Source organism: Anomaloglossus baeobatrachus, chromosome 4 (genome assembly GCF_048569485.1).
Source record: "Anomaloglossus baeobatrachus isolate aAnoBae1 chromosome 4, aAnoBae1.hap1, whole genome shotgun sequence".
In the NCBI taxonomy this organism is placed as follows: domain Eukaryota; kingdom Metazoa; phylum Chordata; class Amphibia; order Anura; family Aromobatidae; genus Anomaloglossus; species Anomaloglossus baeobatrachus.
In genome coordinates, this window is record NC_134356.1 from 617,998,294 (window position 1) to 618,141,202 (window position 142,909).

Consider the following 142,909-nt stretch of genomic DNA (forward strand, 5'->3'; position numbering starts at 1 on the left):
TGTAGGGGATGTAAGAATGCCCCATATTGTCAGCTCCGAGAGGGAGGAGACCAATTCTGTCCAGAGCCTATCCCCAGCAGTACGGATGAGCAGCATCAAAAGAACACATAAGGCCCTGTGCGCACTAGAAAAAGGATTTTTCTCAAGAAATTTCTTGACAGTGAAAGATTAGCGCACCTGTGTTCAAACGACACACCAATAACGCATGCGTTTTTGATGCCTTTTTTGCCGCAGGTTGGTCCCTGCGTTTTTTTACCATTATTTATGGCAAAAAATGCAGGTACTTGCAGAAAAGAAGTGACATGCTCATTCTTTTTCTCAAGAAATTTTGCAGAAAGAATAATCTTGAGAAAAAAAACGCAATGTGCGCACAGCTATTTTTTTTCCATAGGTTTTGCTGGGGAATGTCTGCAGAAAGGTAACAACCATTTTCTCAAGAAATTTCTGCAGCAAAAACGCAGTGTGCGCGCAGGGCCTAAAAGCAAAAATGGATAAAAAAAAGGATTTTTCTATGCAAAACGCAATTTGTTTTCACGCTATTTACATCCTATCAGGACTTTTGCTGTGAAAATGATTACGGAGATAACCCCTTTAAGAGAGAAAGTTTTATTATCTCACTCAAAATCACAAGTATATATAAAAAAATACGATATAAACATAAGCTAACAATACACATAAACCTAAGTGCCCGACAGCACTGTGACATGTCAGATGCATCCGGCAAACGGACTCAAAAATCCTCGCTAGTGCGCAGACGCATGGCCGATACTGCGAATAATGTCTTCTATTCTTCGTGAACCATACTCCATGTTGGATGATGAAGATGATGATGATGATAGGGATATGAAATGGGCCAATGAAACAAGTATGGGAGTCTGGATAGAAATATCAGAGTAACAGCAATCAGCAGAGATGTACAGATTGTATTTTTTCGCTTTCTAGTACATCATATAATGCTCAGAGAGGATTTGATAAAGTCTTTTAAGAGGTGACAAGCCTCAGTCACTTGACTCGTCCTCTGCGCTGAATCCAGAGAAGCAGATTGGCTGGCACTGCAGGGTCCGGAGGTTTACCAGGCAGGCCGTCTGTGTGCTGCTGAAGTCCGGCACCGTGAGGAGAAGAACCCGCTGACCCTCCGCTCCTACAGGGAACATAAAACACCAGGTTGCTGCAGCCAAAATCATCACTACAATCCCGAAATACTACACATATTACAACTCCGTAAAGGGGTGACCCCCTCTAAATACTTCATCGACCAAGCGCATAGGATAGATTACAAAGCAACAACTGGGACCCCCAGAAATCGTGAGAAATGGGGGACCCAAAGTCATTGCTGTGTCACTCACTTCAATGGGGATAGACAGGTAGTCAAGAATACATTCAAGCAGGGAAACCCTGGAAGTCTCAATGATTGTTTATATATTACTGGGAAAAACCCTTTAAAAAGGTGTATTTCTTTTAACGTTGGGATCATATGCTGGATGACCACTCCCATTTCTTAAAGGGAACCAATCACCAGGATTTTCGTATATAAACTGGCACTATCAGGCTGATTCTCTACATACCTGTAGTGCTCAGGTCGGATGTTTACGTTTTGAAATCCAAGAAAGTAAAGTTTAAAAAAATCGTCAGCTTCCTGAGTGACAGCAGCTGAGGATCAGATAATATCTGGGGGGTATTCATAGTTATCCCCTCCCCCTGTTAGAATTAGCATAAGTATTATACAATCAATGTAACTTTTCCCTTGCAGGACCTGTGGTGAGATCATACCCATGTGACCAGAAGGGGCGGGGCCTGAGTCAACAAAGCTGATACCACGAAGCAACATTTTTCTGTTGGCTGAGGTCCCGCCCGTTCTGGTCACATGGGTATGACCTCACCACAGGTCCTGGAAGTCAAAGAAGGGAATTTTGTTACTTACCGTAAATTCCTTTTCTTCTAGCTCCTATTGGGAGACCCAGACGATTGGTGTATAGCACTGCCTCCGGAGGCCACACAAAGCATTACACTAAAAAGTGTAAGGCCCCTCCCCTTCTGGCTATACACCCCCAGTGGGATCACTGGCTGCTCAGTTTTAGTGCTAAAGCAAGAAGGAGGAAAGCCAATAACTGGTTTAAACAAATTCACTCCGAAGTAACGTCGGAGAACTGAAAACCGTTCAACATGAACAACATGTGTACCCGAAAAAACCAACAATCCCGAAGGACAACAGGGCGGGTGCTGGGTCTCCCAATAGGAGCTAGAAGAAAAGGAATTTACGGTAAGTAACAAAATTCCCTTCTTCTTCGGCGCTCCATTGGGAGACCCAGACGATTGGGACGTCCAAAAGCAGTCCCTGGGTGGGTAAAGAAATACCTCATGTTAGAGCTGCGAAGACCGCCTTCCCCTACGGGGAGGTAACTGCCGCCTGCAGGACTCTTCTACCTAGGCTGGCGTCCGCCGAAGCATAGGTATGCACCTGATAATGTTTGGTGAAAGTGTGCAGACTCGACCAGGTAGCTGCCTGGCACACCTGTTGAGCCGTAGCCTGGTGTCGTAATGCCCAGGACGCACCCACGGCTCTGGTAGAGTGGGCCTTCAGCCCTGATGGAACCGGAAGCCCCGCAGAACGGTAGGCTTCAAGAATTGGTTCTTTGATCCATCGAGCCAGGGTGGCTTTTGAAGCCTGCGACCCTTTGCGCTTACCAGCGACAAGGACAAAGAGTGCATCCGAGCGGCGCAGGGGCGCCGTGCGGGAAATGTAGATTCTGAGTGCTCTCACCAGATCTAACAAATGTAATTCCTTTTCATACCGAAGAACTGGATGAGGACAAAAGGAAGGCAAGGAGATATCCTGATTAAGATGAAAAGAGGATACCACCTTAGGGAGAAACTCCTGAATGGGACGCAGCACTACCTCGTCCTGGTGGAACACCAGGAAGGGAGCCTTGGATGACAGCGCTGCTAGCACAGACACTCTCCGAAGAGACGTGACCGCCACTAGAAAGACCACTTTCTGTGAGAGACGAGAAAGTGAAACATCCCTCAGAGGCTCGAAGGGCGGCTTCTGGAGAGCAACTAGTACCCTGTTTAGATCCCATGGATCTAACGGCCGCTTGTACGGAGGGACGATATGACAAACCCCCTGCAGGAACGTGCGCACCTGAGAAATTCGTGCTAGACGCTTCTGAAAAAACACGGATAGTGCCGAGACTTGCCCTTTAAGGGAGCCAAGCGACAAGCCCTTTTCCAACCCAGATTGCAGGAAGGAAAGAAAAGGAAAAGTAGGTAACGCGAATGGCCAGGGGGATACTCCTTGTGCAGAGCACCAGGATAAGAAAATCCTCCACGTTCTGTGGTAGATCTTAGCAGAAGTGGACTTCCTAGCCTGTCTCATGGTGGCAACGACTCCTTGGGATAATCCTGAAGACGCTAGGATCCAGGACTCAATGGCCACACAGTCAGGTTCAGGGCCGCAGAATTCCGATGGAAAAACGGCCCTTGGGACAGTAAGTCTGGTCGGTCTGGTAGTGCCCACGGTTGGCCGACCGTGAGATGCCACAGATCCGGGTACCACGACCTCCTCGGCCAGTCTGGGGCGACGAGTATGACGCGGCTGCCCGACAAAGAGCGGGAACTGGCGTCCCACTGTGCCCAGTGAGAGGGCTGGAGTATGTAAAACAGACTCCAGCCCTCGGCGCTGACTATCGTACAGCGTCTCTCCCTTGCCCTGATTGACAGGGTGGGGGCGGGAACGAAGCGGAGCTAGGCCGCAAAAGCCGGGGACTAGATTTAAAAGCGCCGCCGTCGTAAAAGCACGGTCGGCGCTAAGTCCCCGGCGCACCACAAGTCTCAGCCGCGCCGCCACTCCAGGGGCGGCCGGCGCGGTAGTCCCCAACACATAAAGTCCCTCAGAGAAACTGCAGTGACTGTAACCCCAGCGCGCAGCGCTACTGTCCCCGGCGCACTAGCACACCCAGCAAGTCTGGAGTGTGCGCGGCCTGTCCCTATGGGGACACAGAGTACCTGAAAGTCGCAGGGCCTTGTCCCTGAACGGTACCCAGCTCCGTATCCAGCAGGTTCTACGGGTCTGTGGATAGAGCCCGGCCTCAGGGCTTGGGGGCCGGTAAGATCCCACTTCCTCAGAGCCCTCAGGTGGATGGGGAAGGAAAGCAGCATGTGGGCTCCAGCCTCCGTACCCACAATGGGTACCTCAACCTTAACAAACACCGCCAATAAGAATGGGGTGAGAAGGGAGCATGCTGGGGGCCCTAGTATGGGCCCTCTTTTCTTCCATCCGATATAGTCAGCAGCTACTGCTGACTAAACAGTGGAGCTATGCGTGGATGTCTGACCTCCTTCGCACAAAGCTTGAAAACTGAGCAGCCAGTGATCCCACTGGGGGTGTATAGCCAGAAGGGGAGGGGCCTTACACTTTTTAGTGTAATGCTTTGTGTGGCCTCCGGAGGCAGTGCTATACACCAATCGTCTGGGTCTCCCAATGGAGCGCCGAAGAAAATTAAATCGATTGTATAATACTTATGCTGATTCTAACAGGTAGAGGAGATAACTATGAACACCCCCCAGATATTATCTGATCCTCAGCTGCTGTCACTCAAGAAGCTGATGATTTTATAAACTTTACTTTCTTGGATTTCAAAACCTAAACATCCGAGCTGACCACTACAGGTATGTATAGACTCAGGCTGATAGCGCCAGTATAGCGCTGGCTTTAGGTTATATACGAAAATCCTGGTGATTGGTTCCCTTTAACTGTGGTAATTTGCTTATGGGACATGATCCCGTATTCTATGGAGACCCTTAGTTAGTTGTCTCTCACCACTGGCCAAATGGAGCTCTTTTCCCTGTTAGATTGGAGCGGAGTCGCACGCTCAACTGCAGTGCCAATTATTCTGCACTTGGCAGTCCCATGCAGAATAAATGGAGCATGCGCCACCCTCCCGTTCTAATAAAATAATAAAAGCACCCAGTTCTGGCAATCGGTATTTGTCCCAGCGGTCAGACCCACATAAATCTATAGGTTATCACCGATCCTGTGGTTAGCTGACGTATGGTAAAAATAGGTTCACCCCATTAAGCAGGCTGTAGGACACTGCTTCGGCTGTGCATCTCTTATAAAGAGACAGACACTCATCCGTTTATTGTCGGAACATGTCTTTATATTCAATTCCATCAGCAACGACAACCCTATATTTCTACAGAGTAAATGCAGAATACTTACCTGTGACCTCTTTGAAGCTAAACTTGGGAGCACTTCCACAAAAATACACGTGGGGGCAGGTGTTCAGAATGAACGGGTCTGACTTGTAGAATGGGTAGCACCCTGCAAGAATGATACAAACAGATCCATTTATAGATACATGAAGAAATGCAGCTTTTGCAGATTGCTGCTTTTACATAGAGGCATTGATGGTTGCAAACAAGAGAAAAATATCCAGCACTCTTGTGGTATCCAGTAAAAGTTTAGAAAGACCTTCAAGAAGTACTCCTATTCTGTCTGTGCTCTCCTCCCATAAGCCCCAGGATGGTTTTAAATAGTGCCAGATCCTATTTGCCCAAATATTTGTAGACTTTAAGTCCTGGAAAGGCACGAAACAAGCATCGGGTCCAATCATAGAAAGGTCACCTTGCCGCAGTTGATGGGCTCACAAGAATTGGACAATTTGTGTGCAAATTACGTTCATTTTTCGAATTATATTCCATATAGCATTAATGCAGTTTAAATTTCATATATTCTATGTTTGCATATATCTTGGCGCTTACAGAGGCTGCTGTATTCTTTTGCTTGTGTTTCGTGTAGTTATAGCAGCTGGCACCTGTTAACACTTATTATGTTCTATTTGGAGAAGCACTATTTTACAGTATATATTGGAGGGGTTGACAGCCTCCTATTCTGACTGCTCTCCGCCCATCAGAGACAGGTTGGTTTTCATTAGTGCTGGATCCTACCTGCCCATATATTTGTAGACCTTTAGTGCACGAGAAGCATGAAACTAGGATAGAGTTTCATCACAGAAAAGTCACCTTGCTGCGGTGGATGGATTCACATGAATTGACCAATTTGTGTGAGAAATACCTTCTTTTGTTAAATCTATTCTATTCAGCATTACTGCAGTTTAAATGTCATACATTCTATGTTTACATAGGTCCTGAGGTTTACAGAGTGCTGCTGTATTCTTTTGTTTGTGTTTCATGTAGTTATAGTATTGGCACCTGTTCACACTTGCAATGTTCTATTTAGAGATGCAGTGTATTTTTTTTTTTTTTTTTTAAGAAGTACCTACAATTTTGAATTTTTCGGACGTCTGAAAAAATAAATAGATATCTGAAGCAGGGCAGGAACCGTGAAACCGTTTTCTATGGCAACCTGACTTAAAAGGAACCTGTCACCACTTTTTGGCATATAAGCTGCGGCCACCACCACTGGGCTCTTATATACAGCATTCTAACATGCTATATATAAGAGCCCAGGCCGCTGTGAGAACATAAAAAAACATTTTAGAACACTCACCTAACGATGGCGTGGTTGGCCACATGGGCGTCTCCGTACTCCGGTGCCGGCGCCTCCTCTTTCAGCCATGTTCGTCCTCTTTCTGAAGCCTGTGTGCATGGCGCGTCTACGTCATACACACTCGCCAGTCCTGCTACAATACTTGGATCTACCCTGCTCAGGGCAGATCAAAGTGCGCCTGCTCAGGACCTGAATTCCGGCGAGTGTGGATGACGTCGGACGCGTCATGAACCGCAGCCAGAGTAGAAGGACGAAGATGGCTGAAAGAAGCGGTGCCGGCACCGGAGACGCCCATATGGCCCACCGCACGACCGTGCGTGTAAGTATTATAAAGTGTTTATGTTCTCACAGCGGCCTGGGCACTTATATACAGCATGTTACAATGCTGTATATAAGAGCCCAGTGGTGGTCGCAGCTTATACGCAAAAGTGGTGACAGGTTCCCTTTAATCTAAAGCTTCATACTCACTGATTTATATACCCCTACCCTACTTCAATCATAGGATCCATTCAGTGTGCAGGGTGCCGTGTTAATCACGGTTTCTTGACGTGTACAAGATGTTCCAACCCCATTCCCCAACCTGATGAAATAAACAGTCCCCGTGCTTTTCATCAATTAACTAGAATTGCTGGAAGATGTCCATGTACACAGCTGTGTCCGCACAGTTTGCTGCTTCAGAGTTTTTAAATCTTTTGGTGAGATGTTCCTATGGTTAGCACAATTATCAGCGTTTCATAAGGTTTTAAACCTTTATTGACAAATAGATCAAGTTTATATGTTAAGACTCAATATTTCCAGCGTTACGTATTTTTCAAGACTTCTGCCCTTTGTTCTGGCAGCTTCTGGGCCAAATCCTGACTGAAGACCCATTCTTGTTAAGCAAGAGTTCCGAGGTTACCACATTTTGTGTTTTTTTGTCTCTCACTTTTTAAGGATTCACTACAGGTTCTCCATGGGATTGAGATCTGGGAAATTTCCCGGTCATGGACCAAAAATGTCAATGTTTTGTTCTTTGAGCCACTTAGTGATCATTTTTGCTTTGTGAAATGGTCTCCATAATGCTGGAAAAAGCAAGGTTCATCACCACATTACTCCTGGGCGGTTGGGAGTCATTCTTGGAGGAGGTTTAGAACCCTTCTTTATTCATGGCAGTGTTATTAGGCAAAATTGGGAGTGAGCCTCCTCCATGGATGAAAATTAACTGCACACACAAATGTTCTGTACTGTAGGAAAACACAGAACTCATGATAGTGCTCACATTTTCTTCTCTGGACAATCGTTCAAGATGTCCCAAATAGTCTGAAGGAGTATTTAGAGAAAATAACCTTTCCACAGTCCTGTGTAGTCCAATTCCTGTACTTCCTACAGAATGTCAATCTGTCTTAAGGTACCGTCACACATAACGAGATCGCTAGCGATCGCAGCTGAGGCACGGTTTCTGTGACGCAGTAGCGATCCCGTTAGCGATCTCGTTATGTGTGACACCTACCAGCGATCAGGCCCCTGCTGTGAGATCTCTAGTCGTTACAGAATGGTCCAGGCCATTTTCTTCAAAGGCGATATCCTGCTGGGCAGGACACATCGCTGTTTGACACTGTGTGACAGGGTCACAGTGACTGCTGAGATCGTTATACAGGTTGCTACTGCGACCTGTATTGTTCCTGCATCGCTGGTAAGATCTGACTGTGACACATCTCACCTGCGACCTCCCAGCGACTTACCAGCGATCTCTATCAGGTCGCATCGTTTTCGGGATCGCTGGTAAGTCGTTGTGTGTGACTGGGCCTTTAGATATTCTTGTTGGAGAATTTTGGTTATGTTACTGCCTATCTTGACACCAGCCCAGCCTCTAAAAGCCTTTGCCTCATGCATGGACACCTGCCTGCTGCCATTCCTGAGCAAGCTCTGCACTGGTGTTGCACTGCGCACTGGTGTAGCTGTATCCTCTTCAATAGATGGTCCTGGGCACTAGCTGGACTTTTTTTTTTGTTTGCCCTGAAACCTTCTTCACAGGAATTATATTTCACTCTTTGAAGTTTGTAATGATGCGATAAATGGTTAATTTAGGGGTAATCACATAAACAACAATTTTCTTGCCTGTAAAGCCCCTTTGATGCAAAGCAATGATGTCTGCACATGTTTCATTGGTGATAATCATGGTTACCAAATGAAGACAATGATTTCACGCATCAGCCTCCTTTAAGCCAACCAGTCTGCTTTTATAACTCAATCAGCATGACACAGTGATATCAGCTTCCTAGTCCCTGTTAACACTTTCTCCTGAGCTACTGAGAAAAATCACTGAAATTATGTATGGTCATTTTTTGGAAGTGAGTTTTCTTGTGGTTAAGTACATTCTATGGAAAATTGAGCAGCAAAACAAACACTTCATTTGGAGAATGAGCTTAACTGTACATCTTCCTCCGCTTTTGTAATACACTATGTTGGACACATACTGCCCTTTGCAGTGAAACCCCCGACTGATAGGGAAGGATATGATGGCGCTCATTTTTCCACTGTCAAGCTCTGATTGGTTGCTTTGACAGTTTTATTATAAGAAAGTTTGGATAAATGAGGTCTGATACAAACCAAACAAGCGAAAAAGGGTCTGGTTGTTGTGACCAAACCTGTATATTTTGTGTATATAGTTAAATAACGGTGTATGTGTGAAAGCATTGAAAATTGATGCTTATGTTATTACTTGTCATGTCCTATCCTTATTCCCAGTGTATGATGTCATACATAGACATCTCCTTACCCAAAGTATCCGGAGCAGTAGGACACATGTGGCCGACTTGAAGGGTCCACTCCAAGATCTCCAGGTAATCCTTCATACTGGAGTACCTGTATATATCACTGATGTTCTGACCAGCCGAGCCCAGAAACCTGCGGAAACACCCGGCTGTCAGACTAAGCTATAGCGGTCAGTAAATATATATCGTCGTGGTAGAAGGAGTACCTGACTCCATCGATTTCAGCTTCATAGGGGTTTGTTACCAGCTGAAGGGTGGAGAATGGGGCGGACTGAGGGAACATGCAACGATGCAGGGGCTGCTGAGGAAGGATGTAGTTTGTAGGATCAAAGGCACCAGGCATGACATCCACATAGACAGAGGCCTAATGATAAAGAAGGGAATGAAGAATGACACACGCCATATCTATATGATCGGGAATTATCACAAAAATTATGCAAAACAAGATTATAAAACTAACAACAATTCAGAATTCACAGCTAGACAAGACTTGGAAATTGCTGTTGGCCTGCTGTCGCCATTGTCAGTATGTTGATTCCAAGTTGGGACTCAGTATTTATAGTTATTTTGGGAAGGCCTGGCACTACTACTATTCAGTTGTATTGTGGAGGTCTATATGGGGAGATAAGGTATGCACACCAGTGACTATGTAAGGGGACTACATAAAATAGCAGAAACTGCTGTGTGAATACTGACTTGAAAAATCCAATAGCTATATGTAAGAGTGAAAATGTGAAAAATGGAATCTACATTACTGCCATGAACATATGAATAAAGAGAAATTTAGCTACTGAATTGATCAATGCAATAGAGCCCCAACACTACGCCAAAGTATTTCTCTACGTTGGGGTCCCTAGCTTGTGTGTGTCCTCTCATGCAGTAAAAAAACTTACCGTGTATTGGAAGCTGAGACCCAGGCTATTTATGCGTATGATATGGATTGGCAATAGGTGTGGTTGGGGAGGGTTCACAAACGAAAAAATACTAACAAAAGAATAACGTTTGGAACTCCATTCTATGTCTGAACTGGGTGCAAAAACCTAAAAAAACATCACTATGGGGAGATAAGGTATGCACACCAGTGCCTATGTAAGGGGAATACATGAAATAGCAGAAACTGCTGTGTGAATACTGACTTGAAAAATCCAATAGCTATATGAAAGTGTGAATATGTGAAAAATATTCCACACCTATTGCCAATCCATATCATACGCATAAATAGCCTGGGTCTCAGCTTCCCATACACGGTAAGTTTTTTAACTGCATGAGAGGACACACACAAGCTAGGGACCCCAACGTAGAGAAATACTTTGGCGTAGTGTTGGGGCTCTATTGCATTGATCAATTCAGTAGCTAAATTTCTCTTGATTCATATGTTCATGGCAGTAATGTAGATTCCATTTTTCACATATTCACACTTTCATATAGCTATTGGATTTTTCAAGTCAGTATTCACACAGCAGTTTCTGCTATTTTATGTATTCCCCTTACATAGTCACTGGTGTGCATACCTTATCTCCCCATAGTGATGTTTTTTTAGGTTTTTGTATTGTGGAGGTCGCCTGAGCTGTAGTTTGTTTGTTTAAACGTAATAAGAATATCTGTGTATGTAAATAATCAAAATATAGATGTAGTAGCATAATTATCTGTCTGTCTATGTAGCAATTGCACAGACTTATAATTCAAAGCTGTATAGTCATGAAGGGTTTACCAAGAATGAGTGAACAGATGTACAAACGATGGAAGTCTTTTAACGATGAGTAAAAGTCTTATCAGTAATGTTCACACAAAAAGAATGTACAAGAAACAAAGATATGTTTTATAATATGCTGGGAGAAATTAGGGCATGAAATACTCCTTACTCCCTTGTTCTAGCTTCAAGGTTAGATATGCAAACTGTATAATTGGGTTTCTTCCAATACACGAGCTCAGTTGATGACGCTGGCTGAAGGAGAGAACATGTCTGTGTGTTCATTGTCTGATACATTGATATATCGGCACTGATATACAGCTAATACAGCACCGTCTCTGTTTCCCTGTATGAGGATACCATTAGCAGTCTTCACCCAAATTCCTCCCTTGACAGTATATTCTCATTGTCACGCATTGATTACGAGCAAGAAGGCTTGGTTAGCAGTCGTATGGTCAAAGCAAGTTTTTCCATGATTATCATCGATAGACCGGTTTGTACATGTGAGTGCTGCCACTAACGCCCCATTCACATGTCGCTTTGACAGTACACATAGCATTGTTTGTTGTTTTTTTGGTTTTTTTTTAATGGATGCCACACAAACCTATTATAACCTATGGGGCTGCTCACATGTCCGTGTTTTTTCAAGTGCTGTATATCCATGTAAAACAAAAGGAGACATGTCTGTGACTGTACATGTTTAAAGGGAACCTGTCACCAGATTTGGCAACCATAAGCTGTGGCCACCACCAGTGAGCTCTTATATACAATATTCTAGTATGCTGTATATAAGAACCCACGCCGCTGTGCATAAGATAAAAAACACTTATGACACTCAACTAGGGTGCATTGCTGGTCTCTGGTCTGGCGCCTGCTATCTGCTGCGATCTCCATCCTCCTAACCAGCCCAGTATGGATGATGTGTCCTAGGTCATCCACACAGATCAGCATTGCAGTCCAGCGTAGGCGCACTTTGATCTGCCCTACTCTGGGCAGATCAAAGTATTGTAATGTGCATGTGTGAGGAAAGGTTAAAAGGAAACCAATCACCAGGATTTTCATATATTGTTTATTGTAAACAAATAGCGAAGTAACAGGGGTAGCCGACGTGGAGGGGGGACTCCAAGTATCTTAGGGTGCAGACCTCCGCTGTCAGGCAGGGAGCAGTGTAGAGCAAGGCCCCCCCCTAACCTCCCAGGCCAAGTCTAGGTCACACTACACTATCTGCCCTCACGATTCTGACATATTAGTGGCATCTTTAGTGTGCACCTTATACAGCACTTAAGTGTTTATTTTGACCTATTTTTTATCAGTTCATAAAGTATCAGATTTTAGAGGATTTTTACTGCCAGATAATGCCATGAGCATCATCACTGCATAAAAAAAGATGGTAGAACAATGGCACCACCACAACACTATCCAATGCACCTTACACTGGTAAGGCTAGGTTCACATTTCCGTCAATTTGTATCAGTCACAATCCACGGCTCTGGTAAACAACGGAATCCATTTGGCGGATTCCGTTGTTCCCATATACTTGTATGAGCGGCGGATTGTGACTGATGATGCTGCGTTGCATCCTCCGCCCGACTGATCAGTCGTGGAATGACTGACCATCGCGCGGCAGCCAAGCAGCATGTAGCGTTTTTTGAGCAGCGGAATCCTTTTGATTCCACTGCGCATGCTCTCTCTCGGCGGCCGAACGATCAGCTGATCGCCCGGCGGCCGGCTGCTGTGAGCGATCGGCTGATCATCCGGCGGCCGGCTGCTGTGAGCTATCGGCTGATCACCCAGCGGCTGGCTGCTGTGAGCGATTGGCTGATCATCCGGCGGCCGGCTGCTGTGAGCAATCAGCTGATCACCCGGCGGCCGGCTGCTGTGAGCGATCAGCTGATCACCCGGCTGCTGTGAGCGATCAGCTGTTCACCCGGCGGCCGACTGCTGTGAGCGATCAGCTGATCACCCGGCTGCTGTGAGCGATCAGCTGTTCACCCGGCGGCTGGCTGCTGTGAGCGATCAACTGATCACCCGGCGGCCGGCTAATGAGAGCGATCAGCTGATCGCTCTCATTAGCCGGCCGCCGGGTGATCAGCTGATCGCGCTCTCTCTCACGTTTTACAACGGAGTCAAACAATGAATTCTTATTCTTGTCATCCGTTGTACAACGCATCAGTCACAAGCGTCAAGCAACGCATGTGATTGATGAAAAACAACGGAAATGTGAACCTAGCCTAAGCCATGGCTTGTGAGTGGTTGTAATCAAAAATGCCCAATTCTTAAATACACAGTAGTCAGTGCTATGGCTGAGCACAAAAGGCTTCAATTTGCCAAACGCCTAAATTGGTTGCTGCCCCCATGAAATGCAGCATTATGTGGAACTCAATTATTGGCAAACAAATAATGTGTAATGGAACGGAGTCAGCCATAGGGAGACACATTATGTATACTGGCACGGAGTCAGCCATAGGGAGACACATTGTCACGGTATGGCTAGCCGATAGACTAATAGATGGAGAACTACGCCTATCAAAAGTTAGGGTCCACCGTGCAGTAATGTTATGGCTGCTGCTGGTAGATAGGTGCCTGAACTGTAACTAGGCAAATGCTACTAAATATCAGAGTCCTCTGAGTTAAAGAACCCACAGGGAGGAAAGTAAAGGTAAGACCATAAACTCTATTACGGAGAGTGGATGAAGCCGGTCTTTTTTTAGCGCTAGTAATAGATCTATTAACTCAGGTTATCTTTATGAATAAATTATGCTTTATTTGTGACATTCCAAGTCAGATAAAATAAAATAAAATAAAGCTCTTGTAAACACAACGCGTTTCAGCAGGAATATACTGCTTTCCTCAGGAAGAGCTTTATTTTATCTGACTTGGAATGTCACAAATAAAGCATAATTTATTCATAAAGATAACCTGAGTTAATAGATCTATTACTAGCGCTAAAAAAAGACCGGCTTCATCCACTCTCCATATACTTTACTCCCTTATGGGATTCCGGTTCTAAAGCTGCTGATAGTAATAGCTCTAATCATTCCAAATACTTTGAGAGGAAGACATACGGCCGTAATCAGTTCCAGGATCTCAAGAGTCGGTGAACCAGGAACCAGGAGCGGTCATCTCCCCAGGATTACTCAGCTTAATATCGGATAACACTAGCCGTGACAACCCCATATCCTCCAGAGGATTTACATGATCATCACCGAGGTTGTGCGAGGGCGCACAACCTAATCAGGTGAGAAGCTTTCATTTTACTATAATTAAATTATTGCCACGGGTGCTCCTCATAGCGCTATTTTTATTTCTAGTGACATAAACTCTATTACAACACAGAGCGGGTATAGCTATAGTAATGACACTCTGTTCCTGCACAGGCCTGAGATCTCGTGTTACAGATCACACGGATGCTCTAATATAAACTCTACCGAGCACGGTTATTTCACAGCGTCAGGTTACGACATATCACTTCTGTTACTTCACAGAGGCAAATAGATAGATTTTTGTGTACTCACCGTAAAATCTCTTTCTCTGAGTCTTCATTGGGGGACACAGGACCATGGGTTATGCTGCTGTCACTAGGAGGCTGACACTAAGTAAACAGAAAAAGTTAGCTCCTCCCCAGCAGTATAACCCCTGAGCCAGAGGCGGACTCAATCAGTTTAGTGCACAAGCAGTAGGAGGAGAACCAAACAATCCGGAATAAGACAAGGAAAAAACCTTAACCAAATAGACGTGCGACCAATGGCCTGGGAATAAGGCCACTGAGGCAACAGACCGGTAAAATGTAACTCAAACAAAACACAAGCAGGGTGGGTGCTGTGTCCCCCAATGAAGACTCAGAGAAAGAGATTTTACGGTGAGTACACAAAAATCTATCTTTCTCCATCGTTTCATTGGGGGACACAGGACCATGGGATGTCCAAAAGCAGTCCCTGGGTGGGAAGAGAACCATCACCGGAGATCGGTAGGAAACCGCTACCTCCAGTCGGGCTTGACCCAGACCTACAATTACCTACCTTGTTACAGGTGTGCTACTGCCGCCCGCAAAGATAACGGCAAGACTGGCCACTGCCAAAGCTTGGGAGTGACCTGATAGGAACTAGGAAAGGTCTGCCTACTAGACCAGTAGGAGGCCCGGCAGACCTCGGTCCGTCAACGTCTGTAGTCCAATCATCCAAGAAACTCTCCTTGGACGGTAGAAAAAAACGGCGGAGGTCCGTTTTCCATGCGATAGGCTTCACCTATGACGGAAGGATCTCTATGGAAATCTTAGCCCTGGGCGCCAGCATGCGCCTCCTGGGACCGGATGAAAAGAGGAACTGTCCTGAAAGATGAACTGACTGTCGGAGTATACCGAAAAGTGCGGTCCGGACTAGGCTCTTTTCAGGCTGAGAGAAGGTACTAGAACCGAACTCGAAACCCCAAACACCTTATCTGGAAGGAAGGCGGGCTGCCTTGGACCGAAGGGAGGGTAGTGGCCGGAGCACCCCCCTTGCCCTACTGGAGGACCTGGAAAAACAGGGGGGGAACAAAGGCAACAAGAGAGAGATGTCCGCCCTGATGCCCCTTGAGACAAGGAGACGGTCACGAGGAGCCCACCTATCCAAACATGTGGGAGTAAGAAGCCCTCGGAAAAGCTCAAACCGAGAGCCGTGAGGTGAACCCATCGCTAGATTAAGGTCCCACGTCACTAGTGGACGGCGATGCCGCTGAGCCAGATGGACGCTTCTCTGCGTGAAACACCTTGGTCGTGGGACGATAAATGATAAGCCTGTGAACTGAAATGACCGCGTCGACACCAGGCCCCTAGAGGGACGCGCTAGAAAGCCGCATCCAGATCTGACTGTCAGCATGGCAGTAGTGCAGGAAAGGAGCGAGAAAGAGAGAGGAAAGAAGATGTGCTCTTTTACCCCCCGGATGAATGCCACACGTGTGGTAATACATTTTCGAGGGAACCAGCTCCCCGGTCTCCAACATTGTCTGCATCCTTCTTGCCAACCGGCCTGTGCGAGCAAGAACCCAGGATCCGCTCTTAAGGTCGGGAAACTTAGGGCTTCTAAGTCCTGGTGTCAGAGCGGGCTCGACACGGAAGAACCGGACGGTCTGGAAAGCGCCACAGGGCCTCTGCGAGTGGATTGAGTGACTTCTGTGAACTATGCTCGCCTGGGCCCCTCCATAGCCACCCTCTGCCTCGGTCCCTCTTGAGAAGCTCGAGATCATGGGAAGCCGTAGGCAGATGCCCAAGAAAATGAAAAAATGAACCGGCCTCACAGCCGGGCGAGGGCGTCGTCACCTAGCGCAGAAAAGGGGGGCACCCTAGGTGCGCCGTTGACTAGAAGCTGGATCGGGGGCAAATAGGACCACTACTGGAGGTCTTCCTTCGTCGTAGATCTGGCTGGAGACTACCCGGTTGAGGAGCCATTCTGCCTAGGCGAGGCCCCTCCTGCTGAGAAAAGAACGGCCGTCCAAACGTCCACGGTAGGGAAGTGGACTGCTGAGATTAGAGAGCGCGAGATCCGGCCCAGAGCAAGATCTTCTTGACCTCTTCCTTATTCACGACACTTCCTGCGTCTCCCTGGTGGATGATGCACGCCACCGCTGTGGCATGGTCCGACTGGGACCTGATTGGAACAACCTCGCCCCAGTGAAGAAAACGTAACCAGTCTAACCGGATGGATCTGAAATCCTGGAATGCTGAAGGGGAGACCACACATAGGGGGTGTTCCTAGGGATCGTGCTGTGGAAAGTGGACAAGCCCACCCTAGCATAGGAGACTGGTAATGGCTGATGCTATTCGCCAGAGGAGACGGAGAGGGGATCTTCCCAGGGACCGGACACGAAAGCTGGTCCACTAGGAAGGGAAAGGCGGATCCCCCGGGGCAGACGGAGGTTACTTATCTCCGTTCTTCAGTGGGGACCTCTGGAAGGGCAAGGATGAACACCGGTAAGTGTACCACCGCTATCACCTCCCCCAGCCGCTGCGGAGTAACGTATCGAACCTAACTTGGTGCGGGGAAGGAAAAACTACTCCAGCGTGAAGGGTAACTTCCCTATGGCGGACTCGAAAAACATGCCTAAGGGGATGATCTACCGGGCCGAGATCTGAAAGGACTCCAACCGGTGGAACAGCTGCCCTAGTAGCGAGAAATGACGATGAAAAATAGAGGCGCCCTGACGGTTGCGGCTCGAACGGACAGGAGCCGAGCGGTGAAGGCGACGATCCTGAGCGTCTGGGCCGATGCTGGGAAGAGATGTGCCCTTCCCTCACGTAGCCTATGGAGAGATGTACACTTCCCTCACGTAGTCTAGGGGATCCACTGGACTAACCTATGTCCGAAGGTACGTTCACCTAAAGGCGGAAGGAAGGTCAGCGACTCTTTAGATGTCGCCTCCGCGATCCCGCTCCTGAGGCAGAGGCCTCGACGTGTGGTCACACTGCTGCTATAGGCTCAGACCGTGAAGCTGTGAAAGTGCCAGGGCTATGATGAGAAGGGACTTACCGAAGATGTCAACCAGTTCTGATCGGCAGATATGGAATGTAGTCCTCTGCGTAGGGAGACCGTGTGGTCCCTGAGAGACGTCACCTTAGGGATGATCAGCCAAGAGGCAACCTGGCGAGTCGATCGCAGGGGGGCATGCCACTTCTCTCCGGAGCCCCTTGGAGAATGAATAAAGAGAATAACAAGACTTACCGCTGGTAACGTCCAGTCTGGCTGATGTCTGTGAAGGAGCAGTAGCTCTGCGAACTATTGGATGTCCACTGACAAACATCCTGGGTCCTCTAGAAAAGTCTTCAAGGAGACCTGTGTGCTCAGAGAGGAGAAGAGAACTATCCGTGGCCTTATGGTCTGACTCACCGTATCTTCCAGGCTAATCGTCATGCGCTGAAGCTCGGCGCTTGCCCGGAATCCAGCAGAGGTGGTACGTCTGGGTCATCCCCAGAGAGGTCGGAAGGCTTCTGGACGAGCGGGAGCTTTGGACCTGGGAATGAAGGAAAAACCAGGGGGAGGCGCCGAAGGCGAGACCTGGCGGGTACGCTTCGAGCAGCGGGTGAGGTCCCTGGTACGGGACTCACCTCCCCCGGTGCGTGCACGTAGAGAAGGGCTGTCCGTACCTTTAAGGCTTGACTCACCATCCTTACCCGGCTATTAGTCATGCGCCAAACATCCCGGTACTCCTGCTCGAAGTCCAGCAGAGGTGGAAACGCCTGGGCCATCCCCGAAAGGTCGAAAGACTACTAGAGGAGAGGCAGTCTGGACCTGAGGAGTAAGGTGAACCCTGGGAGCGCAGAAGACGAGACCTGGCGGGTCCGCCTTGGGCAGAGGAAAAGATCCTTAGTACGGGACCCAACTCACCGGGGGAAAGGCGCCAGTCTTGCGGACGGTTACGGCAGAGCGACAGCCCGGGGGCGCAGCGCATGCGCACCCACCCGAGGGACGTCAGCACGGGTATGCGGGGTCTGAGAGAGAGAGCGCCAACCCGCCTGCCGGTGCGGGATACCGGTGCGTGCAGTGCCAGGGCCCGCGGAAGCTGGAGTACTAATGTGACAACGTTCGGGGCAATTCATAACTGAGAGAACAGCCCTAAACCAACTGTACCTCTTATGCAAATCAAGAACCCGAATAAGAGCTCGTAAGAGTTAATATACATAATCTATATATATATATATATATATATATATATATATATATATATATACATATATGTACATAGAAAAACCACTTCCAGATTTCCATTATTTAGAACTTATATTGCAGACTCAAACAATAACCTTGAACACAAAGAAAAAAGGGGGAGTCTAGAATGCAACCATGTACTTTTTGCAAATATCAAAAAGTATGTTCTTACTAAGAATAAAAAGAGCAATTTACATATTGAAATAAACTGAGCCCCTGACAAAAGAACAGAACAACCACTACCGTTCAGTGGCTAATGTTGGCTACTTTTCCCCCCTATGAGTGGTTGCTGTAGCCTCAGCAATCCGCAGACTAGGGAGACTGCTATAATCAGTCTCTTTTTTTTTTTTTTTTTTTTTTTTTTTTCTAAAATGAATGCTGGGGTGGGAGTGGGGGGGGGGGGGGGGGGCCGAGGAGAGCGGGAAAAAACCTCCACCGCCCTCTCCTGTGATGCCTGGGGCTGGGAGGAGGGTGGAGATTGAGCGGCCGGCGGCCAATCGCGCTGCGGCAGGAGGCGGGCCTAGGACGCCGGGGACAAGGCCGAAGCCGGGGCCTAAATTTTGAAGGCTGCCGGAGCATGGAGGGTACCGGCCGGCTGTCCGGTGGCTGCGGCGCAGCTGCGAAGACCGGATGGCGGCAGTGCGTGCGCTCTGTCGCCCGATGCGGCCCGGGGCGTCCGGTGACTAGGCCCAGGCCGGAGCCTAAAAGGAAGCAGCCAGCGCCGGATTATGTAGAAACCGGCGGTTCTACCTGTGGGGGCGGCGGCGCGGCAGCGACATCCGTGCACCGGCCGTCAGTGCGGACTCCAGCGCTGGGAGAGGACGTGGCCGGGGCGCCCGGTGAGTAGGCCCGGACCGGGGCCCATATTTTGTAACCGCCTGGGGGGAAGGTAGGAGGGGGTGTCCTACCTGGTCGGCGGCGTAGCCTCTGCCAGTGTGCAGGCTGCGGACCGCAGAAGGATGAGGCAGGCAGGCAGGCAGGCAGGCAGGGATGGTGGACGCCGGTGGGGGCAGGGAGCCCCCTGAAGCAGCGCTGCGGGCCCCATCATCATCCAGACGCGCTGTGAGGTCCAGTCCCTGCTGTATGCCCTTGCACCCTTTGGGGTGATACCGCAGGGTGAATAGGAGGTGCCCCGGAAGGATTAGCCCAGCGTGCCAACCCGGGAGTGGTACCGTGGAATTGGACGGGGGAGAGGGCCCGAGAACTCAAGCTTCTGCGACCCAGGGGAGCGGTACCCACACGGGCTGCGAGGGCTGAGGTAGAGAAACGATACCTGCAGAAAAAGAAAATTCCAACAGATGAGAGCGACGAGCGTCGCCGAGAGAAAAAAGAAAAAATATACGCAAAAAATCAAGTGGCTGAAGAGGGCCCAGTCGGCCCACATCAGCCTCCTACGACACTAAGCAAAAAACTGATTGAGTCCGCCTCTGGCTCAGGGGTTATACTGCTGGGGAGGAGCTAACTTTTTCTGTTTACTTAGTGTCAGCCTCCTAGTGACAGCAGCATAACCCATGGTCCTGTGTCCCCCAATGAAACGATGGAGAAATATATATATATATATATATATATATATATGTGGCGTACACAGTACAAATAGGGTGTATTTAGTGAACACTAACCGTATCCCACAATGGAGGAGACTCAAAGGGTGAGTAGAGGAGTCAATGAGGTCACTAACTCCTATCAAGGACTACTGTGGAGTTCCACCGGCTAACCACCAGTGAACCCAGTACTTGCGTGGCCCAGAAGCTTTGCCTAATCGGCAACTGACCCTAAACTGGTCTGATGTGACCACAACGCCTCGCCCTACACCTGCCTCCTAACCCTGTATCAGTCCCAGAGGACTTCGACGCCTGGCCCTGTACTAATGTGGTAAGAGCTTGCTGCACCACATATGAAGACTACTGAGCGCGGCCATGTGTGCGCCCAAAGCTTATAAAACCTAAGGACAGCCCACAAGATGGAGATCCCCATGGCTCGCCCAAACCATAACCAATGAGCGGTCTTCCATGTGACCACACATCACTGTGGCCAATGGGAACGTTCCACATCATCTGTGATGTCACTACGCCCAATGGGATCGCGCCACATAATTTGTGATGTCACAACGGCAATGGGATCGCGCTACGTCATCTGTGATGTCACAACGGCCAATGAGATAGCGCCACGTCTTCTGTGATTTCACCACCGCCAATAGGATTGTGCCACGTCATCTGGACACCTGATGCACTAAGTGCCTGAGCATGCTCAGAAGCCTGAACCACTGAGTCTAGGAATTGAGACTATCAGGCTGAGCATGCTCGGAAGGCACAACCCAGGACTTAGGCTGAAAACACTTAGATGTTTGGGTCAGTACTTGAGACTCAAGGAAGCGAACCGAACGACGCCGAGCATAGGGGGAAATCGTCCCAGAAGGCATCCGAGAAGATGCCACAGCTCGGTTTGTGACAGACATCATGTATACTGGCACGGAGTCAGCCATAGGGAGACACATTATGTATAATGGAACAGGGTCAGCCATAGGGAGACACAATGTATAAAGGAGCTGTCCAGTCAGAGACCTCTGTGACCTATAAACACTCTGATGGGGCACATGAACGGGTCCGGTCTCTATATGCACATGGCACAGGCCAAACTCATTATTTCTGCCCGTGTCGTGTATATGGTTAAAGCATTTGATTTTCTGCATTGGAAACAGAACAACTACAATATTGAAGGAGAAAAAACTGTTACCCCTGCTACTTACACTGAGCTGGAGGAGGATTTCATCCAGCATCTTCACAGCGTCTACACTGGCCGCCTGAGTCTTCTTACTCAGATATTTAGCCTGAAGAGTAAAGATGGTCAGTTTAGATATAATATGGCACAAACCATCATAACTGCCTCTAGTAAGAGAATAACTCCTGCCCCGATCATTCCCTCATGGAGGCAGGCACTAGGGCTGATAATACTATGGAGCTCGGTATCATACTACATTATTGGGTTATATGGAGTATGGGCAGATGCCAGACAGCACATAAGCTCTACACTCTGTGGATAATTTAGTCCTGACATCTTATACCTTGTTTAGAGAGTCTTTGCCCTGAGTGTTCTCACTGAGCAGGTTTCCAGCTAGAATGACGCGAGATATCCGGGCCGCACAGCCCTGCTCCTCTTCTGCTCCGGCCTGCCCTGTCACCAGGTCCAGAAGCAGCTGTAACCCCAGCAGGCTGTCTCCGCTGCCTCCTCCGAGGCCCAGACCCGATGTCAGCAGCACATACCTACAACACAGAACCAACAAGTGTAAAAAAAGATCCACTACACCGACAAGGAAGACATAAGGAGAAATAAGGAGCAAACATACAACGCTCTAATATCCGGTTAGGCAGTTTCTAGAAGACTTTGCTCCATTGATGAGATCTGATCATGTTAGGAGAGGAATGGAAAAGCTGCCAAATATGAATAAGTCCTAACTAGAGATGAGTGAACCCCTGAATGTTCGGGTACGCTGGGTTCAGGCGGACTAAAAAAGAAGGGAATTTTGTTACTTACCGTAAATTCCTTTTCTTCTAGCTCCTATTGGGAGACCCAGACGATTGGGTGTATAGCACTGCCTCCGGAGGCCACACAAAGCAATTACACTAAAAAGTGTAAGGCCCCTCCCCTTCTGGCTATACACCCCCAGTGGGATCACTGGCTCACCAGTTTTAGTGCAAAAGCAAGAAGGAGGAAAGCCAATAACTGGTTTAAACAAATTCACTCCGAAGTAACCTCGGAGAACTGAAAACCGTTCAACATGAACAACATGTGTACCCGAAAAACAACCAAAAATCCCGAAGGACAACAGGGCGGGTGCTGGGTCTCCCAATAGGAGCTAGAAGAAAAGGAATTTACGGTAAGTAACAAAATTCCCTTCTTCTTCGGCGCTCCATTGGGAGACCCAGACGATTGGGACGTCCAAAAGCTGTCCCTGGGTGGGTAAAGAATACCTCATGTTAGAGCTGCAAGACAGCCCTCCCCTATATGGAGGCAACTGCCGCCTGCAGGACTCTTCTACCTAGGCTGGCGTCCGCCGAAGCATAGGTATGCACCTGATAATGTTTGGTGAAAGTGTGCAGACTCGACCAGGTAGCTGCCTGGCACACCTGTTGAGCCGTAGCCTGGTGTCGCAATGCCCAGGACGCACCCACGGCTCTGGTAGAATGGGCCTTCAGCCCTGATGGAACCGGAAGCCCAGCAGAACGGTAGGCTTCAAGAATTGGTTCTTTGATCCATCGAGCCAGGGTGGCCTTAGAAGCCTGCGACCCTTTGCGCTTACCAGCGACAAGGACAAAGAGTGCATCCGAACGGCGCAAGGGCGCCGTGCGGGAAATGTAGATTCTGAGTGCTCTCACCAGATCCAACAAATGTAAATCCTTCTCATACCGATGAACTGCATGAGGACAAAACGAAGGCAAAGAGATATCCTGATTAAGATGAAAAGAGGATACCACCTTCGGGAGAAACTCCTGAATGGGGCGCAGCACTACCTTGTCCTGGTGGAAGACCAGGAAGGGAGCCTTGGATGATAGCGCTGCCAGCTCAGACACTCTCCGAAGAGATGTGATCGCTACCAGAAAAGCCACTTTCTGTGATAGTCTAGAAAGCGAAACCTCCCTCAGAGGCTCGAAGGGCGGCTTCTGGAGGGCAACTAGTACCCTGTTCAGATCCCATGGATCTAACGGCCGCTTGTACGGGGGTACGATATGGCAAACCCCCTGTAGGAACGTGCGCACCTTAGGAAGGCGTGCCAAACGCCTCTGAAAAAAGACGGATAGCGCCGAGACCTGACCTTTAAGGGAGCCGAGCGACAAACCTTTTTCTAACCCAGATTGCAGGAAAGAAAGAAAGGTAGGCAATGCAAATGGCCAGGGAGACACTCCCTGAGCAGAGCACCAGGATAAGAATATCCTCCACGTTCTGTGGTAGATCTTAACGGACGTGGGCTTCCTAGCCTGTCTCATGGTGGCAACGACCCCTTGGGACAATCCTGAAGACGCTAGGATCCAGGACTCAATGGCCACACAGTCAGGTTCAGGGCCGCAGAATTCCGATGGAAAAACGGCCCTTGGGACAGTAAGTCTGGTCGGTCTGGTAGTGCCCACGGTTGGCCGACCGTGAGCTGCCACAGATCCGGATACCACGCCCTCCTCGGCCAGTCTGGGGCGACGAGTATGACGCGGCTGCAATCGGATCTGATCTTGCGTAGCACTCTGGGCAAGAGTGCCAGAGGTGGAAACACATAAGGGAGCCGGAACTGCGACCAATCTTGCACTAGGGCGTCTGCCGCCAGCGCTCTTTGATCGCGAGACCGTGCCATGAAGGTTGGGACCTTGTTGTTGTGCCGGGACGCCATAAGGTCGACGTCCGGCCTTCCCCATCGGTGACAGATTTCCTGAAACACGTCTGGGTGAAGGGACCATTCCCCTGCGTCCATGCCCTGGCGACTGAGGAAGTCTGCTTCCCAGTTTTCTACGCCGGGGATGTGAACTGCGGATATGGTGGAGGCCGTGGCTTCCACCCACATCAGAATCTGCCGGACTTCCTGGAAGGCTTGCCGACTGCGTGTCCCCCCTTGGTGGTTGATGTATGCCACCGCTGTGGAGTTGTCCGACTGAATTCGGATCTGCCTTCCTTCCAGCCACTGCTGGAAGGCTAGTAGGGCAAGATACACTGCTCTGATTTCCAGAACATTGATCTGCAGGGTGGACTCCTGCTGAGTCCACGTACCCTGAGCCCTGTGGTGGAGAAAAACTGCTCCCCACCCTGACAGACTCGCGTCTGTCGTGACCACCGCCCAAGACGGTGGTAGGAAGGATCTTCCCTGTGATAATGAGGTGGGAAGAAGCCACCACTGCAGAGAGTCCTTGGCCGTCTGGGAAAGGGAGACTTTCCTGTCCAGGGATGTTGACTTCCCGTCCCATTGGCGGAGAATGTCCCATTGAAGTGGGCGCAGATGAAACTGCGCAAACGGAACCGCTTCCATTGCCGCCACCATCTTCCCGAGGAAGTGCATGAGGCGTCTTAAGGAGTGCGACTGACTTTGAAGGAGAGCCTGCACCCCAGTCTGTAGTGACCTCTGCTTGTCCAGCGGAAGCTTCACTATCGCTGAGAGAGTATGAAACTCCATGCCAAGATACGTTAGTGATTGGGTCGGTGACAGATTTGACTTTGAGAAGTTGACGATCCACCCGAACGTCTGGAGAGTCTCCAGTGCAACATTCAGGCTGAGTTGGCATGCCTCCTGAGAGGGTGCCTTGACAAGTAGATCGTCCAAGTAAGGGATCACAGAGTGTCCCTGAGAGTGCAAGACTGCTACCACTGCCGCCATGACCTTGGTGAACACCCGTGGGGCTGTCGCCAGACCAAATGGCAGAGCTACGAACTGAAGATGGTCGTCTCCTATCACGAAGCGTAGAAAAACGTTGGTGCTCTGTAGCAATCGGCACGTGGAGATAAGCATCTTTGATGTCTATTGATGCTAGGAAATCTCCTTGAGACATTGAGGCAATGACTGAGCGGAGGGATTCCATCCGGAACCGCCTGGCGTTCACATGCTTGTTGAGCAGTTTTAGGTCCAGAACAGGACGGAATGAGCCGTCCTTTTTTGGCACCACAAAGAGATTGGAGTAAAAACCTTGACCTCGTTCCTGAAGAGGAACAGGGACCACCACTCCTTCTGCTCTTAGAGAATTCACCGCCTGCAGAAGGGCATCTGCTCGGTCGGGATGTGGGGAAGTTCTGAAGAACCGAGACGGAGGCCGAGTACTGAACTCTATCCTGTACCCGTGAGACAAAATGTCTGTTACCCACCGGTCTTTGACCTGTGGCAGCCAAATGTCGCAAAAGCGAGAGAGCCTGCCACCGACCGAGGATGCGGAGGGAGGCGGCCGAAAGTCATGAGGCAGCCGCCTTGGAAGCGGTACCTCCGGTTGCTTTCTTGGGGCGTGAGTGAGCCCGCCAGGAATCAGAGCTCCTTTGCTCTTTCTGAGTCCCTTTGGACGAGGAGAATTGGGGCTTGCCCGAGCCTCGAAAGGACCGAAACTTTGACTGCCACTTCCTCTGTGGAGGTTTGCTTGATCTGGGCTGGGGTAAGGAGGAGTCCTTACCTTTGGACTGTTTAATGATTTCCGCCAATTGCTCACCAAACAGTCTGTCTCCAGATAATGGCAAGCTGGTTAAACATTTTTTAGAAGCAGAATCTGCTTTCCATTCCTTTAACCACAAGGCTCTGCGCAAAACTACAGAGTTGGCGGATGCCATTGAGGTACGGCTCGTAGAGTCCAGTACCGCATTGATAGCGTAGGTCGCAAACGCAGACATTTGCGTAGTTAGGGACGCCACTTGCGGCACTGCTGGACGTATGAGAGAGTCCACCTGTGCCAGACCAGCTGAAATAGCTTGGAGCGCCCACACGGCTGCGAATGCTGGAGCAAACGACGCGCCGATAGCTTCATAGACAGATTTTAACCAAAGGTCCATCTGTCTGTCATTGGCATCTTTAAGTGAAGCCCCATCCTCCACTGCAACTATGGATCTAGCTGCAAGCCTGGATATTGGAGGGTCCACTTTTGGACACTGGGTCCAGCGTTTGACCACGTCAGGGGGAAAAGGATAACGTGTATCCTTAAGGCGTTTAGAAAAACGCTTGTCCGGATAAGTATTGTGTTTCTGGATGGATTCTCTGAAGTCAGAGTGGTCCAGAAAAGTATTCAATTTACGCTTGGGATACAGAAAATGGAATTTCTCCTGCTGTGCAGCTGCCTCCTCTGCAGAAGGGGCTGGGGGAGAAATATCCAACAGCCTATTGATGGCCTCTATAAGGTCATTTACCATGGCGTCACCATCTGGCGCATCCAAATTGAGTGCGGCGTCAGGACAAGACTCCTGATCACCCACCTCTGAACCCTCATATAGGGACCCTTCTCGCTGAGACCCTGATCCGCGTGATGACGTGGAGGGTCTCTCCCAGCGAGCTCGCTTAGGCGGACTGGGACTGTCATCAGAGTCAGAGCCCTCAGCCTGTGATGCCTGGGACCCCCTTGAAGTACGGATTAGTTCCAACTGAGGGGGACCGGGGAACATAGACACAGCAGTGTCTATGGTCTGAGCAACTGGCCTGGACTGCAAGGTCTCCAGGATTTTTGTCATAGTCACAGACATTTTATCAGCAAAGACTGCAAATTCTGTCCCCGTCACCGGGGCAGGGTTCACAGGCGCCTCTGCCTGGGCTACCACCACAATAGGCTCTGGCTGACGAAGTGCCACTGGGACTGAACATGGCACACAATGAGGGTCGTTGGAGCCTGCTGGTAGATTAGCCCCACATGCTGTACAAGCAGTGTATACAGCCCGTGCCTTGGCACCCTTGCGTTTGGCGGATGACATGCTGTTGTCTCCTCAAGCAATATAGGGTGTACAGCCAAGAAGCGACCTTACAGTGCAGTATATAAATATATCTAGACACAGCAGTGTCTATGGTACAGCGAAAAATATAACACTGTGGCACTAGTGGGGCCGCACGTATGTGCTGCTTACCGCCCGCTTAGCGCGGGTGTGTGGTCGCCAGAAACCCCTAGCCTGGGTCCCCCAGAGCCTGCGTCCGTTCTCCAGCCAGACTGCATGTGTATAATGGCTGCCGGCGTCCTGGGGAGCTGCAAGCCTGGGGGCGGGCCTAGGGCATGCACAGAGAAAAAGCGCGAAGCCTGTGTCCTACTGTGCTCAGTGAGAGGGCTGGAGCATGTAAATCGTGCTCCAGCCCTCGGCGCTGCCGATTGAACAACGTCTCTCCCCTACCCTGATTGACAGGGTGGGGGGCGTTAACGAAGCGGAGCTAGGCCGCAAAAGCCGGGGACTAAAGTTAGAAGCGCCACCGCCGTAAAAGCGCGGTCGGCGCGTCCCCGGCGCACTACAAGTCGCAGCTGCGCCGCCGCTCCAGGGGCGGTCGGCGCGGCGATCCACACACATAAAGTCCCCCAGTAATCTGCGGGGACTATAAGCCAAGCGCACAGCGCTACAGTCCCCGGCGCACTAGCACACCCAGCAAGCCTGGGGGTGTGCGTGGCCTGCCATACGGGGACACAGAGTACCTGAAAGTTGCAGGGCCTTGTCCCTGAACGGCACTCCCGCTCCACATCCAGCAGGTTCTATGGGTCTGTGGATGGAGCCCGGCCTCAGGGCTTGGTGGCCGGTAAGATCCCACTTCCTCAGAGCCCCTCAGGGGGATGGGGAAGGAAAACAGCATGTGGGCTCCAGCCTCCGTACCCGCAATGGGTACCTCAACCTTACAAACCACAAGTGGGGTAAGAAGGGAGCATGCTGGGGGCCCCATATGGGCCCTCTTTTCTTCCATCCGATATAGTCAGCAGCTACTGCTGACTAAACAGTGGAGCTATGCGTGGATGTCTGACCTCCTTCGCACAAAGCAGAAAACTGGTGAGCCAGTGATCCCACTGGGGGTGTATAGCCAGAAGGGGAGGGGCCTTACACTTTTTAGTGTAATTGCTTTGTGTGGCCTCCGGAGGCAGTGCTATACACCCAATCGTCTGGGTCTCCCAATGGAGCGCCGAAGAAATAAGTTTGGTTCGGCAACCAGACTTGACCCAGGACAACAAACCCCCATACAAATCAATGATAACCCGGAACATCGGTGCTGAAAAATGACTGAAAAATTGTCTTAGTAAGGGCTTGGGAGCTGCAAAAGGAAACAAAATGGGGTTAAGAGCAGGGTAATTATACATACCCTGTTTCCTTGAAGATAAGACAAAAAAGTCAGTCTCTTTTCTTCACTGCTTGTTAAACTAAATTAATATTCCTCCTTCTTCCGCGCCCCCCTTTGTGCCAGTGTCTGTGATTGGTTGCAGTCAGATGTATTAGTATAAAAAGAATTAAAAAAAAAAACAACAAAAAACAACACAGAGTTAGGTCCCCCTATTTTTAATAACCAGCCAAGGTAAAGACAGCTGGGGGCTTGTACTATCAGGGTGGGAAGGCCCGTAGTTATTTGGCCCTTCCCAGCCTAAAAATAGCAGCCTGCAACTGGTTCAGAAATGGTGCAGCCACTAGATGCAACAAATCTGGCGCTTCGCCCTGGCTCTTCACGATTGTCCAGATGCAGTTGCAATCGGGGTAATAGATAATGGGATATGTCATTTGTGAATTGACAACTGACATCGAGTCTAGAGGTTAATAATAGGTGGACGTCTATCAGACACCTCCATTACTAACCTCGCAAGTAAATGGTTAAAAAAATATATATATATTTTCTTTGAAAAAAAATCACCCATTCACATCTATGGGTCTGTAAAAAGAAGGGAATTTTGTTACTTACCGTAAATTCCTTTTCTTCTAGCTCCTATTGGGAGACCCAGACGATTGGGTGTATAGCACTGCCTCCGGAGGTCACACAAAGCATTACACTAAAAAGTGTAAGGCCCCTCCCCTTCTGGCTATACACCCCCAGTGGGATCACTGGCTCACCAGTTTTAGTGCAAAAGCAAGAAGGAGGAAAGCCAATAACTGGTTTAAACAAATTCACTCCGAAGAAACGTCGGAGAACTGAAAACCGTTCAACATGAACAACATGTGTACCCGAAAAACAACCAAAAATCCCGAAGGACAACAGGGCGGGTGCTGGGTCTCCCAATAGGAGCTAGAAGAAAAGGAATTTACGGTAAGTAACAAAATTCCCTTCTTCTTCGGCGCTCCATTGGGAGACCCAGACGATTGGGACGTCCAAAAGCTGTCCCTGGGTGGGTAAAGAAATACCTCATGTTAGAGCTGCAAAGACAGCCCTCCCCTACGGGGAGGCAACTGCCGCCTGCAGGACTCTTCTACCTAGGCTGGCGTCCGCCGAAGCATAGGTATGCACCTGATAATGTTTGGTGAAAGTGTGCAGACTCGACCAGGTAGCTGCCTGGCACACCTGTTGAGCCGTAGCCTGGTGTCGTAATGCCCAGGACGCACCCACGGCTCTGGCAGAATGGGCCTTCAGCCCTGATGGAACCGGAAGCCCAGCAGAACGGTAGGCTTCAAGAATTGGTTCTTTGATCCATCGAGCCAGGGTGGCTTTTGAAGCCTGCGACCCTTTGCGCTTACCAGCGACAAGGACAAAGAGTGCATCCGAGCGGCGCAGGGGCGCCGTGCGGGAAATGTAGATTCTGAGTGCTCTCACCAGATCCAACAAATGTAGATCCTTTTCATACCGATGAACTGCATGCGGATAAAAGGAAGGCAAGGAGATATCCTGATTAAGGTGAAAAGAGGATACCACCTTAGGGAGAAACTCCTGAATGGGGCGCAGCACAACCTTGTCCTGGTGGAACACCAGGAAAGGAGCTTTGGATGACAGCGCTGCTAGTTCAGACACTCTCCGAAGAGACGTGACCGCTACCAGAAATGCCACTTTCTGTGAGAGTCGAGAAAGTGACACATCCCTCAGGGGCTCGAAAGGCGGCTTCTGGAGAGCAACAAGGACCTTGTTTAGATCCCACGGATCTAACGGCCTCCTGTACGGAGGTACGATATGACACACCCCCTGCAGGAACGTGCGCACCTTAGAAAGTCGCGCTAGACGCTTCTGAAAAAACACGGATAGTGCCGAGACTTGCCCTTTAAGGGAGCCGAGCGACAAGCCCTTTTCCAACCCAGATTGCAGGAAGGAAAGAAAGACAGGTAACGCGAATGGCCAGGGGGATACTCCTTGTGCAGAGCACCAGGATAAGAATATCTTCCACGTTCTGTGGTAGATCTTAGCAGACGTGGGCTTCCTAGCCTGTCTCATGGTGGCAACGACCCCTTGGGATAATCCTGAAGACGCTAGGATCCAGGACTCAATGGCCACACAGTCAGGTTCAGGGCCGCAGAATTCCGATGGAAAAACGGCCCTTGGGACAGTAAGTCTGGTCGGTCTGGTAGTGCCCACGGTTGGCCGACCGTGAGATGCCACAGATCCGGGTACCACGACCTCCTCGGCCAGTCTGGGGCGACGAGTATGACGCGGCCGCAATCGGATCTGATCTTGCGTAACACTCTGGGCAAGAGTGCCAGAGGTGGAAACACATAAGGGAGCCGGAACTGCGACCAATCTTGCACTAAGGCGTCTGCCGCTAGAGCTCTTTGATCGCGAGACCGCGCTATGAAGGTCGGGACCTTGTTGTTGTGCCGAGACGCCATTAGGTCGACGTCCGGCACCCCCCAGCGGCGGCAGATTTCCTGAAACACGTCCGGGTGAAGGGACCATTCCCCTGCGTCCATGCCCTGGCGACTGAGGAAGTCTGCTTCCCAGTTTTCTACGCCCGGGATGTGAACTGCGGATATGGTGGATGCTCTTTCCTTCACCCACATCAGAATCCGCCTGACTTCCTGGAAGGCTTGCCGACTGCGTGTCCCTCCTTGGTGGTTGATGTATGCCACCGCTGTGGAGTTGTCCGACTGAATTCGGATCTGCTTTCCTTCCAGCCACTGCTGGAAGGCTAATAGGGCAAGATACACTGCCCTGATTTCCAGAACATTGATCTGAAGGGTGGACTCCTGCTGAGTCCACGTCCCTTGAGCCCTGTGGTGGAGAAAAACTGCTCCCCACCCTGACAGACTCGCGTCTGTCGTGACCACTGCCCAGGATGGGGGCAGGAATGATCTTCCCTGTGATAATGAGGTGGGAAGAAGCCACCATTGCAGAGAGTCCTTGGTCATCTGAGAAAGGGAGACTGTCCTGTCTAGGGAAGTTGTCTTCCCGTCCCATTGGCGGAGAATGTCCCATTGAAGTGGGCGCAGATGAAACTGCGCGAACGGGACTGCCTCCATTGCTGCCACCATCTTCCCTAGGAAGTGCATGAGGCGCCTTAAGGGGTGCGACTGACCCTGAAGGAGAGACTGCACCCCTGTCTGTAGTGACCGCTGCTTGTCCAGCGGAAGCTTCACTATCGCTGAGAGAGTATGAAACTCCATGCCAAGATACGTTAGTGATTGAGTCGGTGCCAGGTTTGACTTTGAAAAGTTGATGATCCACCCGAAAGTCTGGAGAGTCTCCAGCGCAACATTCAGGCTGTGTTGGCATGCCTCTTGAGAGGGTGCTTTGACAAGTAGATCGTCTAAGTAAGGAATCACCGAATGTCCCTGAGAATGCAAGACTGCTACCACTGCCGCCATGACCTTGGTGAAAACCCGTGGGGCTGTCGCCAGACCAAATGGCAGAGCTACGAACTGGAGATGGTCGTCTCCTATCACGAAACGTAAAAAAACGTTGGTGCTCTGTAGCAATCGGCACGTGGAGATAAGCATCTTTGATGTCTATTGATGCAAGGAAATCTCCTTGAGACATTGAGGCAATGACGGAGCGGAGGGATTCCATCCGGAACCGCCTGGCGTTCACATGCTTGTTGAGCAGTTTTAGGTCCAGAACAGGACGGAACGAGCCGTCCTTTTTTGGAACCACGAAGAGATTGGAGTAAAAACCTTGTCCTTGTTCCTGCAGAGGAACAGGGATCACCACTCCTTCTGCTCTTAGTGAGCACACCGCCTGCAGAAGGGCATTTGCTCGGTCGGGATGTGGGGAGGTTCTGAAGAACCGAGGCGGAGGATGAGAACTGAATTCTATCCTGTACCCGTGAGAGAAAATGTCTGCTACCCACCGGTCTTTGACCTGTGGCAGCCAAATGTCGCAAAAGCGGGAGAGCCTGCCACCGACCGAGGATGCGGAGGGATGAGGCCGAAAGTCATGAGGCAGCCGCCTTGGAAGCGGTTCCTCCGGTTGCTTTCTTGGGGCGTGAATGAGCCCGCCAGGAATCTGAGCTCCTTTGCTCCTTCTGAGTCCCTTTGGACGAGGAGAATTGGGTCTTGCTGGAGCCTCGAAAGGACCGAAACCTCGACTGCCACTTCCTCTGTTGAGGTTTGCTCGATCTGGGCTGGGGTAAGGAGGAGTCCTTACCCTTGGACTGTTTAATGATCTCAGCCAATTGCTCACCAAACAGTCTGTCTCCAGATAGTGGCAAGCTGGTTAAACATTTCTTGGAAGCAGAATCTGCTTTCCATTCCTTTAACCACAAGGCTCTGCGCAAAACCACAGAGTTGGCAGACGCCATTGAGGTACGGCTCGTAGAGTCCAGGACAGCGTTGATAGCGTAAGTCGCAAACGCAGACATTTGCGAGGTTAGGGACGCTACTCGCGGCACTGCTGGACGTATGATAGAGTCCACCTGTGCCAGGCCAGCTGAAATAGCTTGGAGTGCCCACACGGCCGCGAATGCTGGAGCAAACGACGCGCCAATAGCTTCATAGACAGACTTTAACCAAAGGTCCATCTGTCTGTCATTGGCATCTTTAAGTGAAGCCCCATCTTCCACTGCAACTATGGATCTAGCCGCAAGCCTGGAGATTGGGGGGTCCACCTTTGGACACTTGGTCCAGCGTTTGAACACGTCAGGGGGAAAGGGATAACGTGTATCCTTAAGACGTTTGGAGAAACGCTTATCTGGATAAGCATGATGTTTCTGGACTGATTCTCTGAAGTCAGAGTGGTCCAGAAAAGTACTCAATTTACGCTTCGGATACCGGAAATGGAACTTCTCCTGCTGTGCAGCTGCCTCCTCTGCTGAAGGGGCTGGGGGAGAAATATCCAACAGTCTATTGATGGCCGCTATAAGGTCATTTACCATAGCGTCACCATCAGGGGTATCTAGATTGAGAGCGGTGTCAGGATTAGATTCCTGATCACCCACCTCTGTCTCCTCATACAGAGCCTCGTCTCGCTGAGACCCTGACCAGTGTGATGACGGCGAGGGTCTTTCCCAGCGAGCCCGCTTAGGCTGCCTGGGACTGTCATCCGAGTCAGAGTCTTCAGCCTGTGATGCCTGGGACCCCCTTGAAGTACGGATTAGTTCCAACTGAGGGGGACCGGGGAGCATAGACACAGCAGTGTCCATGGTCTGAGAAACTGGCCTGGACTGCAAGGTTTCCAGGATTTTTGTCATAGTCACAGACATCTTATCAGCAAAAACTGCAAATTCTGTCCCCGTCACCGGGGCAGGGTTCACAGGCGTCTCTGCCTGGGCCACTACTACCATAGACTCTGGCTGCCGAAGTGGCACAGGGATTGAACATTGCACACAATGGGGGTCATTGGAACCTGCCGGTAGATTAGCCCCACATGCGGCACAAGCAGTGCATACCGCCTGTGCCTTGGCACCCTTGCGTTTTGCGGATGACATGTTGTTGTCTCCTCAGAGCAATGTAGGGTATAAGCCAAGAAGCGACTGTACAGTGCAATATAAATATATATGGTACAGGGAAAAAATGCACCAAATAACACTGTGGCACTAGTGGGGCCAGCACTTATGTGCAGCTTACCGCCCGCATAAACGCGGGTGTGTGGTCGCCAGAGTCCCTTGTCTGAGTCCCCCAGAGCCTGTGTCCGTTCTCCAGCCAGACTGCATGCAGGAATGGCTGCCGGCGTCCTGTGGAGAGGGGCGGGCCCTGGGCGTGTTGAGACCAAGAGCGGGAAACTTGCGTCCCCACTGTGCCCAGTGAGAGGGCTGGAGTATGTAAATAAGACTCCAGCCCTCGGCGCTGACTATAGAACAGCGTCTCTCCCTTTCCCTGATTGACAGGGTGGGGGCGGGAACGAAGCAGAGCTAGGCCGCAAAAGCCGGGGACTAGATTTATGAGCGCTGCCGCCGTAAAAGCGCGGGCAGCGCGAGTCCCCGGCGCACTACAAGTCCCAGCCGCGCCGCCGCTCCCGGAGCGGCCGGCGCGGTAGTTCCCAAGACATAAAATCACTCAGCTAAGCTGCAGTGACTCTAACCCGAGCGCGCAGCGCTAGTGCCCCCGGCGCACTAGCACACCCAGCAAGCCTGGAGTGTGCGTGGCCTGTCTGTGCGGGGACACAGAGTACCTGAACGTTGCAGGGCCTTGTCCCTGACTGTACTCAGCTCCTCCAGCAGGGTCTCTGGGTCTGTGGATGGAGCTCGGCCTCAGGGTTTGGGGGCCGGTAAGATCCCACTTCCACAGAGCCCCTCAGGGGGATGGGGAAGGAAAGCAGCATGTGGGCTCCAGCCTCCGTACCCGCAATGGGTACCTCAACCTTACAAACCGCAAGTGGGGTGAGAAGGGAGCATGCTGGGGGCCCTATATGGGCCCTCTTTTCTTCCATCCGATAGAGTCAGCAGCTACTGCTGACTAAACAGTGGAGCTATGCGTGGATGTCTGACCTCCTTCGCACAAAGCAGAAAACTGGTGAGCCAGTGATCCCACTGGGGGTGTATAGCCAGAAGGGGAGGGGCCTTACACTTTTTAGTGTAATGCTTTGTGTGACCTCCGGAGGCAGTGCTATACACCCAATCGTCTGGGTCTCCCAATGGAGCGCCGAAGAAATACAAACATCATACAGATGCAATCCTTATGAAACCCGTGTATGTCCGTTTTTAAAATTGCAAAGGGAAGAAAAGGGTTTTTCATTTTTATTTAGTGAAAAAAAAATCACAGATTGTAAAAACCTGACCAAACATAGACGGAAATCAAATCCAGAACACTGACTTAAATTGGAAAAAATATATGAACATATGAATTGTGTGGGATGAGTGAATATGGGACGTTTTCCCACTTTTAAGCAATATTAGATCTATTTTGGCAAATCATTTGTACATAGACATGGTTGGATGATTAAATAACCGCACGCTAGTAGTTGTTTTTTTACAATCCATGGGGTCGGCGCTCCCCGTGTATAGATGGACTATGATAAACAACCAATCAGCTTTTAGTTTGCATTTCAGAGAAGATCCTACGGTGACAGGAGTTTTCTCCTCCTCTCTGGTTTACAGACATACGTGCCCCCCCCACCCGTGAGTTACTGAACCTATTATACCACCAGATCAGAGCGCAGCAGGCATGTGCCTTCAATTACATACATACTCATTTGCAAATCCCTCACAAGAAAGTTTTTCTTTGTCTTTTCCCAAAACTAAAGTCCTATTATTATAAGTGGATTGTCCCCACACATCACAGTGTTTATAGGCCCCTTTACACACAGAGACATTCTAGCGATCCCGACCTGGCCGGGATTGCTGGAAAGTCTCTGGTGAGTTGTCAAGCAGGCAGATCTGGCCAACGACGCAGCAGCGATATGGACCTGCAAAACGACCTAGCTGGTCGTTGAGGACGTGTCAAAGCAGCTATTTGAAAGGGAACGCTGGGTCTAAGTCGCTAACGATGTCGTTGTAATGGTGTCAAACACACCGATGCATGCTGCGCAGCGGGAAACAAAGTACCAAACAATGTTCCTGAAAGATTTATAGCGATCAGTGACCTCATAGCGGGGGCCAGGTCGCTGTTGCTGGGGAGGTCGCTATTACGTCACAAAACCGGTGACGTTACATCAATATCACTAGTGATGTTGCAGTGTGTAAAGGGGCCTTATCCCAGAAGATTACGAAGCATTCACCAACCCAGCGAAAGGAGTCTTTACCAAGGTCCTGATCCAGTATTTGATAGTTTTTTGGATCTATTGACTACTTATTTTCTTGAACTATATGACTATTACACCAATAAAGAACTATGGAAGAAGCCAGAGGAAATTTCTCAGCGAGTTTCTACAACACATTCCATGTAGGGTTTGGCAGCAAAATAATTGTGGTTTTGCATGGTCTGATTTTAAAAGAAATATTAAAAACCATCGATCAGCAAAAAAACTGCTAGCTGCTACCTGAATAAATGCAGATTTAGAAATCGGTGGACCTACCTGTCTTCTTCCAAATCTGGAAGAGGGGCCTGTGAGGGAAGGGAAGTCAAGCAGAAATCTTCTACGGTGAACTTTCCAGCATCGCCTTCTTCACCGAGGACGACTATCACCGCACCTAGGAGAACACAAGGAATATGGGTATGGAAGGGGATCGATAGGCGAGAGGGAGGCAGCTGCAAATAAGGACGCCTGTTCTTAGTATGAAGGGGAGTCCAAATGGCTGCTCTTCCACCAATCCTGCAGATAGCAGAACCCCCTTTAAAGGGAACCTGTCAGGTCCAATTTGCACTCAGAACCACAAGCAGTTCTGGGTGCATTTTTCTAATCCCTGCATCTAGTAGCATAGAAAAACAGATCTTTAGAAAAAGTATTTCTAAACATTTTTTATCATTTGAGCAGGGGGTTGGACTAGATGACCCAGGAGGTCTATTCCAACTCTAATATTCTATGATTTGTTAATGAGTGCAGGACTAGTCGCAAGGGGTTATTTCCCTTGGCTAGTCGGCCCCCTTAACATGTAAGCATGCCCACTGGGGCCTGCTAACATGCTAATGAATGCACAGCGTCAGAGGCATGGTCGGGCTCACCTCTGGTTTTTGGCTCAGTGCGCACAATCAAAACATCCCCAGCACTTCTGGTCATGTACACTACACCAGTTTGAAGCCGGGACGCGTACACCCAACTTCATAGTGTGCATGACTAGAAATCTGGGACTTCTGATCATATACACTGAGCCAAAATCCACCTTCGGGCACGGTGGCAGCAGAGAGCAGTGAGAGCGACCATGCCTCTGACGCTGTGCATTAATTAGCATATTAGCACACCCATAGGGTCATGCTTACATGCTAAGGTGACGACTAGCCAAGGGAACTAAGGCCCTTGGGACTAGTCCCTGGCCTCATTAGCATATCATAAAGGATCTTTAGAAATACCTTTTCTAAAGATCCCTTTATCTATGCTACTAGATACAGGGACGGTTAGGCAGGGATTAGAAATATACACCCAGAACTGCTCGTGGTGCTGGATGCATATTACACCTGACAGGTTCCCTTTAAATATTCCAGAGATAAGGACACTCACCGGTCACAAACATCTGCACGTCGGTGGCGCCCTCCAGCCGGATCCTCTGCAGTTCGTCTTCCAGAATGAGCTCATCTGAGTCACTGATATATTTATGTCTTGCAGGCTGAGGCAGGAGATTGTGCTGGAGGTGAGAGAACGCAATAACAGATGGATGTGATATATCTTGTAAACAGCACTGAGGTATATCATTCCTCATCATGGAATAGTACTATTAGGAGCAATGCAGACCTGAAAGGGTGCTGACCCTCAGAGATGACATTTACGTGAATTACAGTCTGTAGTGTTTATACCGGGATTATTTTTGGGGGAGAAGCTTGATTCAGTTACTGCGAATGCCTCTGAATCAGTCTGAGGAATGCCGAGCCGCCAGCCATAGGTTTATTTAACTCCTTCTGATAATTATCTGTTCTCAAGATGCTTCTTAAAGGAGTTGTCTGGGCATAAGATATTGATGATCTATGTTTAGGGGATAGATCATCAATATCAATGTGATGACCATGCTCTGCAGACCCATCATCCAGCAGGGCCGGTTTCACGCATTTGCTCTGTAGGCTGGCTTCCTGCAGAGCTGGCTTACCCTCTTGGTCCTCTCTGGATTTTCGGCCTCTCTCTGAACTTGGGGGAGGGGTTCCTCCGGGCCTTGATTTCGTCTCCGCCTCCGCTTTATTACGGAGCCAATCCTGCTGCAGCGCCGCCAGTGATATTTCCGTATTCTCGGCAAGTACTCTTCCCTAGCTTTGCTTGTCTCTCTGATCTTGTCCCACTACCACCTGTGTCCATCTACCTTGACCCCTCCGTGTCACCCCTCCGTCTCAGTCCCAGTTTCCGTCCATTCTGTCCCGGTGTTTTGACCCTCTCCCCTACTTATTGACTTGATCTCCCTGTGTATTGATCCCGGCCTGCCTTCTGACGTTGTTTTTGCTCTTCCATTGTCCTGACGTTTCCTCTCCATGTATCGACCTCGGCTTGCCCTCTGACGATTGCCCCTGCTTTTCCCTCTGTCCTGACGAGATCTCCTGTGCACCGATCCCACATTGTATGACTCCCCATCTCTGGATCCTGCTTAGATCTTTGTGTCTTCCCTGACTGCTTGTACTTTGGCGCCACCTTGTGGACTAGCCACTAACTGCAGCAGGGTCATCATTACAATTATATCGGTTGACTGTTATGGTTCCCTGAAAAATGCCCACAGGAAAATTGCCCACAGGAAAAATGCCCACATGGAAAATTGCCCACATGGAGAATTGCCCACACGGAAAATTGCCCACATATTGCCCACACAAAAAATTGCCCACACGGAAAATTGCCCACACGGAAAATTGCCCACACGGAAAATCGCCAATTGCAGCATCACAAAGTTTCAGATCTATGATATTTGAGGTGCAAGGTGAGGATGTTAACATTATAGGTCAACTTGTGATTTACAGTTGACCTAGTGCAAAACTGCAAAAATGCTGAAGATCTGTGGTTTGTAGCAGTCTGTCATTATCAGCAATAGATAGATACAGACTGTTCTAATCTCACTGATTCTGCCTTACTCCTTCCACCAGCCCAAAACAGCAGCACATGCAGAACCAGCAGCACATGCAGAACCAGCAGCACATGCAGAACCAGCAGCACATGCAGAGCCAGCAGCACATGCAGAGCCAGCAGCACATGCAGAACCAGCAGCACATGCAGAGCCAGCAGCACATGCAGAACCAGCAGCACATGCAGAACCAGCAGCACATGCAGAACCAGCAGCACATGCAGAGCCAGCAGCACATGCAGAACCAGCAGCACATGCAGAACCAGCAGCACATGCAGAGCCAGCAGCACATGCAGAACCAGCAGCAGTGTGATCCAGAGGAGCAATCACTACTATCTGTACTCACAAAAGTATCACTGTATTATCTGTTGAGTTACATGTGACAGCAGGTCACATCTAATACATTATCATCTCAGCGGAGCCCACCAAAAACAGGGTGCTGCTGGCAGAGATAGGGTACTTTCACACTTGCGTTCATCGCAATCCGCCACTATGGAAAATATTCTCCATAGACTTATATTGACAACGCACTGTGACGCAGTGTCTGCGTTTCATCCGCTGGCCGACACTGAGTCGTTATTTTGACTGAGCACCGGGAGGAGGGAACGCAGCATGTAGCGTTTTTGGTGTCGTTAAAACAACTCACCTTGGCGGATTCCGTTGGAATCCGCCAAAGTGTCTAATGATCGTCTATGGTGGCGGATACCGCCGCTATGCGCTAAGCAGCGGAATCCGCTGATGGATTCCATCACATTCTACTGAGCATATGTACCGCCCCGGGGCTTGGCCGGCTGCCGAGACGCTCGGATCCGGGCTCATCGGTGGGTGGCTCGAGCTCCTCCCGGACCCAGGGGTCACGTCACTCTGAAGGGATGCTGACGCTACGTGAGGGGTGGTGTTCAGTGGGGAGGTTCACGGCCGAGGCTGTTTTTGGGGGTTAAGTTCGTGACGCCACCCACGGGTTGTGGTGAATGGATGGACACCACCGCTGCCGTTGACTAGGCTCCCGGGGATGGTGTTGCGCAGCTTGGTGTTGACCCCTCCGTGGTAAGGGGGTGATGGTCCCGGGGGCCCGAGGGTGCTGAGGAGGGGGGATGCGTGCTGGCTTGTTGGTGCGATGCGGTGCGCGGCCCGAGGGAACTGTTGTACTCACTATTACAGACACACTGGAGTCTCTGGTAAACCAAACAAGATGGTGGACGATGCCCGCAGGCGGTTGCGCTTCTCCCCTTTTTTCAGGTTGGTGGTATCCGCCTTTCTCCTGCACCTCACTTTTAGTAGAATAGTGACTCCTATGCCTGAGCAACAGTAGTCCGCTCCCCAGCTTTGTGTGTGCCAGTAGAGCCCGTTTGCCCGCAGACGCTGGCCCGTGGGATCTCGATGCCTGGGCGGTGGCTTTCTATCCCTCTGGTTGGGCTGTTGTCTTCAGTCGGGTCTTGGGTGGGAAAGGACCTAAAGTCCAGACCCCAATCAGTGAATTCAACTCGGTCCAGTGGCTTCTGGGCCTCGTACTGGGTCTGAGTACCCCTCCTGGTGCTCTGGTTTCCAATCGGTTCCTCGGTTCGGTACCGGCGGGCCACTACCCAGTCCTGGTTCCTTACGGTTCCACCGGCTGTAATCCCTGCTCCTGTAGGCGGTCACCACCATCTGCCTCCTGGCCACAGGGTATCCGGGCTCCAACCCAGATCCCTGACAGATGTGCACACTTTGCTACCACTCTCCTCCACTCCTGTCACTGAATTCTCTGTTGTTCCCGCCTCAGGCTCTCCGAACTCCTCGGTGGGCGTGGCCAACCACCTGGCTCCACCCCCCGGGTGTGAACGTCAAGTCCTGAGAGGGGTGACTCAGGGTTTTAAGGTTGGCTGCTGGTACCTTTTTAGGGGAAGGTGTTTGTGCAAGGACCTACCTGTGACTACCTGGCTAATCCAGGGCGTCACACATGCTCAGCATGTCTAGCAGAACGATCTAAATTGTTTAAAATCACTCCTGCTCTCTGTTGGTCAGTCTCTCCCTCTCACCCCCTCTCTCATACTCCCCAATCATGGGCGCGGCGCTGCACAGCTGTCACCATGCTCTGGTGGCTTCTCTTTTGAAAATGTCGGCCGCTTATTCCATCTCGTATTCCCTGCTTCCCCCGCCCACCGGTGCCTATGATTGGTTGCAGTCAGATGCGCCCCCACGCTGAGTGACAGCTGTCTCACTGCAACCAATCACAGCTGCTAGTGGGCGGGTCTATAACATGCAGTACAATAAATAAATAAATAATTTAAAAAAAACGGCGTGCGGTCCCCCCCAATTTTGATACCAGCCAAGGTAAAGCCACACGGCTGAAGGCTGGTATTCTCAGGATGGGGAGCCCCACGTTATGGGGAGCCACCCAGCCTAAAAATATCAGCCAGCAGCCGCTCGAAATTGCTGCATCCATTAGATGCGACAGTCCCGGGACTCTACCCGGCTCATCCCAAATTGCCCTGGTGCGGTGGCAATCGGGGTAATTAGGAGTTAATTGCAACCCATAGCTGCCACTAAGTCCTAGGTTAATCATGGCAGGCGTCGATGAGAAACCCCCCATGATTAACCTGTAAGTGAAAGTAAATAAACACATACACCCAAAAAAATCCTTTATTTGAAATAAAAGGCAAAAATACACCCTTTTTCACCACTTTATTAAAATCCCCAAATACCCCTCCAGATCCGACGTGATCCACAGAGGTCCCATGACGCTTTCAGCTCTGCTACATGAAGCTGACAGGAGCGGCCACAGACCATTACCGCTCTCTGTCAGCTCCACACAGCAACTGAAGTGAATCGCGCTGTCAGCGGGGATGTCACTGAGGTAGTGCTGGTGTGTGCATTAATGATGGGGGCGGTAGTGCCTGCGTGTGTGTGGTGACGATGGGGGCGGTAGTGCTGTGGTGTGTGCGGTGATGATGGGGCGGTAGTGCTGTGGTGTGTGCGGTGATGATGGGGGCGGTAGTGCCGCTGTGTGCGGTGATGATGGGGGCGGTAGTGACGGTGTGTGCTGTGATGATAGGGACGGTAGTGCCTGTGTGTGGGCGGTGATGATGGGGGCGGTAGTGCCGCGGTGTGTGCGGTGATGATCGGGGCGGTAGTGCCTGCATGTGTGCGGTGATGATGAGGGTGGTAGTGCCTGTGTGTGTGCGGTGATGATGAGGGTGATAGTGCCTGTGTGTGTGCGGTGATGATGAGGGTGGTAGTGCCTGTGTGTGTGCGGTGATGATGGGGACTCTCTCTCTCTCGGCTAAAGAAAACTAACACAATGTGTTATTTCACAGGAATCTGTTGCCTTTATTATCACATTATTTACAACGCATCCGTCACATGCGTCACACAACGCATTGTGACGGATGCCAAACAATGCAATTGTGAAAGTAGCCATAGCTGGTCCTGAAAGCCCCAAAGGCACAGCAGAGAGGTGAGACTCTGTCGCTTGTACCACCTTGTGTTCGTGCTGGGAATGTATGATATGTTTTTGCAGTGGTGTAACTAGAGTCCAATGGGCCCCAATGTGAAATTTGGACCTGCCCCCCCCCTCCCCCACTCACACATGTTCTCACATGTACGGGCCCTTGTAGTGTTCTAACTTCTATCAAGACTTATGAACTGCCTCCCCTCCCCCTTCATTATGTAGTAATGTCCTCCGTCCTGGTATATATGCCCATCATCCTGGTGAATATGTCGTCATCCTGGTGTATATGACCCAATGCTGGTATATAAGGTCCTCATCCTGGTATGTATGGTCCACGTTGTCTCCATCCTGGTATATATGTTCCCATCCTGAGTTACATGGTCCCCAATCCTAGTGGGCATTCATGTCTTGGCAATTTTCTGTGGACATTTTTCACATATCATGTGAACATCCTCACCTTGCACCTCAAATATCATAGATCTGAAACTTTCTGATGCTGCAATTGGCAATTTTCTGTGTGGGAAATTTTGCATGTGTGCAATTTTCCGTGTGGGCAATTTTCCGTGTGGGCAATTTTCCGTGTGGGCAACTTTCCGTGTGGGCAATTTTCCATGTGGGCAATTTTCCATGTGGGCATTTTTCCTATGGGCAATATTCATGTGGGCATTTTTCCTGTGGGCAATTTTCCTGTGGGCATTTTCCTGGTCACCGACTGTTATATAGCCAGCAGGCCAATCAATGAGCTGTAATTAGCTGTAAACAGCTCTGTACGCTGTGTAGTGGCCGCTGCAAATCTGCTCTCATTCAAGAGTAGATAATAGCTGATCTCTGGGGGTACTGGTGTCAGGCCCCAACCAATCGGATATTGAGTATCTGTCCAAAAAATAGGTCATCAGTATCAATAGCCCGGACAACCCCCTTTAAAGGGACTTCTCATCAGGTCAAAAGTGTGTCACGGGTGACAGACAGTCATTTGGTTTATGGCAATATAAGGTCACAGCGTTTGGCTGTGCAAAATGCTCCTTGACTTTCTATTGTTCCTGCTGTCAGTACTCATTGTACAAGGTATCTTTCCTGCTACATTTTCATCTCTCCCCCTTTAAGACCCAGCAGGAGCTTGCCTTCCACCCAGCTGCTGAGCATCAGCATTATCTTGGTGCTTAAATACTCCCATCTTTCCTGGACTGGTGCTGGTGATATTATTCAGTTCATTCTAGTTCTGGTTGCAAGCAGGTGGCTTGCTCTCATCTGTGTTATCGTCACTGAAGCTTTACTGAACTCCTGCCTGTGTCATCTGTGGATAGGTAATTCATGCATTTTCCTCCTTGTGTCTTCCTGTAGCGTTTAGTGGGGTTGATGAAGAGCTCATCCCACTAGTTTCCTATTTAGGGCCCAGCACTAGAGATACCTAGGGTCAGGTATCTGGCTCAGTGCATAGGTGCAGAACCTATCTAGGATGGTGAGGGATCCCAGGAACCAGCAGTAGGTTCGGTCAGGGGTCACCATCTCCCCCTTCCCTAGACACAGGAGTCCTCTTCCCTTAAGTTTTCCCGCTGGTTTGGTACTGCCCCGCACCTAGCGTGACAAAGTGGCCAGTTTTTGCTTTTATTTTATTCCTGGCGCTCCCTTGAATATTTCATTTTTTTTTTCTTTTTAAAATCCGCCATACAATGCCAGAGATACGGGCCTTTATATTTAATGCTCATGTATATGGTCTTTACAAAAAGGGTGTGTCCAACAGAATATTATGCAGAGCAGCCATAGTCATGCCCCCAGAGCATATGCTGAGCCACGCCTTCCCTTAAAGACCAGAAATATCTGCCCCGAATAAAGAGGCTCATATCTGTGGAACCGTATGGGGGATTTTAAGAAAGAAAAAATCCGAATATTCAGGAAAGCAGTGGGAATGAAATAAGGGCAAAACCTGCCCGCTTTTGATCTGGTGACAGGTCCTCCTTAAAGGGGTTTTCCCACAAAGTTAATTTCAAAGTTGATTTTAATGAACTGATCTAATAATAATAATAATAATAATAAAATAATATTATTATTATTATTATTATTATTAACAATAATAATAATTTCCACAATTGGACGTGTTTAAAGAAAAAAAATGTTCCTGTGCTGAGATAATCTTATGTATGTGTCCCTGCTGTGTACTGTGTAATGGCAGTGTCTGACCGTACAGGGACATGGTCTGATCATACCAAAGCTCCTGGGCAGGGGAGGAAGGAAAAGAGTGTACAGACATTACAGCACGGGATCGTAGATAATTCTGTGAGGTAAAGTATTTCCCTCAAAAAAGAATATTTTGCGATCTCCAGCTGTAATGTGTTTATACCCTTTTGTGTCCATCCAGGCCCAGGAGCTGTGGTATGAACAGACCATGTCCTTGTACAGTCAGACACGGCCATTACACAGCAGGAACACCTATACAGTGTGTCCACCCATATCCTGTCCACCGCCATTAACTTGAGAACGGCGGCAGCTATAGGCATAGAAGTGGTGTCTAGGTATAGTAAAGTAGCCATGCGCTACACAATGAAACCACCTATAGCGCCACCTGGTGGAAAACAACGGAGTTAGCATTTTTATCTCGAAAATGGAACAAGAGAAAAAAACTGTAGGGCATCATCAATTCAATATGAATCGACACCTTGCATACAGAAATGCAATGATATGAAACCCATGACCCCCGCAAACACATTGAATGCTGGTCACGCATATGGCGCTCATTTAACTTTGATGCTCAAAGTGGCCCCCGTCAGCTGCAATGCACATCTGGCCTCTGCACAGCATACTGTATCTTGCTGCACATTGTGCAATATGGTAGGTGACACGTTTGCACAAGCATCTGTGATACGTCGTCGTAGGTCCTGCAATGTTGGTGGAGGGGTCGCATACACCTGCTGTTTGATGTGACCTCACAGAAAGAAGTCCAATGGGGTCAGGTGAGCGTGGAGGCCACTCCACACAGCCACCATACCCAATGACTTGTAGGAAGGTCTCCATGAGGTATCGCTTCACGTCCGCAGCCTTGTGAGTTTTACACGTTCTAATCATAGCATTTCTGTATGCAAGGTGTCAATTCGTATTAAATTGATGACGCCCTACAACTTTGTAATTCCCTTTTTCCTCTATCGCGTTCCGTTTTTTAAATAAAAATGCTAACTCCGTTGTTTTCCACCAGGTGGCGCTATAGGTGGTTTCATTGCGTAGCGCATGGCTACTTTACTATACCTAGACACCACTTCTATGCCTATAGCTGCCGCCGTTCTCAAGTTAATGGCGGTGGACAGGATATGGGTGGATACACTGTATAAGATTATTATTACGGTATTATTTATTATTATAGCGCCATCAATTCCATGGCGCTTTACATGTGAAAAGGGGTATACATAATAGTGACAAGTACAATAATGATAAACAGTACAAGGCACAGACAGGTACAGGAAGATAGAGGTCCCTGCCCACGAGGGCTCACAGTCTACAAGGGATGGGTGAGGATACAGTAGGTGAGGGTAGAGCAGATTGTGCGGCATTATATCAGACTGAGGGTTACAGCAGGTTGTAAGCTTGTCGGAAGAGGTGGGTCTTCAGGTTCCTTTTGAAGTTTGTCAGATTGTAAGATTATCTCAACACAGGAACATTTTTTTTTTTAAAATACATCCAATAGTATAGATTATTATTATTATTCCAAGATTTATGGATTAAAATCAACTTTAAAATGAACGTACCGTAGTTTGTGGGAAACTCCCTTTAAGGCCCTGTCTCTCTGTTATATTGATGGTAATCTCAATTATAATGAACTCAATGAAATTGCAATAAATGACGCTCGCAGATATCACAGTCTCTGAGTCCTGTCTCCAGTGTACACATACTGTGTTAGAAGACAGAAAAATAATACACAATACAGGACCAGGGAAAATCCCATAAAAAAGCAATGTTGATACTCATCCATTCACTAGTATATGGATACAACTTTAAAGTGGCAGCGTCAGCAGGTAGCTAGAATGTGGATTTTGAGATAACAAGGCAGGAATATACGTAATTACTTACCGGTTATGTGTTTTTTCCGAACCCATGACGGCACCACGAGTCTACAATATAAGGGTGCCGTCATAGGGTGAGGGAAAAATACGTAATTACTTACCGGTAATGTGTTTTTTCCGAACCCATGACGGCACCCTTATATTGTAGCCTCGTGGTGCCGTCATAGGGTGAGGGAAAAAAGAGGGCTTTACACGCTACGATATCGCTAGCAATTGCTAGCGATATCGAGGGTGTAAGCACCCGCCCCCGTCGTGTGTGCGATATCGTGTGTTCGCTGCCGTAGCGAACATTATCACTACGGCAGCGTCACACGCACTTACCTGGTCGGCAGCGTCGCTGTGACTGCCGAACAATCCCTCCCTCAAGGGGGAGGGACATTCGGCATCACAGCGACGTCACTAAGCGGCCGGCCAATCAAAGCGGAGGGGCGGAGATGAGCGGACGTAACATCCCGCCCACCTCCTTCCTTCCGCATTTCCGCTTGGCGGCAGGTAAGGAGACGTTCCTCGCTCCTGCGGTGTCACATGCAGCGATGTGTGCTGCCGCAGGAGTGACGGACAACATCGATAATCAACCATTACCGATTTTTGGTTTTGGGACGACCTCTCCATGGTGAACGATTTTCACCATTTTTGAGGTCGCTGGTCAGTGTCACATGCTGCGATATCGTTAATGACGCCGGATGTGCGTCACTAACAACGTGACCCCGACGATAAAACATTAACGATATCGTAGCGTGTAAAGCCCCACTTATAAGTCAGGTAATACCATTGTGCAGCAGCTACAGCCATGGTTATGCAGACCGACAGCCTGTGAATGCTTTTGCTGCCACCTCCAGGAGGATACTAGAACTACATGATTATAGGAAGAAGCTGCCAGTCTCAGGATACATTTATTTAACTTATATAGTGCTTTACAGATATGATCATCACTGTCCCCATTGGGGCTCACAATCTAAATTCCCTATCAGTGTGTTTGTGGGAGGAAACCGGAGAACCCGGAGGAAACCCATGAAATTACATTACGGGGAGAACATACAAACACCTTGCAGATGATGTCCTTGGTGGGACTTGAACTCATACATACAGGACATATGAAAAGGAAATCCATCTTATAAAGTGGTAACATATATGTTTTCCCAGATACAGATGTGCAAGAAACATATACTCGAATTGATGGATGCTGCTGTTCCCTGCAGAAGAGGATATGCCAATAATTGGAAATAACCCTGTATTGTGTATGTTAGAAGAATGTATTGTGGACGCTCAGAGGCAGTGGCAATTGGAATAATAAGGGGTTAATGGCAGCTCCCAGATGCAGCTAAGCCTCAGGTCAGGTCACTCAGATCAATTAGGTCACTGGAAGTCAGGTTACCTGCGATCATAGGTGAAGGACCGTGGGAACCTCTAGCTGTAACCGCAAATAACCTGAGTGACGTCATCGCTGATCACTGCGTATCAGTCTCTTCCTGAAGCTCACAGCAGCGGTCATGTTCTCTGCCCTCGCTGTTATTTCCCTTGATAAAGACGGCGAAACGCGCGTTGGGAAGCCTCCCTGTGGTCCCTAACATGTAAGTAGTTCTCACTGATCATGTTGTGATGTACTGACACACATTATAATACCCTTGGTGTGTTCTATATATAGCTTTCCTATGGTCTCTCTCACCATATGGTCCACTGTATAGGTGCTATGCCAGCATACTTTGTCATCTATATTTGACATATCATATATATGTAGTTCACATTTGAATGCTTTGCTATAATGCACAGTGCAATGAGCACTTTATACTTAGCCAACATTAATTCTGTTTTATATATCTGAACTAACCTTTGTTGTATATAATTCTCTTGATGAATTTTTTATGCGGAGCGTATTTATCCTTATTTATTTAACACTTGTTTACCTAATATTGGATTTAATATGGTCAAAACAGTGTGCATGTGGAGATAAATTATGTGGATTAATTCAGGTTTTATACATTTCTATGCAAAACAATAATTATTTATTTGCTAAGCATTTTGCACTTTGTATATGCCCTCAGACTGAATTTAGTAATAAATGCAGAGATTCCACTGGTAATTTATGCATTGACTACCTGCATTATTTATTTCTATCCTATACTTATCAGGTGACCAATTCAGGGCTATCATATCATATTCACAATGTTTTCTCTTTTCCTTATATAATCTTGTCCCTCTTTCTGCTTTTTAAAAAATGTATCCAATAATAAAAATTATTGCTTTTATAATATGTGTTTCCGTATTCTTTTTGTAGGTTTTATATATTTATGTGTACTGGAACCACTAATATGATTTCTTGCATATTGAGACACTTAAGATGTAGCAGAGCCACAATTATAGTGGGACTTCATGTGGATTATGCTGAAACTGAGTGTTTTTGGAATTTGGTGAAAGAGGGTGTGTTTTTTAGTATTTTATTTCAAATGAAGGGAATTTTGTTTACTTACCGTAAATTCCTTTTCTTCTAGCTCCAATTGGGAGACCCAGACAGTGGGTGTATAGCTACTGCCTCTGGAGGCCGCACAAAGAACTACACTTAAAAGTGTAAGGCCCCTCCCCTTCTGGCTATACACCCTCCCGTAGGAGTACAGATTCCTCAGTTTTAGTACCAAAGCAAGAAGGAGGAAAGCCAATAACAGTTTCAAAAACAAATTCAATCCGATAACTAGATCGGAGAACTTAAGAAACAACGTGAACAACATGTGCACCCGAAAAAACGAAACCCTAAAAACAGATAGGGCGGGTGCTGGGTCTCCCAATTGGAGCTAGAAGAAAAGGAATTTACGGTAAGTAAACAAAATTCCCTTCTTCTTTTTCGCTCCTAATTGGGAGACCCAGACAGTGGGACGTCCAAAAGCAGTCCCTGGGTGGGTAAAAAGATACCACATGAACGGGCTGTCATACAGCCTCTTCCTACAGGTGGGCCACCGCCGCCTGAAGGACCTGTCTACCTAGGCTGGCGTCTGCCGAAGCGTAGGTATGCACTTGATAGTGTTTGGTAAACGTGTGCAGACTCGACCAGGTAGCCGCCTGGCACACTTGCTGAGCCGTAGCCTGATGCCTCAACGCCCAGGACGCACCAACGGCTCTGGTAGAATGGGCCTTCAGTCCAGATGGAATCTGAAGCCCAGCAGAACGGTATGTGTGAAGAATTGGTTCCTTGATCCACCGCGCCAGGGTGGATTTGGAAGCTTGCGATCCCTTATGCTGACCAGCGACTAGGACAAAGAGCGCATCCGAACGGCGTAGAGGCGCCGTGCGAGAAATGTAAATCCTGAGTGCTCTCACCAGGTCCAACAGATGTAAACCTTTTTCAAATTGGTGAACTGGATGCGGACACAAAGATGGCAAAGTGATATCCTGATTGAGATGAAAGGAAGAAACCACCTTGGGAGAAAACTCTGGAATTGGACGCAGTACCACCTTGTCTTGGTGAAATACCAGGAAGGGAGATTTGCAAGATAACGCCGCCAGCTCGGACACTCTTCGAAGAGACGTGACCGCTACAAGAAAAACTACCTTTTGTGAAAGCCGAGAAAGGGGAACCTCTTTCAAAGGCTCGAAAGGCGGCTTTTGAAGAGCAAGGAGAACCTTGTTCAGATCCCAGGGTTCCAATGGCCGTCTGTAAGGAGGAACGATATGACAAACTCCTTGGAGAAACGTGCGTACTTTAGAAAGCTGTGCCAAGCGCTTCTGAAAGAATACGGATAACGCGGAGACTTGACCCTTAAGCGAGCTAAGGGACAAACCTTTTTCCAACCCAGACTGCAGGAAGGAAAGAAAAATTGGCAATGCAAATGGCCAGGGAGAAAACCCTTGAGCCAAGCACCACGCTAAGAATATCTTCCACGTCCTGTGATAGATCTTAGCTGAGGATGGTTTTCTAGCCTGTCTCATTGTGGCAACAACTCCCTGAGATAAACCTGAGGCCGCTAGGATCCAGGACTCAATGGCCACACAGTCAGGTTCAGGGCCGCAGAATTCAGATGGAAAAACGGCCCTTGAGACAGCAGATCTGGACGGTCTGGTAGTGCCCACGGTTGGCCTATCGTGAGATGCCACAGATCCGGGTACCACGACCTTCTTGGCCAATTTGGAGCGACGAGTATGGCTCGCTGGCAGTCGGACTTGATTTTCCGGAGAACTCTGGGTAACAATGCTAGAGGTGGGAACACATAGGGGAGTCGGAATTGCGACCAATCCTGAACCAAGGCGTCTGCCGCCAGCGCTCGGTGATCGTGAGACCGTGCCATGAAAACTGGGACCTTGTTGTTGTGCCGTGACGCCATCAGATCGACGTCCGGCGACCCCCAGCGGCAACAGATCTGTTGAAACACGTCCGGGTGAAGGGACCATTCTCCTGCGTCCATGCCCTGGCGACTGAGAAAGTCTGCTTCCCAGTTTTCCACGCCTGGGATGTGAACTGCAGATATGGTGGACGCTCTGCTTTCCACCCACATCAAAATCCGCTGGACTTCTTGAAAAGCTTGGCGACTGCGTGTTCCCCCTTGGTGGTTGATATACGCCACCGCCGTGGAATTGTCCGACTGAATCCGAATCTGCTTGCCTTCCAGCCATTGTTGGAAGGCTCGCAGGGCAAGGTAGATTGCTCTGATCTCCAGAACATTGATCTGCAAGGTGGACTCTTCCTGAGTCCACGTTCCCTGAGCCCTGTGGTGGAGAAACACCGCTCCCCACCCTGATAGGCTCGCATCTGTCGTGACCACTGCCCAGGACGGGGGAAGGAACGACTTTCCCTGTGACAATGAGTTGGGGAGAAGCCACCAACGTAGAGAATCCTTGGCAGTCTGAGAGAGGGAGACAGTCCTGTCGAGGGACGTCGATTTCCCATCCCATTGGCGTAGAATGTCCCATTGTAGAGGGCGCAGATGAAACTGCGCGAACGGGACTGCCTCCATTGCTGCTACCATCTTTCCTAGGAAATGCATGAGGCGCCTCAGTGAGTGCGACTGGCTGTGAAGGAGAGATTGCACTCCGGTCCGTAGCGAGCACTGCTTGTCCAGTGGAAGCCTCACTATCGCTGATAGAGTATTATTGATGCTAGAAAATCTCCCTGAGACATTGAGGCTATGACGGAGCGTAGGGATTCCATCCGGAACCTCCTGACTTTTACGTGTCTGTTGAGCAACTTCAGATCCAGGACGGGACGATACGATCCGTCCTTTTTTGGGACCACAAACAGATTGGAGTAAAAACCGTGACCCTGTTCCTGAAGAGGGACGGAGGTCACCACTCCTTCCGCCTTTAGAGCGGCCACCGCCTGCAACAGAGCATCGGCTCGGTCTGGTGGTGGAGAAGTTCTGAAGAAACGAGTTGGCGGACGAGAACCGAACTCTATCCTGTACCCGTGAGATAGAATATCTCTCACCCACCGGTCTTTGACATTTGCTAGCCAAATGTCGCCAAAGTGGGACAGCCTCCCACCGACCGCGGGTGTGGGCATCGGAGACCGCAAGTCAGGAGGACGTCGTTTTGGCAACGGTTCCTCCGGCTGGTCTTTTTGGGCGTGACTGAGACCTCCAAGAATTTGAACGTCTCTGGTCCTTTTGAGTCTTTTTTGACGAGGCGAATTGGGACCTGCCCTGTCCTCGAAAGGACCGATAACCAGACTGACCCCTCCTCTGTTGGGGCTTGTTTTGTCTGTGTTGCGGTAAGGAAGAGTCCTTACCCTTGGAGTGTTTGATGATTTCATCCAAACGCTCTCCAAACAATCGGTCACGAGAAAAAGGCAAATTGGTTAAGCACTTCTTGGAATGAGAATCTGCTTTCCAATGTCTCAACCACAGAGCCCTACGCAAAACAACTGAGTTGGCTGACGCCACTGCCGTGCGGCTTGTAGCGTCAAGAACAGCATTAATCGCGTACGACGCGAATGCCGCCATTTGCGAGGTCAATGGTGCTACCTGCGGGGCAAATGCACGTGTGACAGAGTCGACTCGCGCAAGCCCGGCCGTGATAGCTTGGAGTGCCCATACGGCCGCAAAAGAAGGCGCTAATGACGCTCCAATCGCTTCATAGATGGATTTCAGCCAGAGCTCCATCTGCCTGTCAGTGGCATCTTTAAGTGCCGCTCCATCTTCAACAGCAACCAAGGATCTGGCTGCAAGCCTGGAAATTGGAGGATCCACTTTTGGACACTGGGTCCAACCCTTGACCACTTCAGAGGGAAAAGGGTAGCGTGTATCTTTAAGTCGTTTAGGAAAACGCCTTTCAGGATAAGCGTGGGGTTTCTGGATTGCGTCTCTGAAGTCAGCGTGGTCCAGAAAAGTGCTTAATGTACGCTTAGGGTATCTGAAATGGATTCTCTCGTGCTGCGAAGCTGACTCCTCTACAGGAGGAGCTGGTGGGGAAATATTCAACATCTTATTGATGTTAAATATAAGATCATTAACTATTGCGTCACCATCTGGTGTATCTAGATTGAGAGCGGTCCCAGGATCAGAATCCTGATCAGTTAAGTCCGCCTCATCACCCATAGATTCATCCCGCTGGGATCCAGACCATTGAGATGAATGTGAAGGCCCGTCATAACGAGCCCGCTTAGGCTGCCCGGGGCCATCGTCCGAGTCAGAGTCTTCACCCTGAGGTGTAGATGCCCGTCCCGGAGCTAGGAGCTGAGGGGGACCAGGGGGCAATACATGCACAGTGTCCGTGGTCTGAAGTACAGGCCTAGCTCGCAATGTGTCAAGAATTTGTGACATAGTGAGAGACATTCTGTCAGCAAAAGCTGCAAACTCAGTTCCTGTCACCTGGACAGCATTCACAGGTGGTACACCCTGGGACACGTCCAGCAGAGGTCCCGACTGTGCAAGCGCCGCAGGGGCCGAGCACTGCACACAATGGGGGTCCGTGGAGCCTGCCGGTAGAAAAGTCCCACATGCGGTGCAGGAAGCATACAATGTCTGTGCCTTGGCACCCTTGCGTTTTACGGGCGACATGCTGCTGGCTCTCTGCATGTGAGAGAGTCTATAGCCAAAGGGCGACCAGCGCTATGTAATACCAAGTATTTGTAGTAACAACAAAATACTAAGAATACTATGAGCACAAGAGGGGGTGAGCCCTGAGGGCTGCTTACCGCCCGCTGAACAGCGGGTAAGAGGCTGCTGAATGCCTTGTCTGGGTCTCCCCGGCTCCCCTCTGCAGCTCAGCGTGTCTGCAAGAATGGCTGCCGGCTACTGTGGAGAGGGGCGGTCCGTGGGAGTTCCCAAACAAAAGTGCGGGAACAGTGTCCCCTCTGTGCTGACTGTGAGGGCTGGAGTATGTAAAAACGACTCCAGCCCTCAGCGCTGATGCCCTGGCCAGCGTCCCGCCCCTCTCCTGACTGGCAGGTCTGTGGGCGGGAACGAACGCAAGCAGGCCGCAAAAGCCGGGGACTCGAGTTATCAGCGCGGCCGCCGTAAAAGCGCGGGCCGCGCTGAAGTCCCCGGCGCACCGCAAGTGCCAGCCGCGCCGCTGTTCGAGCGGCCGGCGCGACCGAGTTCTGGACGTGGGCAGCGTCCCGCCCCTCTCCTGACTGGCAGGTGTGGGGGCGGGAACGAAAGGAAGCAGGCCGCAAAAGCCGGGGACTGTAGTTATCAGCGCGGCCGCCGTAAAAGCGCAGGCCGCGCTGAAGTCCCCGGCGCACTACAAGTGCCAGCCGCGCCGCAGTCCCAGCGGCCGGCGCGTCCTATTCCCATAAATGTGCCTGCTTCAGCAAAGCTGAATGAGGCCATGGCACAGGCGCCGCAGCGCTGATGTCCCCCGGCGCACTACAACACCCAGCATGCTGCGGTGTGAGCGCCAGATACACGGGGACACAGAGTACCTTGAGGATGCAGGGCCATGTCCCTGATGTACTCCGCTCCATCCAGCATCTTCTCCAGGGGCTGTAGATGGAGCACGGTCTCTGTGCCTGGAGACCGGTAAATCCCACTTCACCCAGAGCCCTGTAAAAAGGGATGGGGAAGGAATCAGCATGTGGGCTCCTGCCGCCGTACCCGCAATGGGTACCTCAACCTTACAAACACCTCCGACATAAGTGGGGTGAGAAGGGAGCATGCTGGGGACACTATATGTGTCCTCTTTTCTTCCATCCGACATAGTCAGCAGCTGCTGCTGACTAAAAACAATGGAGCTATGCGTGCGTGTCTGACCTCCTTGCGCACAAAGCTAAAACTGAGGAATCTGTACTCCTACGGGAGGGTGTATAGCCAGAAGGGGAGGGGCCTTACACTTTTAAGTGTAGTTCTTTGTGCGGCCTCCAGAGGCAGTAGCTATACACCCACTGTCTGGGTCTCCCAATTAGGAGCGAAAAAGAAAAAGGATTTTTTTCGGTGATTGTTTCTTTTCACTTATAAAATTAGTCATAGATGCCTCCCATTACTAATCTAGGGCTTAGTGGCAGCTGTGAGCTGTTATTAACCCACTTATTACCCCAATTGCCACTGCTCCAGGGATATCAGGATGAGCCAGGTAAAGTGCAGTGGATGTGACAATCCAGGGCAGCTGCAGGCTGCTTTTTTTTAGGCTGGGTGGCCCAATAAGCATGGGTCTCCCCAGCATGAGAATATCTACTATGATACAAAAAAAAAACCGCACGTGGTTCCTCTTATTTTGATACACAGCCAAGTTAACGTGCATGGCTGGGTATCATAATATGGGGGGACCCTACGCCAATTTTTTATTTTTACATCAATCTAGATGCAGACAGAGTGCGTGATTGAAAATTGTCAGACACGCTGTCACACAGGGTGGGGGTGCTGTCTGACTACAAGCAGAGATGCAGGGACTGCTGAGGGTCGGCGGGGAAAGCAGTGCATATGAATGAAGATAATGAGCGGCCCTAGAAGTAGAGTGAGCTGCCCCGGAAGCAGTGTACAGCCGCGCAAAGACCGGTAAGTATGAAGCACTTGCTTTATTCTTATTTTGTTTCCGGATCGTTACCCAGAGTTCCCTGAGAACTCCAGGACCGGGGTTGGTGCTTGGGTTCTTTTGAACCCGCACCGATCCGGACTTTTACAGTCCAGGTCCGTCCTTCACTATTGGCAACCACAAGATACTCAGTTAGTATTGTGCTCAGATCCTATACACCTGATGTCCAATATGGTAGAACACTATCCGTGGAAGTACACTTTAATATTCCCTATCATTTCTACGGTCATGGGTCAATGAAATTATCATGCACGAACGTCCGAGCGAAAAATAACATATATACTGTGAGAAATAGGAATAAACAGTGATTGGAGACATATAGGAGCTCGTACCTCTTCACTGATCTCTCGCAGGATGGACGGCTGCAGCTCCATGGACTTAAAGAGCGTTCCCACCACGCAGCACCTCTCCCCTGCCTGGAGCTCGCACAGCTTCCGCACAGCTATATCATCCCCTGGAAAATATAAGCAAATCCTAAAAATAAACGAAAATAACGAAATTTCAAGATTCAAACCAGGCAGATTGTGAGGGGGTCGGGGCAGTGTTGTCATGGGGTCCATGTCTGGATTTAAAGATACACTGAACAGCAATATCTCCATCCATAACTGAATGGTGTCAGCTGTAGGGTCCGAGGTCATTAGTGTCCGGGCAGCACGGTGGCTCAGTGGTTAGCACTGCAGTCTTGCAGCGCTGGGGTCCTAGGTTCAAATCCCATCAAGGACAACATCTGCAAGGAGTTTGTATGTTCTCCCTGTGTTTGCGTGGGTTTCTTCCGGGTACTCCGGTTTCCTCCCACACTCCAAAGACATACAGATAGTGAATTTAGATTGTGAGCACCGATGGGGACAGTGTTGGCAATGTATGTAAAGCAATGTATGTAGTCCCATGCAGGTGCATGTACGTGCTGGCCTACTAGTCCCATGCAGGTGCATGTACGTGCTGGCCTACTAGTCCCATGCAGGTGCATGTACGTGCTGGCCTACTAGTCCCATGCAGGTGCATGTACGTTCTGGCCTACTAGTCCCATGCAGGTGCATGTACGTTCTGGCCTACTAGTCCCATGCAGGTGCATGTACGTTCTGGCCTATCTAGTCCCATGCAGGTGCATGTACGTGCTGGCCTACTAGTCCCATGCAGGTGCATGTACGTGCTGGCCTACCTAGTCCCATGCAGGTGCATGTACGTTCTGGCCTACTAGTCCCATGCAGGTGCATGTACGTGCTGGCCTACTAGTCCCATGCAGGTGCATGTACGTGCTGGCCTACTAGTCCCATGCAGGTGCATGTACGTGCTGGCCTACCTAGTCCCATGCAGGTGCATGTACGTGCTGGCCTACCTAGTCCCATGCAGGTGCATGTACGTTCTGGCCTACTAGTCCCATGCAGGTGCATGTACGTGCTGGCCTACTAGTCCCATGCAGGTGCATGTACGTGCTGGCCTACTAGTCCCATGCAGGTGCATGTACGTGCTGGCCTACCTAGTCCCATGCAGGTACATGTACGTGCTGGCCTACCTAGTCCCATGCAGGTGCATGTACGTTCTGGCCTACTAGTCCCATACAGGTGCATGTACGTTCTGGCCTACCTAGTCCCATGCAGGTGCATGTACGTTCTGGCCTACTAGTCCCATGCAGGTGCATGTACGTGCTGGCCTACTAGTCCCATGCAGGTGCATGTACGTGCTGGCCTACTAGTCCCACGCAGGTGCATGTACGTTCTGGCCTACTAGTCCCATGCAGGTGCATGGACATGCTATTCAGCTATTAAATTGTCAGCAGTTAAATGGGTGCTCCAATATTAGAAAAACCATGTCTGCTTTCTTTAAAAAAAACAACAAAAAAAAACAACTAAAAATTACCCCTGTGCTCAAGCAATGTGTAGCACGGCAGCTGAGCTCCAGTCACATCACTGGGGCTGAGTTGCAATGCCAGACACAACCCATGGTCAGGTGTTTTTATAATCCTGAGTAAAGTCACAAACTCCTGTATCGATGGGGTCCCGAGGCTCAAAACACTGAAGGGTTGAGATCCTGCGTGAGCAGAATGATGTAAATTCTTAAGGGGTCAGTCGAGCACCTAAGAAGGGAATTTTGTTTACTTACCGTAAATTCCTTTTCTTCTAGCTCCAATTGGGAGACCCAGACAATTGGGTGTATAGCTATTGCCTCTGGAGGCCACACAAAGTATTACACTTAAAAGTGTAAGGCCCCTCCCCTTCTGGCTATACACCCCCAGTGGGATCACTGGCTCACCAGTTTTAGTGCCAAAGCAAGAAGGAGGAAAGCCAATAACTGGTTTAAAGACCAATTCAATCCGAGGAAACATCGGAGAACTGAACCATACCACATGAACAACATGTGTACCCGAAAAAACAGAAAAACCCCGAGAAAACAGGGCGGGTGCTGGGTCTCCCAATTGGAGCTAGAAGAAAAGGAATTTACGGTAAGTAAACAAAATTCCCTTCTTCTTTTTCGCTCCTAATTGGGAGACCCAGACAATTGGGACGTCCAAAAGCAGTCCCTGGGTGGGCAAAAGAATACCTCGTGATAGGGCCGTCAAACAGCCCTTTCCTACAGGTGGGCAATCGCCGCCTGAAGGACTTATCTACCTAGGCTGGCGTCTGCCGAAGCGTAGGTATGCACCTGAAAATGCTTGGTAAAAGTATGCAGACTCAATCAGGTAGGTGCCTGACACACCTGCTGAGCCGTAGCCTGGTGCCGTAATGCCCAGGATGCACCCACGGCTCTGGTAGAATGGGCCTTCAGCCTTGAGAGAACCAGAAGCCCAGTAGAACTGTAGGTTTCAAGAATTGGTTCCTCGATCCCCCGAGCTAGGGTGGATTCAGAAGCTTGCGACTGTTTACGCCGACCAGCGACAAGGACAAAGAGTGCATCCGGGTGGCGCAGGAGCGCCATGCGGGAAGTAGAACCTGAGTGCTCTCACCAGAACCAACAGATGCAAATCCTTCTGAAATTGATGGACTGGACGAGGACACAAAGAAGGTGAGGTGATATCCTGATTGATATGAAAGTGGGATACCACCTTAGGGAGAAATTCCGGAATCGGACGCAGAACTACCCTGTCCTGGTGAAGGACCAGGAAGGGAGATTTGTATGAGAGCGTTGCTAGCTCGGAAACTCTCCTAAGAGACGAGACCGTTACTAGAAGGCCACTTCCCGAGAAAAGCGGGAAGGGAGACCTCTTTCAAAGGCTCGAAAGGCGGCATCTGGAGAGCAATTAGAACCTTGTTCAGATCCCAGGGCTCTAACGGCCGCTTGTACGGAGTGCTGAGACGACAAACTCCCCGTAGGAACGTGCGTACCTGAGGAAGTCGTTTCTGAAAAAATACAGATAGCGCTGAGACTTGTCCCTAAAGGGAATTGAGCGACAACCCTTTTTCCAACCTAGATTGCAGGAAGGAAGGAAACATAGACGATGCAACCGGCCAGGGAGAAACACCCTGCGCCGAGCACCGAGATAAGAATATCTTCCACGTCCTGTGGTCAATCTTGGCGGACGTTGGTATGCTAGCCTGTCTCATGGTGGCAACCACGTCCTGAGGTAATCCTGACGACACTAGGTTCCAGGACTCAATGCCACACCATCAGGTTGAGGGCCGTAGAATTCAAATGGAAGAATGGCCCTTGAGACAGCCAGTCTGATTGGTCTGGTAGTGCCCCCGGTTAGCCTACCGTGAGGCACCACAGAACCGGGAACCACAACATCCTCGGCCAATCTGTAGCGACGAGGATGGCGCGGCCGCAGTCGGTCCTGATCTAGCGCAGCACTCTGGGCAACAATGCCAGAGGTGGCACATAAGGTAGCTGGAACTGCGACCAATGCTGAACTAAGGCGTCTGCCGCCAGAGCTCGATGATTGTGAAACCGTGCCATGAAGCTGGCACATTGTTGTTGTGCCGTGACGCCATTAGATCGACGTCCGGCCTCTGTCAGCGGCGCCAGATCTCCTGAAACCCGTCCGGGTGAAGAGACCATACCCTTTCGGCCACACCCCGGCGACTTAGGAAGTCAGCTTCCTAGTTTTCCACGCCTGGGATGTGAACTGTGGATATGGTGGATGCCGTGTCTTCCACCCACATCAGAACCTGCCGGACTTCCTGGAAGGCTTGCCGGTTGCGCGTTCTTCCTTGGTGGTTGATGTATGCCACCGCTGTGGAGTTGTCCGACTGAAGTCGGATTTGCTTGCTGTCCAGCTGCTGTTGGAAGGTTTGTAGGGCAAGATACACTGCTCTGTGTTCAAGAACATTGATCTGAAGGGTGGACTCTTGCTGAGTCCACGTACCCTGAGCGCTGTGGTGGAGAAAAACTGCTCCCCACCCTGATAGACTCGCGTCTGTCGTAACTATCGCCCAGGATGGGGATAGGAAGGACCTTCTTTTTGACCATGAGGTGGGAAGAAGCCACCACCGTAGAGATTCCTTGGCCGCCTGAGAAAGAAAGACGACTCTGTTGAGGGAGGTCGACTCCCCGTCCCATTGGCGGAGAATGTCACATTGTAGTGGACGCAGATGAAACTGCGCGAAAAGAACTGCCTCCATTGCTACCATCTTACGTAGGAAGTGCATGAGGCGTCTCAATGTGTGCGACTGGTTCTTAAAGAAGAGATTGCAGCCCGTAGTGAATGTTGTTTGTCTAGCGGAAGCTTCACTATCGCTGAGAGAGTATGAAACTCCATGCCTAGATATGTTAGCGATAGGGTCGGGGTCGGATTTGACTTCAAAAAGTTGATGATCCACCCAAAACTCTAGAGAGTCTCCAGCGCAACGTTCGGACAGTGTCGGCATGTTTCCTAAGAGAGTGCCTTGACAAGTAGATCGTCTAAATATGGGATCACAGAGTGACCCTGAGAGTGCAGGACTGTGACTACTGCTGCCCTGACCTTGGCGAAGACCAGTGGGACTGTCGCTAGCCGGAAGGTAGAGCTACGAACAGAAGGTGTTCGTCTCCTATAACGAAGCGTAGAAACGCTAGTGCTCTGGATCAATCGGCACGTGTGGATAAGCATCCTTGATGCCTAATGATGCTAGGAAATCTCCTTGGGACATTGAGGCGATGACATGGCGGAGGGATTCCATCCGGAACCGCCTGGTGTCCACGAGCTTGCTGAGCAGTTTTAGATCCAGAACGGGACGGAACGGCCCGTTCTTATAGGCACCGCAAATAATTTGGGGTAAAAACCGTGACCTTGTTCCTGAAGAGGAACGGGGGTCATCACTCTTTCTGCCTATAGAGTGCACCCTGTTTGCAGAAGAGCAGCGGCTCGGCCGGGAGGTGGAGAAGTTCTGAAGAATCGAGTTGGAGGACGAGAAGTGAGCTCTATCCTGTACCCGTGAGACAGAATGTCTCACACCCAACGGTCATTGACCTATGGCAGCTAAATATCGCCAAGGCGGGTGAGCCTGCTACCGACCGAGGATGCGGAGAGAGGAGGCCGCAAGTCATGAGGAAGCCGCCTTGGAAGCGGGTTTTCAGACTGTCTCTTTTTTGGGCGTGACTGAGCCCGCCAAGAATCTGAGCTCCTCTGATCCTTTTGAGTCCACATTGGACGAGGAAAAATGGGACCTGCCCGAGCCTCGAAAAGACCGAAACCACGACTGCCTCCTGCTCTGTTGGGGTTTGTTGTGTCCGGGCTGAGGAAAGGATGAATCCTTACCCCTGGACTGTTTAATGGTTACATCCAAACGCTCACCAAACAGTCGGTCAGCAGAAAAAGGCAACTGGTTAAGCAACCTTTTTTGGAAGCAGAATCTGCCTTCCATTCACTTAACGAGCAGACCAGGCTCTGCTTAAAAACACGGAGCAGCGGAGGCTACTGCCGTACGGTTCGCAGAGTCTAGGGCAACCTGAATCGCGTAAGAAACAAATGCAGACATTTGAGAGGTTAAGGATGCCACCTGCGGCACAGATGTACGTGTAACCGTGTCAATCTGTGTAAGACAAGCTGAAATAGCTTGGAGTGCCCCAAGGGTGAGAATGCTGGAGCCAACGGTGCGCCGACAGTCTCATAGATGGATTTAGACCAGAGATCCATCTGTCTGTCAGTGGCATCTTTAAGTGCAGCTCCATCTCCCACTGCAACTATGGATCTAGCTACAAGCCTGGAGATTGGAGGATGCCGCTTGGGACACTGGGTCCAGTCCTTGACCACGTCAGGGGGCAGGGATAACGTGTATCCTAAGCCGTTTGGAGAAGCGCATATCTGGATAAGTGTGGTGTTCCTGGACTGCCTCTCTGAAGGCAGAGTGGTCCAGAAAAATACGTGAAGCTGACTCCTCCACTGGAGGAGCTGGGTGAGAAATAACCAACATTCTATTGATGGACGCTATAAGATTATTCACTATGGCGTCACCATTAGGTGTATCCAGATTGAGAGCGGTCTCAGGATCAGAATCCTGAGCCGCTACTTCCGCCTCATTACACAGAGAGTCCTTCTGCTAGGACCCTGATGAAACCGAGGGCCGCTCATAGCGAGCCCGCTTAGGCTGTCTGGGACTGACGTCTGTGCAGAGCCGTGACTCTGGGATGCATGTGACATTCCCGGAGCTGTTAGTTGTTCACACTGAGGGGGGCCATGGATCAATGATTCAACAGTGCCCATGTTGTGAGAGACATGTCCGGACTGCTAGGCTTCTAGTATCATAGCCATAGTCTCAGAAAATCTGTCAGTAAATACTGCAGACACCGTCCTCATCCTCTGGCCATTAGCAGAGACTCCGGCTGAGTTGGATATAATGGGGGTCTATGTAACCTGCCGGCCGTATAGCCGTACATGCTGTACCGGCTGCATAGAAAAACATGTGGTTCTGCACCTTTGTTTTACACAGAGAATATGCTGATAACTCCTCCGCACAATCCAGGAGGGTATATACAACGTGCGACCAAACAGTGCAATGTATATAGTACAAGCATATCTATAAGTGCACTTCTGCACTAGTGGGGTTAGCACCACAGGTGCTGCTTAACGCCTGTTGCAGCGATTGTGTGACTATCAGAATGCCAGGGTCTTCCACACTTGTCTCTGTATCGTACAGAAACTGACACTAATGGCTGCCGGCGTCCTGTGTAGAGAAGGAAGCCGTGGGCGTGCCTGAGAAAGTGCGGGAATCCGGTTTCACAGTGCACAACAGTGAGAGGGGTGGAGTATGCAAAACATACTCCAGCTCTCAGCGCTGCTGTGCTATGCAGCGTCACGCCCCTACCCTGACTGTCAGGCCTGTGGGCGGTAACGAAGGGAGACTAGGCCCAGAAGCCGGGGACTCGAGTTAATAAGCGCGGCCGGCATATCAGTGCTGGCCGGCGCGGAAGTCCCCGGCGCACCACAAATCCCAGCGGCGCCTTAAATAAAAATGGCAGCGGTAGTCACCCAATACACTAACACACCCAGCAACGCTGTGGTGTGCGATGGCACTAGTGCGGACAGCGCCGCTGTCCCTGGCGCACTAACACACCCAGCAGTGCTGCCGTGTGTCTGCGCGGTCCCCACAGGGACACAGAGTACCTCCATGTAGCAGGGCCATGTCCCTGAAGATACTCCGCTCCATGTCCAGCAGATACCAGGGGCTGTGGATGGAGCACGGTCTCAGTGCCTGGAGACCGATAGAATCCCACTTCACCCAGAGCCCTGTAAAAAGGGATGGGGAAGGAAGCAGCATGTGGGCTCCAGCCTCCGTACCCGCAATGGGTACCTCAACCTTAACAAACACCTCCGACATGAAGTGGGGTGAGAAGGGAGCATGCTGGGAGCCCTGTATGGGCCCTCTTTTCTTCCATCCGACATAGTCAGCAGCTGCTGCTGACTAAGCTGTGGAGCTATGCGTGGATGTGTTGCCTCCTTCGCACAAAGCACAAAACTGGTGAGCCAGTGATCCCACTGGGGGTGTATAGCCAGAAGGGGAGGGGCCTTACACTTTTAAGTGTAATACTTTGTGTGGCCTCCAGAGGCAATAGCTATACACCCAATTGTCTGGGTCTCCCAATTAGGAGCGAAAAAGAAAAGTTATTTTCTAAATATCTATCCTTACACCGTAACCAAATTTGTAATAGTCTTAATTTATGGACGCTGTGGTCAAGGTGAGTGCAGCACCGGCACTCTGCTATCTCCACCGCTGTTGTAGCTTCTGTGAAAGAAGACGAGCTCAGGGAGTAAAGATAGAAGCGGGGTGAGCGACACCAGCGCCGCCCCACAGCTTCTATCACCACCCCCTGCTGACAATTCATTTGCGGGTGGTTGTAGAAGCTGTGGTGTGGTGATTGAGTCATTCACCCCAACTCTATCTCCGCCCCATGATGGCATTTTCTTTCACAAAAGCTATGACAGCGGTGGCAATTTGATGGTGGTGTTAGAAGCTGTGGGGCAAAGTTAGTGTTACTCACTCCACTTCTATCCCCGCCCCCTGCCAACACCTTTTACATTTTGAAGGTAAGGTGGCGGTAGACATAGAAGCAGAGTGCCAGCGCTGCACTCACCTGGTCCACAGCCCCTAACACACAGGATCCAGGACATCTTCAGAAGGGACGTCAATGTAAGAAACTAGTAGCCCCCTGGTGACGTCCTGATCCAGGAGGGGTGATGGACAATGCGGGAAGTCAGTGCACCCTCAGCCTCCTGTGATATTACGTTTGAGACGCCTCTTAAAAGAAGCGTCAAAGTAAAGTAAAAAAAAGTACAAAAAAAAAAAACAAACAAAACCACAGATTAAGGCTATGTGGCCACGGGAGATCGCACCTGCGGATGTATCCGCAGGTACAGCCGCAGGTTTACCGCAGCTGCTCGCCGGAATCCACAGTTATTTTTTTAGCTGCGGTAGTACAGCGGAATAGCTGCGGTAAACCTGTGGACTTTCATGCGGATTATCTGCAGACGTCCCGGCCTCTATCTCCATAGCGGAGAGGCGGAATTTCCGCAGGAATAATTGACATGCAATTATGTGCGGCTGCGGGACATTCACAGCATATTCCGCAGCCGCACATACCGCAACATGGACACAGATACTCCCCAAATCCCATAGGATAACATGGGGAGTGTCTATACTTGCTGAAACCTGCGGATTTATCTGAAAAATCCAGATAAATCCGCAGGTTTTCCGCGGCAAAATCCGCAGAAGCAAGCTCTTGTGGGCACATGGCCGAAGGATTTATCTGTTTACCTGGACTCACACTGATATAAGGGAAGCTTAAGTAGCTACGACACACACACATTATATATATATATATATATATATTATATAATATATATATACAGTTAGGTCCAGAGATATTTGGACAGTGACACAATTTGCGCGAGTTGGGCTCTGCATGCCACCACATTGGATTTGAAATGAAACCTCTACAACAGAATTCTTGTGCAGATTGTAACGTTTAATTTGAAGGTTTGAACAAAAATATCTGATAGAAATTGTAGGAATTGTACACATTTCTTTACAAACACTCCACATTTTAGGAGGTCAAAAGTAATTGGACAAATAAACCAAACCCAAACAAAATGTTTTTATTTTCAATATTTTGTTGCAAATCCTTTGGAGGCAATCACTGCCTTAAGTCTGGAACCCATGGACATCACCAAACGCTGGGTTTCCTCCTTCTTAATGCTTTGCCAGGCCTTTACAGCCGCACCCTTCAGGTCTTGCTTGTTTGTGGGTCTTTCCGTCTTAAGTCTGGATTTGAGCAAGTGAAATGCATGCTCAATTGGGTTAAGATCTGGTGATTGACTTGGCCATTGCAGAATGTTCCACTTTTTTGCACTCATGAACTCCTGGGTAGCTTTGGCTGTATGCTTGGGGTCATTGTCCATCTGTACTATGAAGCGCTGTCCAATCAACTTTGCGGCATTTGGCTGAATCTGGGCTGAAAGTATATCCCGGTACACTTCAGAATTCATCCAGCTACTCTTGTCTGCTGTTATGTCATCAATAAACACAAGTGACCCAGTGCCATTGAAAGCCACGCATGCCCATGCCATCACGTTGCCTCCACCATGTTTTACAGAGGATGTGGTGAGCCTTGGATCATGTGCCGTTCCCTTTCTTCTCCAAACTTTTTTCTTCCCATCATTCTGGTACAGGTTGATCTTTGTCTCATCTGTCCATAGAATACTTTTCCAGAACTGAGCTGGCTTCATGAGGTGTTTTTCAGCAAATGTAACTCTGGCCTGTCTATTTTTGGAATTGATGAATGGTTTGCATCTAGATGTGAACCCTTTGTATTTACTTTCATGGAGTCTTCTCTTTACTGTTGACTTAGAGACAGATACACCTATTTCACTGAGAGTGTTCTGGACTTCAGTTGATGTTGTGAACGGGTTCTTCTTCACCAAAAAGTATGCGGCGATCATCCACCACTGTTGTCATCCGTGGACGCCCAGGCCTTTTTGAGTTCCCAAGCTCACCAGTCAATTCCTTTTTTCTCAGAATGTACCCGACTGTTGATTTTGCTACTCCAAGCATGTCTGCTATCTCTCTGATGGATGTTTTCTTTTTTTTCAGCCTCAGGATGTTCTGCTTCACCTCAATTGAGAGTTCCTTAGACCGCATGTTGTCTGGTCACAACAACAGCTTCCAAATGCAAAACCACACACCTGTAATCAACCCCAGACCTTTTAACTACTTCATTGATTACAGGTTAACGAGGGAGACGCCTTCAGAGTTAATTGCAGCCCTTAGAGTCCCTTGTCCAATTACTTTTGGTCCCTTGAAAAAGAGGAGGCTATGCATTACAGAGCTATGATTCCTAAACCCTTTCTCCGATTTGGATGTGAAAACTCTCATATTGCAGCTGGGAGTGTGCACTTTCAGCCCATATTATATATATAATTGTATTTCTGAACATGTTTTTGTAAACAGCTAAAATAACAAAACTTGTGTCACTGTCCAAATATTTCTGGACCTAACTGTATATATAATATATATATATACCGTATTTTTCGCTTTATAAGACGCACTTTTGTTCCCCCAAATTTTGGGGGAAAGTAGGGGGTGCGTCTTATAAACCGAATATACGGATTATATACTGCAGGGTCCAGGGGAGGTGGGGCCGCTCTGGAGCGGTGCTGGGGGAGCTGGTGGAGGCTGGTATAGACTTGTGAAGCTGAGGGCGGCAGCGTTTGATCTCCTGCACCCGCTCATATAATATGCACAGCTGCTGTCCACCCCTGTGGTGCTGAAATTGCACCGCGGTGATGGGCTGGGGGAGCTGTGCATATTATATCTGCCCGTGCTTCCCTTTGCTCACAAATGCCCCCTCCCCCTGTGTTATCTATGGCCCCTATGCTGCTACCCATAGTAAAATAATAAACTCGTTACTCACCTCCTCCAGCATCTGCCGTCTCCCTCCTGCCGCTATGATCAGGCATGCAGAGATAACACACTGCTGTCTCCCTCCTGCCGCTATGATCAGGCATGCAGAGATAACACACTGCTGTGCCGATCCCATGACGGGGACTGTGAACCAGGAAATGCAGGAGGCCGGAGTTCAACCCTGAGGAGGGGTACACGAGGGAGCACAGCGCTGGAGAAGGTAAGGAAAGAGTTTATTTTACTAAAAGCAGCAGCATGGGGCAGCGTGTGTGCCAGCCACAGGGGCCAGCGTGTGTGCCAGCCACAGGGGCCAGCGTGTGTGCCAGCCACAGGGGCCAGCGTGTGTGCCAGCCACAGGGGCCAGCGTGTGTGCCAGCCACAGGGGCCAGCGTGTGTGCCAGCCACAGGGGCCAGCGTGTGTGCCAGCCACAGGGGCCAGGGTGTGTGCTAGCCACAGGGGCCAGGGTGTGTGCCAGCCACAGGGGCCAGCAAGTGTGCCAGCCACAGGGGCCAGCGTGTGTGCCGGCCACAGGGGCCAGCGTGTGTGCCAGCCACAGGGGCCAGCGTGTGTGCCAGCCACAGGGGCCAGCGTGTGTGCCAGCCACAGGGGGCAGCGTGTGTGCCAGCCACAGGGGGCAGCGTGTGTGCCAGCCACAGGGGGCAGCGTGTGTGCCAGCCACAGGGGGCAGCGTGTGTGCCAGCCACAGGGGGCAGCGTGTGTGACAGCCACAGGGGGCAGCGTGTGTGACAGCCACAGGGGGCAGCGTGTGTGACAGCCACAGGGGGCAGCGTGTGTGACAGCCACAGGGGGCAGCGTGTGTGACAGCCACAGGGGGCAGCGTGTGTGACAGCCACAGGGGGCAGCGTGTGAGACAGCCACAGGGGGCAGCGTGTGTGACAGCCACAGGGGGCTGCGTGTGTGACAGCCACAGGGGGCTGCGTGTGTGACAGCCACAGGGGGCTGCGTGTGTGACAGCCACAGGGGGCAGCGTGTGTGACAGCCACAGGGGGCAGCGTGTGTGCCAGCCACAGGGGCAGCGTGTGTGCCAGCCACAGGGGGCAGCGTGTGTGCCAGCCACAGGGGCCAGGGTGTGTGCCAGCCACAGGGGCCAGGGTGTGTGCCAGCCACAGGGGCCAGCGTGTGTGCCAGCCACAGGGGGCAGCGTGTGTGCCAGCCACAGGGGGCAGCGTGTGTGACAACCACAGGGGGCAGAGTGTGTGCCAGCCACAGGGGGTAGCGTGTGTGCCAGCCACAGGGGGCCAGTTTGTGCCAGCCACAGGGGCCAGCGTGTGTGCCAGCCACAGAGGGCAGTGTGTGTGCCAGCCACAGGGGGCAGCGTGTGTGACAGCCACAGGGGGCAGCGTGTGTGACAGCCACAGGGGGCAGCGTGTGTGACAGCCACAGGGGGTAGCGTGTGTGCCAGCCACAGGGGGCCAGTTTGTGCCAGCCACAGGGGGCAGCGGGCCAGCCATAGGGGACATGTTGCATCACTGGGGGACGTGTGCCAGCCCAAGGGGGCTATATTCAATATAAGGTGGCCATATCCAGATTAAGGGGGCTAATTTTAGGATGGGGGCTATGAGGGACATATACTCTATATGATTTGTTAGACAGACACTGGCATTATTAGACGGACCCCATTTATTAAAAAAAATTCTCTATTCCTTCACCAAATTTGGGGGTGCGTCTTATAATCCGGTGCGTCTTATGAAGCGAAAAATACGGTATATATATATATATATATATATATATATATATATATATATATATATACACACATACATATATATACACATACACATATACACACGTATATACTTGTGAACAGTATAGGTATTCTTTAAAGGGCTTGTTCAGCATGGGAAGTGACCAGGGCAGAGGACATGACCCCATACACCTACTGAGATGTACGATATTTGCCGATCATGAGTGCTGTACAGTTGTGTCTGGTGGTTACGTCATTCGCATTGATTAATTCCAATGCAGAGGTCATTGGGCCAGAAAGTCCCTGTTTAAAGGGCCCGCCAGCACAGGATGACTGTTCAAACCAAGTACAAGCACTCAGTGCATCACGGCGGCCAAAAAATTAAAGTGCACCTTCCCATCTGCTTGCCTTCTCTTTATCTCTATCCTCCTCGTTTATTGAAGGCTCCGGCTACATAGAGCCAGAGAGGGGCAGAGATAGATGGAAAGCAAACAGGTGGGAAGGTGCACTGACATGTTTGGCCGCCATGAGGCTCCGAGCGCCTGTATTTGGTGAACAGTCATCCTGTGCTGACAGCTGCGTCCCTTTAAGATCCCTTAACATATACATACCCCATTTCTTCTTTGCACACTCTATAAGAAGTGGCCTCATCTGTAGTAGCCGTGTGGCATAAATGTGGGCATACTGGCGGGTGAACGTTCGCTCTCCCAGTCGATAGCTCTCGGAGCGATTGGTGTACAGGGCATTGGACACTCTGGTGAAAGTGGCAGGGGCTTCAGATGGAGGTGAGAGGAGGCCTGATCCTTGACCAACAGCTAAATCTGTGAACATCATGGCAACCTGTGAAATAAGGGGAATCTGGGTTAAAAAAATAAAATTAATTACATATATTGTAATTCTTCTTTTAATGTTTCTTTTAAACATTATTCCAAAAATGTAAAGGTTTTTGCTATATAATCTGAAGACAACATGCTGCAGGAGTTAACACATACATTTCAGGATGTGTCTCTTATCACAATGTTTGCAGTTGTTTACTTATAATGTTTGCTTTAGCTTCAGGAGATTATCATTGCAGAACTAGTTTCCCTAGTCCAGCATGCCCCTTTCTAAGATTATGTACATTTCTATAGACAATGAAGTGCTAGAGAGCTTGGTTTGGGCAGGGTCAGCTTTGTGAGCTCTGCTGCATTGCTCAATCTAAAAACTCTGATTGTGTCAGAACTAGAAATGGGTGAACGTGCAGATGTTTGAGTTTTAAAAGTCGAACTTAAAAAAAAAGTCGAGTCCGAGGCCAAACTTGACCCCAGACCCCATATAATTCTATGGCTACCCAAATGTTAGTGCTATAAAATGGTGTTAGTAAGGACTATGGGGCTTCAAAGCAGGACATTATAATTACCAAGCCTTGTTGCAGCTTTCACACTGCTTCTGGGTCCACTCATTAAATATCATATATTTTCACTGCTTCCCTCACCCACCCTCTGTGACAGTGTCTGTGATTGGTTGCAGTCAGGCTCCGCCCCTAACCTCTGTGTCGGCGTCTCTGATTGATTGCCTCATACTAGCTATTTGGGTCCCGGAATTGGAGTATAAAAATACATAATCGTAAAAAGTGGCGTAGGGTAGCTGTGTGCTTCATCTTGGCTGTGTATCAAAATACGGGTGACCCTACATTGCTTTTTTAAAATCATTTAAGAAAAAAAAGGCGTGGAGTCCAACCCAATTTAGATACCAGTTAAGATAAAGCAGACAGCTGGAGGCTGGTATTCTCAGGCTGTGGAAGTCCATGATTAATAGAGCCCTCCCCTGCCTCACAATAGCAGCCCACAATTGGCACATCCATTAGATGCTGTAAAGTTTGGGGTCCGTACCAGACACCTAGTGTAAAGCAGACAGCTGGTGGCTAATGTTGTGAAGCTGGGGTGGCCCATGGCTAATAGGCCCTCCCCAGCCTAAAGGTAGTAGCCACAGCCACCCTAGATTTGGCCCATCCATTAGGTGCACCAATTCTGGCGCTTACCCAACTCATACTGATTGCCCTGGTGTGGTGGCAATCGGTGTAATATAAGGGGTTAATAACAGCTGTGATTTGTCAAAACAAAAAACTAAAACAACACAGCTACGACCAAGCCCTGGATTAGTAATGGGTAGGGGTCTATGAGACCCACCATTACCAATCGTCTAAGTAAAAAGAAATAAAAACACAAAACAGAAAATACTTTATAAAAAAAAACCAAAAAAACCCTTTTTCTCAAATTTATTAACCTTCAAAAAACTCCTGAAGGAGCGACGTACTCCACAGACATGACGTCCCATGATAATCCCAGCTCTGCTACATCCTGAGGTCCCAGTGAGTGGTCACATTAAAAAACGTGACCGATCACTGAGGCCGCAGGGACACACTGATGAAGCCGCATCTGTGAGAGTGGTGACGTCAGTGAGTTCACCTGAGGTCACAGCAGGCTGTTCCCATGGTGCTCCAGCTCATTGAACACAATTCCGGTAATCCACCTTTGAGTTCAATGGTCCTGGATTACCGGATTATTGACTTCAATGGTGCTGGATTACCCGATTAATCGGTACCATTGAACTCCAAATAGGCTTACCAGAATATGCAAACATTCTGTTAATCCAGCATTGAGTTCACCTGAGGTCACAGCTGGGGTTACCACAGTATAACAGCTGTAACCTCAGGTGAACTCAATGCCGGATTACTGGAATAGGCTATGCTCGCACATTGAGTATTTGGTGGCAAACATTAATGCACCAAATCTGCATCTCCTGGCAGAAAAAGGCACTGAAAATGCACCAGAAATACATTATGTTTTGGTGCGTTTTTTTCTTCCAAGAGATGCAGATTTGGTGCAGAAATATCTGCACCCAAATACTCAATGTGTGCACATAGCCTAATCTGGTGATCTGGCATTGCGTTCACCTGAGATGAGTTCACCATACACAATGCCTGATTTCCAGAATATGTGCGCATTGCAGCATTGAGTTCAATGGTGCCGGTTAATCAGGTAATCCGGCACCATTGAAGTCAATAATCTGGTAATCCAAGACCATTGAACTCAATACCGGATTTCCGGAATTGAGTTCAATGAGCTGGAGTTCCGTGGGAACAGCCAGATGTGAACTCACTAACGATACCGCTCTCACACTAAGTGTGTCCCAAATGCCGCAGTGATCGGGCACGTTTTCCACTGTGACTGTGCACTGCGACCTCTGGATGTAGCAGAACCGGGATCGTCGTGGGACGTCGTGCCTGTGGATTACATTGGACTTGCGTGGGGTGATTTGGGGGTTGATAAATTGGAGAAAGCGTTTTTTTTTTGCTTTTTTTTTTTTAAATACAGGATTTTTCTCTGTGTTTATTTCTTTTTACTTACCCGATTAATAATGGGGGGGGTCTCATAGACCCCTACCCATTACTAATCCAGGGCTTCGTGACCAGTTGTGAATTTTTTTTTGACAACTCATAGCTGTCATTAACCCCTTATAATTACACCGATTACCACTGCTCCAGGGCAATTGGGATAAGCACCAGGACTGGTTCATCTAATGGATGCGCAAATTCTGGGACGGCTTTGGGCTGCTATTTTTAGGCTGGGGAGAGTCAAATAGCCACGGGCCTCCCCAGCCTGAGAATATTAGACCCCAGCTGTTTTCTTTACACTAGGTTTCCGGTATGGACAGAAAACTTTACAGCATCTAAGTGATACATTGTTTGTTTTAGATTCTCTTTGCCTAAGTCATACTGCTCTGAGATGAGCTCACAAAAATCTGCTGACAGATTCCCTTTAAGGGGCATGGGGGGAACCTGATTTGCAGATCCTGGTCCAAAATGGGTCAGAGGTGCTTGATCTCAGCTTTACTCATGGTCTCTGGACCTGCTGGAGAAAGCCGCATGCCGCGCTCTGATATTATTGGGGGTGCCACTTACAAGTAAAGGTAGCGCCCGGCCCCCTGCTCCATAGACAATGAGAACAGGAGAATTAGAACGGGTCCTCGGGATCACCGGGGCCCCATCACTGTCAGCGACTGATTCCCTATGTTAGGCTGGTTTCAGACGTCCGTGTTTAATCAGGTACCAGTCACACGCATGGTTATGGTCATACGTGTATCATACGTGTGACACGTACCAGGTAAAACACTGTAATATAAACATGTTCTATATTTATCTGTATCCAGCGATGCTGTCTCCGGTTCTGCTGCCTCCCGCTCCTGATCCCCGCTCATTATTTTCATTGATTATTCACTGCCTGAGGATCTGGAAGCCGGAACATCGCGGGGACAGGATGGGTACAGCACCGCCGAGGACAGCATCGCCGGGGACATCGCCGGTGACAGGTGAGTATACAGCAGTTTGTGCAGTGACATCCAGGGACTCATTAGGGTTCCCAATGAACTCTTATGAACCCTTGGAGGTCACTATCGTGACACTCGCAGTTGTTGCAGGGGTGTCATCAGGAGAACATCAGAGTTCATTGGGCAATCCGATGACCTCTTGGACGTCTCTGAACACACACTGCTGGCAGGATACTCACCTGTCACTAGTGATGTCCCCAGCCATGCTGTCCTTGGCGATGCTGTCTCTTTTGCTGTCACCACGATGCCCCTGCTCTCAGCTGCTCAACGCGGTGAATAATCAATGAAAATAATGAGCGGGGGTCAGGAGCGGGAGGCAGCAGAGCCAGAGACAGCCTCGCTGGATACAGGTAACTATAGAAAATCTTTTTATTTAAAAACCCGTGTTTTCTCCGGTACGTGTCACACTGATGTCACACGGATCACATCAGTGTGCGGTCCGTGTGACACCCGTGCTGCTGGAGAAAAAACGGGCACGTCTCCGTGTGAAATAGCGGGGCCACACGGTCCGTGTGAGAGTACACAATAGGGTAACATGGGTACGTGTGACATCCGTGTTAAAAAACGGATGTCACACGTACCTAAAACACGGACGTCTGAAACCAGCCTTAGGTGTATTACTTTTGCAATAACTCTTTAATTAAATATAAGTTGAGAAAAATTAACAAAAAATTAGACCCCAAGAAACAAGATGGATTTTATAATGATAAAAACAGGGGTCCTCAACTTGAGGCATTCAAGCGGAAACTACAAGTCTCAGCATGCCAGGACTGGGCTGGTGGTTTGTAATGCTGGAGGCCACAGTTGGTGAAAAAGGAGCAATTTACCTGTCTGTACACCCTGTATATCTAGGCTCCAGCAGCACAGTACAGGGACCAATTGCTAATGAGCCTTTGCAGCTATGTGTATATAATGTGCGTGTATATACATATTTACTGAGCACACCGCGGTATATAATGCACTGTATCAACTATAGTGGTCCCCAGGGCATGCTGGGAGTTGTAGTATCTTAGCGCCAGGGCCCAATAAAACATATCGTGATAATACAATGATGTCGCACTACAAATCCCAGCATGCCGTGCAGTCTATACAACCATGCACTTTGCTTCCACGAGCCTTCCCACAACAATGGAAGGGCGCATTTAGTCCAGTGCGTGTTACCACGAGTGATTTGTACCACCCTAACCCTATAAAGCCCCCCAGGTCCTCACCCTCCAGCAGCTCCCGCCACTGCAGCGCTTCTTTTTCTTTCGGCCGTCCCGCCGCGCGCTGCCGCAGTGACGTAATCAGCCGGCGACGACGCTGTGAAGTCAGCCATGTTGAGAAGGTCGTAGATAAGCGGTGAGCAGTTTGTACACGATTTTTACTGCCCTCTTGTGGTAACAATTAGGTAGTGCATCTGATTTAATTGTATAAGCCAAGAATTAGTCAGTCTATAAATTTCACTGTTGGTGTCAGACAGTGTGTGCTGCCTAATAAAAGTGGGGAGAATCAGGGGTCCTTGTAAAAAAAAATACACATAATTTTTTCACCCACATTGTAAAACCATAAGAAAACATTAATCTCTTTTCAATATCCGTCATACATGTACAGTGTAAGTTGGAAGCGGCTGCGTGAAAGGAGCTCAGGAGCTGAGCCTGCATAATTCTTGGCAGATGATGGCTGTGTCACACAGCCATCATCTGCCTCCAATAGCGGTGAGTGGCGCTATTAACTTTTTAAATGCCACTGTCAGCAACCTGGGGTTCGGGCAATGGACCGCCATGACAGCCAGAGGCTCGTCCATTGCTGTGGATTATGCCAGTAATCAGAATAATTACATTTCAAGTCCCATATAGGGACTCAGTAAAAAAGTTTTTTAAAAAAATTGTAATAATATAAAAAAAGTTATTTTTTTTAAATATTATACAAATAAATATGTATACTTATGTAAAAATAAATAAATAAATAAACAAAAAAAGTACACATATTTGGTATCACCGAGTCTGGAACAACCTGATCTATAAAACGGTCACACTACTTAACCCCTTTAGTGAACACCGGAAAAAAAAATAGCAAAAACTTTGTCTTTTCAACAAATAGCTGACAAAATGTGGAAAAAAACGCAATTAAAAAGTCATATATACGGTAAATAAAGATGGTATTGCTGAAAACGCCATCCTGTCCCACAAAAAAACAACCCACCATACAGCTTTGTCAGCGGAAAAAATAAAAAGATTATAGCTCTCAGAATACAGCAGTGCAATTATTATTATTTTTCTATAAAAAATGTTGTTATTGTGTAAAAGCAGCAAAATATAAAAAAATATATAAATGTGGTATCGCAGTAATCGTACTGACCTGTAGAATAAAACTATTAGTTTTATGACACGGTGAACGGCGCAAAAAAAAACAAAAAACAATTCCTGAATTGCTGTTTCTTCTTGATTCTTCCTCACAAAAAGTGGAATAGAAAATGATCAAAAAATATTATGTGGCCTAAAATGATAACAATGAAAACTCCAACTCATCCCGCAAATAACAAGCCCTTATATGACTGTGAGCAGAAAAATAAAGAAACTTCAGCCTTCAAAATTCGGTGATGCAAAAACCCTTTACTTTGTAAAAAAGCATTTTTTTAATGTGATAGCAGCCAAACCTAAAAAAAGATATAATTTTTTTATTGCTGTAATTGTACTGACCAGAGGAATAATGCAGCCTAATCACTTATATTGCAAGGTGAATGACTTAAAAAAATAAATAAATGAAGGCAATTCTTCAGCTGCTGTTTATTTCTTCATTCCTCCTCCCAAAGATCACAGTACTGTGCTGCTCACATTTATACTGCGCTTTACACTGAACTCTTACATCAGGGTTTACGTGTAACACTCTGAAAAATGTGATTCAGACAAAATTCTCAATGGAAAATTCACTGTAGTGAGGAGGAGGGAGTCACTTTGAACTCTCATCTGGCCTGTGGTATGGTGATGTCCATCTTTTTATTCGTCTCTTTAGGCGTGCACAAAACTAAGGTCAACAAACATTTTGTGCACCTTTGAAAAGAAGGACACTTCTAAACAGAGGCCAAACTCAGCTGTCTCATTATTGTGAATGGAAAAGTAAGGAGTTTTCACCTGAATCATGTATTTCGGAGATGTAGATGGAAACCCAAATGTAGGTGCTCAGCATAGGGCACAGGATAAATGTGAACTGATTCATAAGGTTCTGTACCAGAATCTCCACCAATAGCATTCAACTCAACCCTCAAAAAAGTATGTCTCCATTCAGGGCTGTCATCTGTTAATGAAAATATAGGGGGCTTCCACATTACTTCTAGCACTAAAGCCTGCTTTACACGCTGCAATGTATCTTACAATGTGTCGGCGGGGTCACGTCGTAAGTGACGCACATCCGGCATCGTAAGGTATGTTGTAGCGTGTGACAGCGACGTGCAATTGCGTTTGAACGAAAAACCGTTCATCGCATGCACGTCGTTCATTCCTGACGAATTGAACGTCAGATTGTTCATCGTACCCGGGGTAGCGCACATCGTAGTGTGTGACACCCCGGGAACGATGAACAGATCTCACCTGTCTCCTGCGGCTCCCAGCACACAATGCGGAAGGAAGGAGGTGGGCGGGATGTTTATGTCCCGCTCAGCTCCGCCCCTCAGCTTCTATTGGCCGGCTGCCGCGTGACGTCGATGTGACGCCAAACGTCCCTCCCACTCCAGGAAGTGGATGTTCGCCGCCCGCATCGAGGTCGTATGGACGGGTAAGTACGTGTGACGGGGGTTAATCGTATGTGCGGCACGTTCAACAAATTGAACGTGCTGCACATACGATGGGGGCGTTGCAAATCGCATACGATATCGTATGCGAAATTGCAACGTGTAAAGCAGGCTTAAGGCTCTGGAAAAAAGCTTATCACTCCACCCCAAAAGAAATCCACCAAAATTTGTGCTTTGAAATCCAAATGCCCCCACTCCCTTCTGAGCACCAGAATGTGATTAAACCAAAGTTAACATCTATATGTTTGCCATTGTTTTAGTGAGGAGACCCACTTAATTTATGGGGTATGTGCCACGAGCATTGTCACTACATTGTACTGAGCTCTACAGGGTCTTATTTGCAATTTTTCATCCTGCAACATTCACTGTGTTTGACTCCATGGGTGTTATCCAGAGACAAAATTGTCACTGCACCTGTAGATGAATTTCAGACGGCGTTGCGGCCTGGTCTGGTCTGGCCGGGACTGGCGTTGCGGCCTGGTCTGGTCTGGCCGGATGCGGCGTGGCTGCAATGGACGTTGCAGCAGGGGTCACAGCGGGAGCCGCAGAAGGGATCGCCTCCGGTAGCAACGCTGGCGGGGTCAGCACACCCAAGCAGGTAGGGGCATCGTGGGACTCACCCAAAGGCATCAGCAAGGGGGTCTGAGTGGTCACTTCCTGGCGCGGCACGTGTCGCGCGGTCCACCTCTCGTAGGCCCGAACCGCTGCAGCCATCTCCCGTAGCTCTGAGCGCCCTTCCATCACCTGCTGGAGGATCCACTCTTGCACCCGGTCGCAGAACTGGGCGAGCTCCCAGTCCCACCAGGCAGCGGAGCCTGGCTCTGGCTCTCTGCTTCCAGACGCCATCTTCTCTGCGTCGCTGTTCACCAGGTTCTCGACGCACTCTCTGAGTTTCGTTTCTTGCAGACTGGTAACTTCCCGCCGTCTAGAGACAGATCCGCCTCTATCCCTCTTGCTCGCGGGCTCAGAATCCTCCAGGCGTTCTAGCACAGCCACACCTCTTCGTGGGCGGTTACCTTTTCTTGCACGGGCCGCTGTTGTTTCTTGGAGGGCTTTCTTCGGTGGCAATATGGTGGCGTTTCAAACTTTTTAAACGGACCACCAGGGCACACGGTCATCTGTCTGAACAGGTCTAGTCCTGATCCTGTTCGTGATGCCAGATGTGAAGCCGCCTCACCTGCAGGTCGCCTCAGGGTTTTCACGGGCTGGAAATCTTCCGGCAACAGGTAGGTCAGGTTAACTTCAATAGGACTCATGACGCCACTCTCAGTTTTGCGGTCAGTGGGTGACCGCCACTGCAGTTTGGGGAGCGACTGGGGCTGATGGTAAATGCAGTCTGGTGTTATGGCCTCCCGAGAGTGAGGCTGGCCCCAGGGCTCAGGTGTAAGTGTGTAGTACCACAAGTCGCAGAAGAACTCACACACAGGCAGCAATGTCTTTCAGGGTTTTTACTCACTTTCTGGTGGTAGAGTGAGGCAACCTGGGCGATGCTATGATGAACCAGGAGGGGAACCAGGTATCCTTCAGGCCGACGTAGGGGTGACTGCTGATTCGCCTTCCTAGCCCTTCTAGTTTTGAGGTGACTCCCGACTTGGAGTGCTCCGGAATCACCCAGGGAAGTTGCAACTGCCTCTTCTCCCCTTTCTGGCCCGTTTGCTGACAGCATGGACCAAGTAATGCTGGCTGCTTGCCTTTCCTTACTTATGGGCCCCCTCGTTGCTGTTGATGCTGCGGACTCTGTGTTGTTCGGTGAGGTACATCCAGCACCCCCACCAGCAGGTTTAGCAGGCCGAGTAGATGGGTTCCTGCTCTAGGGACCTGTTTCCCCGTGCGGGCCTGGCCTACCGGTGGTCCCCTTACTCAGCCACCTCTTCACTAGGTGGTTTTCAAGCGGCCCCACTGGGTATCCGTTTCCCCGCCAGCAGCCACTACGGGTGCAGGGTCTGACAGTGTCCGCTCCCTTGTATTTGCACTTCAGACTCGACTGCTCCACTCCTACTCCTCTGACTGCCACTGCACACTCTCTAGCTTCCAGTCCCACTACCCACCACTAGCTGAGACACGAGGGCTACGCCCCCTCCTGGGTCTGCCCAGGGGTCCCCTCTAAGCTGTGTGTGTGTCCTGGGTACTACGTGTCTGTGTGTGTTCACACCCTAGTCAGCCTTTGGGATTACCTGTTTGTACTCACTCAGTGCAGTACTCAGTGGCGCCTGACTAGGTCAGGGGCGCCACAAGTACACTGCACACCCTGCGTCCTGCCTACCCGCATAGCCTGCACAACGTTATCCGACACCTATCTCCAGAGTCCCGGGGTCTCCCCTACTCGTGGAGGGATCACCATCTGGCTGCCCCACTCCATCTCCAACGGGTACTCCCATCTGCAGCGGTGGTACGCCCCTTACCACGAACCACGGGTGGCGTCCCTTGTAAATAACCCCCCCTTACATTTGAAGTGGCTGCAAGCACCCGGGTCTGGAGACCCTCGAGCCACAGCAACCCTGGATCCGAGCAGTTCGACTGCTGCAGGAGCGGCACATACACTTGAGTCAAGGACAATTCATATAAATGATGGGCTACACAATGGAAAGGGGTTCCCAATGGGTGGGTCAGCCTGAGCTGGCTGTGGTCCATATGTGACGCCCCTGGACTAGTCAGGTCGTCACAGGGTACTGCACTTTCTATTCTTTCGTGCAGGGTTCAACCCCCCATGGTTCTGGCTTCCCAACCCATGGTACTGCCTCCATCAGCATCCAAATCCCAACCACACCTCACACCACACCCTGTCAGACACACCAGTGGGCTGCTGAGCTGGAATAGGGCCGCCCACTTAGGGGTGAGGCAGACTGGTGGGAGGGAAGTAGAACAGAAGAGTGGTATCCCTCGAGTAGTGAGAAGCTAGGGGAGTGTGTGGCTCCCTGGGTGTTAGAGGTTGGGTCGCAGACGGTGATCTGGGCCCGAAGGAGTTGGAGACCCGGTTGCAGGGTATTGAGGCTGGGTGCCTAGACCTGGTCTTGAAGGATGGTCAGTCTAATAACCAGTCTGGGACCAAAAGCACGGCGAGGTATTGGACCCTAGGTCGGGGATTAGCTTCAGGCAACCCGGCAATTAACCTGTGGAGGATAGTGACTTTATGGACTGTCCCTAAGAAGCTCAGAGATCAGAGGCACTAGCGCAACGAGGGGGATAGGGCTTTGCAAGCCACGCAGCCCACAGAAATCCCAAGCGTGAGCCCTTGAGAGCACAGCTCCGCTACCAACAAGTAGGGAGCGTGGCCTGGACAGCTTTACGCCAACTGGCCCCAGAACACTTCTAATTTGTGCATGGAGGCATGCTCCGGACCACCCGGCAGTACTCCAGGGGACGGAGACCCGGACGGGCTCCCCAAGAGGGCAGCGGCACCCAAAGACTTGGTTTACCTTGTTGTCAGAGTCTGCTTTGCGGTCGCATCATCATCAACACTGCCTGAGTGAGTACATGGTCCTCCCTTGCTTCCAACCAGCCCTGCGCTCACCTATACCAGCATTCCCCACCATCCAGAGTCCCGGGGCCTCCCCTACCCGTGGAGGGAACGTCATCTGGCTGCCCCGCTCTATCTCCCCCGGGTACTCCCATCGGCAGCGGCGGTTCTCCCCTTACCGCGAAGCACGGGTGGCGTCACAAACTCTTATCCCCTGTAAATACCCCCTTTACATTCGAGTCACTGCGAGCCCCTCGGAGACCCTCGAGCCACATCAGACCCCCGGATTCAAGAGGTTTGACCACTGCAGGGGCGGCAGACATATACCCTTTCTCCCTCTCTCAAGGAAACAAAAAAATAGCTTTAGATATTTATGTTGTTTCTCCATTTTTATATTATAACTGTTTTGATTATTGTTTGTTACTTTATTTTTCTCTTTTTATACCTTTTCTTGTAAGCACTGTATTTCTTTTATATTAAAGCTTGTGGTGGTCAGCCATCTAAAATGTTGTTTACATCTATCTTTATGACGCGCCCACGGGGTCTTTTGAGATTACCCATCACCGGGCCAGTGTAGATTCGGGTTGTCACAGCTGCCAGGCCCGGTTCCGTGACCCCATTAGTGTCAATAAATGGTGGGATGGGGTGTGGAGTTTGTATTCGTGACGCCACCTGTGGTGTGTGTGACGCCCTGGACACCCCAGGGGTCACAGGTCATTACACGACCCACATACACCCCACCCCAGTAAGGTACCACCAGTCAACCAAAAGACCTGATTGCCTCCTTCAGAGTCAGACAGGCACACCAGGTGGGCGGAGTCAGGTGGATAGACACGCCCTCCGATGAGTCTGCTGGTCTGAGGCAGGAAAACGCAAGCAGAGATAGATAGAGATTGAGTTAGGAGGGAGGAGTGAGAGGAGCACAGTTCTGCTTGGGGCCTGGGTTGGAGTCTAGGACCCCAGATCAGTCAGGCAGGCAGACGGTAGTGGCCGCCTGCAGGAGACCGGGAATACGACCGGTGGAACCGTAAGGGACCGGGACAGGATAGTGGCCCGCCGGAACCGAACCGGGGAGCCAACTGTATACCGGAGCACCAGGCAGGGTACTCAGACCCCGAACTAGGCTATAAGCCATCACCATAGTCAAATCAACTGATTGCGGTCTGGACCTCAGGGTTCATTCCCACCTAAGTCCCGATTGAAGGCAACAGCCCAACCCATCCGGATAGGAGCCACCGCCAGAGGCCAGAGATCCAAGGGGAAAGTGTCTGCGGGCACACGGGCTCCTACGACAAATATACGCCGGGGAGCGGGCTACCGGTGCCCAGGCACAGTAGCCAAGATCACATACAGGTGCAGGAGAAAGGCAGACATTACCAACCTATCTGAACAAACTGCAGCCGGCTGCGGGCCCCGTCCGTCACCCCATTTGGTTTACCAGCGCCTCCAGTGTCTTGTATCAGAGTGAGTACACCCGCGCCCTCGGGCACCGCACCGCACTGCACCGCCACTTTGCGCCTTGCACCCCGGCCCCTCGCCAACCGGACCCCGGGCCCAACATCCCCCTACCCACAGAGGGGTCAACACCTAGCTGCGCCCCTACACCGCTCCCAGGAGTCCCCGTACCTTCACCCTCAGCGGTGGTGTCCACCATCACCACAACCCGTGGGTGGCGTCACGAACTTCACAACACAACTACCCCACCACCCCCCTGCGTGCACCACCACTACACCCTTACAGAGCGACGTGACCCCCGGGTCTGGAGGCGCTCGAGCCACCGACACACGAGCCCGGACCCTAGTGGCTCGGCGGTCGCAGACGAGGCCGCGGGGTGGTACATGTGCGGCCAAGTGTTAGCCGCCGCTGCGGGAGGTCTTCTCTGGGGTGGATGGTAATGCAGTTCAGATGGTACAGCTCTCCACAGGCAGAGCTGAGGCCCCAGGGAGGATGTTGGGAGTAGTAGTCACATATGGCGCAGGGGCGCGATGATGGGAGCGCCGGTATTGATGGGACGACACAGAGGTTGCAGTCAAAGGACTTTACTTACTGAGATTACACCACTTTTAGAGTGCCGTGCTCCGCTGTCATGGGCTCCAGCCGATCCCAGATAGTTAGAAGGTCAAGGCCGGTGTTTCCTTCTGTGTGTCCTTTCTAGTGGTCTTCCCTCCACCCCAGCTCCTGGGCTGGGGAACGGGTCACGGGTGCTTGCTACACTCCCCGCGAACCCTGGGATTCCCCTTCTTCCTAAGAACCCAGGTCGAGCCTCCAGCTCCGGACCACGGGCTCCTTTCTATTCTGGGTTCTTTTCCTGATGTCTCTTCCTGATGCCTTCTCGACCCCCTGCCTGGATGCCGATCTGGCGCTAACTGAATTCTGTGTGAGATGCCTCCTCACTTCCCCTTGCAGGTGCCCTGCCTCCCGTGTTGCTGGACTACTGTGCAGGAGGTCCCATACCTCGTGATGACCACCCGCGGCACCTACGCTTGCCCAGTCTCAGTGCAAGAGCTCCGATGTTATGTATTGGAGGTGTTGTGGTGGTTTACTGGTGATGACCGCCTCTGTATCTGAGATGAATACTGCACCCCGGATAAGGTGCAGTACCCTGTGGTGCCTGACGCCGCAGGGGTGCCACATTTACACACTAACCACTTTGTACTTATCTTTATTATACAATTTCATACATTTTCCCCTATCTAGCTAATGCCTAAAGGTGTTTTTTTTACTGTACATCCTGAGGTGTTTCATATCGCCCCTTCTGAAGATTCATCCTGGATCCCTGTGATGGACGCTGTGGGCAAGGTTAGTGCAGCATCAGTACACTTCTCCTCTCTCCACTGCCATTGATTCTGTAACGCCCTGGTGAACCCAGATAGTCACAGTTAGGCCCCTGCATAACATCTTCCCACACTTAGGCAACACACAGCTGACCTGAAACCCTAGTCACCCCCCGTTAGGGAAAGACAGACACACCAGTGGGCATGACCAGGAGGTTGGTGCACGCCCACCGAGGGGTCTAGACAGCCCAGGGCGGGAAAACAAACAGTTTTCTGTCTGTAGTTCAAGTTGAGAGAAGGTGTGCTGGGGCTGTGTGCGGCTCCAGCACAGGAGGTCAAGTTGAACGGTACCAGGGTAGGAGCCCTGGTGCCTCTGGCTAGGTGGCAGACGGTGGTCTCCATCAGCAGGATACGGGAAGACGTCTCGGTGGAACGGAGGTGGACCGGGACAGGATAGTGGCCCGCCGGTACCGACACGGGGAACCGACCCGGAAACCGTAGCACAAAGGGGGGTACTCGGACCCTGAAGCCAGAAACCGGAAACAAGCGTACTGGTTAATTAACCGATTGAGGCCAGGACTAGAGGTCCTGTCCCACCCAAAGTCCCTCATAGAAGACAACAGCCCACCGATTCGGGATAAGAGGTCACCGCCAGGGCCCATAGATCCCACGGGCCAGCTTCTGCGGGCACAGCTCCTTAGGCCACATCCAGCCGGGAGCGGACTCCTGAGTTTCATACTAGGACAGTCCACTTTACACAAAATAGTGAAGGAAAAAGGTAGAGACCACCAGCCGGGTGGGGAACCTGAACGCAACCGGCTGCGGCACCGGCCATCATCACCTTGGTTTACCAGAGACTTGTGTGTTTTACTAATAGTGAGTACACCATAACCCCTGCGGTCGCTATCCCCTGCACCAAGCCACCGGGTCCCGGAGCCACCATCCCTGTCCACGGAGGGGTTAACAACTTGCTGCACAACATCTCCCCCGGGTGCCCCATAACTGCAGCGGTGGTGTTGCAACTCACCACGCACCGTGGGTGGCGTCACGAACTCACTACGGCCTAGCCCGTACACATACGTCCCACCATTTATTCAGCGTGTCCGCGAGACTCCCGGGTCTGGAGACCCTCGAGCCACCACACTTGAAGGTCCGGACTCGAGCGGCGCCAGCTGCTGGCACGGGGGCGGCACACCCCGAAACCTGGCATCACGAACAGGATACTTACCCATCCGCTTACCTTGTGGAAGTGCACCTTGTATTGGACAGCCAGCGGTGATCCGTTGCAAATTTTTCAGAAGTCGCCATTTTTGCCGACATTTTTAGGCGCGAAAACTGCAGTCCAGCGTCTTCTTCCCCGAGCAAAGGGCGCGAAAGACGAAGCCCCGCCCCCTGGGAACACGGCCGCAAAGCGAGGCCAGAAGTTGAAAAACTAAACTAAGAGACCGGAGAAAGGAGTGCCAGAAAAAGACCATGGGGGAGAAGCGGGCGAGAATTGCGGCATGTAACTAGTGCTGTGAAGTGCAGGGACGCCAGGACTCTGCAGAAACCCGTTCCTGGATACCAACACGGCAGGATGTGTCAGAAGACACAGGCCCAAGTCCACTTCATGCTGGCGAAGTGGACGTTGGGGATGAACGGCCTGGCTGCAGCTGTCCGGGCGCGCGATGTGGAGATGCTCTCAGGGGAGCGGGTAAGCAGTGACCCACGCCCCTATGTTCCCCAGGAACCGGCCATCCCGGCTGAGGGATCTGGCCTGCTCCCATCCGCCACGCCGTCTCCCTCGTCGCCTGTATCCGCAGCCAACGCCCCAACCGACGCACTGCCCCAGTCCGTGGCAGCGGAGCCCGTACCATCTACGGGGGAGGACCCAGCTACTGGGCCCTCAGGCCTTACCGTCGCCATCGCTCCGGCATCGCTGATGACATCCCATCCGGCCCCAAGCCTGGCTGCACCAGTGATGACGTCGGCTCTGGCAGTCCGCCCGGCCGCAGCGGTGATGACGACGGCTCCGCCCGGCCGCAACGGAGGCAGGACACCCTGCTCCCAGATACCTTGTCCCGGCTGAAGACCAGCGGCAAGGTGCTCGTGGAAAGGAGGCGCAGGCTGTTGAGCATGGGGCCCTACGGCAATATGTGAGGCCGGTCGTAGCCGGCGCCGAGGGTTCTCCAGGAAGTCTGGCTCCTGAGCGGGAAGGAAAGCACAGAAACCGTGCCCCAGGCTGGGAGCGGCAGCAACAGCAGCTGCGCAGGGAGATCGCTGCCCAAAGAAAGTGTAAAGCGGATGTGCATGCCCGCACTTATAAAAATTAAGGTAGTGGATCCCGGCTACCTTCAATTTAAATTTCCCGTTGGGACCATCTGTGTTCTTGCAGTTCCCGGTTTATAGTTAAAAAGACAATGGCTTAGAACTTGCGAGCCAACCCATGAACTAATGGGTCTTGTAAATAATCCTGGACCTTCCTTCTCACCCTGCAGCAGTCTCCGGAGAGGCTGATTGGAGGAAGGGCCTGCAGTGGAGTAGGCCGAGGTCCAGTCACCAATGGGACCGGTGACTATCCTCCGGGTCAGGGGTCCCCTGGACGTGGTGTCCCTGTAAAGGACTGCCGGGTAAGGAACTTTTTACCCGGCCCGTTTGGGCAACACCCGGACCTAACCTGGACTTGGGCAAGGGGTGCGCACCAGTGCTTAGCGGTGGCATCAGGGTTAGATTGTTTTGGGTGGTACAGGCGAGAAGGACCCGGCCCCGTCCCGTCCCAGTTTTAAATGTGTAATGTTGAAGTAAGATGCCTCCCGTAAGGGAAGAAAACAAATATGCTTATTGTAAAAATGTTATTATACTTGTAAACTGTTACCCGTTTTTCATCTCTTTCCAGTTAAATAAACGGTGGTGGTCGGACAGCCCGCGGATGGTCTGTGTTCAACCAAGGAGGAGTGTGACGCCATGGAGAACCCAGGTAGTCACATTAAGGCCCCTGCATAACATCTTCTTACACTTAGGCAACACACAGCCGACCTGAAACCTTAGTCACCCCCCTTAGGGAAAGATAGACACACCAGTGGGCGTGACCAGGCGGTTGGTGCACACCCACCCAGGGGTCTAGACAGCCCACGGCGGGAAAACAAACAGTTTTCTGTCTGTAGTTCAAGTTGAGAGGAGGTGTGCTGGGGCTGTGTGCGGCTCCAGCACAGGAGGTCAAGTTGAACGATACCAGGGTAGGAGCCCTGGTGCCTCAGGCTAGGTGGCAGACGGTGGTCTCCATCAGCAGGAGACGGGAAGACGTCTCGGTGGAACCGAGGTGGACCGGGACAGGGTAGTGGCCCGCCGGTACCGACACGGGGAACCGACCCAGAAACCGTAGCACAAAGGGGGGTACTCGGACCCTGAAGCTAGAAGCTAGAAACAAGCGGACTGGTTAATTAACCGATTGAGGCCAGGACTAGAGGTCCTGTCCCACCCAAAGTCCCTCATAGAAGACAACAGCCCATCGATTAGGGATAAGAGTTCACCGCCAGGGCCCATAGATCCCACGGGCCAGCGTCTGTCGGCATGGCTCCTTAGGCCACATCCAGCCGGGAGCGGATTCCTATGTTTCACACTAGGACATCATTTTCTACTTAAAACAGTGCAGAGGACAGAGATAGAGACCACCAGCCGGGTGGGGAACCTGAACGCAACCGGCTGCGGCACCGGCCATCATCACCTTGGTTTACCAGAGACTTGTGTGTTTTACTAATAGTGAGTACACCATAACCCCTGCGGTCGCTATCCCCTGCACCAAGCCACCGGGTCCCGGAGCCACCATCCCTGTCCACGGAGGGGTTAACAACTTGCTGCACAACATCTCCCTCGGGTGCCCCATAACTGCAGCGGTGGTGTCCCAACTCACCACGCACCGTGGGTGGCGTCACAAACTCACTACGGCCTAGCCCGTACATATACGTTCCCCCATTTATTCGGCGTGTCCGCGAGACCCCCGGGTCCGGAGACCCTCGAGCCACCACCCCTGAAGGTCCGGACTCGAGCAGCGCCAGCTTCTGGCACTGGGGCAGCACACTTCCATGAAAGATGTTGCCAGTGGGTGGTGCTAGAAGCAGTAATTAACATCAGCGCTGTCCCACAGCTTCTAGCACTGTACCCTACTGATGTCTTTCACAGAAGTAACAGCAACGGTGGAGAGAGGAGTGTGACTGCGCCGCACTAACCTCACCCACATTGTTCATCTCTCAGGAGCCAGGAGGTCTTCAGAGGGGGTGACAATGCAAGAAACTAATAAGTAACTGCAGAGCTGCTCCCTAATAACTTATTTTTCCAGGAGGGGTGATGGATATTGTGGGGAAGTGAGTGCAGCCCCAGCTTCCTGTGATGTCACATTTGGGACTTGTTTCAAATGAAACATCACAGGATATACAGTAACAAAACACATATAGGGATTAGCTAAATAAGGAAAGTGTAGGGAATTACGTAATAAAGATACTTACAAAAGTGGCTAGGGGATAAGGAAATACATTTTAGGTGCCGGACCACTCAGTTCAAAACTTTAATAAATTTGGTTCTTTTATGCTTTAAAGAAACCATAGCCTTTCATAGAGTGTGTGGCCTTCTGACTATCAGACAGTAATATATATTTTGGGGACTCATCACTCCGTGTGTTTGATGAGTGGTGGGAGCGTGTTGGGTATCCTGGGTGTATGGCCTGTGTAGGGCTGTGATTTATGCTCACTTTGTAACCTATAACAGAGGTTAAGGGGAAAATGGAGTGAGAAGAGATAAATTAACCCTTGTAGTCGCACCCCAAGTCATATGCTGAAAAGTGTGTACATGAATCCCACCCAATAATAATATAAATTATCCATTTTATTCTACCCCAAATTCATTGACAGTCACTTTCCTGTGTCCTTAGCCACCCATGACTGCGCTCCTGGCACTCCCCTAATTCATTACACTTAAATGTTCTCTCTCCCAACCCCTACATCAATTGATTATGGCATAGCCTCCCTCACACTCCCCCAATTCATAATTATGTCATGTCCTCTCCTCCACCGCTAATTCATTATAATGTAATGTCCTCTCCCAATGCCTCACTCCCATTTCATTATAATTTCATCTCCTCCCCATCTTTCACCCACTTTTCATGTCCTCTCCCTTACCCTCTACACCACATTTATTATAATGTTATTCCCTCTCTCCCACTTTCCCAATTCATTATGTAATGTCTTATCCCCAAACCCAATTAATTATAATGTAAAGTCCATTTCTCCATTCCTCACCCACAATTCATTATACGTTCATGTCCCCCTCCTCCACCCCTCTCCTGTTCATTATAGTGTAATGTTCTTTCCCTTCCCCTCCACCACCGATTCATTATCATCTAATGTCATCTCTCCCATCTCCACCCTCAATTCATTATACTTTCATGTCGGTTCGTCCATCTCACACCTCCATTTTATTATGTCATGTCTTCTCACCACCTCCACCTTCAGTTCCTTATAGGCTATGTCCGCACGTTGCTTTTAACCTGCTTTTTTGCTTTTTCAACTGCAGCGTTTAATGCCAAAATGGTTGTGTTCTGCTTTTCAAGCAAAGTCTATGGGAATTTGGTTTTCTTGTCCGCACTATGCAGTTCAAACTGCAGCCTTTTTGTTGCAGAACTTTGGTCAAAAACTCAGCATTGCAGTGCAAAACCCAAATGGCAAAAACAATTGACATGTCAATTGTTTTTGCCATTTGGGTTTTGCCCTGCAAAGCTGAGTTTTTGACCAAAGTTCTGCAACAAAAATGTGGCACCCCAGGGTTGCCACAGTAACAACACAAAGGGTTAACTCCCCACACACAACACCAAGACCTCCTGGCCAGAAGGGGGAGACCAAGCTGCTTCCCTGTATATTCTGGTGGGGGGAGGAAATGGTCAGGAGTAGTTTCAGTTTGGAAGTTCAGTGCAGAGCACTGAGGAGACAGGATCTCTGCAGGTTGGAAGCTGGCTCAAGCTCACCTCAGGATCCACTGACCAATTCCAGGCCTAGCTGAGGGTCTGAGGAAAGGAGAAAGCATACACAGAGGAACATTCCTGGGAGACAGAGCATTGCTGAGCTCATCCCAGTGGAGCACACAGAACGGATGCTGGATCCGAGACTGCAGGTTACATACTGCATAGTTACCACCAGAGAAGTGAAGATTCCAGATCTTTCACATGTACCACAGACACAAGCAACAAACGCAGAGTTCAGGAACATACTAGGAAGGACTCGAGTTGCCTGTCAGGTCGGTACCTAGGAGTAGAGCAGGCTGCATAGTTCACACCGCAGCAGGGCCACAGACACACAGTGCAGGCAAGGAAGCCAAAACGGCCCGGCTGGGTGGGAGAAACCCTGAACCCCTCACAGACTCCGTGGACAGTACTCTGCTGAATACCATCATCAGTAAAGGACAAAGAAACTGCAAAACCGTGAGTCTGCCTGTTTATTGTGCTCGTGTCCTGCACTCCCCCCATAGACTAACACACTGCCCCGGGGAAAAGGCTCTACCCGTGGGGAGCCGTCCCATCTCAAGCTGCCTTCCATCACCCCGGAGGTTCTGCAGCAGCGGTGGTCATCTCTGATCACATTCCACGGGTGGCGTCACGAACATAACCCCCCTTTTTATTGTGGAACCAGGGAGCACGGACCGGGTCACGACACCGTGATCCCCTTTCCAGAAGCAACCCCTTGGCCCGGTTCTGGGTATCCCCTTAACCCCTGGCGACACAACTTTGGCGTCACGAACAGGATGCGGACTGGACCCGGCTGCAACCCGGGTGACGTGCGCCTGTAAAGACTTATTGCATCGCATAAAAGACTTGCACTGTGAATTGTTGCAACAAAGAACGGACTTTACACTTTGCAAAGATACCTGGAAAATCCAAAAACATCATTGGTAAAATTTTCCAGGCGCCATCTTTAATCGCGCCATTAGCTGCTACGCACGGGAAAACATCGCGCCTAAACTAAGACTCCGCCCACCGCTTGCAGAGGAGGTGCGCTCGGTGCTGCGACCCGAACGAAACCGCAGAAAAGTGTCCCAGGCTTGCTGTCAAGAAGACTGGTGAAATTAACTAAGGGGGCGCAAAGATGTCGCAGCAGGGAGACGCTGTTGTACCCGGCGGTGCAGCGGCACCTATCATGCCGTTCCTGATGCCGTACACCCCGGGTGCAGTGTGGCTGCCGCAGTACTCAGGTGAGCCCAACACACTTAATGACTTTATCGGAAAGCTAAAAATCTACTACAGCATGTACCCCCTGACAGAAGCTCAGCGTGTTGGTATGCTTATGGGACAGTTAACCGGCAATGCCCAGCGGGAGGCTACATCCTGGCCGGACGATGCAAAGGACACTGTAGAGCATATAATAGCTGGACTAAAAGCAGCTTTTGAATCCACTGCTGGCAGCCGGGCTAAAATGAGGTTCTTTGGATGCAAGCAAAAACCTAGAGAGAGCGCAAGAGACTTTGCCTTAAACTTACAGGAGGCGCTCAGAGCACTTAAATTAGCAGAACCTGCCTTAGCCCCTGGAGCAGATAAGCTGCTGATAGACCAATTCCTGGATGGACTCTCATCCCCTTCCCACCGGGGACAACTGAGCATGATGGTGATCCAGGATCCAGGACTAACATTTGCCCAGCTAAAGGATAGAGCCATCCGCCTCCAGCAGGTGGAGGAGCCGCAGGATATAGACTCTGTTCAACACCTTACAGTGGCACCCCAGCAGCCAGTAGTGCCGGTGACATCGGCCATGTCAGCGGCTGCTGCTAACCACCTGGAGCCCATCACTAATGAGGCTCTCCATCAAAGGCTTGATGCCCTGACAGACACTGTTGCTTCCATGGCTAGAATCGTCCAGGAGCTGCGTGGATCCAAGTCTGCACCCAAGATTGAGCTGGCGACCAGCAAGGAGGATGTCCCGTGGATGAGGCCTAGGAGATACCAAGCGACGAGAGGACGACCCAGCGACCGCTACCAGCCGGATGGACAGCCCATTTGCCGCCGTTGCAAGGAGCCAGGTCACTTTGCCCGTGAATGTGCTTTAAATGGGGATCCCCTGGGGAGGCGGGCCGCTCCTCAGGAATGAACTCTCAAGGTCCTTCACCCTGGCACGACAAGTATGTGGGGGGACGTCCAGTCATCCCCATCGTGCTGGATGGCATTCCGCTCAACGCCTTGCTGGACACTGGTTCCCAAATATCATCAATTCCGCATGTCCTTTATAAGAGGTACTGGGCTGATTCAGACGTTAGCAGTGGTCCATCTAATGTTGCATTGAATATATGGGCTAGCAATGGTGAATTAGTACCACAGGTTGGTTTCAGAGAAATGACCATTAAGATTGGGAGAGTAGAATTGCAGAATCAGGGTATTATCATTGTTGATGTTGACCGACGAGAACGTGAACCAACTATGCTGCTAGGAATGAATGTAATTGAAAATTGTTTTGCAGAGGTAATTACTGTCTTGCAGCAGATCGTCGAGACTGCCAAACCTGGGCATCAGAGACTCCTGCAGAAGGAAATTAAAGCCTTGATGCTGAAGCAGCAGGTAGAAATGTCAGGAGGTGAAATTGGCAGTGCAAGGGTAAGTGACCCAATACCTATTGTAATTCCTCCCAAAACTGAAATGCTGGTCTGGTGTAGAGCCGCAATAGGCATCAGAGGGCGAGAATATCAGGCCCTGGTAGAACCCGTGTACTCAGACAGTAGGCCCACTGTACTGACGGCCAGAGGAATAGTTGAGGTACATCGGGGAAGAGTGCCAATACGCCTTCTAAATTGTGGGGAAGATGAGGTCACCCTACCAAAGTATGCTACCATGGCTAAGCTATATACGGTTGATAACAACGCCATCACCACCGTTGAGCCCTTGAAGCCGTCAAATCAGGCAGAGGACAATGGCTCAGAGGGAAAGCTGGAGGATTGGTGCCAAAAGCTACATGTAGGCACCGATTCTACACCCTCCCATCAAAAGCATGGAGTATACAGGGTAGTGAAAGAATATGAACAAATATTCAGCAAACACCCATTAGACTTTGGGCAGATCAAAGGGGTAGAGCACACTATACCCACAGGTAACCATCCACCCATAAAGGAGAGGTATAGACCAGTACCACCGGCTCACTACCAATGCGCCAAAGACATGCTCAAAGAAATGAAAGAGGCAGGGGTAATAAGAGACAGTTGTAGCCCCTGGGCAGCCCCACTAGTGCTAGTTAAGAAAAAAGATGGGACCATGAGGATGTGCGTAGACTACAGACGGATCAACCGCATTACACACAAGGATGCATACCCATTACCTAGGATAGAAGAGTCATTGGCTGCATTAAAATCCGCTACTTACTTTTCCACCCTAGATCTGACTAGTGGGTATTGGCAAGTTCCTGTGGCAGAGGCTGATAAGGAGAAGACAGCGTTCACCACGCCGATGGGCCTCTGTGAGTTCAATTGTATGCCGTTTGGACTCTGCAACGCACCTGGTACCTTCCAGCGACTGATGTAGTGCTGCCTAGGACATAAGAACTTTGAAACTGTCCTCCTGTACCTGGATGACGTCATAGTCTACTCCAAGACCTATGAACAGCATCTACAAGACCTGGCAGAAGTGTTTGAAGCCTTATCCGGATACGGCATGAAAATCAAGCCATCCAAGTGTCACCTTCTAAAGCCAAGGGTACAGTACCTGGGACATGTCGTGAGCTCAGAAGGGGTAGCACCAGATCCTGAAAAAGTTACCGTGATCAGAGATTGGCCGAGACCCACCAGCGTGAAAGAGGTGAGGCAATTCCTGGGACTGGTGGGCTACTATAGAAGATTTATAAAAGGGTTCACGAAGCTAGCAGCTCCCCTACAAGACATCCTGGTAGGACAGTCAAAGAAGTCTGCAGCCCGAAATCCTCCTTTCCAGTGGAGTGATGAGAGAGAAGAGTCCTTTAAGAAGTTGAAGTGGGCACTGACAGGAGAAGAGATCCTGGCATATCCAGATTACCATCAACCCTTCATTTTGTACACGGATGCCAGCAACGTAGGACTGGGAGCAGTATTGTCTCAAAAGCAGGAAGGCAAGGAGAAAGTTATTGCCTTTGCAAGCAGGAAGCTCCGGCCTACAGAAAGAAACCCAGAGAATTACAGCTCCTTCAAGTTAGAACTACTGGCAGTAGTTTGGGCTGTAACAGAGCGTTTCAAACACTACCTGGCAGCTGCAGAATTTACCATCTTTACTGACAACAATCCGTTGACCCACCTGGACTCTGCAAAATTAGGTGCGCTGGAACAGCGATGGATAGCCCGACTGTCAAACTACAACTTTGTCATCAAGTACAGGGCAGGCCACAAGAATGGGAATGCAGATGCCTTATCCCGGATGCCACACTCGGGGAACGTGGAAGAGGAACCGGAGGGACTGGAAGAAATTGAGCTGCCGGCCTTTCACCGTCCTAAGGTAGGACAGTATCAACCGAGTGTCTACCAAAAACAACAGCAGGCAACTCTCAACCCATTAGCACACCACGGATGGGCTGACACACAAGACAGCGATCCAGCTGTGAAGCTAGTGAAAGAACTGCTTACACAACAAGGTGCATACCCTAATAAGAATGCCCCAGCTGAGACACAACATCTCTGGAAAGAGAGAGGTAAATTGTTCCTGTACCAAGGGAAGCTCTGTAGAAGGCACACCAATCCAAAAACACATGAGTTGGTCTGGCAGATCATCGTGCCCAAGAGAGACATCAAGATGGTTCTGGAAGCTTACCACGACGGTGCTGGTCATTTTGGTTGGAAAAAGTTGGAAGTGCTCTTAAGAGAAAGATTCTACTGGGTTGGCATGAGAAAATCAATTGAAGATTGGTGTAGAAAATGCGGACCATGCAACCTCAGAAGAAAGGATCAACAGAACCAGAGAGCTCCACTCCAGTCCATAGTAACCAAGCAACCACTCGAGCTAGTCGCATTAGACCACGTCAAGTTGTCACCAAGCCGGTCTGGCTATGTCTATGCCTTAACCATCGTGGACCATTACTCACGCTTCTTAGTGGTGGTACCCGTGAAAGACCTTACAGCTAGAACAGCAGCTAAAGCATTCCAGACGTACTTTTGCAGACCCCATGGTTACCCAGAACAAGTCCTTGCAGATCAAGGTCCAGCTTTCGAATCACAGATCTTCCAAGAATTCTGCAACATGTATGGCTGTAAAAAGATCCGCACAACAGCATACCATCCCCAAACAAATGGCTTATGTGAGAAGATGAACCATATTGTGATTGACCTGTTGAAGACCTTACTAGAGTCAGAAAGAAATCAATGGCCAGAGAAATTGCCAGACTTGGTGGACTTGTACAATCATGTCCCGGTGAGTTCTACAAACTGCACCCCTGCTTACCTCATGCGTGCAAGGCCCGGTAAACTGCCAATTGATTTAGATATGGGAATTCTGAAGCCAGATGCGGAAGTTCAAGAATCCAATTGGGATACCCTACGTCAGCAGCAGTATCGCCAAGTACAAGAGTGCGTAGAGAAAAGTCTCCAACAAGCTAGGGGAAGACAGGAGAGAACCTTCAACCAGCATGCTCTAGCAATCCCATTGCAACCTGGTGACCAAGTTCTCAAGAGGAAACGGCGCACAAACAAATTGGATAATCAGTGGGAAACCACCCCATATACAGTCTTACCATCCAGTATGGATAATCCCAAAGTGTGTCTAATCAGTAAGGATGAAGGAAGGACATCAGCTGTCGTGTCAAGAGATCAACTCAAACCGTGTCCTGAAACCCTGAAGACACCAGAAGTCACCTTACCCATACAGGTACAACCTGTCAAGAAGGAAGAAGATGTATTCCATACAGTCTTAGGAGATTTCCCAAAAACATGGCCAAATTACTATGGAGCAGTAGTAGTCCCAATGATCGCCTTCCCTCAAGTGGTGGAACCAACATCAGAATCCATACCACAAGAAGTCCCAAGACATGAAGAACTGGAAGTTGAAACCGTAGAGGAAGAACAGATTCCTGGTCCCAGTGGGCTTGCCAGTCCTACAGTCAGCCCCCCATCCTCACAAGTACCAGAAAGACCAAATAGGTACACTTCCACCCACACCATTATGCTAAGTACACCCAGTACAGCGGCAGTACGCAGATCACAGCGTAGTACTCAGGGTCAGATACCAGCAAGATATAAGGACTAATGTGGAATTGCATATAAAATGTACATATGTTATAATGTTTATATGAAAAACCGTAACAGTTTAGTGTACAGAAAAGGTGAGAGAAGAGTGGTGTAAGGTGGCAGCACGGAGAGTTACAACTTGATCACATTGTTGGTGGCCCGAGGGCCGTGAGGCCTACTGCACTTACGACCAGAGTAGAGACACCTGTAAGAAGCGTTTGGTTGTTTAAATGTTTATATAATTGCAACGTTAAGACCAAAAGCCCAGTACCTACAGAGACTATACTGTATGAACACTTACATATTTTTGAACATTTTGGACTCTTTTTGAGCTTTAAGGTTTTTGTATTTTTTCCTTTTGAGACTCTGTATATATATAATTGTTGTGATAACTTGTTTGTTTGTTTCACAGTCCCGAAGTACTGTTCTTCACTAAGGGGGAATGTGGCACCCCAGGGTTGCCACAGTAACAACACAAAGGGTTAACTCCCCACACACAACACCAAGACCTCCTGGCCAGAAGGGGGAGACCAAGCTGCTTCCCTGTATATTCTTGTGGGGGGAGGAAATGGTCAGGAGTAGTTTCAGTTTGGAAGTTCAGTGCAGAGCACTGAGGAGACAGGATCTCTGCAGGTTGGAAGCTGGCTCAAGCTCACCTCAGGATCCACTGACCAATTCCAGGCCTAGCTGAGGGTCTGAGGAAAGGAGAAAGCATACACAGAGGAACATTCCTGGGAGACAGAGCATTGCTGAGCTCATCCCAGTGGAGCACACAGAACGGATGCTGGATCCGAGACTGCAGGTTACATACTGCATAGTTACCACCAGAGAAGTGAAGATTCCAGATCTTTCACATGTACCACAGACACAAGCAACAAACGCAGAGTTCAGGAACATACTAGGAAGGACTCGAGTTGCCTGTCAGGTCGGTACCTAGGAGTAGAGCAGGCTGCATAGTTCACACCGCAGCAGGGCCACAGACACACAGTGCAGGCAAGGAAGCCAAAACGGCCCGGCTGGGTGGGAGAAACCCTGAACCCCTCACAGACTCCGTGGACAGTACTCTGCTGAATACCATCATCAGTAAAGGACAAAGAAACTGCAAAACCGTGAGTCTGCCTGTTTATTGTGCTCGTGTCCTGCACTCCCCCCATAGACTAACACACTGCCCCGGGGAAAAGGCTCTACCCGTGGGGAGCCGTCCCATCTCAAGCTGCCTTCCATCACCCCGGAGGTTCTGCAGCAGCGGTGGTCATCTCTGATCACATTCCACGGGTGGCGTCACGAACATAACCCCCCTTTTTATTGTGGAACCAGGGAGCACGGACCGGGTCACGACACCGTGATCCCCTTTCCAGAAGCAACCCCTTGGCCCGGTTCTGGGTATCCCCTTAACCCCTGGCGACACAAAAAGGCTGCAGTTTGAACTGCATAGTGCGGACAAGAAACCCAAATTCCCATAGACTTTGCTTGAAAAGCAGAACACAACCATTTTGGCATTAAACGCTGCAGTTGAAAAAGCAAAAAATCAGGTAAAAAGCAGGTAAAAAGCAACGTGCGGATGTCCTCTCTCCCAACTCAGAACCCAAATTAATATCATGTCCTCACCCCAATCTGCCACTTCCCATTCATTATAATGTCATGTTCTCTCTCCCACCAACCACCCCCATTTCATAAAAATGTCCTTTCCCACTCTACACCCCAACTCATTAAGGCTGGTTTCACACTACGTTTATTTAACATCCGTCCATAACGTTTTTTTAGCGGAAAAGCGGATCCAGTGCAAATGCGTTTTCATTTCCATGCATTTGCAATGGACTCGCGTTAACATCCGTTCACCTGCGTTTGCGTGCGTTATAGTGCGGATCCGGTGACTTGCAGTTTTTTAACATGTTTCAAAAACGCTACTTGTAGCGTTTTTGAGCTGCGTCCAAATACTGCAAATTGCTGGATCCTGACTAAACAGCACGCGAACGCAGGTGAACGCTGGCGTGCTGATAGACAGGATCCTGCTTTTGTACTGAGCATGCCCAGAAAGTACTGAGCATGCCCAGAACCAGTCTCGCGTGATCTGTCTCTCTCCTCTTCCCTCCCTCACCCTCTCTATCTCTATTTCTGTCTTTCCCCCTTCCTCCCCTTCCTCTCTCTCCCACCTGAGAGCTGCGGACACTCGTAACCAAGGTAAATATCGGGTAACCACTTCTCTTAGTTACCCGATGTTTACGTTGGTTACGTGTGCAGGCAGCCCTGCTCCTAGCAGCTGCAGACACTCGTAACCAAGATAACTATCGGGTATCCAAGGCCGATGTTTACCTTGGTTACCAGCGTCTGCAGCTGTCAGAAGCCGGCTCCCAGTCTAGTTCCCCTCACTCCCGATCACATGACTCCAATGCCCGCCCCTAAACATCCAGTGACAGGATCCTGCAAAATAACAGATGCGTTTGCATACGTTATTTGCTGTAAAAGCAGGATCCGTATTTCCGCTAAAATAACGTTAAGGACGGATGTTAAATAAACGTAGTGTGAAACCAGCCTAAAATGTCATGTCCTGTCTTCCACCCTCTTTCCATTATAAAGTCACGTCTTCTCCCCCACTCTATACCTCCCATTCATTATAATGTCACATCTTCTCCCCCACTCTATACCTCCCATTCATTATAATGTCACATCTTCTCCCCCACTCTATACCCCCATTCATTATAATGTCACGTCTTCTCCCCCACTCTATACCCCCATTCATTATAATGTCACGTCTTCTCCCCCACTCTATACCCCCCATTCATTATAATGTCATGTCCTCTCCCAAAGCCTCCTTCCATGATAATGTCATATCTTCTCCCCCACCCTATACCCCCCATTCATTATAATATCATGCCCTACACACTCCTTACCCTAATTCATTCAATTTAAAGAAAAACAAATCACCTCTCCAGAAGATCTCATTCCTCCTTTGGCCAGTGGGTGCCATCATCATGCTGGCTGGGTCATAGAAAACATGCCGCATATTTGCAGCTGCACTCTCTATTGCTGCCACTGTTCTGCTCCCTGCCTGGCAATGGATGTGGCTATGGGGGCGCAAAAAAAATTACAAGAGCAATTTTCCATGATTCCCCTATAGTGGTAGCCCAGATTGCCCTTGTTATAATCTGCCCCTGAGCACATGTTTATCACCTAGATTTTTTACTAACAATAGCAAGTTACTGACACATGTTTTTTCAAATGTGTTTGATTTTCTAATCTTATTACAAAAAAAAGCAAAGGGCTACGATTCATCAAAGTGTTTACACCCCAAAACTGGAACAAAATACTTTGTAAAGTTGTAAGAATTTTGCAATTTTTGGCATTCACACCAGTTTTGGGCAGCTCCACCAAAATGGGCTGAACTGGACGGGAGTCTGGGTGGGATGGGGCATGGATATGCACGCTCTTAAGATTAATACGGTAGAAAGTGGTGGCATTTCTTATGTCAGAAATGTTACTTATGGCGCAATACACAAAAACGCACACCCCTAATAAGATGCACCGATTCATTAAGTGGCATGCTCGTCTTAATGACCTCAGAGCATCTTATTCCTTCAGGCATATAACATTAAAACTGACATGCACGAAACACCAGACTTAATACATCAAGGTATATCAAAAAACCTTTAGATAAGAATCCATAAGGATACAATAAATAAAGGAAATTATGATGAAATTAATATTAAAATTAATGTTTTTATTCAATTATTAAAATAAATATTTATTACAAATTCATAAAAAATACCAGGCAGGAAAAAGTCCCATAGCAGCGGTTTACCAGGAAAAATAAAGTGCTTATGTGTAGCCCTGGACAAGCCAGGGGCCACAGAGAACAACACCAACACACCCAACACTCCCAGCAGGCACATCAAGGTCAGACACAAAAATCCTTGTTGCCTTCCCCAGGGGCTGATGTCCACACCAGGGGGTGGAGCCAGGCGGTTGGTCTCCACCCACCAAGGAGTTCACAGTCCTGGAGGAGGGAAAACACAGGCAGTTTAGTTTTGGAGGAGGAAGTGGAAGGAGGAAAGTAGTAGAGAGGAGAAAAGTGACAGAAAAAGAGCCTGAAGTTGGTCCGGGTGTGTGGCCCGGACAGAACAGCAAGGTTGGCAGACGGTGGTGACCGTCTGCAGGCGTGGCCAATTGGAGTCTACCGTAAGGACCATGGACGGGCGGTGGCCCGGCGGTACCGGACCGGTATACAAAGAGAAGCCAGCACCATTGGCAGGGGCCTTTCGGATCCCGGCAAGGCTAGGAGTCGCCGTGAAGTTGCCAAATCCGTTAGTGAAGAGGACCTCCTGGGTTTCCAAACAGTCAAGTCCCGACAGAAGGCAACCGTCCAACCGTGCAGGGGAGACACCGCCACCGCCAAGGGCAACCGTCTCCCAGGGCCAGCGCCTGCGGGCAAAAGGGGCTCCTCCGGCCCATATCCAAGTCGGGGAGCGGGTTACCGGTGGGAACCCATCGCTACCAACATTGAACTTAGGTGCAGGGAGAGACAGTCATCACTAACCTGCAGGGAGGAACAACCGCAGCCGTCTGGGGGACCCGTCCATCCAGCCGAGTGTTTTACCAAGAACTGTGTCCTGATTACTGGCTGAGTGAGTACCACCGTGCCGTGCGGCACAGCGCTGCCCCTGCGACCCTGCACCTCGCCAGGCCCCGCAACCCGCCTGCCATCCATCCCTACCTACCCCATCACCGGGCCCCGGGACAACCAACCCCCTACCCACGGAGGGGAGAACTACCAACAAAGCTGCTCCCTGTCACCGCTCCCGGGATCCCCGCCTAGAGCAGCGGTGGTGTCACCAAAATCACCACAACCGTGGGTGGCGTCACGGACAATATCCAAATCCCCACAATCAACCTCCCTTTTCACTCACGGGCGAGGAACGCCGCTCGAGTCCCCGGGATCCGGCCCACCGCTCGAGCCACCACCGAGCAGCAGCAGCCGGACCCGAGCAGTGGGAGAGTGCAGCGTCCCCTCCTCCGCCCGCGACACTTAATGCAATGACTACTATAATTTAAATATATATCTGTTTATCATATATAACAAAGTGCACAGTGCAAAATTAAATATCAAAGTGATATGGTATATATGAAAGATATGATATAAATGTCCTAAATATCAAGAAATATAAAGTGTTAAAATATACTAATCTATAAAGAGAATTATACCTTCTGTGTGGTCAAAAAATGATCCAAGGCGTGCCAATATGCCCCTACGCGCGTTTCAGCAATCCTTTCCTCAGGGGGTGCTGAAAGGATCGCTGAAACGCGCGTAGGGGCATAGCTATATATTTAGGGCATTGATATATATTTAAATAATAGTGTTCATTACATTAAGCACTTTATTTTTCCTGGTAAACCGCTGCTATGGGACTTTCTCCTGCCTGGTATTTTTATGAATTTGTAATAAATATTTATTTTAATAATTGAATAAAAACACTCATTTTAATATTAATTTCATCATCATTTCCTTTATTTATTGTATGCTTATGGATTCTTTTCTAAAGGTTTTTTGATATGCCAGATCAGACACCCCCATACTTTGCACTGACGAGGGGCAAGCACCCCGAAACACCGTGTCTGCAAATTGGGATTCTGATCTGGCTTATATATCCTGAGTCATATTGCAAAGGATTGTTGAAAATCCACTTGTGACTTTTAGGATCGCTACTTCCAATAGGTGGCGCTGTGCTAGAGTTTGTCTCCTTTACTGGAGAGACAATTTGAATAGTTCTTAGAGGGGCGTGGCAGCTATAAGTCCCCTTACTTGGCAGCCAGACTGGCTTGCAAAGTCTCCTTAAGGAGAATAGTGTTCCCCCGTGGTCCCCACATAGCTTTCTCATGAGCCAGATCAGACACCCCCATACTTTGCACTGACGAGGGGCAAGCACCCCGAAACACCGTGTCTGCAAATTGGGATTCTGATCTGGCTTATATATCCTGAGTCATATTGCAAAGGATTGTTGAAAATCCACTTGTGACTTTTAGGATCGCTACTTCCAATAGGTGGCGCTGTGCTAGAGTTTGTCTCCTTTACTGGAGAGACAATTTGATATACATTGACATTTAATGGTAATTTTATACGGAATTTTTGATCATTACATTAATACATCAGGGGCCAAAATCCTTGAAAACCTAAGATCATATTAGTCAATCTTGTGACCAGAATCTGGCAGATAATGTTCATGCTTTTGCGTTTCAGGCTGGACACCACTAGTCACAGCAGATTCTGATTGTTGTACAGTATATGGGCAAATGGTGATCATTAGAGTCAGGATTGAAACATGACGCTCCAAATATTATAATATAACACTGATTCCAATAATTTAAGACAAATAAGAAGTCGACTGTAGAAAATAGAGCATTTAATTCACAGATAACATTTGAAGCTCATGACTCTTCCTTCTCATCTCCATGTGTGATGATGTAACACAGAGACTTGTAGTCAATGTTCCCGGCAACATCAATTGGGGTCACGGCAAACATCTGTTCCACCTGTAAAGTAGCAAAGATTAGATATAAACCCAACCTGAACATGTGTGTCAGCAATAGACCGTAGATAGCTATACTTTTCAACTTTTGAAGGTGAAGGTTTGGGAGATATCGGGGTGATGCCAACAAAATTTTTGACACCCATAGCCATACACTGATTTCTAACTACCAAATATAGTTTGGGTTCAAGAAATCTTTCAGAAATGCTGGTTTCTGGGAGATTTCCGAGAACATTTGGTGGCACCCGGACATTTGCTAACTCTTATAGGTATAGAGATTACAAAAAGGTTGACAATTATGATTGTAGGACAAACTGTGCTTGAGCACATGGGACTATACTGATATAATGTATAATCGTCAAGATGTTTTCAAGTTGAAAAAATATATATACATTCGTTTTCCAAAAATAATGCCCCTCTGCTCCAAAGTATGTATGTGGAATTGCACCTGAGCCCTATTCACTTGAATGGAGATTAGGTGTAATACCACCATAAGTAAAAACTAAGGTTACCATCTCACTAAACGACGTACCAGCGATTCCGACCACGATACGACATGGTCAGGATCGCTGGTACGTCGCTACAGGGTTGCTAGTGAGCTGTCAAACAGTCAGATCTTCCCAACGACGCAGCAACGATACGGCGGTCGCTGGGACCCTGTCACATAGCACGATTCAAATCTTGATTAGTCACATAGTCGTGCATCTACATTGCCTTTTCCGCGCCCCCTCTGCTCCGATTGGTGGTCGTAACTGCATTGTGACTGGGCGGCCTTGCCTTTAGAGAAGGCAACATAATAGCGCTTCCATCCTTCTCCATCCTGGCACCTCTCCAGTCCCATAATGCCATCTTGTGACCGCAACTTCTGACTACCAGAAATCAAAGGTAAATAGCCACAAGCTCTGAATACAAGTATATGGAGGCTAGAACGAAGCTCTCATAGACTTACAGTATATCACAAAAGTGAGTATACCCCTTACGTTTTTGTAAATATTTTATATCTTTTCATGGGACAACACTGAAGATCTGACACTTTGATACAATGTACAGTAGTCAGAGTGCAGCTTATATAACAGTGTAAATTTGGTGCCTGCTAAATAACTGAACACACAGCCACTATTGTCTAAACCGCTGACAACAAAAAGTAAGTACAACCCTAGGTGAAAATGACCAAAGTGTGCCCAATTTTCCAATTTCCCTCCTCTGTGTCATGTGACTCATTAGCGTTACAAGGTCTCCGGTGTGAATAGGGAGCAGGTGTCTTAAGTGATGTATTGTACATTGAAGAGTGACCTCCGTCTCACTCAGCAAACACTGGAGAGATCCGGCAGGTCACAAACTATAGGAGACCAATGGGAGCAGCAGGGATAGAAGGTGAAGAAGGCGGCGGGGAAGTATAATGCTGGCGTCACACGGGATGATCTATTGTGCGATCGCACGAGGGATCGTACCCGCCCCCGTCATTTGTGCGTCACGGGCAATTAGTTGCCCATGGCGCACAAAGTCGTGAACCCCCGCCACACGTACTTACCTCCCGGACGATCTCGCTCTGGGCGGCAAACATCCTCTTCCTGAAGGGGGAGGGACGTTCAGCGTCACAGCGACGTGACTCAGCGGCTGGCTAATAGAAGTGGAGGGACGGAGATGAGCGGGATGTAACATCCCACCCACCTCCTTCCTTCCGCATTGCCGGCGGGACGCAGGTAAGCTGTGTTCGTTGTTACCGGGGTGTCACACGGAGCGACGCGTGCTGCCACGGGAACGATGAACAACCGGAGCACAGAAGGAGGACCGACTTTTTGAAAATGAACGACGTGTCAACGAGCAACGATAAGGTGAGTATTTTTGCTCGTTCACAGTCGTTCCTAGGTGTCACACGGTACGATATGTCTAACGATGCCGGATGTGCGTCACTAACGACGTGACCCCGATGACATATTGCCCAATATATCGTACCGTGTTACGCCGGCATAAGACTAAGTTCAGGGATCTTAGATTAGAAGCACAGCTAAGTTCAGGGATCTTAGATTAGAAGCACAGCTCCAACTGTAAAATAAAAAAAACACTGACGTGACGGCTGTTACAGCTGATATATAGCCATCTTGGTTAGTTTTTAAATGGCTCCATGCATCATGATTTACACCTTAGGACATTGAACACGACTACCTTCTCACTAACACTCGCAGTTGGCCACTACGATCAGTAACAACACTTCAAATACAGATTCTAGCTGTCAAGTTATTGGGTAATGTGAACATATAATTAGGTGGTACAGTGAAAATCATGGCACTCTATAGTGGTTCAAAATCTCACCTCTTCTGCTGTGAATTTGTCCGCTTGTGTCATCAGTAGATTCTTTAGCCTGAATATAGAAAAATTAGTACAGATTAATATATATTGGCCACATGCAGAATACCCTATACAAAGGCAAAAGTCAACCAAACCCTCTATTTTCAGCAGGTCATCCAATGTGGGTGCGGTCCTCCCTACTCTCGCGTGATACATGAGGTTAGAGGACGGAAGGATGGGGCTTGTTCAATTTGAAAGTTTGATCCTTTTGTTCTACTGAGAAATGGTGGCAGCGTCTCACGCACTCTTCCTACCGCAAACACATTAACCAATCTGATTGTTTCCTGTCGCCATTTGGGTGGATGTGTGCTGAAGGCCTAAAACTCCAAAAACAAGCAAGTTCAAAACAAGTAACATCACATACTCATCTTTGTTGACATTTCCGGTTCCATTGGGGTCTAGAAGTTTAAAAGCACTGAGTATGGAGTCCTCTGGGTCCGTCCCTGGGAAGAAAGTGCGATATATTAGGAGAGTCATGTGCCTCTGTTCACACTGCCATCAGAACATGTGTGGGGATTTTTCTTATTTTAAACACATATTAGTTATCCATAGAAGTGTTACGAATTGGCGCGACCATAGCCGCAAGCAGCTTGCTGTGGCTCCTGTTGCGCCCAGGCGCCGGCTGCAGTTTTTGGCCGTGCCTCGGGTCGTCCATCTGGCTGCTTCCTCCTCCACGTCCAAGAGTGGAGAGGTGGCTAGTGCGCATGCGCATGCCGATTTACCCCAGCCAGAGCCTAATTCCAGTATTTCGCCTAGTGAGCATGCTCAGCCAGTGCCATTTCTGAGGCCAAGTCCTCGGTTCAGGCTACTGAGCATGCTCCTACACTTAGTGCAAAAAGCCTTTTTGCACAGGTACTTGGACATTGTGCCGTATCTAAGTCCTGTGTTGTGCCTACTGAGCATGCTCAGGCAGATAGTCTGATTTATGTGACTGTTGTTCAGGCTTACTGAGCATGCTCAGGCACTTAGTGCATCAGAGGCTAGGTCTGGTAAGGACCTCACTGGGCATGTCCGTGAGGTGGCAGGCCCTGATAGGGCAGAGGGCATCAGGTGTCCTGATGACATCGCTACTCTGGATTGGCTCGCGGAGGCCTGCTCCTCTGACCTAGCACCTCACCAAGTAAGGTGTTTGGGGTGTTGCTGCCATGAGGTCATCAATGACGTGGCGGTTCCAGATAGGCCTCTGGTGATGTCGCTGATGACATGGCACTCCGCGATTGGACTCTGGAGGTGCCATCGTGGTCCACCCTGGGTTTGGGGGTGGATCAGGGTATAAAAGGGGCTGGAGACAACATGGAAGGGCGAAATCTTACTGTTAAAGCGGGACTGGCGATTGGGATATTTACCACCTTATCCTGATCTGCCAGTCCCCATGTAACAGTAAGCTTGCTTGGCTGTCTAAATAGACTTTAATGGAGTGAGTTCTTCAGATATGTAGCTACATCTTGGTTCACTCTTTGTCTGGATGCTTGGTGTGTGACATGTGGCTCAGCGCGGCCCTGTCCTTTTCATATGTACTGATCCCAGAGGTAGGTCCACAGTTTCTTTTGGTTAAGCTGTCAGCATCTTATAAAATTTGTAGACGACGGGAATGTAAAATTACCCAGTCCAGAATGACAACTTTATGGTGCAGAAAACTTGAAGACCATGATTGGAGAAGAAAAAGGGCAAGTCTTTATTAGAGAAGTTCCCTGAAAGCACTCTGAGACAAGATTATGTCGGAGAAGATGAGGATCAGGTGGTTGGAATTCAATCACCTTAACTTTTTGCTCAGTCCGAAGATAATCCAGTATCTGATGATTCTGGCAGTGGCTCGCCCATATAGAACCTAGGAGCACCCAGCCAAGCCAAGCATTTCTGTACGTGGGGAAGTTGGGTGAGATTACTGTCAGCTGGACGATCGTTTCACTAATGTGTATGGCCAGCTGAAGACTAATGTGATCTTTTTGTAGTGTTATATCCGTGATGGAAACACTTGTGGCACATCAACATTTTGTTGGAATAAGGGTACAACTAGCCATTCTTCCATTTTGATTGCACTGTTGCCTCTTGATACATCGTAAACTGACTGCTTGATGGGTTGGTGACAATAATGGTGAATAGTAAATGTCACCAGCACCGTCTAATCTAGATATTCCTTCCGGGAGTAAGATAAGAGATGTCATGAACTTTATTGATGAACTCACCATTAAGCTTCTCTCCGAACAGTGTCAAGAACACGGTGAAGTTGATCGGCCCTTTTCCTTCCTTCAACATTCCTTCAAGCTCCTCATCACTTGCATTCATTTTACCTGAACAAGTGGAATTAATAAATGGTTTCTTTAATGCAAAATACTTTTGGTTATTGCTTTTTTTTTTAGATGTGAATGTTAACACAGTGCATGGTAAGAAAAGAAGATAAGAGTTTAGACAAACCATGTCTAAGAGCTGTAATGGAAACTATATTGGTTGTCACCTAGTTTTCCAACAAGCAGATGCAGCATGATTTTTAGAGCTTTAAAGAGTTTGTCTGGTACTTTTTTTTTTAAAAATTACTAACTCCCTGCCTGTTGTTCTCGGCACCGTTCTGTCGGCCCAGAGCAGTCACATACAGCCAATGACTGTGATCCAGTAGTTTCCACTGATGTCATGTCGATGGAGCAGTGGCTTGTTTTCCGTTCTGTTGTGTTGATGGGGAACACCTGCCAAAGTGATGCTGACTGACAGCCGACCACCCCCCCTGCCTAATTGTGGGAAGCTGGCTGTCAATCAGTGTCAATCCAGCAGCCATGGCCCATCAACAGAGCAACCCAGAAGAAAAAGAGCTGCTCTGTGACATGGAGCAACAGGAGCAGTCAATGAACGCTCCGTGTCGGCGCCAGGTACAACAGGCAGGTAGCTGCTTCTGTTAAGAACTACCTGCATTTTTGTTTTTAGGCACATAATAAAGAAAATAAAAAGTTCCGGATAGCTCGATTAAAGAAACAGATGGGCCGAGGACTTAAGATGGTTGACATAGAAGGGAACATGTCACCTAACCTCCTGTCGCCTCCTCTTGTCTTTCTTCAGATGGATCCACAGTCATCCATTATTGTAAATTTGAAATACATAAAGAAGCACTTACCCAGCTGCATGTAGGTCTCTTTCAGGTCAGACTTGCTGATAATACCATCACGGTTTTGGTCTATACAGCTAAAGGCCTGTGCAATACATAATATGGCAGGTCACATTCTCATATAGTACACGATATAAGTAATACAAATATGAGACTGTCATTCCTCTGGTTGGTTGTAAACAAATTCTATAACAAAACTATAAAAAGATATGGACCACACATCTGAATACTGTACTTTGAGCTGCTGCGGCGAAGCAAACTTTACAAAACTCTACACAAGGTTCTTAGTTAACATGTTAGAATATATAAGCTCCCCGCCACGTCACGCCAAAATGATTATTGTAACCTGGAAAGAATATTGCTGCGGCGTCCACAATGCTGCGCTCTCAGGGAAGCGACCCCCGTGCTGCGCAACACTACGCCTGGCATTTTAGAGACCCCCAAGTCTACTAATATAATGTATTGAATAGTCTTTCCCCTAATTTTTTTTTATTGGTACCAGCAGTCCTACTATTTGGCCTAGGGGTTTCTAAATGAGCAGGAAACTGGAAAAAGGATCCCACCTATTTTGTTCTCAATTTTTTATCTGAGCCATTGGAAGGTTTTTTTTTTTAGATCAATTACTCGTTGTCGGTGCTTTTGGTGGCCATTGTTGCTTTAGTGCTGTTTCTGTGAGGTGGTGTTATCTGGAGTCATTGGGGCTTTCCCTAGTAGCATGGATGCTGTGGGGCGGTCGCTCATCCTGAAGGCGCGGAGTCATAACCCCCTGTGCTATGCCGAACAGGTGTAAGAGGGTGTCCAGTGCCCTGCTGCCCCTGAAGAATGTTATAGGATGTGATGATACACTGGTATATTTAAGTGAAATGTGATAGTAATGTACTGCATGTTATATTTCACCCCCTGCGTAATGTCGCCGGCCACCACCAGGTGTCACTGGGTCCCTGGTACCTCAGCATAAGGGAAAGTAGAGGGAGTGACAGGATGGCATGGGTTGAAAAGGGGATGGTAGTCCCCAGCAGGGTCGCATTAAGGGTAACCAGGGCCCCGGGCTGTTCAGGACCTGTGGGCCCCCCATCCCTACACATGGACCTGTCACAGGACCCATCATCATACACTTGAAACAGATCATTTCTGAAAAATAGTTGCTGAAATTAAAAAACATCCACTATCCTAATAAATATACCCTTCAGTTTATAAAAAAAACAAAACAATTAGGCGGGCTTTGCACACTACGACATCGCAGGTGCGATGTCGGTGGGGTCAAATTGAAAGTGACGCACATCCGGCATCGCATGCGACATCGTAGTGTGTAAAGCCTAGATGATACGATTAACAAGCGCAAAATCGTCGTAATCGTATCATCGGTGCAGCAACGGCGTAATCCATAATTACGCTGACGCGACGGTCCGATGTTGTTCCTCGTTCCTGTGGCAGCACACATCGCTGTGTGTGACGCCGCAGGAGCGAGGAACATCTCCTACCGGCGTCACCGCGGCTTCCGTAGGATATGCGGAAGGAAGGAGGTGGGCGGGATGTTTACATCCTGCTCATCTCCGCCCCTCCGCCGCTATTGGCCGCCTGCCGTGTGACGTCGCTATGACGCCGCACGACCCGCCCCCTTAGGAAGGAGGCGGGTCGCCGGCCAGAGCGACGGTCGCAGGACAGGTGAGTCCATGTGAAGCTGGCGTAGCGATAATGTTCGCTACGCCAGCTATCACACGATATCGTACCTGCGACGGGGGCGGGGACTATCGCGTGCGACGTCGCAGCATCGGCTTGCGATGTCGCAACGTGCAAAGCCGCCCTTAGGCAGAGTATTGAACAGTCCAACTGTAAACAAGACTATTGCCCAGACAAAAAAAAAACTGAGCAAAAACATCCTGTGTGAATATAGTTTAACAAATACTGAAGTAAAATACTCACCAAATACTTGTTGTGTACACGAGGCCTTACAAATACTGAGGTAAAAACTCACCAATACTGGGTGGTTTTTTTCTGCAGCAAAATCATGAGGCCTTGGGGCACGTGCACACGCTGAGTATTTGGTGAGTTCATTACCTCATTATTTGTAAGGCAGTATGTGTACGTTCAGCTAGACTTTTCTACCTCTGTATTTGTAAAAAAATACTGAGGTAAAAAAACTCACCAAATACTCAATGTATGCACAATGGCCTTATTGTAGTAGTGACAATAAATCTGGGGTATGGGATTGGTGTGGGCAGATGTCCCTGCCCTGCACACTGTGTGCCCCTCCATTATACAATATCCACTACATACATCATGTTACATGCAGAATATCCTGATGGACGGGCACACACAGTATGTGGAGTCAGACATTGGAAATATCCAAGATACAGGGCGGGCCAGTGGGGTACAGTGTGATGGGGTGTGTCACCCATGCAGTTTCAATCCTCCATTCCCAATCTATACATACAGAGTGTATGCACTTGAAACTAGATAGATCAGATGCCCCAGAACACTTTGATACTTTGATAGAAGACACCCTCGTCCCCCCCTTCACATAGTGTGCCGCCATTGCCCCCCCCTTTTCACATAGTGTGCCGATGTTGCCTGCTGCTATCGAACAGGTCGGCAGGAACCTCCACAGAACAGGTCACCAGTCCGTCTCCGTGTGTGTGTGTGTGTGTGTGTGTACACACACACACACATATATATATATATATATATATATATATATCATATGTGTGTGTCAGCTAAAGAAATCCGCACAATCACATTTACAATCACGATATTTTGCACAGACACCCCATTTGACTCAGGGAATGTACCGTATTTTTCGGACCATAAGACGCACTTTTTTCCCCCCAAATGTTGGGGGAAAGTGGGGGGTGCGTCTTATGGTCTCACTATAAGGTTGCGGGTGCGGGCAATGAGGGTGCCGCGGTGGAGCGGGTCATCGGCGGCACCAGCAGGCTGTAGCAGCCTGCAGCAGCCTGCCGTGACCACGTGGGCCCGCTCATTACATATGCACGCCCATCCTCCCGCCCATCATCTCTCAGCGAAACCGGCGCTGACAGGTGGGCGGGGTGATGGGCGGGAAGGGGGGGTGTGCATAATTAGCAGCCGGCCGTGATCACCCCTGGCAACTACAGCCTGGAGTGATCATGTGCGGCTGTATTCACTGCCCCCCGTGCATCATTATCAGCGCGGGGTGCAGTGAATCAGTGTACTCACCCGTCACCGTGTGTGGAGCCGCCCCCCTGCAGCATCGCGTCTTCCTGTCTGTGCCGGCGGTCAGCTAATCTGGACACTAGCGGCGCGCACCACAATAACGTCATCGCTGTGCGCGCCGCTAGTATCCACCAGAATCGATCAGCTTACCGCCGGCACAGACAGGAAGACGCGATGCTGCAGACACCGGTGACGGCTCCACACAGCGGCGCTGCAGCTGAGACAGAGATCGGTGCTTCAGGGAGTGAGGAAGGGTAAGTATAAACGTTTATTTTTTTTTTCCTGTGCCACAGGATACACGCCATTTACCAGGATGGGGGTATATCATGAGCAGGATGGATGGGGGCATTTCATGAGCAGGATGGATGGGGGCATTTCATGAGCAGGATGGATGGGGGCATATCTTGAGCAGGATGGATGGGGGCATTTCATGAGCAGGATGGATGGGGGCATTTCATGAGCAGGATGGATGGGGGCATTTCATGAGCAGGATGGATGGGGGCATATCATGAGCAGGATGGATGGGGGCATTTCATGAGCAGGATGGATGGGGGCATTTCATGAGCAGGATGGATGGGGGCATATCATGAGCAGGATGGATGGGGGCATTTCATGAGCAGGATGGATGGGGGCATTTCATGAGCAGGATGGATGGGGCATTTCATGAGCAGGATGGATGGGGGCATTTCATGAGCAGGATGGATGGGGGCATTTCATGAGCAGGATGGATGGGGGCATATCATGAGCAGGATGGATGGGGGTATATCATGAGCAGGATGGATGGGGGCATTTCATGAGCAGGATGGATGGGGGCATATCATGAGCAGGATGGATGGGGCATTTCATGAGCAGGATGGATGGGGGCATTTCATGAGCAGGATGGATGGGGGCATATCATGAGCAGGATGGATGGGGGCATTTCATGAGCAGGATGGATGGGGGCATATCATGAGCAGGATGGATGGGGGCATTTCATGAGCAGGATGGATGGGGGCATTTCATGAGCAGGATGGATGGGGGCATTTCATGAGCAGGATGGATGGGGGCATTTCATGAGCAGGATGGATGGGGGTATATCATGAGCAGGATGGATGGAAGGTATATTATTAGCAGGATGGATGGGGGGTATATTATTAGCAGGATGGGGGGTATATGAGCAGGATCATATACAAGGCAGGAGGATCCTTATCAGAATGGGGTACCTTAGTAGAGAATTTGGGGTCATTACCCCCATAACAGTGTCAGCAGCAGATCCTCGCCCCATAACAGTGTGTCATGACCATATTTTTTGGTTAAAATTTTATTTTCCTATTTTCCTCCTCTAAAACCAGGGTGCGTCTTATGGTCAGGTGCGTCTTATAGTCCGAAAAATACGGTAATTCACAACGTTTTGAGGAGAAAATGTAACCCCATCCTTTAGTTATTTGCCAAAAAACCTGCTTACATTAAAGTCAATGGAGCTGTGAATGGTTGCTATGGGCAACAAAAGACATTCTTAGTATAAGAAGCTTATGTGTGAGGTAATATGATTTCTGTGGAAAGACAGAAAGACAAAGAGAGACAGAGAAAGAGACAGCCAGCCAGGGAGAGAAAGAGACAGCCAGCCAGGGAGAGAAAGACAGCCAGCCAGGGAGAGAAAGAGACAGCCAGCCAGGGAGAGAAAGAGACAGCCAGCCAGGGAGAGAAAGAGAAAGCCAGCCAGGGAGAGAAAGAAAGCCAGCCAGGGAGAGAAAGAGACAGCCAGCCAAAGAGAGAATGAGACAGCCAGCCAAAGAGAGAATAAGACAGCCAGCCAAAGAGAGAAAGAGCCAGCCAGCCAACGAGAGAAAGAGACAGCCAGAGAGAGAAAGAGCCAGCCAGCCAACGAGAGAAAGAGACAGGAAGAGAGAGAAAGAGCCAGCCAGCCAACGAGAGAAAGAGACAGCCAGAGAGAGAAAGAGACAGCCAGCCAGGGAGAGAAAGAGACAGCCAGGCAGTGAGAGAAAGAGACAGCCATCCAGAGAGAGAAAGAGACAGTCAGCCAGGGAGAGAAAAAGGCAGACAGCCAGGGAGAGAAAGAGACAGCCAGCCAGGGAGAGAAAGAGACAGCCAGGCAGGGAGAGAAAGAGACAGCCAGGCAGGGAGAGAAAAAGACAGCTAGTCAGCCAGGGAGAGAAAGAGACAGCTAGTCAGCCAGAGAGAGAAAGAGACAGCTAGTCAGCCAGGGAGAGAAAGAGGCAGCCAGCCAGAGAGAGAAAGAGACAGCCAGCCAGGGAGAGAAAGAGACAGCCAGCCAGGGAGAGAAAGAGACAGCCAGCCAGGGAGAGAAAGAGACAGCCAGCAAGGGAGAGAAAGAGACAGCCAGCCAGAGAGAGAAAGAGACAGCTAGCCAGGGAGAGAAAGAGACAGCCAGCCAGGGAGAGAAAGAGACAGCCAGCCAGGGAGAGAAAAAGAGAAAGCCAGCCAACAAGAGAAAAAGACAGCCAGAGAGAGAAAGAGACAGCCAGCCAGGGAGAGAAAGAGACAGCCAGCCAGGGAGAGAAAGAGACAGCCATCCAGAGAGAGAAAGAGACAGCTAGTCAGCCAGGGAGAGAAAGAGGCAGACAGCCAGGGAGAGAAAGAGGCAGCCAGCCAGGGAGAGAAAGAGACAGCCAGCCAGGGAGAGAGAGACATCCAGCCAGGGAGAGAAAGAGACAGACAGCCAGGGAGAGAAAGAGACAGCCAGCCAGAGAGAGAAAGAGACAGCCAGAGAGAGACAGCCAGGCAGGGAGAGAAAAAAACAGCCATCCAGAGAGAGAAAGAGACAGCTAGTCAGCCAGGGAGAGAAAGAGGCAGACAGCCAGGGAGAGAAAGAGACAGCCAGCCAGGGAGAGAAAGAAAGAGACAGCCAGGCAGGGAGAGAAAGAGACAGCTAGTCAGCCAGGGAGAGAAAGAGACAGCTAGTCAGCCAGGGAGAGAAAGAGACAGCTAGTCAGCCAGGGGGAGAAAGAGACAGCTAGTCAGCCAGGGAGAGAAAGAGACAGCCAGCCAGGGAGAGAAAGAGACAGCCAGCAAGAGAGAGAAAGAGACAGCCAGCAAGGGAGAGAAAGAGACAGCCAGAGAGAGAAAGAGACAGCTAGCCAGAGAGAGAAAGAGACAGCTAGCCAGGGAGAGAAAGAGACAGCCAGCCAGGGAGAGAAAGAGACACCCAGCCAGGGAGAGAAAGAGACAGCCAGCCAGGGAGAAAAAGAGACAGCCAGCAAGGGAGAGAAAGAGACAGCCAGCCAGGGAGAGAAAAAGAGACAGCCAGCCAACGAGAGAAAGAGACAGCCAGAGAGAGAAAGAGACAGCCAGCCAGGGAGAGAAAGAGACAGCCAGGCAGGGAGAGAAAGACAGCCAGCCAGGGAGAGAAAGAGACAGCCAGCCAGGGAGAGAAAGAGACAGCCAGCCAGGGAGAGAAAGAGAAAGCCAGCCAGGGAGAGAAAGAGAAAGCCAGCCAGGGAGAGAAAGAAAGCCAGCCAGGGAGAGAAAGAGACAGCCAGCCAAAGAGAGAAAGAGACAGCCAGCCAAAGAGAGAATGAGACAGCCAGCCAAAGAGAGAAAGAGATAGCCAGCCAACGAGAGAAAGAGACAGCCAGAGAGAGAAAGAGACAGCCAGCCAGGGAGAGAAAGAGACAGCCAGGCAGGGAGAGAAAGAGACAGCCATCCAGAGAGAGAAAGAGACAGCTAGTCAGCCAGGGAGAGAAAGAGGCAGACAGCCAGGGAGAGAAAGAGACAGCCAGCCAGGGAGAGAAAGAGACAGCCAGCCAGGGAGAGAAACAGACAGCAAGCCAGGGAGAGAAAGAGACAGCCAGAGAGAGAAAAAGACAGCCAGCCAACGAGAGAAAGAGACAGCCAGAGAGAGAAAGAGACAGCCAGCCAGGGAGAGAAAGAGACAGCCAGGAGGGGAGAGAAAGAGACAGCCAGGCAGGGAGAGAAAGAGACAGCTAGTCAGCCAGGGAGAGAAAGAGACAGCTAGTCAGCCAGGGAGAGAAAGAGACAGCTAGTCAGCCAGGGAGAGAAAGAGGCAGCAAGCCAGAGAGAGAAAGAGACAGCCAGCCAGGGAGAGAAAGAGACAGCCAGCCAGGGAGAGAAAGAGACAGCCAGCAAGGGAGAGAAAGAGACAGCCAGCAAGGGAGAGAAAGAGACAGCCAGCCAGAGAGAGAAAGAGACAGCTAGCCAGGGAGAGAAAGAGACAGCCAGGGAGAGAAAGAGACACCCAGCCAGGGAGAGAAAGAGACAGCCAGCCAGGGAGAGAAAGAGACAGCCAGCCAGGGAGAGAAAAAGAGACAGCCAGCCAATGAGAGAAAGAGACAGCCAGAGAGAGAAAGAGACAGCCAGCCAGGGAGAGAAAGAGACAGCCATCCAGAGAGAGAAAGAGACAGCTAGTCAGCCAGGGAGAGAAAGAGGCAGCCAGCCAGGGAGAGAAAGAGACAGCCAGCCAGGGAGAGAAAGAGACAGCCAGCCAGGGAGAGAAAGAGACAGCCAGCCAGGGAGAGAAAGAGACAGCCAGCCAGAGAGGGAAAGAGACAGCCAGCCAGAGAGAGAAAGAGACAGCCAGAGAGAGAGACAGCCAGGCAGGGAGAGAAAAAAACAGCCATCCAGAGAGAGAAAGAGACAGCTAGTCAGTCAGGGAGAGAAAGAGGCAGACAGCCAGGGAGAGAAAGAGACAGCCAGCCAGGGAGAGAAAGAAAGAGACAGCCAGGCAGGGAGAGAAAGAGACAGCTAGTAAGCCAGGGAGAGAAAGAGACAGCTAGTCAGCCAGGGAGAGAAAGAGACAGCTAGTCAGCCAGGGGGAGAAAGAGACAGCTAGTCAGCCAGGGAGAGAAAGAGACAGCCAGCCAGGGAGAGAAAGAGACAGCCAGCCAGAGAGAGAAAGAGACAGCCAGCAAGGGAGAGAAAGAGAGAGCCAGCCAGAGAGAGAAAGAGACAGCTAGCCAGGGAGAGAAAGAGACAGCCAGCCAGGGAGAGAAAGAGACACCCAGCCAGGGAGAGAAAGAGACAGCCAGCCAGGGAGAGAAAGAGACAGCCAGCCAGGGAGAGAAAGAGACAGCCAGCCAGGGAGAGAAAAAGAGACAGCCAGCCAACGAGAGAAAGAGACAGCCAGAGAGAGAAAGAGACAGCCAGGCAGGGAGAGAAAGAGACAGCCATCCAGAGAGAGAAAGAGACAGCTAGTCAGCCAGGGAGAGAAAGAGGCAGACAGCCAGGGAGAGAAAGAGGCAGACAGCCAGGGAGAGAAAGAGACAGCCAGCCAGGGAGAGAAAGAGACAGCCAGCCAGGGAGAGAAAGAGACAGCCAGCCAGGGAGAGAAAGAGACAGCCAGCCAGTAAGAGAAAGAGACAGCCAGCCAGAGAGGGAAAGAGACAGCCAGCCAGAGTGAGAAAGAGACAGCCAGAGAGAGAGAGACAGCCAGGCAGGGAGAGAAAGAGACAGCCATCCAGAGAGAGAAAGAGACAGCTAGTAAGTCAGGGAGAGAAAGAGGCAGACAGCCAGGGAGAGAAAGAGACAGCCAGCCAGGGAGAGAAAGAGACAGCCAGCCAGGGAGAGAAAGACAGCCAGCCAAAGAGAGAAAGAGACAGCCAGCCAGAGAGAGAAAGAGACAGCCAGCCAGAGAGAGAAAGAGACAGCCAGCCAGAGAGAGGAAGAGACAGCCAGCCAGAGAGAAAAAGAGACAGTCAGCCAGGGAGAGAAAGAGACAGCCAGCCAGAGAGAGAAAGAGAGAGCCAGCCAGGGAGGGAAAGAGACAGCCAGCCAGAGAGAGAGCCAGCCAAAGATAGAAAGAGACAGCCAGCCAGGGAGAGAGTCAGCCAGCCAGAGAGAGAAAGAGACAGCTAGTCAGGGAGAGAGTCAGCGAGCTAGAGAGAGAAAGAGACAGCTAGTCAGCCAGGGAGAGAAAGAGGCAGACAGCCAGGGAGAGAAAGAGGCAGAAAGTCAGGGAGAGAAAGAAGCAGACAGCCAGGGAGAGAAAGAGACAGCCAGCCAGGGAGAGAAAGAATCAGACAGCCAGGGAGAGAAAGAGACAGCCAGCCAGGGAGAGAAAGAGACAGCCAGCCAGAGAGAGGAAAAGACAGCCAGCCAGAGAGAGAAAGAGACAGTCAGCCAGGGAGAGAAAGAGACAGCCAGCCAGAGAGAAAGACAGCCAGAGAGAGAAAGAGAGAGCCAGCCAAGGAGAGAATGAGACAGCCAGCCAGAGAGAGAGCCAGCCAAAGATAGAAAGAGACAGCCAGTCAGGGAGAGAGTCAGCCAGCCAGAGAGAGAAAGAGACAGCTAGTCAGGGAGAGAGTCAGCCAGCTAGAGAGAGAAAGAGACAGCCAGCCAGAGAGAGAGCCAGCCAAAGATAGAAAGAGACAGCCAGCCAGGGAGAGAGTCAGCCAGCCAGAGAGAGAAAGAGACAGCTAGTCAGGGAGAGAGTCAGCCAGCCAGGGAGAGAAAGAGACAGCCAGCCAGAGAGAGAGCCAGCCAAAGATAGAAAGAGACAGCCAGCCAGGGAGAGAGTCAGCCAGCCAGAGAGAGAAAGAGACAGCTAGTCAGGGAGAGAGTCAGCCAGCTAGAGAGAGAAAGAGACAGCTAGTCAACCAGGGAGAGAAAGAGGCAGACAGCCAGGGAGAGAAAGAGGCAGACAGCCAAAAAGAGAAAGAAGCAGACAGCCAGGGAAAGAAAGAGACTGCCAGCCAGGGAGAGAAAGAATCAGACAGCCAGGGAGAGAAAGAGACAGCCAGCCAGGGAGAGAAAGAGCCAGCCAGCCAGGGAGAGAAAGACAGCCAGCCAGGGAGAGAAAGAGACAGCCAGCAAGGGAGAGAAAGAGACAGCCAGCCAGAGAGAGAAAGAGACAGCTAGCCAGGGAGAGAAAGAGACAGCCAGCCAGGGAGAGAAAGAGACACCCAGCCAGGGAGAGAAAGAGACAGCCAGCCAGGGAGAGAAAGAGACAGCCAGCCAGGGAGAGAAAAAGAGACAGCCAGCCAACGAGAGAAAGAGACAGCCAGCCAGAGAAAGAAAGAGACAGCCATCCAGAGAGAGAAAGAGACAGCTAGTCAGCCAGGGATAGAAAGAGGCAGACAGCCAGGGAGAGAAAGAGGCAGACAGCCAGGGAGAGAAAGAGACAGCCAGCCAGGGAGAGAAAGAGACAGCCAGCCAGGGAGAGAAAAAGACAGCCAGCCAGGGAAAGAAAGAGACAGCCAGCCAGGGAGAGAAAGAGACAGCCAGCCAGAGAGGGAAAGAGACAGCCAGCCAGAGAGAGAAAGAGACAGCCAGAGAGAGTGACAGCCAGGCAGGGAGAGAAAGAGACAGCCATCCAGAGAGAGAAAGAGACAGCTAGTCAGTCAGGGAGAGAAAGAGGCAGACAGCCAGGGAGAGAAAGAGACAGCCAGCCAGGGAGAGAAAGAGACAGCCAGCAAGGGAGAGAAAGACAGCCAGCCAGAGAGAGAAAGAGACAGCCAGACAGAGAGAGAAAGAGACAGCCAGCCAGAGAGAGAAAGAGACAGCCAGAGAGAGGAAAAGACAGTCAGCCAGGGAGAGAAAGAGACAGCCAGCCAGAGAGAGAGACAGCCAGAGAAAGAAAGAGAGAGCCAGCCAGGGAGAGAAAGAGACAGCCAGCCAGAGAGAGAGCCAGCCAAAGATAGAAAGAGACAGCCAGCCAGGGAGAGAGTCAGCCAGCCAGAGAGAGAAAGAGACAGCTAGTCAGGGAGAGAAAGAGACAACCAGCCAGAGAGGGAAAGAGACAGCCAGCCAGAGAGAGAAAGAGACAGCCAGAGAGAGAGAGACAGCCAGGCAGGGAGAGAAAGAGACAGCCATCCAGAGAGAGAAAGAGACAGCTAGTCAGGGAGAGAAAGAGGCAGACAGCCAGGGAGAGAAAGAGACAGCCAGCCAGGGAGAGAAAGAGACAGCCAGCCAGGGAGAGAAAGACAGCCAGCCAGGGAGAGAAAGAGACACCCAGCAAGAGAGAGAAAGAGACAGCCAGCCAGAGAGAGAAAGAGACAGCTAGCCAGGGAGAGAAAGAGACAGCCAGCCAGGGAGAGAAAGAGACACCCAGCCAGGGAGAGAAAGAGACAGCCAGCCAGGGAGAGAAAGAGACAGCCAGCCAGGGAGAGAAAAAGAGACAGCCAGCCTACGAGAGAAAGAGACAGCCAGCCAGGGAGAGAAAGAGACAGCCATCCAGAGAGAGAAAGAGACAGCCAGCCAGGGAGAGAAAGACAGCCAGCCAGGGAGAGAAAGAGACAACCAGCAAGAGAGAGAAAGAGACAGCCAGCCAGAGAGAGAAAGAGACAGCTAGCCAGGGAGAGAAAGAGACAGCCAGCCAGGGAGAGAAAGAGACACCCAGCCAGGGAGAGAAAGAGACAGCCAGCCAGGAAGAGAAAGAGACAGCCAGCCAGGGAGAGAAAAAGAGACAGCCAGCCTACGAGAGAAAGAGACAGCCAGCCAGGGAGAGAAAGAGACAGCCATCCAGAGAGAGAAAGAGACAGCTAGTCAGCCAGGGAGAGAAAGAGGCAGACAGCCAGGGAGAGAAAGAGACAGCCAGCCAGGGAGAGAAAGAGACAGCCAGCCAGGGAGAGAAAAAGACAGCCAGCCAGGGAGAGAAAGAGACAGCCAGCCAGGGAGAGAAAGAGACAGCCAGCCAGAGAGGGAAAGAGACAGCCAGCCAGAGAGAGAAAGAGACAGCCAGGAAGAGAGACAGCCAGGCAGAACGAGAAGTAGACAGCCATCCAGAGAGAGAAAGAGAAAGCTAGTCAGTCAGGGAGAGAAAGAGGCAGACAGCCAGGGAGAGAAAGAGACATCCAGCCAGGGAGAGAAAGAGACAGCCAGCCAAAGATAGAAAGAGACAGCCAGCCAGGGAGAGAGTCAGCCAGCCAGCCAGGGAGAGAAAGAGACAACTAGTCAGGGAGAGAGTCAGCCAGCTAGAGAGAGAAAGAGACAGACAGCCAGAGAGAGAGCCAGCCAAAGATAGAAAGAGCCAGCCAGCCAGGGAGAGAGTCAGCCAGCCAGAGAGAGAAAGAGACAGCTAGTCAGGGAGAGAGTAAGCCAGCCAGGGAGAGAAAGAGACAGCCAGCCAGAGAGAGAGCCAGCCAAAGATAGAAAGAGACAGCCAGCCAGGGAGAGAGTCAGCCAGCCAGAGAGAGAAAGAGACAGCTAGTTAGGGAGAGAGTCAGCCAGCTAAAGAGAGAAAGAGACAGCTAGTCAGCCAGGGAGAGAAAGAGGCAGACAGCCAGGGATAGAAAGAGGCAGACAGCCAAGGAGAGAAAGAAGCAGACAGCCAGGGAAAGAAAGAGACAGCCAGCCAGGGAGAGAAAGAATCAGACAGCCAGGGAGAGAAAGAGACAGCCAGCCAGGGAGAGAAAGAGACAGCCAGCCAGAGAGAGAAAGACAGCCAGCCAGGGAGAGAAAGAGACAGCCAGCAAGGGAGAGAAAGAGACAGCCAGCCAGGGAGAGAAATAGAGACAGCCAGCCAACGAGAGAAAGAGACAGCCAGCCAGGGAGAGAAAGAGACAGCCATCCAGAGAGAGAAAGAGACAGCTAGTCAGCCAGGGAGAGAAAGAGGCAGACAGCCAGGGAGAGAAAGAGGCAGACAGCCAGGGAGAGAAAGAGACAGCCAGCCAGGGAGAGAAAGAGACAGCCAGCCAGGGAGAGAAAGAGACAGCCAGCCAGGGAGAGAAAAAGACAGCCAGCCAGGGAGAGAAAGAGACAGCCAGCCAGGGAGAGAAAGAGACAGCCAGCCAGAGAGGGAAAGAGACAGCCAGCCAGAGAGAGAAAGAGACAGCCAGAGAGAGAGACAGCCAGGCAGGGAGAGAAAGAGACAGCCATCCAGAGAGAGAAAGAGACAGCTAGTCAGTCAGGGAGAGAAAGAGGCAGACAGCCAGGGAGAGAAAGAGACAGCCAGCCAGGGAGAGAAAGAGACAGCCAGCAAGGGAGAGAAAGAGACAGCCAGCAAGGGAGAGAAAGAGACAGCCAGCCAGAGAGAGAAAGAGACAGCCAGCCAGAGAGAGAAAGAGACAGCCAGCCAGAGAGAGGAAAAGACAGCCAGCCAGAGAGAAAAAGAGACAGTCAGCTAGGGAGAGAAAGAGACAGCCAGCCAGAGAGAGACAGCCAGAGAAAGAAAGAGAGAGCCAGCCAGGGAGAGAAAGACAGCCAGCCAGAGAGAGAGCCAGCCAAAGATAGAAAGAGACAGCCAGCCAGGGAGAGAGTCAGCCAGCCAGAGAGAGAAAGAGACAGCTAGTCAGGGAGAGAGTCAGCCAGCTAGAGAGAGAAAGAGACAGCTAGTCAGCCAGGGAGAGAAAGAGATAGCCAGCCAAAGATAGAAAGAGACAGCCAGCCAGGGAGAGAGTCAGCCAGCCAGCCAGGGAGAGAAAGAGACAACTAGTCAGGGAGAGAGTCAGCCAGCTAGAGAGAGAAAGAGACAGACAGCCAGAGAGAGAGCCAGCCAAAGATAGAAAGAGCCAGCCAGCCAGGGAGAGAGTCAGCCAGCCAGAGAGAGAAAGAGACAGCTAGTCAGGGAGAGAGTAAGCCAGCCAGGGAGAGAAAGAGACAGCCAGCCAGAGAGAGAGCCAGCCAAAGATAGAAAGAGACAGCCAGCCAGGGAGAGAGTCAGCCAGCCAGAGAGAGAAAGAGACAGCTAGTTAGGGAGAGAGTCAGCCAGCTAAAGAGAGAAAGAGACAGCTAGTCAGCCAGGGAGAGAAAGAGGCAGACAGCCAGGGATAGAAAGAGGCAGACAGCCAAGGAGAGAAAGAAGCAGACAGCCAGGGAAAGAAAGAGACAGCCAGCCAGGGAGAGAAAGAATCAGACAGCCAGGGAGAGAAAGAGACAGCCAGCCAGGGAGAGAAAGAGACAGCCAGCCAGAGAGAGAAAGACAGCCAGCCAGGGAGAGAAAGAGACAGCCAGCAAGGGAGAGAAAGAGACAGCCAGCCAGGGAGAGAAATAGAGACAGCCAGCCAACGAGAGAAAGAGACAGCCAGCCAGGGAGAGAAAGAGACAGCCATCCAGAGAGAGAAAGAGACAGCTAGTCAGCCAGGGAGAGAAAGAGGCAGACAGCCAGGGAGAGAAAGAGGCAGACAGCCAGGGAGAGAAAGAGACAGCCAGCCAGGGAGAGAAAGAGACAGCCAGCCAGGGAGAGAAAGAGACAGCCAGCCAGGGAGAGAAAAAGACAGCCAGCCAGGGAGAGAAAGAGACAGCCAGCCAGGGAGAGAAAGAGACAGCCAGCCAGAGAGGGAAAGAGACAGCCAGCCAGAGAGAGAAAGAGACAGCCAGAGAGAGAGACAGCCAGGCAGGGAGAGAAAGAGACAGCCATCCAGAGAGAGAAAGAGACAGCTAGTCAGTCAGGGAGAGAAAGAGGCAGACAGCCAGGGAGAGAAAGAGACAGCCAGCCAGGGAGAGAAAGAGACAGCCAGCAAGGGAGAGAAAGACAGCCAGCCAGAGAGAGAAAGAGACAGCCAGCCAGAGAGAGAAAGAGACAGCCAGCCAGAGAGAGAAAGAGACAGCCAGCCAGAGAGAGGAAAAGACAGCCAGCCAGAGAGAAAAAGAGACAGTCAGCTAGGGAGAGAAAGAGACAGCCAGCCAGAGAGAGAGACAGCCAGAGAAAGAAAGAGAGAGCCAGCCAGGGAGAGAAAGACAGCCAGCCAGAGAGAGAGCCAGCCAAAGATAGAAAGAGACAGCCAGCCAGGGAGAGAGTCAGCCAGCCAGAGAGAGAAAGAGACAGCTAGTCAGGGAGAGAGTCAGCCAGCTAGAGAGAGAAAGAGACAGCTAGTCAGCCAGGGAGAGAAAGAGATAGCCAGCCAAAGATAGAAAGAGACAGCCAGCCAGGGAGAGAGTCAGCCAGCCAGAGAGAGAAAGAGACAACTAGTCAGGGAGAGAGTCAGACAGCTAGAGAGAGAAACAGACAGACAGCCAGAGAGAGAGCCAGCCAAAGATAGAAAGAGCCAGCCAGCCAGGGAGAGAGTCAGCCATCCAGAGAGAGAAAGAGACAGCTAGTCAGGGAGAGAGTAAGCCAGCCAGGGAGAGAAAGAGACAGCCAGCCAGAGAGAGAGCCAGCCAAAGATAGAAAGAGACAGCCAGCCAGGGAGAGAGTCAGCCAGCCAGAGAGAGAAAGAGACAGCTAGTTAGGGAGAGAGTCAGCCAGCTAGAGAGAGAAAGAGACAGCTAGTCAGCCAGGGAGAGAAAGAGGCAGACAGCCAGGGAGAGAAAGAGGCAGACAGCCAAGGAGAGAAAGAAGCAGACAGCCAGGGAAAGAAAGAGACAGCCAGCCAGGGAGAGAAAGAATCAGACAGCCAGGGAGAGAAAGAGACAGCCAGCCAGGGAGAGAAAGAGACAGCCAGCCAGAGAGAGAAAGACAGCCAGCCAGGGAGAGAAAGAGACAGCCAGCAAGGGAGAGAAAGAGACAGCCTGCCAGGGAGAGAAATAGAGACAGCCAGCCAACGAGAGAAAGAGACAGCCAGCCAGGGAGAGAAAGAGACAGCCATCCAGAGAGAGAAAGAGACAGCTAGTCAGCCAGGGAGAGAAAGAGGCAGACAGCCAGGGAGAGAAAGAGGCAGACAGCCAGGGAGAGAAAGAGACAGCCAGCCAGGGAGAGAAAGAGACAGCCAGCCAGGGAGAGAAAAAGACAGCCAGCCAGGGAGAGAAAGAGACAGCCAGCCAGGGAGAGAAAGAGACAGCCAGCCAGAGAGGGAAAGAGACAGCCAGCCAGAGAGAGAAAGAGACAGCCAGAGAGAGAGACAGCCAGGCAGGGAGAGAAAGAGACAGCCATCCAGAGAGAGAAAGAGACAGCTAGTCAGTCAGGGAGAGAAAGAGGCAGACAGCCAGGGAGAGAAAGAGACAGCCAGCCAGGGAGAGAAAGAGACAGCCAGAAAGGGAGAGAAAGACAGCCAGCCAGAGAGAGAAAGAGACAGCCAGCCAGAGAGAGAAAGAGACAGCCAGCCAGAGAGAGAAAGAGACAGCCAGCCAGAGAGAGGAAAAGACAGCCAGCCAGAGAGAAAAAGAGACAGTCAGCTAGGGAGAGAAAGAGACAGCCAGCCAGAGAGAGAGACAGCCAGAGAAAGAAAAAGAGAGCCAGCCAGGGAGAGAAAGACAGCCAGCCAGAGAGAGAGCCAGCCAAAGATAGAAAGAGACAGCCAGCCAGGGAGAGAGTCAGCCAGCCAGAGAGAGAAAGAGACAGCTAGTCAGGGAGAGAGTCAGCCAGCTAGAGAGAGAAAGAGACAGCTAGTCAGCCAGGGAGAGAAAGAGATAGCCAGCCAAAGATAGAAAGAGACAGCCAGCCAGGGAGAGAGTCAGCCAGCCAGAGAGAGAAAGAGACAACTAGTCAGGGAGAGAGTCAGCCAGCTAGAGAGAGAAAGAGACAGACAGCCAGAGAGAGAGCCAGCCAAAGATAGAAAGAGCCAGCCAGCCAGGGAGAGAGTCAGCCAGCCAGAGAGAGAAAGAGACAGCTAGTCAGGGAGAGAGTAAGCCAGCCAGGGAGAGAAAGAGACAGCCAGCCAGAGAGAGAGCCAGCCAAAGATAGAAAGAGACAGCCAGCCAGGGAGAGAGTCAGCCAGCCAGAGAGAGAAAGAGACAGCTAGTTAGGGAGAGAGTCAGCCAGCTAGAGAGAGAAAGAGACAGCTAGTCAGCCAGGGAGAGAAAGAGGCAGACAGCCAGGGAGAGAAAGAGGCAGACAGCCAAGGAGATAAAGAAGCAGACAGCCAGGGAAAGAAAGAGACAGCCAGCCAGGGAGAGAAAGAATCAGACAGCCAGGGAGAGAAAGAGACAGCCAGCCAGGGAGAGAAAGAGACAGCCAGCCAGAGAGAGAAAGACAGCCAGCCAGGGAGAGAAAGAGACAGCCAGCAAGGGAGAGAAAGAAACAGCCAGCCAGAGAGAGAAAGAGACAGCTAGCCAGGGAGAGAAAGAGACAGCCAGCCAGGGAGAGAAAGAGACACCCAGCCAGGGAGAGAAAGAGACAGCCAGCCAGGGAGAGAAAGAGACAGCCAGCCAGGGAGAGAAATAGAGACAGCCAGCCAACGAGAGAAAGAGACAGCCAGTCAGGGAGAGAAAGAGACAGCCATCCAGAGAGAGAAAGAGACAGCTAGTCAGCCAGGAAGAGAAAGAGGCAGACAGCCAGGGAGAGAAAGAGGCAGACAGCCAGGGAGAGAAAGAGACAGCCAGCCAGGGAGAGAAAGAGACAGCCAGCCAGGGAGAGAAAAAGACAGCCAGCCAGGGAGAGAAAGAGACAGCCAGCCAGGGAGAGAAAGAGACAGCCAGCCAGTGAGGGAAAGAGACAGCCAGCCAGAGAGAGAAAGAGACAGCCAGAGAGAGAGACAGCCAGGCAGGGAGAGAAAGAGACAGCCATCCAGAGAGAGAAAGAGACAGCTAGTCAGTAAGGGAGAGAAAGAGGCAGACAGCCAGGGAGAGAAAGAGACAGCCAGCCAGGGAGAGAAAGAGACAGCCAGCAAGGGAGAGAAAGACAGCCAGCCAGAGAGAGAAAGAGACAGCCAGCCAGAGAGAGAAAGAGACAGCCAGCCAGAGAAAGAGACAGCCAGCCAGAGAGAGAAAGAGACAGCCAGCCAGAGAGAGGAAAAGACAGCCAGCCAGAGATAAAAAGAGACAGCCAGCCAGAGAGAGAGACAGCCAGAGAAAGAAAGAGAGAGCCAGCCAGGGAGAGAAAGACAGCCAGCCAGAGAGAGAGCCAGCCAAAGATAGAAAGAGACAGCCAGCCAGGGAGAGAGTCAGCCAGCCAGAGAGAGAAAGAGACAGCTAGTCAGGGAGAGAGTCAGCCAGCTAGAGAGAGAAAGAGACAGCTAGTCAGCCAGGGAGAGAAAGAGGCAGACAGCCAGGGAGAGAAAGAGGCAGAAAGTCAGGGAGAGAAAGAAGCAGACAGCCAGGGGGAGAAAGAGACAGCCAGCCAGGGAGAGAAAGAATCAGACAGCCAGGGAGAGAAAGAGACAGCCAGCCAGGGAGAGAAAGAGACAGCCAGCCAGAGAGAGGAAAAGACAGCCAGCCAGAGAGAGAAAGAGACAGTCAGCCAGGGAGAGAAAGAGACAGCCAGCCAGAGAGAAAGACAGCCAGAGAGAGAAAGAGAGAGCCAGCCAGGGAGAGAAAGAGATAGCCAGCCAGAGAGAGAGCCAGCCAAAGGTAGAATGAGACAGCCAGTCAGCGAGAGAGTCAGCCAGCCAGAGAGAGAAAGAGACAGCTAGTCAGGGAGAGAGTCAGCCAGCTAGAGAGAGAGACAGCCAGCCAGAGAGAGAGCCAGCCAAAGATAGAAAGAGACAGCCAGCCAGGGAGAGAGTCAGCCAGCCAGAGAGTGAAAGAGACAGCTAGTCAGGGAGAGAGTCAGCCAGCCAGGGAGAGAAAGAGATAGCCAGCCAAAGATAGAAAGAGACAGCCAGCCAGGGAGAGAGTCAGCCAGCCAGAGAGAGAAAGAGACAACTAGTCAGGGAGAGAGTCAGCCAGCTAGAGAGAGAAAGAGACAGCTAGTCAGCCAGGGAGAGAAAGAGGCAGACAGCCAGGGAGAGAAAGAGGCAGACAGCCAAGAAGAGAAAGAAGCAGACAGCCAGGGAAAGAAAGAGACAGCCAGCCAGGGAGAGAAAGAATCAGCCAGCCAGGGAGAGAAAGAGACAGCCAGCCAGGGAGAGAAAGAGACAGCCAGCCAGGGAGAGAAAGAGACAGCCAGAGAGAGAAAGAGACAGCTAGCCAGAGAGAGAAAGAGACAGCCAGGCAGGGAGAGAAAGAGACAGCCATCCAGAGAGAGAAAGAGACAGCTAGTCACCCAGGGAGAGAAAGAGGCAGACAGACAGGGAGAGAAAGAGGCAGACAGCCAGGGAGAAAAAGAGACAGCCAGCCAGGGAGAGAAAGAGACAGCCAGCCAACGAAAGAAAGAGACAGCCATCCAGAGAGAGAAAGAGACAGCTAGTCACCCAGGGAGAGAAAGAGGCAGACAGCCAGGGAGAGAAAGAGACAGCCAGCCAGGGAGAGCAAGACAGCCAGCCAGGGAGAGAAAGAGACAGCCAGCAAGAGAGAGAAAGAGACAGCCAGCCAGAGAGAGAAAGAGACAGCTAGCCAGGGAGAGAAAGAGACAGCCAGCCAGGGAGAGAAAGAGACACCCAGCCAGGGAGAGAAAGAGACAGCCAGCCAGGGAGAGAAAGAGACAGCCAGCCAGGGAGAGAAAAAGAGACAGCCAGCCTACGAGAGAAAGAGACAGCCAGCCAGGGAGAGAAAGAGACAGCCATCCAGAGAGAGAAAGAGACAGCTAGTCAGCCAGGGAGAGAAAGAGGCAGACAGCCAGGGAGAGAAAGAGACAGCCAGCCAGGGAGAGAAAAAAACAGCCAGCCAGGGAGAGAAAGAGACAGCCAGCCAGGGAGAGAAAAAGACAGCCAGCCAGGGAGAGAAAGAGACAGCCAGCCAGGGAGAGAAAGAGACAGCCAGCCAGAGAGGGAAAGAGACAGCCAGCCAGAGAGAGAAAGAGACAGCCAGGAAGAGAGACCAGCCAAAGATAAAAAGAGCCAGCCAGGGAGAGAGTCAGCCAGCCAGAGAGAGAAAGAGACAGCTAGTCAGGGAGAGAGTAAGCCAGCCAGGGAGAGAAAGAGACAGCCAGCCAGAGAGAGAGCCAGCCAAAGATAGAAAGAGACAGCCAGCCAGGGAGAGAGTCAGCCAGCCAGAGAGAGAAAGAGACAGATAGTTAGGGAGAGAGTCAGCCAGCTAGAGAGAGAAAGAGACAGCTAGTCAGCCAGGGAGAGAAAGAGGCAGACAGCCAGGGAGAGAAAGAAGCAGACAGCCAAGGAGAGAAAGAAGCAGACAGCCAGGGAAAGAAAGAGACAGCCAGCCAGGGAGAGAAAGAATCAGACAGCCAGGGAGAGAAAGAGACAGCCAGCCAGGGAGAGAAAGAGACAGCCAGCCAGAGAGAGAAAGACAGCCAGCCAGGGAGAGAAAGAGACAGCCAGCAAGGGAGAGAAAGAGACAGCCAGCCAGGGAGAGAGATAGAGACAGCCAGCCAACGAGAGAAAGAGACAGCCAGCCAGGGAGAGAAAGAGACAGCCATCCAGAGAGAGAAAGAGACAGCTAGTCAGCCAGGGAGAGAAAGAGGCAGACAGCCAGGGAGAGAAAGAGGCAGACAGCCAGGGAAAGAAAGAGACAGCCAGCCAGGGAGAGAAAGAGACAGCCAGCCAGGGAGAGAAAAAGACAGCCAGCCAGGGAGAGAGAGACAGCCAGCCAGGGAGAGAAAGAGACAGCCAGCCAGAGAGAGAAAGAGACAGCCAGAGAGAGAGACAGCCAGGCAAGGAGAGAAAGAGACAGCCATCCAGAGAGAGAAAGAGACAGCTAGTCAGTCATGGAGAGAAAGAGGCAGACAGCCAGGGAGAGAAAGAGACAGCCAGCCAGGGAGAGAAAGAGACAGCCAGCAAGGGAGAGAAAGACAGCCAGCCAGAGAGAGAAAGAGACAGCCAGCCAGAGAGAGAAAGAGACAGCCAGCCAGAGAGAGAAAGAGACAGCCAGCCAGAGAGAGGAAAAGACAGCCAGCCAGAGAGAAAAAGAGACAGTCAGCTAGGGAGAGAAAGAGACAGCCAGCCAGAGAGAGAGACAGCCAGAGAAAGAAAGAGAGAGCCAGCCAGGGAGAGAAAGACAGCCAGCCAGAGAGAGAGCCAGCCAAAGATAGAAAGAGACAGCCAGCCAGGGAGAGAGTCAGCCAGCCAGAGAGAGAAAGAGACAGCTAGTCAGGGAGAGAGTCAGCCAGCTAGAGAGAGAAAGAGACAGCTAGTCAGCCAGGGAGAGAAAGAGATAGCCAGCCAAAGATAGAAAGAGACAGCCAGCCAGGGAGAGAGTCAGCCAGCCAGAGAGAGAAAGAGACAACTAGTCAGGGAGAGAGTCAGCCAGCTAGAGAGAGAAAGAGACAGACAGCCAGAGAGAGAGCCAGCCAAAGATAGAAAGAGCCAGCCAGCCAGGGAGAGAGTCAGCCAGCCAGAGAGAGAAAGAGACAGCTAGTCAGGGAGAGAGTAAGCCAGCCAGGGAGAGAAAGAGACAGCCAGCCAGAGAGAGAGCCAGCCAAAGATAGAAAGAGACAGCCAGCCAGGGAGAGAGTCAGCCAGCCAGAGAGAGAAAGAGACAGCTAGTTAGGGAGAGAGTCAGCCAGCTAGAGGGAGAAAGAGACAGCTAGTCAGCCAGGGAGAGAAAGAGGCAGACAGCCAGGGAGAGAAAGAGGCAGACAGCCAAGGAGAGAAAGAAGCAGACAGCCAGGGAAAGAAAGAGACAGCCAGCCAGGAAGAGAAAGAATCAGACAGCCAGAGAGAGAAAGACAGCCAGCCAGGGAGAGAAAGAGACAGCCAGCAAGGGAGAGAAAGAGACAGCCAGCCAGGGAGAGAAAGAGACAGCTAGCCAGGGAGAGAAAGAGACAGCCAGCCAGGGAGAGAAAGAGACACCCAGCCAGGGAGAGAAAGAGACAGCCAGCCAGGGAGAGAAAGAGACAGCCAGCCAGGGAGAGAAAGAGACAGCCAGCCAGGGAGAGAAATAGAGACAGCCAGCCAACGAGAGAAAGAGACAGCCAGCCAGGGAGAGAAAAAGACAGTCATCCAGAGAGAGAAAGAGACAGCTAGTCAGCCAGGGAGAGAAAGAGGCAGACAGCCAGGGAGAGAAAGAGGCAGACAGCCAGGGAGAGAAAGAGACAGCCAGCCAGGGAGAGAAAGAGACAGCCAGCCAGGGAGAGAAAAAGACAGCCAGCCAGGGAGAGAAAGAGACAGCCAGCCAGGGAGAGAAAGAGACAGCCAGCCAGGGAGAGAAAGAGACAGCCAGCCAGTGAGGGAAAGAGACAGCCAGCCAGAGAGAGAAAGAGACAGCCAGAGAGAGAGACAGCCAGGCAGGGAGAGAAAGAGACAGCCATCCAGAGAGAGAAAGAGACAGCTAGTCAGTCAGGGAGAGAAAGAGGCAGACAGCCAGGGAGAGAAAGAGACAGCCAGCCAGGGAGAGAAAGAGACAGCCAGCAAGGGAGAGAAAGACAGCCAGCCAGAGAGAGAAAGAGACAGCCAGCCAGAGAGAGAAAGAGACAGCCAGCCAGAGAGAGAAAGAGACAGCCAGCCAGAGAGAGAAAGAGACAGCCAGCCAGAGAGAGGAAAAGACAGCCAGCCAGAGAGAAAAAGAGACAGTCAGCCAGGGAGAGAAAGAGACAGCCAGCCAGAGAGAGAGACAGCCAGAGAAAGAAAGAGAGAGCCAGCCAGGGAGAGAAAGACAGCCAGCCAGAGAGAGAGCCAGCCAAAGATAGAAAGAGACAGCCAGCCAGAGAGAGAAAGAGACAGCTAGTCAGGGAGAGAGTCAGCCAGCTAGAGAGAGAAAGAGACAGCTAGTCAGCCAGGGAGAGAAAGAGGCAGACAGCCAGGGAGAGAAAGAGGCAGAAAGTCAGGGAGAGAAAGAAGCAGACAGCCAGGGGGAGAAAGAGACAGACAGCCAGGGAGAGAAAGAATCAGACAGCCAGGGAGAGAAAGAGACAGCCAGCCAGGGAGAGAAAGAGACAGCCAGCCAGAGAGAGGAAAAGACAGCCAGCCAGAGAGAGAAAGAGACAGTCAGCCAGGGAGAGAAAGAGACAGCCAGCCAGAGAGAAAGACAGCCAGAGAGAGAAAGAGAGAGCCAGCCAGGGAGAGAAAGAGACAGCCAGCCAGAGAGAGAGCCAGCCAAAGATAGAATGAGACAGCCAGTCAGCGAGAGAGTCAGCCAGCCAGAGAGAGAAAGAGACAGCTAGTCAGGGAGAGAGTCAGCCAGCTAGAGAGAGAGACAGCCAGCCAGAGAGAGAGCCAGCCAAAGATAGAAAGAGACAGCCAGCCAGGGAGAGAGTCAGCCAGCCAGAGAGTGAAAGAGACAGCTAGTCAGGGAGAGAGTCAGCCAGCCAGGGAGAGAAAGAGATAGCCAGCCAAAGATAGAAAGAGACAGCCAGCCAGGGAGAGAGTCAGCCAGCCAGAGAGAGAAAGAGACAACTAGTCAGGGAGAGAGTCAGCCAGCTAGAGAGAGAAAGAGACAGCTAGTCAGCCAGGGAGAGAAAGAGGCAGACAGCCAGGGAGAGAAAGAGGCAGACAGCCAAGGAGAGAAAGAAGCAGACAGCCAGGGAAAGAAAGAGACAGCCAGCCAGGGAGAGAAAGAATCAGCCAGCCAGGGAGAGAAAGAGACAGCCAGCCAGGGAGAGAAACAGACAGCCATAGAGAGAAAGAGACAGCCAGCCAACGAGAGAAAGAGACAGCCAGAGGGAGAAAGAGACAGCTAGCCAGAGAGAGAAAGAGACAGCCAGGCAGGGAGAGAAAGAGACAGCCATCCAGAGAGAGAAAGAGACAGCTAGTCACCCAGGGAGAGAAAGAGGCAGACAGACAGGGAGAGAAAGAGGCAGACAGCCAGGGAGAAAAAGAGACAGCCAGCCAGGGAGAGAAAGAGACAGCCAGCCAACGAAAGAAAGAGACAGCCATCCAGAGAGAGAAAGAGACAGCTAGTCACCCAGGGAGAGAAAGAGGCAGACAGCCAGGGAGAGAAAGAGACAGCCAGCCAGGGAGAGAAAGAGACAGTCAGCCAGGGAGAGAAAGAGACAGCCAGCCAGCCAGGGAGAGAAAGAGACAGCCAGGCAGGGAGAGAAAGAGACAGCCATCCAGAGAGCGAAAGAGACAGCTAGTCAGCCAGGGAGATAAAGAGGCAGACATCCAGGGAGAGAAAGAGACAGCCAGCCAGGGAGAGAAAGAGACAGCCAGCCAGGGAGAGAAAAAGACAGCCAGCCAGAGAGAGAAAGATACAGCCAGACAGGGAGAGAAAGAGACAGCCAGTCAGAGAGAGAGACAGCCAGAGAGAGAAAGAGACAGCTAGCCAGAGAGAGAAAGATACAGCCAGACAGGGAGAGAAAGAGACAGCCAGTCAAAGAGACAGCCAGCCAGGGAGAGAAAAAGACAGCCAGCCAGAGAGAGAAAGATACAGCCAGACAGGGAGAGAAAGAGACAGCCAGTCAGAGAGAGAGACAGCCAGGGAGAGAAAGAGACAGCCAGCCAGGGAGAGAAAGAGACAGCCAGCCAGAGAGAGAGAGAGACAGCCAGCCAGAGAGAGAAAGAGACAGCCAGCCAGGGAGAGAAAGAGACAGCCAGCCAGAGAGAGAGACAGCCAGAGAGAGAAAGAGAGAGCCAGCCAGGGAGAGAAAGAGACAGCCAGCCAGAGAGGGAGCCAGCCAAAGATAGAAAGAGACAGCCAGCCAGGGAGAGAGACAGCCAGCCAGGGAGAGAAAGAGACAGCCAGCCAGGGAGAGAAAAAGACAGCCAGCCAGGGAGAGAAAAAGACAGCCAGCCAGGGAGAGAAAAAGACAGCCAGCCAGGGAGAGAAAGAGACAGTCAGCCAGGGAGAGAAAGAGACAGCCAGCTAGGGAGAGAAAGAGACAGCTAGTCAGCCAGGGAGAGAAAGAGGCAGACAGCCAGGGAGAGAAAGAGGCAGACAGCCAGGGAGAGAAAGAGACAGCCAGCCAGGGATAGAAAGAGACAGCCAGCCAGAGAGAGAAAGAGACAGCCAGAGAGAGAAAGAGACAGCCATCCAGGGAGAGAAAGTGACAGTCAGCCAGAGAGAGAAAGAGACAATTAGTCAGCCAGGGAGAGAAAGAGACAGCCAGCCAGGGAGAGAAAGAGACAGCCAGCCAGGGAGAGAAAGAGTCAACAAGCCAGGGAGAGAAAGAGACAGCCATCCAGAGAGAGAAAGAGACAGCCAGCCAGAGAGAGAAAATCACAGCCAGCCAGTGAGAGAAAGAGAAAATCAGCCAGAGAGAAAAGGAGACAGCCAGCCAGGGAGAGAAAGAGACAGCCAGCCAGAGAGAGCCAGCCAGAGAGAGAAAGAGAGAGCCAGCCAGGGAGAGAAAAAGACAGCCAGCCAGGGAGAGAAAGAGACAGTCAGCCAGGGAGAGAGTCAGCCAGCCAGAGAGAGAAAGAGACAGTCAGTAAGAGAGAGAAAGAGACAGCTAGTCAGCCAGGGAAAGAAAGAGGCAGACAGCCAGGGAGAGAAAGAGATAGCCAGCCAGGGAGAGAAAGAGACAGCCAGCCAAGGGGAAAAAGAGACAGCCAGCCAGAGAGAGAAAGAGACAGTCAGCCAGGGAGAGAGTCAGCCAGCCAGGGAGAGAAAGAGACAGCCAGGCAGGGAGAGAAAGAGACAGCCATCCAAAGAGAGAAAGAGACAGCTAGTCAGCCAGGGAGAGAAAGAGGCAGACAGCCAGGGAGAGAAAGAGACAGCCAGCCAGGGAGAGAAAGAGACAGCCAGCCAGGGAGAGAAAGAGACAGCCAGCCAGGGAGAGAAAGAGACAGCCAGGCAGGGAGAGAAAGAGACAGCCATCCAGAGAGAGAAAGAGACAGCTAGTCAGCCAGGGAGAGAAAGAGGCAGACATCCAGGGAGAGAAAGAGACAGCCAGCCAGGGAGAGAAAGAGACAGCCAGCCAGAGAGAGAAAGAGACAGCCAGAGAGAAAAAGAGACAGCCATCCAGGGAGAGAAAGAGACAGTCAGCCAGAGAGAGAAAGAGACAATTAGTCAGCAGGGAGAGAAAGAGACAGCCAGCCAGGGAGAGAAACAGACAGCCATAGAGAGAAAGAGACAGCCAGTCAGAGAGAGAGACAGCCAGGGAGAGAAAGAGACAGCCAGCCAGGGAGAGAAAGAGACAGCCAGCCAGAGAGAGAGAGAGACAGCCAGCCAGAGAGAGAAAGAGACAGCCAGCCAGGGAGAGAAAGAGACAGCCAGCCAGAGAGAGAGACAGCCAGAGAGAGAAAGAGAGAGCCAGCCAGGGAGAGAAAGAGACAGCCAGCCAGAGAGGGAGCCAGCCAAAGATAGAAAGAGACAGCCAGCCAGGGAGAGAGACAGCCAGCCAGGGAGAGAAAGAGACAGCCAGCCAGGGAGAGAAAAAGACAGCCAGCCAGGGAGAGAAAAAGACAGCCAGCCAGGGAGAGAAAAAGACAGCCAGCCAGGGAGAGAAATAGACAGTCAGCCAGGGAGAGAAAGAGACAGCCAGCTAGGGAGAGAAAGAGACAGCTAGTCAGCCAGGGAGAGAAAGAGGCAGACAGCCAGGGAGAGAAAGAGGCAGACAGCCAGGGAGAGAAAGAGACAGCCAGCCAGGGATAGAAAGAGACAGCCAGCCAGAGAGAGAAAGAGACAGCCAGAGAGAGAAAGAGACAGCCATCCAGGGAGAGAAAGAGACAGTCAGCCAGAGAGAGAAAGAGACAATTAGTCAGCCAGGGAGAGAAAGAGACAGCCAGCCAGGGAGAGAAAGAGACAGCCAGCCAGGGAGAGAAAGAGTCAACAAGCCAGGGAGAGAAAGAGACAGCCATCCAGAGAGAGAAAGAGACAGCCAGCCAGAGAGAGAAAATCACAGCCAGCCAGTGAGAGAAAGAGAAAATCAGCCAGAGAGAAAAGGAGACAGCCAGCCAGGGAGAGAAAGAGACAGCCAGCCAGAGAGAGCCAGCCAGAGAGAGAAAGAGAGAGCCAGCCAGGGAGAGAAAAAGACAGCCAGCCAGGGAGAGAAAGAGACAGTCAGCCAGGGAGAGAGTCAGCCAGCCAGAGAGAGAAAGAGACAGTCAGTAAGAGAGAGAAAGAGACAGCTAGTCAGCCAGGGAAAGAAAGAGGCAGACAGCCAGGGAGAGAAAGAGATAGCCAGCCAGGGAGAGAAAGAGACAGCCAGCCAAGGGGAAAAAGAGACAGCCAGCCAGAGAGAGAAAGAGACAGTCAGCCAAAGAGAGAGTCAGCCAGCCAGGGAGAGAAAGAGACAGCCAGGCAGGGAGAGAAAGAGACAGCCATCCAAAGAGAGAAAGAGACAGCTAGTCAGCCAGGGAGAGAAAGAGGCAGACAGCCAGGGAGAGAAAGAGACAGCCAGCCAGGGAGAGAAAGAGACAGCCAGCCAGGGAGAGAAAGAGTCAGCCAGCCAGGGAGAGAAAGAGATAGCCAGCCAAAGATAGAAAGAGACAGCCAGCCAGGGAGAGAGTCAGCCAGCCAGAGAGAGAAAGAGACAACTAGTCAGGGAGAGAGTCAGCCAGCTAGAGAGAGAAAGAGACAGCTAGTCAGCCAGGGAGAGAAAGAGGCAGACAGCCAGGGAGAGAAAGAGGCAGACAGCCAAGGAGAGAAAGAAGCAGACAGCCAGGGAAAGAAAGAGACAGCCAGCCAGGGAGAGAAAAAATCAGCCAGCCAGGGAGAGAAAGAGACAGCCAGCCAGGGAGAGAAACAGACAGCCATAGAGAGAAAGAGACAGCCAGCCAACGACAGAAAGAGACAGCCAGAGGGAGAAAGAGACAGCTAGCCAGAGAGAGAAAGAGACAGCCAGGCAGGGAGAGAAAGAGACAGCCATCCAGAGAGAGAAAGAGACAGCTAGTCACCCAGGGAGAGAAAGAGGCAGACAGACAGGGAGAGAAAGAGGCAGACAGCCAGGGAGAAAAAGAGACAGCCAGCCAGGGAGAGAAAGAGACAGCCAGCCAACGAAAGAAAGAGACAGCCATCCAGAGAGAGAAAGAGACAGCTAGTCACCCAGGGAGAGAAAGAGGCAGACAGCCAGGGAGAGAAAGAGACAGCCAGCCAGGGAGAGAAAGAGACAGTCAGCCAGGGAGAGAAAGAGACAGCCAGCCAGCCAGGGAGAGAAAGAGACAGCCAGGCAGGGAGAGAAAGAGACAGCCATCCAGAGAGCGAAAGAGACAGCTAGTCAGCCAGGGAGATAAAGAGGCAGACATCCAGGGAGAGAAAGAGACAGCCAGCCAGGGAGAGAAAGAGACAGCCAGCCAGGGAGAGAAAAAGACAGCCAGCCAGAGAGAGAAAGATACAGCCAGACAGGGAGAGAAAGAGACAGCCAGTCAGAGAGAGAGACAGCCAGAGAGAGAAAGAGACAGCTAGCCAGAGAGAGAAAGATACAGCCAGACAGGGAGAGAAAGAGACAGCCAGTCAAAGAGACAGCCAGCCAGGGAGAGAAAAAGACAGCCAGCCAGAGAGAGAAAGATACAGCCAGACAGGGAGAGAAAGAGACAGCCAGTCAGAGAGAGAGACAGCCAGGGAGATAAAGAGACAGCCAGCCAGGGAGAGAAAGAGACAGCCAGCCAGAGAGAGAGAGAGACAGCCAGCCAGAGAGAGAAAGAGACAGCCAGCCAGGGAGAGAAAGAGACAGCCAGCCAGAGAGAGAGACAGCCAGAGAGAGAAAGAGAGAGCCAGCCAGGGAGAGAAAGAGACAGCCAGCCAGAGAGGGAGCCAGCCAAAGATAGAAAGAGACAGCCAGCCAGGGAGAGAGACAGCCAGCCAGGGAGAGAAAGAGACAGCCAGCCAGGGAGAGAAAAAGACAGCCAGCCAGGGAGAGAAAAAGACAGCCAGCCAGGGAGAGAAAAAGACAGCCAGCCAGGGAGAGAAAGAGACAGTCAGCCAGGGAGAGAAAGAGACAGCCAGCTAGGGAGAGAAAGAGACAGCTAGTCAGCCAGGGAGAGAAAGAGGCAGACAGCCAGGGAGAGAAAGAGGCAGACAGCCAGGGAGAGAAAGAGACAGCCAGCCAGGGATAGAAAGAGACAGCCAGCCAGAGAGAGAAAGAGACAGCCAGAGAGAGAAAGAGACAGCCATCCAGGGAGAGAAAGAGACAGTCAGCCAGAGAGAGAAAGAGACAATTAGTCAGCCAGGGAGAGAAAGAGACAGCCAGCCAGGGAGAGAAAGAGACAGCCAGCCAGGGAGAGAAAGAGTCAACAAGCCAGGTAGAGAAAGAGACAGCCATCCAGAGAGAGAAAGAGACAGCCAGCCAGAGAGAGAAAATCACAGCCAGCCAGTGAGAGAAAGAGAAAATCAGCCAGAGAGAAAAGGAGACAGCCAGCCAGGGAGAGAAAGAGACAGCCAGCCATGGAGAGAAAAAGACAGCCAGCCAGGGAGAGAAAGAGACAGTCAGCCAGGGAGAGAGTCAGCCAGCCAGAGAGAGAAAGAGACAGTCAGTAAGAGAGAGAAAGAGACAGCTAGTCAGCCAGGGAAAGAAAGAGGCAGACAGCCAGGGAGAGAAAGAGATAGCCAGCCAGGGAGAGAAAGAGACAGCCAGCCAAGGGGAAAAAGAGACAGCCAGCCAGAGAGAGAAAGAGACAGTCAGCCAGGGAGAGAGTCAGCCAGCCAGGGAGAGAAAGAGACAGCCAGGCAGGGAGAGAAAGAGACAGCCATCCAAAGAGAGAAAGAGACAGCTAGTCAGCCAGGGAGAGAAAGAGGCAGACAGCCAGGGAGAGAAAGAGACAGCCAGCCAGGGAGAGAAAGAGACAGCCAGCCAGGGAGAGAAAGAGACAGCCAGCCAGGGAGAGAAAGAGACAGCCAGGCAGGGAGAGAAAGAGACAGCCATCCAGAGAGAGAAAGAGACAGCTAGTCAGCCAGGGAGAGAAAGAGGCAGACATCCAGGGAGAGAAAGAGACAGCCAGCCAGGGAGAGAAAGAGACAGCCAGCCAGAGAGAGAACGAGACAGCCAGAGAGAGAAAGAGACAGCCATCCAGGGAGAGAAAGAGACAGTCAGCCAGAGAGAGAAAGAGACAATTAGTCAGCAGGGAGAGAAAGAGACAGCCAGCCAGGGAGAGAAACAGACAGCCATAGAGAGAAAGAGACAGCCAGCCAACGAGAGAAAGAGACAGCCAGAGGGAGAAAGAGACAGCTAGCCAGAGAGAGAAAGAGACAGCCAGGCAGGGAGAGAAAGAGACAGCCATCCAGAGAGAGAAAGAGACAGCTAGTCACCCAGGGAGAGAAAGAGGCAGACAGACAGGGAGAGAAAGAGGCAGACAGCCAGGGAGAAAAAGAGACAGCCAGCCAGGGAGAGAAAGAGACAGCTAGCCAACGAAAGAAAGAGACAGCCATCCAGAGAGAGAAAGAGACAGCTAGTCACCCAGGGAGAGAAAGAGGCAGACAGCCAGGGAGAGAAAGAGACAGCCAGCCAGGGAGAGAAAGAGACAGTCAGCCAGGGAGAGAAAGAGACAGCCAGCCAGCCAGGGAGAGAAAGAGACAGCCAGGCAGGGAGAGAAAGAGACAGCCATCCAGAGAGAGAATGAGACAGCTAGTCAGCCAGGGAGATAAAGAGGCAGACATCCAGGGAGAGAAAGAGACAGCCAGCCAGGGAGAGAAAGAGACAGCCAGCCAGGGAGAGAAAAAGACAGCCAGCCAGAGAGAGAAAGATACAGCCAGACAGGGAGAGAAAGAGACAGCCAGTCAGAGAGAGAGACAGCCAGAGAGAGAAAGAGACAGCTAGCCAGATAGAGAAAGATACAGCCAGACAGGGAGAGAAAGAGACAGCCAGTCAAAGAGACAGCCAGCCAGGGAGAGAAAAAGACAGCCAGCCAGAGAGAGAAAGATACAGCCAGACAGGGAGAGAAAGAGACAGCCAGTCAGAGAGAGAGACAGCCAGGGAGAGAAAGAGACAGCCAGCCAGGGAGAGAAAGAGACAGCCAGCCAGAGAGAGAGAGAGACAGCCAGCCAGAGAGAGAAAGAGACAGCCAGCCAGGGAGAGAAAGAGACAGCCAGCCAGAGAGAGAGACAGCCAGAGAGAGAAAGAGAGAGCCAGCCAGGGAGAGAAAGAGACAGCCAGCCAGAGAGGGAGCCAGCCAAAGATAGAAAGAGACAGCCAGCCAGGGAGAGAGACAGCCAGCCAGGGAGAGAAAGAGACAGCCAGCCAGGGAGAGAAAAAGACAGCCAGCCAGGGAGAGAAAAAGACAGCCAGCCAGGGAGAGAAAAAGACAGCCAGCCAGGGAGAGAAAGAGACAGTCAGCCAGGGAGAGAAAGAGACAGCCAGCTAGGGAGAGAAAGAGACAGCTAGTCAGCCAGGGAGAGAAAGAGGCAGACAGCCAGGGAGAGAAAGAGGCAGACAGCCAGGGAGAGAAAGAGACAGCCAGCCAGGGATAGAAAGAGACAGCCAGCCAGAGAGAGAAAGAGACAGCCAGAGAGAGAAAGAGACAGCCATCCAGGGAGAGAAAGAGACAGTCAGCCAGAGAGAGAAAGAGACAGCCAGCCAGGGAGAGAAAGAGTCAACAAGCCAGGGAGAGAAAGAGACAGCCATCCAGAGAGAGAAAGAGACAGCCAGCCAGAGAGAGAAAATCACAGCCAGCCAGTGAGAGAAAGAGAAAATCAGCCAGAGAGAAAAGGAGACAGCCAGCCAGGGAGAGAAAGAGACAGCCAGCCAGAGAGAGCCAGCCAGAGAGAGAAAGAGAGAGCCAGCCAGGGAGAGAAAAAGACAGCCAGCCAGGGAGAGAAAGAGACAGTCAGCCAGGGAGAGAGTCAGCCAGCCAGAGAGAGAAAGAGACAGTCAGTAAGAGAGAGAAAGAGACAGCTAGTCAGCCAGGGAAAGAAAGAGGCAGACAGCCAGGGAGAGAAAGAGATAGCCAGCCAGGGAGAGAAAGAGACAGCCAGCCAAGGGGAAAAAGAGACAGCCAGCCAGAGAGAGAAAGAGACAGTCAGCCAGGGAGAGAGTCAGCCAGCCAGGGAGAGAAAGAGACAGCCAGGCAGGGAGATAAAGAGACAGCCATCCAAAGAGATAAAGAGACAGCTAGTCAGCCAGGGAGAGAAAGAGGCAGACAGCCAGGGAGAGAAAGAGACAGCCAGCCAGAGAAAGAAAGAGACAGCCAGCCAGGGAGAGAAAGAGACAGCCAGCCAGGGAGAGAAAGAGACAGCCAGGCAGGGAGAGAAAGAGACAGCCATCCAGAGAGAGAAAGAGACAGCTAGTCAGCCAGGGAGAGAAAGAGGCAGACATCCAGGGAGAGAAAGAGACAGCCAGCCAGGGAGAGAAAGAGACAGCCAGCCAGAGAGAGAAAGAGACAGCCAGAGAGAGAAAGAGACAGCCATCCAGGGAGAGAAAGAGACAGTCAGCCAGAGAAAGAAAGAGACAATTAGTCAGCAGGGAGAGAAAGAGACAGCCAGCCAGGGAGAGAAAGAGACAGCCAGCCAGGGAGAGAAAGAGTCAACAAGCCAGGGAGAGAAAGAGACAGCCATCCAGAGAGAGAAAGAGACAGCCAGCCAGAGACAGAAAATCACAGCCAGCCAGTGAGAGAAAGAGAAAATCAGCCAGAGAAAAAAGGAGACAGCCAGCCAGGGAGAGAAAGAGACAGCCAGCCAGAGAGAGCCAGCCAGAGAGAGAAAGAGAGAGCCAGCCAGGGAGAGAAAAAGACAGCCAGCCAGGGAGAGAAAGAGACAGTCAGCCAGGGAGAGAGTCAGCCAGCCAGAGAGAGAAAGAGACAGTCAGTAAGAGAGAGAAAGAGACAGCTAGTCAGCCAGGGAAAGAAAGAGGCAGACAGCCAGGGAGAGAAAGAGATAGCCAGCCAGGGAGAGAAAGAGACAGCCAGCCAAGGGGAAAAAGAGACAGCCAGCCAGAGAGAGAAAGAGACAGTCAGCCAGGGAGAGAGTCAGCCAGCCAGGGAGAGAAAGAGACAGCCAGGCAGGGAGAGAAAGAGACAGCCATCCAAAGAGAGAAAGAGACAGCTAGTCAGCCAGGGAGAGAAAGAGGCAGACAGCCAGGGAGAGAAAGAGACAGCCAGCCAGGGAGAGAAAGAGACAGCCAGCCAGGGAGAGAAAGAGACAGCCAGCCAGGGAGAGAAAGAGACAGCCAGGCAGGGAGAGAAAGAGACAGCCATCCAGAGAGAGAAAGAGACAGCTAGTCAGCCAGGGAGAGAAAGAGGCAGACATCCAGGGAGAGAAAGAGACAGCCAGCCAGGGAGAGAGACAGCCAGCCAGGGAGAGAAAAATACAGCCAGACAGGGAGAGAAAGAGACAGCCAGTCAGAGAGAGAGACAGCCAGAGAGAGAAAGGGACAGCCAGCCAGGGAGAGAAAGAGACAGCCAGCCAGAGAGAGAAAGAGACAGCCAGCCAGAGAGAGAAAGAGACAGACAGCCAGGGAGAGAAAGAGACAGCCAGCCAGAGAGAGAGACAGCCAGAGAGAGAAAGAGAGAGCCAGCCAGGGAGAGAAAGAGACAGCCAGCCAGAGAGAGAGCCAGCCAAAGATAGAAAGAGACAGCCAGCCAGGGAGAGAGTCAGCCAGCCAGAGAGAGAAAGAGACAGCTAGTCAGGGAGAGAGTCAGCCAGCCAAAGAGAGAAAGAGACAGCCAGCCAGGGAGAGAAAGAGACAGCCAGCCAGGGAGAGAAAAAGACAGCCAGCCAGGGAGAGAAAAAGACAGACAGCCAGGGAGAGAAAGAGACAGCCAGCCAGGGAGAGAAAGAGACAGCTAGTCAGCCAGGGAGAGAAAGAGGCAGACAGCCAGGGAGAGAAAGAGGCAGACAGCCAGGGAGAGAAAGAGACAGCCAGCCAGGGATAGAAAGAGACAGCCAGCCAGAGAGAGAAAGAGACAGCCAGCCAGAGAGAGAAAGAGACAGTCAGCCAGAGAGAGAAAGAGACAATTAGTCAGCAGGGAGAGAAAGAGACAGCCAGCCAGGGAGAGAAAGTGACAGCCAGCCAGGGAGAGAAAGAGTCAACAAGCCAGGGAGAGAAAGAGACAGCCATCCATAGAGAGAAAGAGACAGCCAGCCAGAGAGAGAAAATCACAGCCAGCCAGTGAGAGAAAGAGAAAATCAGCCAGAGAGAAAAGGAGACAGCCAGCCAGGGAGAGAAAAAGAGACAGCCAGCCAAGGGGAAAAAGAGACAGTCAGCCAGGGAGAGAGGCAGACAGCCAGAGAGAGAAAGAAATAGCCAGCCAGGGAGAGAAAGAGACAGCTAATCAGCCAGGGTGAGAAAGAGGCAGACAGCCAGGAAGAGAACGAGACAGCCAGCCAGGAAGAGAAAGAGACAGCCAGCCAGGAAGAGAAAGAGACAGCCAGCCAGGAAGAGAAAGAGACAGCCAGCCAGGGAGAGAAAGAGACAGCCAGCCAGGGAGAGAAAGAGACAGCCAGCAAGGGAGAGAAAGAGACATCCAGCCAGGGAGAGAAAGAGACAGCCAGTCAGGGAGAGAAAGAGACAGCTTATCAGGGAGAGGAAGAGACAGCCAGCCAGGGAGAGAAAGAGACATCCAGCCAGGGAGAGAAAGAGACATCCAGCCAGGGAGAGAAAGAGACAGCCAGCCAGAGAGAGAAAGAGACAGCCAGCCAGGGAGAGAAAGAGACAGCCAGCCAGGGAGAGAAAGAGACAGCCAGCCAGGGAGAGAAAGAGATAGCCAACCAGGGAGAGAAAGAGACAGCCAGCCAGGGAGAGAAAGAGACAGCCAGCCAGGGAGAGAGAGACAGTCAGCCAGAGAGAGAGACAGACAGTCAGCCAGAGAGAGAAAGAGACAGCTAGTCAGCCAGGGAGAGAAAGAGGCAGACAGCCAGGGAGAGAAAGAGACAGACAGCCAGGGAGAGAAAGAGGCAGACAGCCAGGGAGAGAAAGAGACAGCCAGCAAGGGAGAGAAAGAGACAGCCAGCAAGGGAGAGAAAGAGACAGCCAGCAAGGGAGAGAAAGAGACAGCCAGCCAAGGAGAGAAAGAGACAGCCAGCCAGAGAGAGAAAAAGACAGCCAGCCAGGGAGAAAAAGAGGCAGACAGCCAGGGAGAGAAAGAGGCAGAAAGTCAGGGAGAGAAAGAAGCAGACAGCCAGGGAGAGAAAGAGACAGCCAGCCAGGGAGAGAAAGAATCAGACAGCCAGGGAGAGAAAGAGACAGCCAGCCAGGGAGAGAAAGAGACAGCCAGCCAGAGAGAGGAAAAGACAGCCAGCCAGAGAGAGAAAGAGACAGTCAGCCAGGGAGAGAAAGAGACAGCCAGCCAGAGAGAAAGACAGCCAGAGAGAGTAAGAGAGAGCCAGTCAGGGAGAGAAAGAGACAGCCAGCCAGAGAGAGAGACAGCCAAAGATAGAAAGAGACAGCCAGTCAGGGAGAGAGTCAGCCAGCCAGAGAGAGAAAGAGACAGCTAGTCAGGGAGAGAGTCAGCCAGCTAGAGAGAGAGACAGCCAGCCAGAGAGAGAGCCAGCCAAAGATAGAAAGAGACAGCCAGCCAGGGAGAGAGTCAGCCAGCCAGAGAGTGAAAGAGACAGCTAGTCAGGGAGAGAGTCAGCCAGCCAGGGAGAGAAAGAGATAGCCAGCCAGAGAGAGAGCCAGCCAAAGATAGAAAGAGACAGCCAGCCAGGGAGAGAGTCAGCCAGCCAGAGAGAGAAAGAGACAACTTGTCAGGGAGAGAGTCAGCCAGCTAGAGAGAGAAAGAGACAGCTAGTCAGCCAGGGAGAGAAAAAGGCAGACAGCCAGGGAGAGAAAGAGGCAGACAGCCAGGGAGAGAAAGAGGCAGACAGCCAAGGAGAGAAAGAAGCAGACAGCCAGGGAAAGAAAGAGACAACCAGCCAGGGAGAGAAAGAATCAGCCAGCCAGGGAGAGAAAGAGACAGCCAGCCAGGGAGAGAAAGAGACAGCCAGCCAGGGAGAGAAACAGACAGCCATAGAGAGAAAGAGACAGCCAGCCAACGAGAGAAAGAGACAGCCAGAGGGAGAAAGAGACAGCTAGCCAGAGAGAGAAAGAGACAGCCAGGCAGGGAGAGAAAGAGACAGCCATCCAGAGAGAGAAAGAGACAGCTAGTCACCCAGGGAGAGAAAGAGGCAGACAGACAGGGAGAGAAAGAGACAGCCAGCCAGGGAGGAAAAGAGACAGCCAGCTAGGGAGAGAAAGAGACAGCCAGACAAAGAAAGAAAGAGACAGCCAGCCAGGGAGAGAAAGAGACAGCCAGCCAGGGAGAAAAAGAGACAGCCAGCTAGGGAGAGAAAGAGACAGCCAGACAAAGAAAGAAAGAGACAGCCAGCCAGGGAGAGAAAGAGACAGCCAGCCAGGGAGAGAAAGAGACAGCCAGCCAGGGAGAGAAAGAGACAGCCAGCCAGGGAGAGAAAGAGACAGTCAGCCAGGGAGAGAAAGAGACAGCCAGCCAAAGAAAGAAAGACAGACAGCCAAGGAGA

The 142,909-nt window shown here is 50.7% G+C and overlaps 2 protein-coding genes across 2 annotated transcripts in view; both read right to left on the bottom strand.

The window, feature by feature from the left end:
* Positions 1-612: 612 nt before the first annotated feature.
* Positions 613-74,083, bottom strand: POLD2 (DNA polymerase delta 2, accessory subunit). Its single transcript, XM_075342956.1, has 11 exons — positions 74,019-74,083; positions 69,051-69,279; positions 55,757-55,878; positions 37,463-37,586; positions 36,383-36,497; positions 21,695-21,893; positions 21,380-21,460; positions 9,471-9,628; positions 9,270-9,397; positions 5,222-5,323; positions 613-1,141 (listed from the first exon to the last, which is right to left on the bottom strand). Exons 2-11 carry the CDS (start codon positions 69,271-69,273, stop codon positions 999-1,001), a joined length of 1,395 nt encoding a protein of 464 aa, XP_075199071.1. The 5' UTR covers positions 69,274-69,279; positions 74,019-74,083; the 3' UTR covers positions 613-998.
* Positions 74,084-101,365: 27,282 nt separating this feature from the next.
* The window catches only part of MYL7 (myosin light chain 7), a 54,601-nt gene continuing 13,057 nt past the window's right edge, over positions 101,366-142,909 (bottom strand). The window contains exons 3-7 of the mRNA XM_075342957.1: positions 106,961-107,036; positions 106,044-106,148; positions 104,222-104,300; positions 103,822-103,870; positions 101,366-101,512 (exon numbers count right to left, since the gene is read on the bottom strand). Of these exons, the coding sequence (XP_075199072.1) occupies positions 101,408-101,512; positions 103,822-103,870; positions 104,222-104,300; positions 106,044-106,148; positions 106,961-107,036 (414 nt within the window). The 3' untranslated portion in view covers positions 101,366-101,407. The remainder of the gene's footprint in view (positions 101,513-103,821; positions 103,871-104,221; positions 104,301-106,043; positions 106,149-106,960; positions 107,037-142,909) is intronic.

What these genes read in the sequence shown, in the direction of transcription:
- POLD2 (XM_075342956.1), bottom strand. Translation starts at nt 69,273, where the DNA reads ATGATGTTCACAGATTTAGCTGTTGGTCAAGGATCAGGCCTCCTCTCA. An exon ending in CCAGATTTGGAAGAAGACAG is followed by an intron (nt 21,894 to 36,382) that starts GTAGGTCCACCG and finishes TCTGTGTTGTAG; the next exon opens with GTATGTGCTGCTGACATCGG. An exon ending in AAATCCTCCTCCAGCTCAGT is followed by an intron (nt 9,629 to 21,379) that starts GTAAGTAGCAGG and finishes CTTTATCATTAG; the next exon opens with GCCTCTGTCTATGTGGATGT.